This window comes from Cryptomeria japonica, chromosome 4, assembly GCF_030272615.1.
Source record: "Cryptomeria japonica chromosome 4, Sugi_1.0, whole genome shotgun sequence".
Taxonomy (NCBI): domain Eukaryota; kingdom Viridiplantae; phylum Streptophyta; class Pinopsida; order Cupressales; family Cupressaceae; genus Cryptomeria; species Cryptomeria japonica.
This window is the reverse complement of record NC_081408.1, coordinates 748,406,935-748,551,113: the sequence shown is the minus strand read 5'-3', so window position 1 is coordinate 748,551,113 and position 144,179 is coordinate 748,406,935. Positions and strand designations below refer to the sequence as shown.

Below are 144,179 nucleotides of genomic sequence, written 5' to 3'. Positions count from 1 at the left end.
TGGTGATGACTTTTGTCCATGCACAAAACTACTCAAAGTACTTAACCCTTCCAACCACACTTGCTCATGCTTGGCTCTTGGGGCCTTCAACTTTTAGTTTCAATGTGTACTAGGGGTCTTCCACATGGAAATGCAGAGGCAGTAAGGTATTATTCACCTTTGAATGCTCATGATCTTGTTTTAGGTCTATAACCCTCAACTTGCTCAAATTCATTAATAAGGCTCAACTACCCCCAAATGAGGTTGCACACTAACTATGGATCCCAAGTACCCTTGTTGGACTATTTTAAATGTTTTCATTATGTTTCATGAGCCTACAAGTTCCATTTTCCCATTGGGTTCATGCATTCTACAAAAACAGTCATTTTGTTGTGTGTTATGTAGCAAGGCTACTAGCCTGTGGAGGCCTAATTGGCCTTATTTTGCTTCCACCAGTCAACACTGGTCCTTTCCACCACAAATATTGTTTGGAATGATGTTTTAGGAGTGTATGCTCAAGGATTTTTGAGGTTTAGCCCACTGATACTGTAGTTTTCAGACTGTCCACTTTTTATGGCATAATTGGAGGGTTTGTAGGGTTTGGAGCAAGCAATGTTTGAAATTCTCTCTCACTCCACTCTTCAAGCCTCCTCCATGGTATAGGACCTTTTTGACATCTCACGTAACCTTCCCCTACTTTTCCCCTACAAGGAAAATGTCAAACACTTGGCAAATAAGAAGGAAAACAGTACAATGCCTCTGTCACAATCTTTTTTTTTCTGCCTTTTGACAGTCAACTGCTATCATCACTTTAAACCTGCACAAGGAAGTATTTTTATAGAGATAATACCTCAAATAGGTCTAACAAGCATTAAAATAACTCCTATTATATTTCCCTTAGTGTTCCAAGGTGTGGATAATGCTTTGAAGCATTCCATTTAGCAAAATGACAACAAATTTCACAAAAACAATGAACTCACTGTTTTGTCTACAAAATGAGAATGATTACAAGGTGTAAGCTATTCTAATACATCAAGATGGTACTTCAAATCCTTGGTCACATGTCAAGACCTCTACCTCAATGATTTGTCCATTCCAAATTACTTTTGGGTGACAATCTTGAGTTTTAATCATGAACTAGCATAGTTGCTCCAACTTGCCTAGTTCACACTCAAATGCATCTTCAAACCATTCTTCTAGCACAAAAAGAGAATAATGTAAATTATATACACATGGTTCAACTTGGAAGAATCCATTGGAGGGATCCCAGACCTGGATCAACCAAGTTGACACATTTTACAACTCCAAACCCTTGGCAAGGCAGCAGATACACAGTTTATAAATATTTTTGAATAAGCACGTTGCAAAAGAAAAATTAATGAAAAAATTACATGAGAAGCCTTATTACATCAACATCTCAACTTCCAAGAAGCTACAGTATAGATATGTATAGCTATAGTACGGACTGCCCTTCAAAAGGAACAAAAACAGTCATAAAAGCCAAAAAAACTTGTTTTCTATTAAGTTACTCTTGCAAATCCAATCACCAACCCTCTCTAAGGAAAAGGGAGGCCTTATATAGTTTCTCCAATTGGTTTCCACACCCTTGTATGGACAAGAGGCTTCAATAATTACATTTTTCAAGAAAATGACAATTTTGACAACTTTCTTAAGCCAAATGACAACTTTTCTTGCTCCAAGATGCATTTTTCACAACCTAACCTTAACAACTTGTCTAAACCACTTAGACATGCTTAAAAACACTAAACAAACATTTTTCAATTCTCTTCAAGACATTAAGAGACCTTTTTGGCAATTTTTCACATTTTTGCCAAAAATTGTCAACTCAAGGCCTGAAATGCAAGATTTGATCTCTTAAGCCCAAAATGAGATCAAAACCACTAAACATGATCTAAAACAACCTAAAACAACAAAAATAGCCTAACACAAGACTTTAAAAACATAAAAGCATTAAATACCCAAAAATGGGAGTTTGACTCAACTAGGTGGTCTTGCACTAGTTGCACAGTTGGATGATTTACTGAAAAGACAAAGACAGTGAAGATTCTAGAGGACTTGGATTTGTACAAGGTGAAAGCTACGGTATTGCAAATGAAGATTAGACAATCGGTATGCAGAACTCATCAGAATAGAGGAAATTGGTAAGGCAATCTAATACTTACAAATTCAATGGTAGATGCTTTGTGTGTAATAAATTTGGGCATATGGCTAAACAATGTAGAAATAGAGCAAATCAGAATTATCATTCAGTTCCCGATAAATGCACAAACTGCAAGAAATATGGACATAAGTTTGAAGATTGCAGAATGAATGTTAAGTGTCATGCATGTGGAAAATTTGGACATTTGGATAACCAATGTAGGCCAAGGAATAACACCAGATATGACAAAGCAATTCAAAAAAGTAATGTTACATGTTATACATACAACAAAATAGGTCATATTGCTAAGTACTGTAGAAGCAAAACTAAATCGGTTAACAATGATAAAGCATATGAGAAAGGAAAGAAGAAGGTAGATGAACTACAATAGGATCACACCAAGAGATGGGTTAGAAAATCTGAAGAACCAAGTGGAGATGCTACTACATCGGTAACTGCACCAGTTACTCCATCTATAGAACAAAGCATTCCTGCACCGGTAGGCAATTCAACCGGTAACTAAGACTTACGCCTTAGGGGTTGGCAAATTCATTGCAAATCTTGCTTATTCCCTGGAAGAGATCTTGAAAGAGATCTAGATAGTTGTATCGATCCTTGATGGAATTTTGTCTAGCATTAACTATGAAACCGACATCCGGTAGGGTACATTGCTAAGAACTTATGACAGTGAAGTATTAGGGTTTGCTCACTGATAAAAAGAGAAAATGAACTCATTTTCACTCACCCAACACTCAAGAAAAATAGAGTGAAACAAAGGCGAATATTAGGCGATCAAGAGCGAGCAGAGGAATTCTAAGAGATTTCCAACAGTTACCTGAGGAGTAATCAAAATCTTTCATCCGACAACTATTATTCAGGTATTTATTCAAAATGGCATCCAGATCAGCATCTTCTCCCACTTTCATTGCAAATCCTACTATTGTTGAGGTTAAGGATAGGCTTAGACCCATTTTCAAGGAAGTTCCCCAGATTTCTATGAAGGAAGACTCTACAGGCGCATTTTCTAGGGTTCCCAATGGCGTAGTTTATGTGGAAGATGTCAAGGCATACATTCTCTGCATCTTGGAGGATTTGGGCACTGACGAAAACAAGGGAATGTATCAATCTGTGATACTTGGTAGCTCCAGAACAATCAAGCTAGAATATCAAATCATTGAAGACCTAGGGTTAATCGAGATACTGTACATCCCAAAATTCAAGGACAAAGTGATAAAAAATTCCCTGAGTAGGGTTCATAACGAATCCATCTAGTTGGATCAGCCTCACATGATCACCTGAGAAGCAATTCAAGTGATGACTGGCTTACCCAAAGTCAGATAGGAACCAGGAAAGAAGATCTCCAACATTGAGGTTGAGAAGCTCACCGACGCAACCCATGATGGAAGATCTATGAGGATCAACACCATTACTGATACTGATGTGAAATTTGTTAGCATGATCATTGGATACAAGGTAACTCAATCTAGTCAATTGAACTCTGTTTCTAGATCCTGCATCCATGCTGCATATCAGATGTTGAAGAATAATGGGAAGTATGATTTGTGTGAATGACTGAGAAGTGAATTAATGATAAATCTAGTGAAAATTAAAGGTGTTAAGAAAGGTAAATTTCAGTTTCGAAAACTTATTATCTATTTATTGTTGTACTTAATGAATGAGATACCAGGTTTAGGAAAGAAGTGTTGGGCTCATGACATACCAGTAGGTATGTAGATCAAAAATGTAATCACCGGTCTTGGCAGTATTAGGGAAAAGGAATTGTGGGGTTACTTCAAAACCTTCCAGGACAATATGAGATTGAGGGAGAGAATATCTAAACACATTATGGAGAAATACTCCACTAAAATTTTCTTCATGGTTAAAGCAAATGAGACACTCATGGAAGCGGTGGAACCTAGAACAATTTGGGTCACCGAATTGTGATATGAAGTTGATGATAGTATTCTGGAACTATATGAAAAGATGCTAATTGATGCTCCTTTGGATGATAAGGCTGAACACTTTGGTATCGTAGGGGAGAAGGCTTTAGAAGTAAAAATTGGTCTCAATAAGAAGAGGGAAAAGAAAATTGATAAAGAGGTCAGCAATAGTCACAACTCCTAATTCTGATACAAAGGATAACCAACCTCTTGCATTTAGAGGGGTTCTGAGGAAAGTAGACAAGCCTCCAGTAGAGGAGAAGAAGGTGGAACCTAGGAGGAAACTTGTGAGGAAGGTGACAGTCCAAGAACCAATTGCTACCACTCCTATGGCAAAGAAACCTACTTAGAAGAGGAAGCCTGCTCCATCCACTCCTGCAACCCCCAGCGAGAAGAAGAAAAAGAGTGATGAAGCGACTGAATCTGGTAACATGACCTATTATGAGTTGATTGATGAAATAACCAAAGATGGTATTTTGAAGAATGTATCAAAATTATATGAACATTTAGATGAAAATGAACAAAATGAAATAAAAGAAGCAATTTTGTTACATATAGACATATATAAGAAGGCTTTGGTAGAAATTTTGAAGGAAATCCCTTTATCACTGTATAATAAGTTAGATGAAAGAAGATTAGATGCGGTTAAGAGGGACAAAGAGATAAAAAAGAGTTGAACTTCAAGGCATGTGTGGCTCTATAAACAATGAGGAAATGAAGAGATGTATAGAAATGGCAAATAGAACAATATTTAATAGCAAAAACTGGCAAATAAGCCTAATGATGGGCAAAGTAAATGAAGTAGTAAATGAGACCAGAGATGATTGAACTAAACTCTTTCAAAAGAATCCTGATTTTCTTACTTCTCAGGAAGAATTTGCTAAGGCCACAACTCCCACCATTCTAGATAAATCCAAAGGGAAAGGAATTTTGGGTAGTTCAAAACAAATTTTGAGTGAACCGGTAGGCAAAATTGATGAGTGTATAGACTAAACCAGAAGAGACAACATTTGTATAGGTTACAGATAATATTGTGGATAATGATCCACCGGTAGTGACAGATACTGCACCAAGTGGCGAAGCCACCGGTGCAATAGAGGCAAAGATAAGGGTTACACCAGGAGAAGAAAAGTAGAAGAAAGATAAGGAAAAGGGTACTGGACTAGTAGTTGATTCATCTGCAACACTTTGGCAACTGACACTTCTCAAGTTGAGAAGAAATCAATCACTGAGATGAGTCCCACAGAGCTTAAGATGATGGCTGCTCAAAAGTTAATAAAGGAAGGATCCGCAGACAAAGGAATAATAGATCAATCAATAATTGTCTTACATAGATTTATTCCTGATTGTTTGATTGAAAATGATGCGAGCCCTTCTGGCAAGCTTAAGACACTGATAGAGCTTCTTCAGTAGATTTCTGACCGGCAAGCACTTGAAAGGTTTAATTTGGCTAAGAAGGCCATTTTTTACCAGATTATTGAAACAAAGAAGAGGAAGATTGAAGAGAAATTGATACTTATTGAAAATTCTTTGAAACAGAGTACTAACATATATAAAGTTTGTTGTAACATAGGAATTCTTACGGCAAGTGTAGATCAGAGGATAAAAGAGTTACAAGATAAGGTGGGTAATATGGCTAATTCTTTTGATGGACTAACTTCACTTACCACATCCATTGATGGACATATTTTGACATTGGAGAACCAAATTTTTTCTTTTGAAAAGGAGAGAGACAAGATCATTCAGAGAGAAAGGAGTCTCAGGGGTTTGGTGAGTCCAAGATTGGATTCACTTGGTGTTCATAAGAGAGAATGCATGGATATGCTTGCAAAGCCCGCACCGACAGATTTCACTGAGAAAGAAACATTTTCACACTTACTAAGTGGACTTGTATCCATATCTGAAACATTTAAAACCGGCTGGGATACCTACATACAACTTCTGGAGAAAGCTCATCCAGAAATTTTGAAACTGGTTAAACTCTGGTAAAGTAATCTATAATTATTCTTTCAATTATTTCAATTCTTTGATCAATATTTGGTATTGTATATATGTGAAAAATATGATCCTAGGGGGAGAATATCAAACTGTAAAGCGGAAAAATCGTGATCGAACCCTAGTTGCTCTCCCCTCTTCCAACTCCGAGGAGAGAGAAGGGAGGTTCGCTAGGATTCAATGGTTTTTCACTTAAGGGAGAGACTTTACATTCAAAAGAGGGGTTGAAACTCATAAGATCCAATCCCACACGCTGTAAGATTGGATGCTAAATGAATTTCAAGGGTTAGGAAAGCAAGGCCACCCTCTTTTGTAAAGAATGTTATTAAGGAAATTAAGCTAGGAATGCATAGAAAGTCATAAAGATTCACTTATAAATTGAGTTTAGGTTATAGGATGAAGCTGCGGACCTGGAATTAGCAGTGGAATGTCGATACGGCACTGTCCTACAAATTTGAGAAAAAGTTGTCGGGACGATGGCGCCCGGTGCCACGGTCCTCCAAAAAATCCGCGAAACGAAGGGGGATCTGTTCGTCTCTGCACAAGGATTCCAGATCTTCAATCTCAGCCGCGTACCTGCAACCTACACACAGAAAAGCGAAGACGATTGGGGGGTTAGGGATTAGGGGTTTGCCTTTAGGTCAAACCCCAGTTTTGGAATTAACCAAGAAATGAGCAAGTGCTGTAAATGTAAATGACTGTAATGTAAAACAAGTACTAATACCTTGTTCTAAGGATGTTTGTATCCTTATGTGCAAAGGTTTAGATGTTGTATGTTGTATGTTGTAGCATGAAGTAAGTGATCTCCTCTTCAATGGTTGAATCCTTGTCTTGAATGCAACACTTAGCCTTGAATGGAGACTTGAAATGATCAATTGCTTGAATGCTTGAATGCTTGAATGCTTGAGTATAGTTTCCACGCTTGTACACATATCTCCTTCTTACCCCAATGGGAGAGGAAAATGTCATTTATATACTTGTCAATTAGGGTTGATAGACTGATTTTCCCGACCTTAGGCCGACCAGGGAAGTATATTTTCCAATTTGCAATCAAAAAGACCCGATACCACTTAGGGGACCGGGCCCAAAATAGGACCCAGGGACCAGGGCACTGGGCACCATGGTCCTGGAGGACCAGGGCGTTGGGCGCCCTGGTCCCTCAGGACCAGGGCGCTGGGCGCTCTGGTCCCACCTCCCGGGGCAGCAGGGTGCAAGGAGGTTCAGGCCAAGGTGCATGAAAAATGCAGTTTTCAGTGTTGTGAGCAAGTTTCGGGGTCTCCATTCAGGTTGTGTGTTGCGTCGCCATCGTGAAGACCGAAATGCAGTTGAAATTGCAAGTGTCGCAATTTTAGGACGATACACAAACAAAGAGTATATTGCTCAGGGGGGCATGTTTTTAGTTTCAACTGAACTGGTAGGGAATTCATTTTTCACATGAGTGTTGCCATCAATGCCAAAGGGGAGATTGTTGGCAATTGACACTCATTGGATTCATATGTTGTCATTGATGGCAACAAGATTCATTAGGAGGCATATACCAGCAAGCACCAACATTAGAAGCATATACTAGAAGATACTGAGATTGGAGTTATCAGGGTCATCACCGACACCAGCACCGGCACAAACACCGACATCCAGCACTTCAGTGGAGCTTACATCAGGCTTTATTTGTAAAATCATTTTTTAATTATTGTATAGGGTTGACATTGAATATCTTTTGTAATGCATTGTAAGCTGACATAAGGCATATTGTTTATAAAAGGGTAAATAAGTCAGTTTGTTAGGTCATTTTGATATAAAAAAGAGATGATAGAGGATAGGACAAGGCAAAATATTGTGATGTGAAGGATATGTATATATATCATATGTATGCAAAATTTATATCATGCAATGATATATAGATGGTTTGTAAGGCATTCTTGGAGGAAAGGAGATACCGGTAAAAGGGTTTAAGAACCGGTACTGAACAAAGCTATAACCAGAACTCTTTTTGGCATTACAGATGCATTTTGTGAGTTCATTGTTTTTGTTTTATATCAGCAGAATCTTGTAGTCAGTGAGACTCTTTTGTGTTGAGTAGTGTGCCTTCCAGCATGTGTAGGCCCCCATGCTATGGAATATCTTTCATATGGCCAGTGAATTGATATTGTGGGTCACAAATCCCATTGGGGTTTTTCCTCAATGAGGTTTTCCACGTATAAATTCTATGTGTTATGGTGTTCATTCATGTGGCTAGTTTATTTACTTCATGTTATATGTTTCTTCATTTACCAGTTTATATGTGTATGTTGTAATAAGGTAAAATCTTATATTACTGACAGAACACTGATTCACCTTCCCTCTCAGTGTTATTAGGTTCATTGTATTCCAACAACTTCACTATCATGCAAAGAATGGGCTATGATGGCCATTGTGCTTTGGGACCTTGTAAGCAAGGACGACAAGAGCCCTTACAACCTGAGTTGAAACCAAGAGATAAGACTAGACTAGGTTTTCAAAGAGAATCTATTCCTAAGCTTCAATTCAAATGAAAACCCAACAAATTTGTGTATCAACCAATTACCCCAAAGATGCAATCCATGACTATATCTGAAACACCAACAACACTAGCAATCCCACCTCCAATAGTACATCAGCCAGTAACTAATGCACAATTCAATTCAAATGACATCTCAATTTGGTACAGTAATCAGATGCTAGAGAGTGATTCTGGGATAGACTCACATGAGTGGGAATGGGTTTTAGTGCATTTAAATACTTCAGGTGAGGAAGAAACATCACCTCCACTACCTCATAAGGATATACCAATTTATGGAGAAGCATGGATTAAAACTTTTTGGAAACCTAAGCTAGAAGAAACTTCCATAGGCCCTACATCAAATCCTATGCCCGAATCTGACAAGGAGAGTACCATCGATGAACTTCACACCTCCATATTAAACCTCATTGATGCCTCCTACAAACTCAACTTAATCAACGAAGTAATGCCTATCATTCATCTTGAACTCATTGAATGAAACTAGCCAAATCCCCAATGCCTTGACCATTTCGAAGACGATGAGGTACTCATAGACTTTCTATAATTATAGGATAACATACCAAGTGGAGATCATAAATTTGGGTTTGCGATTGAACTTAACAACACTGAACACTTTGGGGCATATGCCAAACCTTTCAGCTGCAAATATATTACAATAAAGAATGGATCTTCTAGTGAAAACCACATGGTGGCACTTTTTGATCCCAAAAGAGTAAAAACAAAGAGCGTATCCAAAGGTGAAAACCTCTTTGAGGCACCTGAGGATGAAAGGTTTGACATCCTCCCCTTTAGTACGAATCAGGAGAGATCAACCATCATAATAGAAGAAAAAAAAGAATTCAATGTGGGGACTCCTAAGACTCCTCACACAATACATTTGGCATCTCTATTAACTCCTGCAAAAGAGCCAAAATTTATGGAATTCTTCCAAAAGTGCCAAATCAACTTTGTATGGTCTTATGCAGACATGCCAGACTTAGATCCAGATTTGGTCATGCATCACTTAATTGTAGCAAAAGGAGCTAAACCTGTCAAACAAAAGCTCAGAAAGATGCACCCACAAATTATCATTCTTGTCAAGGCTAAACTTAAAAAGCTCTTGGATGTTGGTTTCATCAAACCAATTGATTATTCAGAATGTATCTCCAATATTGTACCTATTGGTAAACCTAATGGGGGCATTTGTATCTATAGGGATTTCAGAGATTTAAATAAAGCATGTCCTAAAGATGACTTTACCTTACCAAACATCGACATGATTGTCAATCTAACAGTAGGTCATGTGATGCTTTCTCTTATGGATGGCTTTTCCAGATACAACCAGATTAAAATTGCTCTAGAGGATCAACATAAAACTGCTTTCACATGTCCATGGGGAACATACTATTGGAATGTAATGGCATTTGGTCTAAAGAATGGAGGGATGACATATCAAAGAGCCATGACTACCATCTTCCACAACATGATGCACACAATAATGGAAGATTATGTAGATGATTTACTAGCTAAAGCATTAACAAGAGAGGTTCATCTTGCAATACTGGATAAAATCTTCAACAAATTGGAATAATACCATGCTCGTCTCAATCCAAAGAAGTGTGTCTTTGGAGTAACTTTCAGGAAGCTCTTAGAATACATTGTCTCAAGTAAAGGCATTGAGGTAGATCCTGCGAAAGTCAAGGCAATCATGGATATGCCACCTCTGAATAATATATGTCAGTTGAGGACATTACAAGGGCGACTACAATCCATTTGACGGTTCATTGCACAATTGCCTGATGTCATCCCTTCATCCATCTATTACACAAAAATATCTGCTTTCAATGGGATGCAAAATTCCAGCAAGCATTCCAAATGCTTAAATACTACCTAATGAATACACCATTATTGATTCCACCAGATCCAAGCAGACCTCTATTGTTATACATTTAATCTACAACCACAACATTAGGAGTATTGCTTGCACAACATAATGTGGAAGGAAAAGAATGTGCTATCTACTACATCTCTCAAATACTGGTAGGCTATGAACTTAATTACACACCTTTTGAGCGAGCTTACCTAGCAATTATCTTGGCAGCCACCAGGTTAAGGCACTACATGTTAACACACAAAGTACAACTTATTACCAAGATAGATCCACTCAAGTACCTACTCAACAAGGCAACATTGACAGGCTGCTTGACCAAATGGGTTATGATCCTAAGTGAATTTGATATTGAGTATGTGGACCGCAAAGCTATCAAGGGATAGGTTATTGCACATCGATTGGTTGATGCACCACCCAAAGGCGACCATCCTCTTATTTCCAACTTTCCATATGAGGAAATTTTCATGATCATAACTACACAACCCTAGAAACTATATTTTGATGGCTCATACACCAAACATGGCTCAGGGGCAGGTATTCTTTTTATCACACCTCAAGGTGATAGTATCCCAGAGTCATACAAACTCACTTTCCCATGTACAAATAATATAGCAAAATATGATCCCTTGATCACAAGACTCGGATTGGCCATGCAATAGAATATAAAAGAGATACAAGTATATGGCAATTCCAAGTTGGTCATTCGACAAGTCACTGATGACTACCAAACAAAGGATGATAATCTCATGTCGTACAAAAGGATGGTGGATAGTTTCAAACAATCATTTACAACTATCACATTTGAGCAAATACCAAGAGATCAAAAACCAGCTGTTGATGCAATGGCTACAATCGCATCTCTCCTAGATCTTCCACAAAATTTGACACACTGAGTTCTTGGTGGAACAACTTTGGATCCCCACTTATGTTATCCCTAAATTTGAAATGATATGTCACCTCATCGGTTTTGACTCCCCATGGTACGGTGAGTTTTTCACTTACCTACGTGACCACACACTTCCCCCTAACCAATCAAACAACCAATGAAAAACCTTTATCTGCCAAATTGCTCGATACACCATCATTGTCGACACCCTATACAGATGAAGTATTAATGGTACTCTCCTTCAATGTTTGGAATAAGATGACATAACAAAGGCCTTGGAAGAGGTAAACAAAGGAATTTGTGGGGCTCACTCAAGCGGTTCTTCACTAGCAAAGAAAATCATGTGAGCCGGATACTATTGGCCCTCCATGGAGGACTCCTACTACTTTGTCAAAAAATGCAAGAAGTACCAAGTTCAAGGAGATCTGATACATGCCCCTGTATAGAAATTATAACCTATCACAACACCATGGCCCTTTTGTCAATGGGGACTTGACCTTGTGGGTAAAATCCATCCATCTTCATCCAACGGTCATAAAATTATCATTACCACCACAAAGTACTTCACCAAGTGGATCGAAGTAGTTCCACTCGCCTAAGTCACCAACAAGAAGATTGCCTCATTCATCCTCAATTACATCATTTGTTAGTATGGTGTACCCATGTCCATCATCATAGATAACAAGATCCCTTTCAAAAATCAAGATGTTCGTGAACTCTGTGAAAAGTTTCATATCCAACACTATTTTTCCACCCCATATTACCCACAAGGCAATGGTCAAGCAGAAGCATCCAATAAGAATATATTGAGGATCCTCAAAAAGATAGTTAATGATGTTGGTTGTGATTGGCACATTTGTTTCAATCCAGCACTATGGGCATATCAAACTAGCATTTGAACCCCTCCAGGCGCAACCCCCTACTCACTGGTTTATGGAGTAGAATCCATCTTGCCTATTGAGGTTGAATTACCATCTCTACACATCTCCTTGCACAATCTAATAAATGATGAAGAATATCAAGTCTCACGTCTTCAGGACTTGGAACTACTTGATGAAAAGCGACAAGTTGCCTACAACCACCTAAAATCCTATCAGCAACATGTGAGCATAAGCTACAATCATAGAGTCAAACCTCACACATGTGAAGTAGGAGATCTTGTTCTCTGGGAGAATCCTCGCAATCAACCAAACAAATTCAGGGCAAATTTGAATCCAATTGGTTGGGTCCATAGGTCATCACTATTGTCTTTGAGTCTGGGGCATATCAGTTAGCAACTTTAGAAGGAGAACCACTAGCAGATCCGGTCAACAACATGCATCTCAAAAGGTTTCATACATAAGCTGTGCAAAGCATCAAGCTCATCCAATATCAGAAAATACCAAAAACATTCAGAAAATAGTCCTGAAGAAAATACAAAAATCAAGAAAATAGTAAAGAAAAATCATTCTTCCAAATAGTGAAAACCACTCCAGTGGCACCTTCACTAAGTATGATGGTGAAAACCAGGTAAACAGGCACCATTCGTAAAGGCTATGGCTCCATTTTCTTTTAGACTTGTTGTGATCACATTCATTCCATCCATTCATCCATCATTTATACCATGGCTTGTTATTGATCTGCAATCAGGGTTATTATTTCATGTGTCCCACATCACGCTTTCATACCAACATCTAACTTGGGACAATGTTCTCAAACCTACGGATGGGAATGGATTCTCCAAGCTTGTGATACATTGAGTCGCACATTCAAAAACGTCCTGAAATAATACCAAAAAAAATTCATAAAATCTCAAAAAATCCCAAAAACATTTGCAAAATGTCCTAAAGATAATACCAAAAACATTTACAACATTCAAAAAATCCAAAAATATGACCAAAAAAAATCAACAATCAATCAAAAACATTGCAAAGTATATTATTTCTTGTACATACACATCACAAAAGACACAAAACAACATTTTGAGCTACTCAAATGATGACCACCTATCAAATCAACCAACCAATCAAAACATCTGCACACAACCATCTTCACAAGGATGCACCCTTCCTCACAAACAAGACATGGTAACATTTTCTTTGACAAGAAAATTATGTTTGGTTGATAAGCACTTGGTCAATTTTTTATTTATTTATATCAGGTTCCTACGCTACTCCAAGATATCCACAAGGGATTAGAGCAGTCAGGATGGTTCCTGGTATCTTTTTCTTTGTTTGTTTGTTGTCTGTGAATTGTTCCAATGAAGTTCTGGGGCATATACTAATGGTGTCTATGTGGGAAGTTCATGAAACTACATGATTCTATGCAAAAATACAGTCATGGATCACTATGGCTTACTGACTATAGCGTATACCTCGACCATTTGTACATGAACCAGAATGGAGGTGAACTTTCCTTGTCTGTGATGTTTGCTTACAGGTGAAGCGCTCAACCTTGGTTTCTAATACCTCGGCCAAGATTGATACTACCATGCTCGACGATGAAAATTAAGCATTGTGGATAAGCCATGAATTACCTTTTCATCTCATCTATATATATTGCATTCCGTTGTATTCCACCCATCCATAAATCCATATCATTGCACATCATTCATACATAGTCATGACAATGGATACTCTATTTTTTTATCCTCTTCCACAGGAATGAGTCCTAAGCCCTCCATACCTTCTATCTAATGTTGAATCAACCCCCTCACCCTCCCTATCTAGGTGATCATCATAACTGCATACCCTGCCTCGTTTCCCATCCTAGGTCATCCTATAAGCAACACACGTTACTCTATCTACATAGGTACATCAACTCACGCACACCTAGACTACAACAAGCATTTACATCAATTGCCTAGTCTCAATAGGTACGCTAAGAATCGGTAAACACCACAAACAACCTACAACACAAACACTATCAATTGTTCAACCAATCAAACACAATCAAAACAAACAATTACATCAATTGTCTTAGTCTCAATGAGTATTTTGCTTCAGATACCTTGACTTCATCAGACAATTACATCAATTGTCTAAGTCTCATCAGGTCATTTTGACTCACTTACTCAGACTTTATCCTGTCCCAGTGAACAACTGACATCAACTATCACGCTTTGACTTAACCGGGGCAATTCAACCAATTGCACCAGACTGTCCAACCAATTTTTGATCAATTGTATAGTATCAATCAAATAACACAACACTACATTTACATCATATCTCCTGCATGACCCCAGGATACTCATTGGCTTGCCCTTTCTCCGTATTCACTCCACCTTCTCCCATTCTTTCGCCATTATTTCTAGTTTCTTCTATTCTACCTCCCCCCAACTTCTTTCTCTTTTTTGAGAGATCGACCAATTTTTTGAAAATTTTCAGCCCATCTCTCGAGGGGGTATACTACCCACTAAATTAACATTTATGGGGCATATTTCTCATAACTATCTTTCTTTCTTTGAAACGACGCGATAAACCGCATCGTCTCAAAGAGGTGCAAATGTAGACACATAAATTTGTGCACTAAATTAAATAAATATTTAATATTTATTTGATACACTAATATTCCTCTATTAATTAAATTCACATTTAATTAATTCATTCAACCCCCATTCTTCTATTTTAATTAAATAAATTACATAAATTTATTTAAATTAAAATCCCTATCTATAACCTAGTTATTAAATAAATCTAATTTATTTAATTTCTCTCATTCCTCTCATTTAAATAAATCAACATTTATTTAAAAACACAAATCAAATTCCCCTTTTAAAAAATCAATATTTATTTAAAATCCCACCCCACTTGCATTTTCCTACAAATGTGAGTTGCACCTATTTGGTTGCAATAAAGTAATTTTATTTTAATTAAAATCCTTTTTGGACTCCACTTGTATTTTCCTACATCTTCCACTTGCCTCCTAAACCCCTTCTAGATTCTTCTAATCCATTCCAATTTAGCCTAATTCATCTCATAATTATTGTCACATTCCTAAGCAAAGAGAAGTCACTTCTCAAAGCCTCCAAAGTCTTTGAAATGCATTAAAGGTTTTATGTCTTCAACAAGTTAACCCTCAAAGTTTTCCAAACCATTTAAGGCTCTTACATAACCATTAATGGTTAACTCAACTCACCCACATGGTTAGAGGTTTTCCCTCTAACTCAACCCACATTTAACTCATGGGTCTCTTCAAGCATTTATTGCTTTGACAATGGTTATCCCCATTAACTCTTGCACAAGAGTTTATCCATTGGATAAAAGAATTACCCTTGGATAAAAACTTTATCCACTAACTCAAGCCTAACCAAATCCTCCTAGAGTAACCTTCATGTCATCTCAAGCATTTAATGCTTCTTCCCTATCCTCTCAAGCCATCTCATGTTGACACTTGTCATCATGGGATTGGGTTGAAAGCCATCACATGGATCACAAAATCACCAATACTATCCCTCCACAAGTTCACTCAATCTTGGCCATTCAATCAACATTTTTCCCTATAAAAGGACCTCATTTCTCAAGAAAAGAAGGAAGCATTTTGTATTGCTATTATACTAAGATTCACATAGACCTTAATTAGGAGCTTTCTCATAGAAAATCACTTACAATTGCATAAGCATTTGTATTCATTTTTACAACCATCTTGAATCTTAATATGACATCCATGGATAGTGCTAAAAGTTGAGAGCTACACTCATGTGGGACTTGGAGAGGAGAGAAACAAGGGAGGAACATCTATGAGCATCTTTGGGAGCATCTTGGGGGGTTTTCTTTCTCTCTTTTTTATGTATTCTTTTCATTGTTTGCTTTATATCTCTCTTGGTATGCATCTGAAGGTTTTTGTGTTCATTTGTATTTAGTTTTGGTTGGAACTAATCTACTAAGGTTTGAACTTGTGTTTGTGCCTTGTGCCCATTTTGCCTTGCATCACCTATAACTTTTAATAGTATAACGTAGAACCCAATATATATAACTTGAAACAATATAGATATATATCGCATTGATATACATAAATCATATAATTTACTTGCAACAAATTAGGTAGAATATTAAACAACCTTGCTAACAATTACTTAGCACCTAGCAAAGGGTAACAATAATAAACACATAAAGACAATTGCAAGAATAAACAATATAGCTAAACATATCTAAAAACAAACTAGAAATAGAATATGGAGAATACTTGGAACAATATGCAAATTGCTTCTCCTAATTGTCCACTCCTCCTTGCCTTCTCACATTGTTGCCACCACTTAAATGTTGAAAGGTGGATGAAATTAGGTTTGAGCATGACAAAATGAATAAAATAACTATTTGTGGAATTTGAAGAGACATCATGGCTATTTGGATTGGTTACATTATTTATTTTTGGAACGCTTGTTTGAATTGGAGAAATAAATGTATGTTCTATTCTATCGGTTATGTTTTTGGATTTGATCTATGCAATTTCAAATCAGCCATAAGTGGTAGACTTGATTGGTTTCATCGATTGTTGATACATTTTATTATATATTTTAAATTATGTTATTTTGTTTTTATGGCTATAATGGTGGTCATACAACTTGTTCATGTTGAATTTAGGTGGAAGTGACCAATAAGTGGGCACTTGACTGTGGTCGATGGAACACATGACAATTACTTTTATTTTATAAGTGCTTTGAATATAGATCTCATTAGTGGGTAATGGATTTGAATGGTAATTGTGATGGGATGGAATGTCTTGTACAATGACGATGTGACATCCCTTTTTCTATGTGATAAAACACTAAGCAATTAATGCATATGTGTGTGGGTACTTTAAGTCCTTTTTGTCCTATGTGTGGGTACAAAGTTTAATGTTGTGATAATTTTGTCACCGCCATTGATTCAATATGGGTTTTGACAAATGTCTATTGAATAAGCTCTCACTTGTCAAACAATACTCATATATTTCTATTTTAGACAAATATATACATATTATGGTTCATTTTTTATGTGTACAATATTTGATTATTTTAATCACTATTGAGGGTACTATTTTTTATGCGCATTGTGAAAACCAAAACAAAACTATTGAGAGGGGGGGTGAATTAGTAGTTTACAAATTTATAAATAAGTTTTTTTATAAAAAGAGTCATACACATGAGGATCAAGACACAAAATTTATCACGTAGAGAACCCTTTCGGGTAAAAAACCACGGCTTTAAAATCTTTCATTAAAATGGGCACTAACCCAATTACAAACAAGAGCAACTACTCACTTTATGAGCTACAACTTAAAACAAGGGCACCAACCTAGATGAGCACCAACTCACTAACAAATGACTTCAGATATAAGAAAATAGCCAACAATGTAAGCTCACTATTTTACTCAACTCCAAGTAAAACACTTATTACAAAAATTTAATGCAATACACATTTTAGTAGTAAAAACTATTAGACAACTGAAATAACTAGAAGACAACTGAAATAACTAGAGGACAACTGAGAGGGGGGGTGAATTAGTTGTCATAGATTAAAGAACTTTAAGCATTCAAATCCTTATTACCGGAACACAAAAACTCAACACCGAAATGCATAAACCAAATACTGGAATGACTGATATAGTAATTAATCATAAACATAAATCATAGAACAATCACCATCCATCTAGAACACGACACTGAGATTTGTACGTGGAAAACCTGGTAAAGGGAAAAACCAGGGTGGGAAGCCTACCCACAGTCAAATAATACTTATGTAGTAAGTATGTGATTACAATATGAGGGGCCTGCACATGCGGGAAGGCCAATAGCCTAGAGTGCACTGCTCATCACAAAAGGAGCCTCACTAACTACAAAATAAGTCCATACTACAATCCAGGAAGAAGAGTGAGCTGCAAAGATAACATCTCCTATGCCTGAGAATAGTTCCGATTAAGCTCAATATTGGAGGTTCTATACCTCTCTTACCAACCCAATTTGATCACCTATGATCGACAAAAACCTCTACATATGGCTACAACATTATTGGCACAAAGACAGTCCTATATCCCTTATGCCCATTACCATGCACCCATGATCTACAAAGAGATCTTACATCATATTTATACCAATCCGGTACCTAAACAATTAGGTCAGCCACCTAAAAGATAATACAAGAAATTCATAACATAAATCCGCAATCCAATGATCAACCAACTCGGCTTAGGCCGAGAACAATGTAAACCAATCATTAAATCTCATCAATAAGGCATCAGGAACATCCTCCAACATGTTACACAAACCAGTCCATAACCTAGATAACACCGGACCCAAAATAGGTTGCCATAAACCAAATCCAACACCACCAATCATCAGGAACATGAATAAGACAACCAACTATTGGCAGTGGGCCAGCGTCCCTCGCATGGATTCCTGACATGGTTTAACAACCTCCTGTAGATTCTATAAGTCTAGTGGTTGTATCAAGCATTGACAGGTCGATCTTTTGGTGCAACAACAACCACACTTGTAACAAGTGGTATCAAAGCTTGGTAACAGGTTCGAATCACACAGGCCGTGGTGAGTGACGTTGAGAGGGGGATTGTTGGTAGTGGGCTAGCGTCCCTCGCGTGGATTCGTGACATGGTTTAACAGCCTCCTATGGATTCTATAAGTCTAGTGGTTGTATCGGGCATTGATAGGTCAATCTTTTGGTGCAACGACAACCACACTTGTAACACCAACAACATCCCAAAAGCCATTTAGAAGACGCACCAACACCACTTATCATGTGCATCAAAAGATCTTCAACAAATCTCTACCAGTAAAACTCTTACCGATGACCAAGGCTTACTAGAACAAATGATAGCTCCCGAGTCATCAAATCCTGAACCAACTGATCGTAATACGCATCTGAATAGCATGAATGATAGATCCAAATCAATTCCACAAACCAAAGTATACCAAAACATACCGGATCAATATCATAATCCAACCACTCTACCAGAACCAATCGAAAATGGTAAACAACCAAAACAAATGGTGTTGCCATCAATGCTAAAACATCAATGCAACACATAATCAATTCCTTCAAATGCCAACAAAAAATTCTCCTTATATAACACAATGACAACAAAACTTGTGGCACCCAACAATGAAATCAAACCCTCATTCCAACATTGAACTTTGTGTTTGAAATAGAGAAGAAACTCTTTTTGATCCCTTTACACATTATGCAGATATATCAAATCACACACCCATCTCTGCTCACATAGATACTTTAGAATTTTTCATCAAATATTTCCTTCAAAATATTTGTTTATTTGAATATTAGCAAATACGTAGTGACCATCTTCTCCATTCCACACACATCACACTCTTCAAAAAAAATAACACTATTTATGCAGAACCTCCTCCATCCAAAAAAAACATTCAAATCCACTAAAAAAAGATTTCAAAAACCTCCAAGAAGATTTTGAAGAATCTACCTAGTTTTAAAATGGTTCTAGCACTTCATCATTCACCTGCACACCTAGCTCATTATGATTTAGCTTGATCCCAACACTTGGTCACCACATCACCCAAAGTTGATAAAACAAAAAACCTTTTCCAAAATAAAAATGAACTTCTCTTTGTAATGTCCAAACAATAATGGTGATGCTACATCATAAACTATATCAGAAGAAATTTTAGCTACATAAAAAATGATCACTGTCAAACATAAGTAGAAGACATTTTTTAATAAAGCAACATAGTTCCTTCTGAAAAATGTCATGTAATCAAAAGTTGTTCGAAAAAAAAAACCTTCAAGAAACACTACATAAGAATATACAATCATCCCAAAAAATCCTTTAAGGCAGAATGACATATGTCACATAAATTGTGTTCCACTCAGAAAACGTCTCAGCTAGACAACAAAAGAAAATGTGTCTAGAAACCATTACACAAATAGTGCAGAGATGAACAAAATGTCTTTCAACAGTTCCCAAAGCTAAGAAAAACCACTGTACACAAACAGTTCACAAAGATGATGACAAACATACTTTTGAGAAAATACATATATGTCAGCCTCAAAAGACTTACCATGTGTTGAGCAACAAACATAAATAGCTCAGATAAATCACCCAAAACAATATGAGTCTGCAATCAATCAATAAAGATCAACAAAGAACACCCAGCCGAACTTGACATCAATGACACGCAACAATCTCCCCATGTCATTAATGGCCATGAAAATGGATCTGATCTAAAAAACACTCCCCATGTCACATTACTCCCCCTTTGAGATCAATAACCTGAAAAACAACTAGTAAATCTGATTCGGGGCATGAAATAAAATAGTGAAAACTGCCCTTGAGAGAATGTTGCACTTGAGTGTTAGAGTGAAAACACTCCAAGTTTCTTCTTGAGATATTCAAAGGTTTCTTGTGGCAATGGCTTTGTAAATATATCAACAACCTGCTCTTTAGAACACACATATTCCAGCTTGACAATCTGATTAGCAACTTGTTCACATAAATAATGATATTTAACGAGAATATGCTTAGTACAAGAGTGCAAAATAGGATTTTTCAAAATATTAATGGCATTTATATTGTCATGTAGAATAGGAATAGGTTCAACATATTCAACCTTAAAATCTTACAAAGTGTGTCTCATCCAGATAACTTGAGTACAAGAAGATACAATTGCAATATGCTCTGCTTCAACTGTGGATAGCGAAATAGAAAACTATTTTTTGCTAAGCCAAGAAACAAGACAACCACCTGTAGACACCTAAAATTGTCCTGTCTAATTAAATAAATATTTTATTTATTTAATTATTTTAAGCCTAATTCTTCTATTAATTAAATGAATCTTTATTTATTTAATTAATTCATTTATCATTTTCTAGCCTTATTTCTCATTTAAATAAATACTTTTATTTATTTAAATTATCCTTTTCCTAAATTAAATAAATATCTTATTTATTTAATTGATCTCACTTCCTCTATTAATTAAATAAATCTTTATTTATTTAATTAATTCATTAGCCTTTTCTACCCATGACACATGTCATTCATCTCTTAATTCGTACACTATCCGCCCTCTCATTATTTTCTTATTTTCTCTACTTATCTTCTAATCTTAACCAACCATTTATCTTTTACACCTCTCAATCTTATCCCTCCATTTCTTATAGTGTCTTCTATACAAGGAGATGCTTCCTTCATTATCAACCCTCATCTAATCATTCTAATCAGCTATTCATTCCCCCAAGCATTTTTAGCATTTGAACTTTCATATGCAATCAAACCTACTTGCAACCACATTTCCATTCTTTGTTGAGCTCTTGTGCACACATAAAATCTGAGAGCAAATATATCAAGCAAGATCAATGGAGATAGGAAGAATGGAGATTCAAACCCTATTGGACATGTGATGGTATAATCTTTGTGATTTCATTTGATTTGCATTGTCTTAGGTAATCTTCATATGTTATGGTGGATCTTTGTTGTTGTTAGGCTAGGGTTTTGTGGTTGAATCTATTTTAGTCTTTCAATATTGTTGTTTCCACTTTCACCATAAACATTTTGGAACACTCGGTGGGACATGGATTTTTGTTAGATCTAGGTTTTTTTTGGTTTTTTCAAATTTTTCTAACCCTATATTGCGGTTTTGTAAAACACTTTGGAGAATAACCTTGTGCAATTAGGGTTTTGGACAAAAATTTCAGATCTTGGAAATATTTGATCCGATCTCACAAACGGCTTGGAATTTTTACACAAAATTTTGTCGATAGGTTGAAGACAGCATCAAGAGCTGTCAATCCAAAATTCAAAATTTTTGGAGCACATTTGCATTTTCCATGAATATATTTTGAATTTTCATAAAAAATTAAGTTTGAGAGCAAATGAGAGACTTTCTTAGATTTTCTTACATTTTTGGAAATATCTCATAATTATACACAGGATCTATTCTTTTTAATTTTAATTTTGATGCAAAATATTTCCTAAAAAATCGGATCTTTAAAAATTAGGGTATTTCATTATTTTGATCAGATCTCACAAACAACTTTGAATTTTGAGATCAAATTTTTTTGCAAGTCAAGAACAGTATCTGAAATGCTCAGTAAACAAATCAGATTTTTTGGAGTATATTTGAATTTTCTATGAATTTTTATGCATTTTCATAAAAAAATATTTTTGAAAGAAAATTAGCGAATTTTTTGGATTTTGTTACATTTTTGGAAAGCTCTCAGAATTATACATAGGGCCTATTCTTTGTGATTTTAATTTGATGCAAAATAATTCCTAAAAAATTGGATCTTTGAAAATTAGGGTTTTGCATTATTTTGCTCATATTTCCCAAATTGCTTGGATTTTTTGCAGAATTTTTTTTATGCAGGTTGGCGATGGTATCAAGAGTTTCTAGTAAAAAATTTAGATTTTTTGGATCAATGTTGCATTATCCAATCTATCATACCAGGCTATTCTTCGACTATTCTCTGAATACCTTCTCGGTGACCTCTGTGTCTCTGTAACAATCTTCTTACATGCATACATATTTAATTCATGATGTATAGATAGATCTCTTAAGATGGTGATCCAATTCATTGCTACGATCTTACAAACACGATTTATTGAATGAATAATCATGCAAAATATTTCATTGGTTAGATGACCTTGAAATCATACACAATCTTCTAGTGCAATTTCCAACGTGATAATGGTTAGATGTGCCTCGATCTTGTAACACGTTTTCATATGCATGTCCAAGTTCAATGAATCTGGTAACACGTTTCACTCAGTGTATATCAACTCGGTGTGTCATCTTTGCTGCTCGATAGACATGAAAAGATACTCGATAGACAGCTCAATGTATATTGCGTTCTGTGACTGCTTTCTTCTATAACCGACTAGACTGTGCATACCGACTTCTCTGTGTATATTGACTGCATGATTCGGTAGTGTTAACCGACTAGAGTATATAGTATAACTTTGATATAAAACTAATGGCAATCTGATAAGTAGTAACATCGAGCTCTTCTTTCATAACAACTATCCAATCTTTATCTTCAATTGCTTCTTCAAAACACTTAGGTTCAAACATAGAAAATAATTAAACATCTTCATCTTCAAAATAATTTACATTCCTTCTAGTGGTTCTAACTCTATTCTCAGGTAAAACCTGATCAACAAGATGATTTCTTTGCACAAATTTAGAAGGAGTCTTGAAAGAGGTCTTACCAACTTCACTCTCTGATTCATTTTTCGGAATGTGTGTTTGTTGTTCCATTTTGCATACTAGATGGAGGAGATACATTTCTAGCACTTGATTGATAATTTTTAGGAGTATTCTGAGTGTTGTTATTTGTTGTCCCTAATTGTGGTTGTGAAGAAGAGGGTTGAACAACACTATTTGTCTCCTCCTTTTGAGAATTGTTGCTGCCATTTCTATTCTCATAAGAAGTGTTGGTCATCTCATGAACTTTTACATTAGCACTTTCAACAATTTTATGCAACCTTTTGTTGAAGCACCTATAAGCTTTGATTTTAGAAGAATAACCCAAGAAAATACCCTCATCTAATCTAGGATCAAACTTACCAAGATTATCATCATCCCTTTTGATATAATAAGGACTACCAAAAATCTTAAAGTATTTAATTGTTGTTGGTTTACCTTTCCACAACTCATAAGGTGTCTTGTTATATTTGGCTCTTAACAAGCCTTTGTTTTGAATATACACAGTTGTGTGAACAACTTCTCTCCAAAAAGCATCACTAATATTAGCTTCATTTATCATACTATGAGCCATTTCTTTTACGGTTCTATTCTTCCTTTCAACAAAACCATTTTGTTGTGGTGTCCTAGGTACTGGAACCTATCTCTTGATTCCATTTTGCTCACAAAAACTCACAAATTCATTAGATGTAAATTCACCACCATTGTCAGAGTGCAAATATTTAATCTTGAAATCCATTTCATTTTCAACTAAGGCTTTAGATGATTTAAATTTTTCTAAGGCCTATGATTTTTCTTTCAAAAAAATTACCCATGTCATATGAGTAAAATCGTCTATTAACAGCATAAAATACTTTTCACCTTGCAATCTTGTTGTCCTAGTTGATCCACATATATTTGTATGAACTAACTCAAGTGCTCTGGAGCTGGATAAATCCTTGGATTTGAAACTAGTTCTAGTGTGCTTCCTGATCTAAAGATTTTTGCAAACAATATCTGTTGGTTTCTCTAGTTGTGGAATATCTCTTACAGCTTCCTTCTTGCTGATTTTAATCAAATTTTCCAAATTCATGTGCCCAAGTCTCCTATGCCATAACCAAGCTTCATCAAACTGACTTAAACAACACATCTCACTATTAGAATCATCAAGAATATAAAGATTATTTGTTGCCCTAGTAGCATTAGCAATAATATTTTTACATTTGCTATAATGTAACAATTTGAATTTAAAGAAATATCATATCCTAGGTCACATAACTAACTTACACTTAACATATTTTGTTTCAAACCTTTGACGTATAACACATTTTCTACCTTTATTTCACCATCATTCAAAACAAAAGTGCCTATACCTACAACTCTTGCAGAAGAACCACCTCCAAACCTGACATTACATCCATTCATTTCTGTAAGAGTAAGGAATTTACTTTTGTCTCTCGTCATGTGTCTGGAACAACCACTATCAACATACCATATATCCTTCTCATTTTGAACAATGAAAGTTATTTGCACAACTAAAGCTACTTTAGGACCTAACTTTTCTTTCTTCTTCCAAACTTTCATGTTCTTCTTTCCTTTCTCTTCTTTATCCTCCTCCTTAGGAAAACTTGTCAACACACTCTTATAGAACTTTGCAGAATGACCAAGGTTATTGTACTTGTAACAGTGCAAAGTTGAACAAAACGTCTTTCAACAATTCATAGAGATGAGCAAAAACAATGTACACAAACAGTTCACAAAGTTGACGACAAACATACTCTTGAGAAAATACAAATATCTCAGCTTCAAAAGACTTACCATGTGTTGAGCAACAAACATAAATAGCTCAGACAAATCACCCAAAACAATATGAGTCTGCAGTTAATCAGTAAAGATCAACAAAGAACACTTGCCCAAACCTGACATCAATGGCACACTTAACACATTGAAGTATGGCATGCTCCATTGTAGGGCCCAATACCATCCAATCCTATCCCACTTTACAATCTAACTTCACTATTGGCCACTCTCCCTAGTGTAGTTTACAATATTATGGGTTTGGTTCTAGTTGTTTTTATATACCTAAATAACATCTAGGGCTAGATAATCAACTGATTATGACCTTGAGAAGGTTAGAAAGAATTTGCCAAACTTCACTTGGATGACATTTGACAACTATGGAAGAAGCAAAAGTCAATATGGATTCAATAAGGTATGATACTATTTTGGAGGAATAAGACAAAGATTGTCTACTAGATGGGTAAATTAGAGGCTTTGGTTACCATTTCAATGTCCAAGTGGGTTTGAGACCCTATCTTGGATAAATGTTAGTCATTTAGTCATCAACTCAAAAGATATCCGACATAAGTTTGTATCATATCTTTTGGCTTGATTAACTAGAGTATAAAGTACTTAAATATAGATGATAAAATATGTTTGAAGCTTCAAGTTAGTGGTGGTGTTCCATGTTAACATTAGGTTGACACTCTTATATTATCCACAAAAGATGATAGGAAGGTGACCCTATATTACGAGGCTACTAAATTGAGTAATGAGGGAAGAAGTGTTGCATTCCTATTATGTTGTGAAGACTAGAATGAGGACAAAACTCTAGGGAAGCAAAAGAGGACACAACATTTAGGGCATTCAAACCAACCAAAGCAATGAGAGAAAGATGTGTTAAATCAATAGAATATTCCAAACCATCAAGTAAAACAATGAAATAGCTTGACAAAGCATTTTCCCACTAGGTAGAGGAAGATCTAAGATGAGAGCCATAGGGACAAGTCGAGGCCAAATGCCCAGTAGTAAAATAGCATTTACAATGAAAAGGAATGCCCTCTTTATCAATCATTTGAGTTCAAGGACACTCATTCACTTGAAGAAAAATCTTGCATGGTAAATCCTTTGATAGATCCATATTCATAAGGATATGAGAAAATGAAGAGTGAGAAAAAATCCTAGCATTCAAATCCACAAGGATATGAGCAAAGGAAGTATCAATTCTATATCTTATTATTTGATATGAAAAAACATTCTTGAAAATTTATCAACCTGTCCTTTTGTTCAGTAAGTAGTTCCACAGAGGAGGGATTCCTAATATTTTAATAGGAGTTATTCAAAAAATTTAGTAGTTTTCACAAGACAGAAATCCCATGATTTTCTAATCATGAATAAGTATAAAACTTTAAACTTAAAAAAAAATTTAAATTTGATAGTCTAGTTTAAGAAATGATTAAAAAAAAACCCATAAAATTTTAGCTTAATAATAAAAATTTAAAATATATAAATAAATGACTTGTATTAACAAGTTTTCTTAAATATGAACTAAAAACCACTTTTGAAAATCTAAAATCTCAAAGTAAAAACTATTTTCTTTTAGGTAAAATTTAAATTTACCTTTTGTTGTCTCCTAAGACACCTGCACCACAAAACTAATTCCCGAAATAGAGCCCATAAGACCGCATCTTTAAAATATTTGACTGACTCACAAAATCTTCCCGACTCCTCTCCGACTGTACTTCGTTTAAAGTGCCTCTATTTCTCTGTTTTTTTAAAATAGGAATACAGCTGTCATTTGTACAAACGGAATTACGCATTTGTGCATTTGCGCTCCTAGTCTAGTTTGCAATCTTGTTTTGGGTTCGCTTCTGCTTCTTCTTAACGTCTTGGCTTTGATAACCAGCTGAATATGCCCTTCAGAAACTTCAGAAAGTTGGAAAGGACTTCCCAAACTCCACCCGGATGGCGTTTGGCAACCGTGAAAGAAGCGCAACACAATTGGAGTTGGATATATGATAACAATCTGTTAGAGAAATGGGACAGAGTCCGTGTACTAGATGGCTGGATCGGAGGCGAAGGTTACCGCTCTACCTTCATATTCCATGTCCAAGTGGGTTTCAGACCCTGCCTTGGATACATGTTAGTCGTTGACTCAGCAGCTCCCCAGATATCCGACGCAGGTCTGTATAACGTCTTTTGGCTTCATTAACTTGAATATAATAGAGTAGTTGAATGCAGATGACAAAATATGTTTACTGAAAATTTCAAAGCTTCAAGTTAGTGGTGATGTTGCAATGTAAACTTTAGGCTGACTCTCTTATATTATCCGCAAAAGATGACAGGAAGGCAGGCCTATATTCGGAGGTTCCTGAATTGAGTGTAGAGGGAAGAAGTGCGGCGTTCCTATTATGCTGTGAAGACTGGAACGAGGAGGTCCTTCATTGGTTGCTGCCAGGACTGAATATTCGTGCAATACACAAAGATGATCAAACTAAAGCGGCAAGCGAAGTAGTAAGCGCAATAGCCAGGAAGTGGCAGGATGTGCATTCAAAGAGCAGAGAACGAGGAAGGGAATTTTCTTTGGAAGTCTTTAAAGAGTCTTTGAAAGCCTTGGTAGTCGACACCGAAAAGTATTTGAGAGACTTGATCAAGAATGAAAATTCAGAGCAAGGAAAGATTATAGATGAGATTCTACAAGAACTCAACCGTGAAAGTGACCTGACAGAGAATTTCGAGATGTTTCAAGACTTTAGACTGGAGATCGTTGCTAAAGGAGTCTGGTATGTTGTGGTTGAAAACATGGCTTGGCAAACATTCTACATTCTGTGCTCCGGATTATATGATAATGTGGTGATGCATTCTGATCCATCACTGACACACCTGATTCACTACGCCTACTCTTTTTTAGAGAAAACCCAAAAAGAAGTAGCGACAGCGGCAAAAGAGGCCGACCCCGACTTCAGGCGGTTTGATGAGATTTTACGGTTCCCACTGTTCAGCTGTAAAGGCAAGCCTGATGTTTTAAGCGCCTGTCTTCTTCTGGCGGCACAGAAAGGCGATGCAAATCTGGTAAAACGGCTCATAGAGAGTGGCGATGTACAGCTCTCTGCAACAGATGATGGATATTATGGACGCACAGCATTGCACCATGCAGCGTTATCGAGTCAGGCATCCGATGGGCTTAAAATCGCAGAGATGCTGCTTACAGAAGATAAAAGCCTTGCGACCGCAGTTGACAATGAAAAGAATATTCCTCTACATTATGCTGCTGCATATGGCAAGGACAGAATGTGCACACTCCTCCTCCACCACAACGCAAGCTTGACCGCCAAAGATAAGGATGGTCGCACTCCGCTTCACGACGCAATACGACAGAAAAGAGAGGAGGTTGTTGGTGTTCTAATTTCAGCAGGAGGAGAGGACAGTAATGAAGGGAGCGCTCGTTTGGTGGATGTGGAGGACAATCAAGGAAAGACGCCCCTGGATTATGCTCTTGACAAAGACTACAATGAGATTATGGTGGCGTGGCTGCTGTCACTGTCCAGCCAACCAGAATCTTATTTTGCGAAGCTGGAGGAGTACCAATCACTGTCAGTGTATCTGCGCGAGAGTTCGTGAATGGGGTATGTGGATCTCGTTCAAAAGCTGCCCGATGGAGGAGCCGATCCTTTTCATCCAGACAATGAAGGAATGACATCACTCCACTACGCTGCCGAGGGTGCAGACGAGGATGTGGCATGGAAAATTATTGAAAAACTGCTGTTTGATTAAAAAACAAGGAAGTATAAACTGGAGGAAAGCATCAGCGGGTGATAAATACGGAAGAAACGTGCTTCATGTCGCAGCTTTCCTTGGATGGAAACGGCCCTGTCAACGGCTTTTAGAGGGTAACAGAAATCTGATAGATACCAAGGATCGTGATGGACAAAGTGCTATGTATTATGCAGTATCTGGAGCTCATGACGATACCGCTGTTTTAGACTACTTATTTGAAAGAAAAGAAGCTAGAAATCATGTTTTGGCCAAAGATTTCAGCCAAACAACCCCTTTGCACGTAGCCGCTGCTAAAGGCAACCTAAACATGGTGAAAGAGCTTCTTTCATTGATTTCAGGAGAAGAGGGTAAGGAGGAATATGTTGGGGCACCAGACGTGCTGGGTCAAACAGCACTCCATAAAGCAGCAAGTGGAGGCCACGCGGAAGTTGTTAAAAAGCTTCTTGAGGAGGGAGCCAATCCGTTAAAATAACGGGATTGTGATGGCAAAACAGCTTTACATTTTGCGGCTCAAGCAAATGATGAACAAGCCGTGAAAATAGCTGAGATGATTTTGGAAAATTGTAAATCGGATAAATAGAAAAGCCTGCTTTTGTTTACTTCTGCAGTTGGAATTGATATTCCCAGCTCCTCTTTGCTTGAAAAATATCTTAAACAGAAAAAAAGTAAACTAGAGGAAACAATAGAGGCAGAGAATTCGCTTAAAGTAGCGGCAACATTAGGCGATACAGATATGACACTTGAGTGCCTCACCAGGGGCGCAAATATCGCTCTCATTCGCAATAAGGAATGGATAGAAACTCTGGCAACAAAAGACGAAAAGAAGAATGTCCAAGATGGTACGTTCGCTTATACTATATTTTTGCTAATTTTTCCGTTTTGCTTCTTTTTCCTACCAAACAAATAAGCATATAGCTGTCACGCTGTGAATAATTTATCTTTTTTGTCTTTGCACAGTTCTCAGCCAAATAAAGACTATTGTTGAACGAGGGACTGACAAACCGGCTCTGGAAGATAATCTTGGTAGGTGTAATTATTTTGAATAATAGAAGACGCACGAATTCATATGTAGAATTTGCTAACATTTTCTATTATAACATTGGGCAGGACGAAGCCCCTTTGCCATTGGTCTGGCTGCATTGTTTTTGAATCCTTTTGTGAAATCCCCTGTTACTGTGGGAATCTCTGGAGAATGGGGGATGGGCAAATCAAGTGTTATGCTTCAGGTAATCATCCTTTCTAAAGATTTTAGCACGTTTACTTTACATTATTAGATCTGGTATTGATCTGGTTCATTGTGGTTGCAGACAGAGAGCAATCTTCTAAAGGCCACAGCACAGTTAGCATTCACAAAATCATTTCAAAAAGACGGTTTACATGGAGCAGGTGAATCTGAACTATCTATCATTGGAAAAGGCAAGCGTAGGAAAATACCAAATGCAATAGATTCTGAAAGGAGCGATGGCCCTATTATTATTGACAGCATTGGAATGTCCATTAAACGAGTACTGATCTTCACAGCAAAGGTAGACACACACCCTACATTCATATATTAGATGCCCTTATTTGCAGTTCATAATGGATTTGAGATTTAAAAAGATATTAGATAAATAATATATTTTTAGAATCATGTGATAAATATTTTGGTTTTAATATAAAATTTGTAAAGATATTTTAAGTATGTCTATAAAGAAATCAATATCAATTCAAATTATTTTTTAATCTTAAAAGTATTTTATTTTACTTTAAATCATATTTACTACATACAAAAATATTTAAATTTAATTGTACCTATATTGTTTTTTTTTTCTTTATACAGTTTTTTAATTTTAATTTCTAAATTTTTTAATTCTAATTTTTTAATATATAAATTTAAAACTTCTTATTGCTTATTAAAATATCATTAAAAATATAAGTTTATAAATTTTCTATTATTTTATTTATCCTTTTATTTGGAGTTCCACATTAAGACAAGATCCCCCCACCTCAAACTCCCATTATTTCTCATCAAAGAGATCCTTTATTTTCTATATCTCAATATGTTCCTCTCATGTGTTCGCTTCCAATTTCTTTGCATTCGGTCAAATTGTGCACTCACTAAGAAATGGTATCATCATCATTCCCCTCAAGTCATAGTTTGTAGAAGGGTAATTCAAGGCCAATGAATAGCATGAACTCTATAGTATAAACTAATTCAAAGTGACTACTTCCAATAGCCATCTTATAGGTTATTTTGTCTATTCAAACACCAAATTTAATCTTATCAACCTATATATATACACATTGAGTTTTTCTAATGATATTCATGATGCATTTGCTACTAGAATTAGTTCCTTGTGGTTGCTAAGGTGATGAATATCTCAAAGAAAGCCTACATTGAGAATGTGTATCAATGAAATCATGATAACTAAAATAAATCATTTTTAACAACTACCCTTGAGAGTACATCAAACCGCATGATGATATTATTCAACACGAACTCAATCACTACTTTAGATGTAGAATTTCCTGTATGGGCATCGTTTGCCCCTCTAGTGAACTAATTGGTGGTCACAAATATCCACTTCTATCAAATGCTAAAATTTTAAAAATATTCATCATGTAACCAACACCCCACTATGGAAATGGAGCCTCCCCTAATATGGTTTTTAGGGGGAGTGCATATACAAAAATCATCTTATTGAAAACCTCTAGCAAGCATCACATCATTTGACAAACTTGGCCACATATTTGAATAATGTGGGCTACTAATATCCTAATCTCATAATCTTATGAGAAGCATTATTTGACATGAAATTCCAAACACATAATCCTTGGTGCCAATCCATAATAGCTTTTTCGAATTTCTCTTTGTTTGAATAGTTGATGAGTACTTTATCAAGATTTTTCCACATTCATTGGCCTACGAGCAACACACACCATTGAGTTTCAAACCTTGAGGTTCTCTTTGTTTATTATCTAGTTCTAGTGGAAAAAATTAAATTTTCTAAATAGGAAACAATTAACTTGGGTAGGATTTGACCTTTAACAAACTTGGTCAAGTCTTCATTTACAAAATCTTTTTTACTCACCCACACCTTTATCATAATGACTCTTATTAAATCATACTCTCTTTTACAACTATATGTATTATGAAGGCAGTGACCTTAGCTCATACTAGATATGATATAAAGTTTTCATTGCCATAATAAAAATATATATTTCTTTATTTGTAATTGAGTAATTGAATGGAGAGCATACCATAATATGTGTTGAAGAATGTTATTAGTTGTTCATTGTTGTCTATGTTCTTCTATAACAATACGACAATAATATAAAATCAAGAAATATAATTGAAGGATATTCTAATAATATAAACTTGTTAGAATTGACACCTTCTTAAGTAAATTTTAACTTACATGAAGGAATTAGTCGATTCTTTATCCAAATTAGTTGATTGTACCTCCTTGAAAATCTTGGAAACAACCTTTGTCTTCTCTACAAAGTTATGAACAAATACACTAATGAAGTTTATCTACCCAAAAAAAGATTGAACTACATTTATTGTATTGGATTAAGGGATGAGATCAATTTATTTGACTTGCTATATATCAATCATCACTCCCACCTTAAACATGATGTGATATTTGCCAAGTAAACTTAAGCAAATTGATTTAGTAAATAAATTAAAATTTCTTGCTAATGAAGAAATAATGATTGAAATAATCAAATGAGATTAATAAGGAAGGTATATATAGGAGGGATAAATTCTACCTACCCCTATAATTACCTTTCCACACAAGCAAGATGACACCTAAGCATGATTATACATCAACACCCCACCAAACCATACCTTAGGTGGGGAAAAGAGTGGGTGCCAACATCAAAGCCTAATAAGGTAGTCAAGTACAATACATTCATAAATATAGGGTGAAACCTCCATAAAAACCTCCCCACAATTGAGGATAAGATATGCTATCTACAAGATGATAAGCACAAAACTCCATGTGAGGAAAAAATTCTTCCTATAATAGAGAAGGAGAGAGACCATGTATCTCCCCCTTAATGAAGAATATCATATAGTGGTGGTAGAAGCTTGATAAAGAATGTTGAAGATGATCCAATTTTGGTGAACAGCATTCCTCCCTTTAGGAAGAAATATAACCACAACAATATTCAGGTTATCTTCCCCTTATTGAAAAGAATATGGGGAAATAAAAACCAACATGAATAAAGCATTTGAATTTTGGTCAAGTGTCCCTTTGTCCATGTTGAAATTTTTCATAGCAAAATCGGGTTCTAGGCCACCATGATGAAAATGATAATCCAAAATCTAATGAAGATCAATGTAGATCATAGTCCAAAGACAATGAAACCCCCTCCAAATTCTGATCAAATGTCTCCACACCAATGCAAAGGGATGGCAAGGAATGATATAGAGAAGGAACAAGAGCACCTGAAGAAGCTCTCACCATATCTAAACAAGATTTAAATCTAGAGGAACTATCATCAAAAGAGAATGTGAATATATTTAATGGTGTCCTCAAAGTCAACAAGATAAGACTTTAAAAACAAACCAATAATGTTTGTTAAGTATTCATCTAATACATTTGTATCTAGAAGAAAAATATAGCTTGTTATGCAGAAGCATAGAAAGAATTTCCATAATTCTCATCCTTACTAAAGAAAGAAGAAAACTCTATTTAAATAAAATCATTAATCCCAAGTGGATCTATAGTATAAGAGGGATCCTCATGAGAAAATCGAGAAAAGGCATATAATGGCTTAGTGATCTACTCTTCCCAAGGCTACTAAATTGTTGTTGTGAAATTATTTGATCTTAATTGAATCTGGAGTAAAATCAAGTCTCTTGTCCTTCCATACATGAGAAATATGATATGCTAATAGGAAAATAGTTTTAAGTGAAGGTACACTTAGATTATTTGTCAATGTTCTTCCTAAACCTCAACACAATCACTCCCTTTGATTGCTACTAGAGTATCACTACGCAAGGTAATAAGAGACATTTTATTAGGTTCTATGGAAGAGAAATCAACTTTTGATGAGACTATATGGTGTGCAACATCTTAGTTACTAATCCAAGATGAAATTGAAGGTGATGTTGTTGCTACTAGTGCTCTCCCCTTAGATTTTTATTCTTCTTTGTCCTTTTTCTTAGGAGATGCTTGAGTTGATGAGGACTCTTTGATGGATTTAAGAATCCCTGAATTCTTCTTCTTAATAATATGCATGAAGTGATCAATATATTTTTTCATACATTTGTGCTCATCATGTCCATGTCTCTCAAATAGACATACTTAACTCTTTATTTCTTGGGGTTCCCTTGATTTCAATATCTTTAAATGTTGGGTTTAGAGGGCTTAGATTTTCGTTCTTCCTTAGTCTCTTTGTCCTTTTTATTGTGTTTCTTCTTTCCTTGGTTTGAAACCTACTATATCTCATTCCTAGCAATAATGGTTTGAGACTTAGTAGACTTCAATATCCCCATCTGAATTAACATATTTTGTTCCCTAATGTGTTTATCAATATAGTCATCTAAAGAGGGAATTTTCCAAGTGGTTTACATGGTACTTTGGTGGAGTAGAAATTTTAAATAAACACTAAATAAATAGGACCAAGCTGAGAGAGAATGGAGAGCAATAGTTAAGCATCCATTTTGTCTACTCCACATTCCTTGAGTTGTAGCCTTAATGATTTTAATATGGTGAAAAATTCTTCTAAAGTGTCAAATGAAGTGGGACTCAAACTAATGAGTTTATTGTCTAGTTCATGAACTCTCATTTCATCTTTCTTCTAGTTCATAGTATTCTTGGTGGAGAAGAATGTTGAAAGAAACACTAGATAATTACAACCAAGCTTAGAGATAATGGAGAGAAGTAGTTGATAATTTTTTTTGTCTATTCCATATTCCTTGAGTTGTAACCTTAGTGATTTTAATTTGGTGAAGAAGTATTCTAAAGAGTCATGAAGTTTATTTTCCAATTCATGTACTCTCATTTCATCTTTCTTACTGAAGAGTTTTTCAAGAGTATCCCAAACTTCCTTAGGAGTGTTTAAAGCTTTTATATGAAAGATAAGCACTTGAGATGCATGTAGGCACAAGAAGCCAAAGGTATTATCACACTTATTTTAGTACTTAGGGCAAGTGCAAGGTAATGAGTCACAAATTCGCGGAAGTCCGCGCATTGGAAAATGCGCTCTTACAAACGGGGGCCCGTTTTCAAAAAACGAGGGCCCGTTTGTGCTTCGAGCTCCCGAGCCGAAAGGTAACGGGGGCCCGCTTTTAAACAAAACGGGGGCCCGTTTTAAAAAATGGGGGCCCGTTTCTAAAAACGGGCCCCCGTTTTGTTTAAAAGCGGGCCCTCGTTTCTAAATGGCATTTTTCCTTTTTTTCCACAATCCGCCCTTGTTTGAAAACAGGGGCCCGTTTTGTGGAAGTTGATTCCACAACCCGCCACTTGGCTCGGGATTAGACCCAGGATAGGCCTGGGATGGCCACACCTGAGACATGGACCTGCAAATTCAAATCTCCATGAATGAAAGCACAAATATGAACTTCAGAAATAGTTTACGCGCCTCTAATTAGAGAATTTTTATACGAAATTAAAACCCATTTCAGATTATACTGTCTAGATTCTAAATATGTAAATTTATTTAAAAATTGATTATTTTAACTATTTTTCATTTAATTTATACTAAATCAGGTCCATAAATTTGAAATATTAACTAATTTTGTTAATTTAATAACTTTTTTATTTTAAAGAATTTTGGAAAAAAAATTATATGTCATCAATCTACACAAAAATCTTTTGTATTTAAAAAAAAAAAAATCAAAAAATGTTAAGTTTACATCAAATTATGTGGGTCGTACACGTCAAATTTTTAAAAAGATAATTACGGCCATTAAAAAATTAATTAAAAAAAAATATTAGAAAAAAAAATACAAAAAAATATGCTCATCAATCTTCAGTGTGTTACAAACCATTTCCCAAAACGGTTTGAGAAAATAATTTTAATTGTGTCAAAAAGTGTGGGTCGTACACATGCATGGTATGGTCCTGAAACAGGCATTTTTAAAACATAGTTTTCAGAACTCCATTTAAAAAGTTATTTTTTATTATGTGGGTATTAAAATAAATTATATATTTGGAAACTACACTCAGAGGGCTATCTTTTATATTCCTGACTTTTTCCAAGATTCAATCTCTAAGTGTTTCAAAATTTAAGCTCAAATGAGACAAAATCTGAAAATCAGGGAAAACACTTCCACTTTTTGGCCAAAAAGTGGACTCATCTTCTTGCACTGACCCCTTAATTGAACACTTTCATCAACTAATTTTGTTTATGGCCCCTCATTATAACTATATGTAGGCCTTCATTCTTTAGTTGAATTACAAATTTAACTTTTCATTCATGGAAGTTATGTGTAGTGAGAAGAGGAAGATAATTTGGATCCATGATTTAGTTTAGTTAACATGGCAATCGAATTTGGAATATAGAAGAAAAATGAAGAAGATGTTCACTCAACACATGAACAACCCCTGTGATTCACAATAGAACCCCTTATCTTCCCCCCAATTTGTGGCACTTTATAAAGTAACTTACATTACGAATTTTACAAAATTGCTTACATATTACTTGATTTTGCGAGTTTGAGGGAGAAACATCAACAATTCACTATTTTATAAATGAATAGTGCTATATTTTCTGAGTAATATTGATGCATCACAACTTAAGTAAGAAAATTCAAAATCTAAGTGGATGCAAATACAAAATAAGTTTTTAAATTTCAAACTTAATTCCTTTCAAAACATCAAGGCCACCCAAATATCAAGTCACTAGATTGATTAAAAATCATTCTCATAGCATTTAGGTGTACCTTCTTGTTTAAGATATTCTGATGCAGGAGCACTAGAGTAGTTCAAACCGGTTGAAGCACTTAACAATGGAATTGCTTGGAGATCATTGCATTTCTTCATGTTTGAGAGTTCAGCATTGTGGATTTGGATTTATCACCTTGAGTTTATTGTCTTTATCATACTCAAGATTTATGACTTTTGGATTTGATCCTGGTGAGATATAGATTATGATAGTGTCCCGGTGTTGATGTGTCCTTACCGGTTGGTCTTGTTGTGTGTGGAGTGAAGCAAAATTGGGTTGCAGTTGATTTTCGTAACTTGCGGATCATTGAGCGATGTTGTTTTGGGCCCTGATTGGTATTTTTGGAGGTCTGCGTGAATTTCTATGCATTTTGGTGATGTTCTTGGTGATTTGGGCCGACATGTTATTGTTTACACATTTCATCATGAACCAGTTAGTATTTGGCCGACTTGATTGAGTTGTTATTGCTTGCAGATGGTATAAATAGGAAGTTTAAGAATCATTTGAGTGATAGAGGTCCAGAGGAAGAAGAGATCCAGAGCTGATGTAGTTTCCAGAGAGATTCTAGTCTGGGGGGACTGAAGCCCGAAGGGGCTGAGGTTCAGATTAGTGCAGAGTAGTGTTGACTGTCACCAGAGGCTAATTTATTGAGTAGATGGTCTGCGGATCATAGATTTGAGTTTTGAGAATTGTTTTGTAATCCTAGGCTATGGTCCAACATGTGTAACACCTGAAGGCATATGTAATTTATGAATTAGTTATAATGATTATTTTATCTATTTACCGGTTATATCATGTGTTGTGTCTATCAGTTGCTCTTTCTATTTTACTGATTATCTCTTGTGGTGTCTATCGGTTACTGGTATCTTTCATGGTGTTTGTGTTATAGGCTACAAGGTGGGGATGTCCTTTATTGGATCTCCCTACCTTAACTGCATTATATTCTCTCTTTTACAACTATTATATACAAAGAATACATTTGGTTGGTTCATGAGGCAAGTAACACATGTCATATTGAAATGAATCTTCCCCCAACTCCTAAATTATAGATTCTCAGATTAGTAGACAACAATTTATATTAAGTTTCACTATACAACTCTATCAAGTTGTCATATGGCCCTCAGAAGGGTATAATTCATGATTTATCCTCGTGAACTCATTGGAAGACAACCCATATTGAGTCCACCAAATCCTTTCCTTGTCTTCAAAAAGAAATTTTCACAATATATGCATCCTTGAAATCCATTAACATAAAAAAGGAAAATAAAAAAGTAGAGGAAAAAAGTAGCGGAAAAAATATATGCTTCTCATGCAAAACACTATCTCAAAGTGAGAAGCTAACTTAAGATGATAAAAACTCCTCTCAACCTTGAGTGCCTCCAACATACAATTGTTAAGACTTATCTAGTTTTAGTATCTTCAAAATAGTAACCATCTATATCAACATGTTGCATTCATATCTTTTGATATCTCATCTAGACATTCCTATTATCTTCAGTTAAAACCCTCCTAAAATCACTAGTATCTTCTTCAAAGAAACTTACCTCTTAGTTACCACTAATGAAGGATGCCTGCATATGCCTATGTAGCCATTTATGAGTTGTAATATATTATAAACAAATTATCATCCCACACGATTGCAACCAAACTATATAATTATCCTTAAAAGGGCTTTGTGAGAAAACATACCTTTCTGTATTTTGACCATAGAAAATATAAGATGCATTGAGATTACAAGACCATTTACAAATGGAATAAATATAAATGGAGAAAAACCCATCATGTCCACTAAAAAAATTCTCCCACAAAGGAAAAAGAAAGAGATTATCAATGACCTGTAATAAACACACAATATTGGGCTTTGACATAATTTTAGTAGCGAAGAAAACAACAAATTCATGGCAGGATAACTCACCATCCATCATATTGTGTATGAGATAAGTCTTTGTATGGGAAGTGAGTTTTGCAATATAGCCACAAAATTTGATCCAGTAAATGCTACAAAACCAACAACAGAGAAAAGAGGTGAATTGATTGTGATTAGGAGGCACGATCAAACCAATCCCCCAAATTTAGGAGATATCCCAGATTTAGGAGATGCTTCTAATCATATTGGCTATGATTAGAAATAGTTAGGAACAATACAAAATAGTAGAAAACAATTGTTATGTGATTGAAAATAAAATAGAGTTAGTATTCTATTAGGAGTGGGTGTCTGTGTGAGTAAAGAAAGAGATATTAAATTGGAGAGTTGTAATGATGGAGATGGAATATGCAAGAGAGTTAATATTTTGAGTTTTTTAACCTATCTATTGTGTTCCTTATTTGTTTCTATGTCTTCTTATCTTTTAGTTGATAATTCATATTTGGCTAAGTGCAAGAAGATGTGTCCACTTTTTGGCCAAAAAGTGGAAGTTTTTTCCCTTTTTTTTCGATTTCGTCCCGTTTGACCTAAATATTTGAGGCACTTAAAGGATGATTCTTCAAAAGAATTTAGTAATAGAAAATGTAGTGCTCGAAGTCTACTTTCCAAATATGTAATTTTTTTCAATACCCAAATCCTAAAAAGCAAGTTTGAATAGGCATTAGTAAAACATATAGTTTAAAAGTCACTTTTTAGGACCATACCACGCTCGTGTACGACAAGCATAATTTGACCTAAATGAAACTATTTTTCTTTATCCTTTTGGGAAAAGATCTATAACTCAATCATCTTTGATGAAGATATTTTTTTGTAATTTTTTTCCATATATATATTTTTTTTTGTTATTTTTTAATTGGGCATAATCACTGTTTTGAAAAATCCGCGTGTACGGCAAGCATAATTTGACCTAAACTTAACATTTTTTAATTTTTTTTAATTTAAACTGTATAGATTTGTCTATAGTTTGATGCCATATAATTTTTTTTTCAAAAAACTTAAAGACAAAAAAGTTATTAAAATTTTTAAAAACCATGCTATTTCAAGTTTATGGATCTCTTTCATTATAAATTATTTTAAAATTAAAAATATTGATCCATTCTCTTAAAAAATTATACATTTGGAATCTAGACAATGTGTACTATAATGGGTTTTTGTTGTTTAAAAAAATTCTAAAAATTAGGTGTTCAGATATATTTTTTAAGTCATTTTTCTATATGAAGCTTGATTTAGGTTTGAAGTTGCACGTCAAACCAGTTCTGAGCCTCAGGTTTGGCTTTTTCAACCATTTACCAAGCCTAATTCCGAACCTACAAGTGGACCCCAAAAAGATCTTTTTGCAAACAGGATCCCGTTTTGAATTAAAACGGGATCCCATTTTCAACACGGGATCTCATTTGCTTTTATCATTATTTTTTTTTGAATTGTATAAATATATGATCATTTAACATAATTAAACATGTCGATTCAAATGTGTGATTTTTTAAATGATATATTATGATCTAGTTGTCCTTTGGATTCTTTTTGGTTGCAATTTTAGATCCATTTTTTGAAGGTGGCATTTATTGCATAAGTTTTTAGTCATGGGGTCTAAACAACGTTAGAAGAAGAAACAAAGGAGGAAATTGACCATTGAGGAAATTCAAGAAGAACGAGAGAAGGAGGCCAAATGTCAAAGGGATAGAAGAATGACGATTTGACAAATGAATAATCCTGATGCTTCTGGATCCACAATAATGGAAGAGACAAACATTCAAGATGATGCCTTGGGGGATTAGATGGACGTAGATAATGCAATTATGGATGATGATGATGTGAATGAAATAATTATGAAGAATATTCCAAGTACAACATCCTCAAATCCAGGTACATCTTCAATTCCTTCTCTGCAAGACATGGATAATGTGATTATAGGTGATCTTCATATTGTTGATTTAGTAAAAGCTGGATATTGTTAGGCCCAATATGGAAAGCTAATGTACTGAGAGGGGAGGGGTGAATCAATACTTCAAAACTTTTCTTGAACAATATCTTTACTGTTATGCATAAACCAAAAACTATTGTAACATAACATAAAGCTAAAACAAATGAATAACAATCATACATGATTCACTCCATAACACATATTTTGGTTATGCGGAAACTATTGGTTAGAGAGAAAAATTGCAGTGGGGATGGCACCCACAACTTCACTACTGCAATAATAAAGGTTGCTCGATTAGAGCTACATGTTTAGCTATTTCTGATAGCTTACCCTGTTAGGAGTATGAAGATCTGTTAGATCTACCTTGCTAAAGGATTTTACAACACTTAATCAAAATGTTGCACCTGGTTAGAGGCTTTACAATTTATAGACTTGATTAGAGTCTTTTACCCTGTTAAAGGTTTCTCTATAACTCAAAATATTACAATGAAATCATTACAAATATCTGCAACTTTACATCTGGAATGTTATAGCAGATTCTATGTGCTCAAATAAGATTACCTTGCTTACAACATACCTCGGTAACCTATAAAATAACTAGGTAAACCCTTCTATTTACTATGTTCTTTGACTATTCTCTGAAATCTTTCTCAGTGACCTCTGTGTCTCTGTAACAATCATAACACTTAGTGCTTTCACATGTCTTGCTTCATATATTTCTATATCTTCCTTTCTGTCATACTACATGTGTATATGTGATCTCAATCCATGTTGTATAAATAGATCTCTTATGTCGGTGATCCATTCATTGCTTTGATCTTACAAACATGTTTTATCGAATGAATAACCATGCAAAATATTTCATTGGTTAAATGACCTCAAAATCATACACAATCTTTAAGTGCAATGTCTAATGTCATAACGGTTCTATGTTCCTCAATCTTGTAACACGTTTTCATATGTGTGTCTAGGTTCAATGAATCTGGTAACACATTTCACTCGATGTATATCAACTCTGTGTGTCATCTTTGCTGCTCGGTAGACATGGAATGATACTCGGTAGACAGCTCGGTGCATACTGGGCTCTGTGACTATTTTCTTCTATAACCAACTGGACTGTGCACACTGACTGAATATTTTGGTAGAGGTAACCGACTAGAGTATATAGAATGACTTTGGATATAAAACTAATGGCAACTTGATAAGTAGTAACAATCTCCCCTTTTGACATTAGTTGAGATGTTTGACAAAACTACTTTCAAAGTCATAACTCAAAAATCTATATACTTTACAAAATTTGACTAAATTGACAGTTTATACATTAGTCAATGAAATAGTATATCCAGATACACTCCCCTTATCAATATACTATACAAAACTCTGATTTTGCATGCTCGGTGATCAATGTTCTATGTGATGCTCTGTGTGTTGCTCTTGTTCTTTTCTTACTACTATGTTCATTACTCGATTCACTGCTCTTGGATACTCTTCTCTGCTCACTCTACTTGGTATACTCCCCTTGTATACTATACTCCTTTTGATTGATACTTTGATGCTTTGAATACGATATATACTCCCCCTTTTTGACAAACATCAAAATTTAGTTACCATTCGGTGGTGGCAACTGGTCAAAAATGGATTTGTACTTTGTCCATGCTTCGGTGAGAGCGACAGAGAGTGCATCCTTTACACTGTTCATTAAAAAAATTTGTTCTTGAATATCAACCAATAAAGAAATTAAGCCATCTAATGTGCTTCCCTCTTGTGCAGTAGATAGGTATGTGGCTCGGTTGATCTGTTCTTGAATGGATGAAAGATGAAGAAGGAATAATGTTTGAAGTGTCATTATATCCATCTTGATCTTGTGTTCTTCATTTCTTAGGTCCAATTGTTGAGCCATGAGCTGTTGTAACTTTGTATAGAAATTCTAAACTAAATTGGGCTCTGGGGTCAACTTATTTGAGAGATCGGTGATCTCTTTCTCAATTGCTTCAGTTTTATTTTTGATGTCTTTAATGAATAAAGAAAATGTATAGAGTTTCTGAAATAAATAAAGAATGTGCTTGAGTTGAGGGGACAACTCAGCAATAAATTTGACAATTTTGACTTTGCCAATAGCTATAACTTTCTATACCTCTTCTATCATTTTTGTAGTGAGCTCCTTGTCTTTTAGCTTGCTCAAATAATCAGATGCATCTACTCCAAATGTCTCTATCTGAGTGAGAAGTTCATCCAATTGAATATGGATGGCTGCATCCTTGGTTATTGTAGCTTCAGGTAGCATAGCTATTAAGAGTGCTTTCACCTTCTGAAGTACTTTATTTTTCTTTTGAATAGCCATTTGCTTCTCTTGTTCGGCCTTTGCTTTGCATAGTTCACCGAAATCAATGAGTTCTTGCCCTTTTAATTTAGATATATCAACATTCGACAACACTATTGGTTTTGACAAATCAACTTTGAAACTATGCTTTTTCATCTTCTTTTCTTTTCCTTTCACCGATTGAACTAAGACAATGGCTTGTGAAGCTTGTTGACCCTCGTTAGGTTTCTCGGTAGAGGCAACACTTTGGTTGGTTACTTTAGCCTCTTTAGTGTCCTTTGGTGTCTCGGTACTTGGTGTCTCAATTGCAACATTTTCAGTGCTGGAAGGTGCTTGAGAGTTCTATTCTTGAGTAGTACCTTCTCCTGTTGTAGACTTGTCATCCTCTTTTCCTTATGTAGTATCCTAAGGGACCTCAGTTGAGATAGGTTGATTGACCGGTGGATAAGGTCGAACTTGTTCCAAGACTGATTCACTAGATACAAGTTTTGCATACACACTGCCTTCTATCATTTCCTATTCCAGTGCCTCTGTATCCATGGTATCTTCATCTATTTGAATGGTGTCAGCAAGATCTTGCTCGGTAACATCAGGATCTTGCTCAGTGACATCAACTATTTCAACTTCACCTTTCTCATTATCATCCTTGATTCTAAAGATTTCCTACCACTTTTCTTTTGTCTCATTTTCCACTTGAATATACAAACCATTCATCAGTTTCAAAGCTTTTTGTTTGACAAGGAACTTTGTGTGGTAGGTTGTCAGATGTTCTTTTATTTCAACTACTGATATATCGGGAAAGAGATGTACCAGACTTCTTTCTGTGATCTATTTCTTTGAGTCCAAGGCATATTGCCACATGTTATCAATATGTGCATATAATTCTTTTGGAAGAGAATTAGAGACTTCTAATGAGACCAATCAAAATTTTAGAAGTGTGCAGATGACAACTTCTTCAATTTATTTCTTTTCATGATCATTTTTGGTTTCATACCTAACATATCTGAAGGATCCAAACCCACCATATTCCTTCAGATTAGCACAAAAGTTTTCAACACTATGTACATTTACCTTCTTGCTCTTAACAATCTGAAATTTGCTTGCATCCTCAGATTCGGTATCACTGGACTATTTTGCCAAAATGAGTCTCCGAGTAGATTTCTTGTAAGTCTTTGTTACCTTAGGAGTAGTAACACTCTTTGTTTTCTTACTCGGTGAAGCTACAGATGCTCTTGTATTAGGTCGCTTAGCAGGAGGAGTTGGTGAGGCCTTTGATGTGTCCTATTTCTTTCTTTTCAACACTTTTCCCTTAGGCAATTCGATGCTCAATGTTATAGATACCTCCTAGGCTTCAGATTCCTCTTCGGTAATAGCTAAAGTGCCTTTGACAGGTGTGGAGGGAGAATCTTCTCCGAATTTCTCCGATAATGCCTTTATCATCTTTGTTGCCTTTCTTGTAGCTTTGGGTACTACAATGCTCATTTTTACTTTTTTTTTTACTTCTTCATAGGTTCCATACCTCAGCTCAGTGGCATGCCTTGGTAATGTAAGAAATGCACCTATTTGTTGTTGTGTGATGTCAAAATCAATCTCGTAACCCATAGGTGGCAAAGATTGAATTCTTGGTTCCATAGCATTCACATAACAGTAATCAGTGTCTACTTCAAAACATATATCATCTTTGTATTTTTCCACTAGCTTGGGTGGAATCTAGTATCTATTATGCATTTCTCTTGAAATTTACTGAAGTAATCATCCATAATATCATTAAAATTATCACCTAGCTTCTTGATGAAGTCATTGATCTGATGGGTGATTGGTCGGTGTAGTTCCCAAAAAATTTTATTGACTGATGGAAAGAATTTTTCAAAATAGAAAAACATGCATACAAGTAGTGATCCAAACTTTAGTGTATTAGCCGAGTTGTTCTTCTTGGGCCTCCTGATGGTGTTCAAATTCTCAAACAGGTTTTTCAGCAACACCTCACATAGATCAATTTTCATTCCCTTTTTCAAAATTTTGTATGCTAAGTCTACTACTGCACAAGGTACATTGTTTTCCCTTGCCAATTGGAAGAAACAGTAACCTATTACTCTAATGGCAAACTTTAGTTCTGCATTAGTGACATTGTTTAATTTCAGTCCTCTACAATTTGATTCTACTCCGGTTAAACTGATCAATTCTTTCTATGATATCAACTTCTGAGCTTGGGCATGATCATAAATAGGGTAACCGGTGATCAGATGAATGATTTCTTTGGTAATCTTATACGGTTTCTCTTCTAACCATATGAAATCATTGTGAACTCTGCTCAAAACAAACTTGACCCACTCGGGTTTGAACACAGGGGGATAGGTTAGGGCTTCAGTTAATCCCTTGATCTTAATGTGCTCATACTTACTATCCATTTTACCATCGGTGCACAATTCATCATAGGTATCCTTGATTTCAATGTGACCGAGTTCTTCAACATGACATTTGGTGAAGAATCTCACATCCTCAACTAATAAAACTCTATCTGGGATGAGTGAAAATGTGGTTTTGTCATCTGGTTCAGATGCAATTTTTGGAGTTAAAGAGTATTTTAGTGAGGGCTTTTTGATTTTCTTAACAACAACGAGATCTTGGATCTTAGGTGCCATTTGTAGATTTCAAATAAAAATTAACAAAAGATCCTTAGGGTTTGAAGATTTTCAAATGGCAGATGCTTCACACTTAGCAGATAATAACAACTTGATAAGATCATTAAACCAGCTTAACAGTGCATTGAGATTAATGTAAATACCTTGAATTTTTCTTTGTAGGAGGTTTGATCGCCTTTGAATTGCTTTCTTTGCTCTCTTGAAAACTTGGTGAGTGAGAAATGACTGCATAAATGCTTTAAGTACACAATATACCTTATCGGACTCCGTGTAGGTTAGGTCAAAAACATTAAATGCACTCGGTTCCACTAAACATTATTTCCTTTGTTTTGTGCTTTAACAGAGTAACCAAACTTCCTTCATTTACCGACTTGACAGGCTTCCTGTATTCACTAACTTGATAGGTTTCTTGTATAGTGCTCCAAAAGACTTTGATAGAATTTCAAACTTACTACTACATCCTAACTATACAAATTTTGAATTAAGTACATAATAAAGTAGGAACTGTTAAGATTTAACCTTAAGAGAATGCAGTCCCTTCATACCTTTACCGATTAATTTGGAATAGGAGCACCTAACTCAGTAGGTAAGGTGCTTTCTTCATTTAACACAATTTCCTTCTTTTTCTAAATCATCTTTAATTTTTCTTTTATTTCCTCAGCGTCTTTTCTAGGTTGATCTCTGCAATCTCCAGCTGAGTGTCCAACTTTGTGACAATGAAAACATGCCATACCAGGATTTCTCCATGATCTTCGGTTGTTCATCCCAAACCTTATAAAGTAGTTGGCACTTATGTGTCCATATCTTCCACAACATTCATACCATATCCTTGTATTGTAATCCCATGGTACTACAGCATATTGTTGGTTAAGATCTTTGTGGGTTCGGTAGCTTCCAGTGTTTGCTTGGTGTGCATACCTCATATAGTTCTTTTTCTTAAACCAACACTTCTCGGTACTATGTCCATATCTATTGCAGTTTTTACAAAACCCTTTGAATTTTTCCTTCTGATAATTGTTAACAGACTTTGTCCTACATTGATTAGATGTGTGACCATATTTATTGCAATTATAACAATAACCATTGGACTTAGTGACATTTGGTTGCTTACCTTTTCTGATTTGGCACATGTTGGCAGTATGACCTTTATTTCCACAATAGTTGCAAATAGGCTTCTTTCTTTTGATGATCTTCTTGATTCCAGCTTGCTTTGATGATTCTCCTCTCTTGGTAGTATGAATTCCTTTCTCGGTAGAGTCTTTTCCTTTGTAACCGAGTCCTACATCTTTGTTGGGTTGTCTTGTATTTAGTTCCTCATCCAACATCTTTGATGCTTCATAACTCTTCTTCAGTGATTCTTTGGATTTCTTCTATGTTTCAAGTTCATTGGTCAACCTTGATACTTCAAGTTTCAATGCTTGATTCTCATCATCTTTCAGATTTGCTTCATGATGTGCATAACCTAGTTGATCTGACAGATTTTGTTGAATCCCATTCAATCTTGTAATTTCATCATTCTTTTCAGATACTAATGCTTCAAGCTGTTGTTTCTCTCTTTCTAGATCTCTTACTTTATCCTTAGCTATCCTCAATGCATCAAGATTTTCAGTCATCTTTGTGCTGAAATGTTCATGTTCTCTTTTCATTACTTTTAGTTGATCAGCCAGAGCTTTGTTCTTTTCTTTCAATACTCCAATCATTTCTTCAGTCTCTTCAGATATACTGTTCTCAGATGATGTTTCAATTTGTTCCATTAACTCTTAAAAGTCCTATAAATCATCGGTTAATCTTCTTCTCGCTTTTAGATATTTTTGCATTTGTCTTTGCATGTCTGCAATCACTTGATTAGGATGATCCAATTCTTCTTGCAGATACACAATCCTCCGAGATTGTTTATAGCCTTCCATTGATAAGATCTTTCTCTTTAGGTTGTTAAACCCTTTTTCAAGATTCAAGCTCTGATACCAATTGTTAGGCCCAATATGGAAAGCTAATGTACTGAGAGGGGAGGGGTGAATCAGTACTTCAAAACTTTTCTTGAACAATATCTTTACTATTATGCATAAACCAAAAATTGTTGTAACATAACATAAAGCTAAAACAAATGAATAACAATCATACATGATTCACTCCATAACACATATATTTTGGTTATGCAGAAACTCTTGGTTAGAGAGAAAAACTGTGGTGGGGATGGCACCCACAACTTCACTACTGCAATAATAAAGGTTTTATTGGTTAGAGCTACATGTTTAGCTATTTTTGATAGCTTACCCTATTAGGAGTATCAAGATCTATTAGATCTACTTTGCTAAAGGATTTTACAACACTTAGTCTAAATGTTGCACCTAGTTAGAGGCTTTACAATTTATAGACTTGATTAGAGTCTTTTGCCCTGTTAAAGGTTTCTCTATAACTCAAAATATTATACAATGAAATCATTACAAATATCTGCAACTTTACATCTGGAATGTTATAGCAGATTCTATGTGCTCAAATAAGATTACCTTGCTTACACCATACCTTGGTAACCCATAAAATAACTCGGTAAACCCTTCTGTTTACTCTGTTCTTTGATTGTTCTCTGAAATCCTTCTCAGTGACCTCTGTGTCTTTGTAATAGTCATAACACTTAGTGCTTTCACATGTCTTGCTTCATATATTTCTATATCTTCCTTTATGTCATACTACATGTGTATATGTGATCTCAATCCATGTTGTATAGATAGTTCCCTTATGTCAGTGATCCATTCATTGCTTTGATCTTACAAACATGTTTTATCGAGTGAATAACCATGCAAAATATTTCATTGGTTAAATGACCTCAAAATCATACACAGTCTTTTAGTGCAATTTCCTATGTGATAACGATTCTATGTTCCTCGATCTTGTAACACGTTTTCATATGTGTGTCCAAGTTCAATGAATCTGGTAACACGTTTCGCTCGATGTATATCAACTTGGTGTGTCATCTTTGCTGCTCGGTAGACATGGAATGATACTCGGTAGACAACTCGGTGCATACTAGGCTCTGTGACTATTTTCTTCTATAAACGACTGGACTGTGCATACCGACTGAATATTTCGGTAGAGGTAACCGACTAGAGTATATAGAATGACTTTGGATATAAAACTAATGGCAACCTGATAAGTAGTAACAGATATACCAATGTTGAGATTGATAGAATTGTCCATGAAAATGAAAACCTTCATGTTGGTAGAGATGAAATTCTTTTGAATATTGAAACTAAAAATCCTTTTGAACATGGTGAAAATGAAAATCCTCCAATTGTTGAAGATCAGGGAAACTTTTTTATAAAAATTGAAAAAAATGTTTTGGATAATCTTCCTAGTAAGATTTCTTGGAGACAGATAAGAACATATGCCAATAGAATATACAAAGAATTTTTTTATCAAAAAAAACTTTCTATTCAATGTCAACTTATGATGCAATTGATGAGAATGTGGAAAATGAGAAAAGTGATGAAAAAAATAGGCATCAATGTGAAACCATCAAAAAAAGATGAATATGTTAAGCATGTTATGTCTACTGTTGCAAGTGCCATTGAATCTATTGGTACAACGAGTCGGTCTAAAGACAAGAATGCGGCGTGATGAGCTATAACAACTGCCATAGTGAATAAAGCAACCTTGAATAAAAGGATGGTAAGCAACATTAGTGGAATTTTAAAGATGCATCCTAAAACATTGGTTAGAGCAGCTAAAAGAAGAGAAAGTATTGAAAGTGATCCAATCAACCAAAGTTGGAGTTTTAGTGGTAGACTTTGCAGGTCAGATATGAAATTGAATATTGAAGTGAAATCTTTGGTTGAAAAGTTTTGGCATGATAATACAAGGGTATCATCTAATGCTAGAGATGTTCTAAAGTTGAGAGTGGGGTGTAAAATTTGTGACCCTCATCCAAAACACCTATTAGACACAACTCAAACTGAATTTTATAGAAAATTTTTGGATGAAGTTTTGTTACCTATAAATATCACTATAAGTCAAAGATCATTTGAAAAATGCAAGCCCTGGTATGTGAAAATTAACAAGCAAAGAGTCTCTTGTTGTTGTAAAATGCACGTGCAATTTCATTACTATTATGATGTTTTTCGATACATACGTTGTGTTTTGCATAGTAACATGCTTATCTGGGAATGTGGTATTGATATGCCACCTGAATCAATCAAAGAATTTGTAGCAAGTTTATTTTGTCAAAGAACTGATGGACAATTATTTTATTTACATTCATGTATTTCTGGACAATGTTCTAGTTGTGGCAATTTTTCATCACTAGTAGAATGTATGCATGAGAGTAGTGAAACTGATTATGGACAACAACTAGTGGATGTTAGAAGATTTAATAATGTTGAGTATTCCTTAAAGGATGGGAAAATAGGAAAGCGTGTCAATTTAATCATAGAGAAGGTTAGTGTACATGCATCATGTCAGAATTTAAAAGTAAGATTGTACCAAAATATGTGACACACTCTCAACATGCTAGATGGCTTGATTCTCAATTTCGTGCATGTAGAAATACATTTCTAGTTGGAAGTATACTATCAATGGTGGACTTTACAGAAAACTATACTCTTAAGCCACAAGAGGAAATTCAATCTCAATATTACAATTCCACTCAAGTTGCTATTTTTGTTCATATTGTTTATAGACACACAGATGATAGCACAGAGGATGATAGAAAAATTCTAAGGGAGTATCATTTCTATGTGAGTGATAATAGGATGCACTTGTCTGAGTTTGTTCAATATTGTTTTAGCATATTTTATAGAAATATAAGAGAAAGAGGAATCCAGATGACAAAACATCTTATATGGTCAGATAATTGTACTGGACAATTCAAGAATGCTCGAATGTTTTATTGGTTAAGCAGGGCTCACAAGGAATACAATATCCAACATATATGGAGTTTTTTTGAAGCTGGCAAAGGAGAACATGATGGAGCTGGTGCATGTGTTAAGAGAATTCTTGCTAGAGAGCAATTAAAATTTGAAGATAATGTAAATTTTAAAGATGCACATGCAATTGTAGATTGGTGCAACACAACCTTATCTACTGGATCAAGTGTGAACTCTACAATTCAACGATTCTTTTGGTAAGTTGAAGAGGAAAACATTGTGTCAAAACTTGATTGTGAGACAATTAGTGGATTAGTGAAATGGCATTCATTTAAGAGTTCAAATGCAAGCACATGGACTATATGGATAAGGGAACTTACATGTTTTTGTCAGTTTTGTATTTCAGGTGATTCTGATGTATGTGAGAATACTGAATGGGTTAAAGATTGGAATCAAAGATCGTTGACTCCTACTCAAGCACAAGATCCGATTAACACAATTGAAGATAATGATGAACTATTTGCATTAGATGATTATGAACGTGTTTCAGACCTTGTACAAAAAGGTAATCATTTTTTATTATTTTGTTGGCCATTTAATAAAATTAGTTTCAAACTTTTTTATATTTGGTGTAAATTAAAAATGGCATTTTTTAAATTCTAAATTGTGATAATTTATTGATTTTTTGTTTGTCTAGGACATGTGTATGTCATTGTTGCACCTGAGGACAATGAAGAGGAAACAGAATATTGGTTGGCTCGATGTGTTGAGACTAAACACAAACTAGTTAATCCTCGAGAAGATGACGATGGTTTTCATTATCCGACTGGTTCAGTGGTAGTTGTTGGAACTTGGCTAAGGAAATATTTGACAAGGAAGAATGGTTTGCCTGCATTTGAAGATTATGAAACACATAAGAAGATAATACACTACTCACATTTGATTGTTGCAACAAATATACAACTACTGAGATATCGTGACAAACCTAGTAATAAAAAGTTGTGGACAATTTCTATGGAAGATCACGAGACAATTATAGATGCTTTGGAAAAAAGAGAGGATGCAGATGGTAGAATGGAATAAGTATTTAAATAAAGAGGTATGTATACATGTTAAATGTATGTATGTATATATTGTGTACATGTATAATTTCTTTTTATTACATACCATTTGATCATATAGATGGTTTAAATATTATTGTTTGATATATATAGGTCCATCCCCTTATTGAGAGCTCTTACACAATTGTGTTACATGTAATGGAATAAGTATTTAATATATAGAGGTACGTATACTTGTTTTAAAATTATGTATGTCTTTTGAAATGATTATACTTGCCCTGTTTCATTAAGCAAATCTTCTATATCAAACAAATCCATGTGATGATGTGTATGTAATCTAAGCTCTGCATATATATATACACATGATACATTTAATTAAAAATCAAATAAGAATTTAAAATCTAACTTTTGAAACTAAAACATGAATTTAAATTACAAATAATTTTAAAACATGTACAATCTACATATATATATATATATATAAACTTTACAAAAAGATAAATGATAAAAAATTACATGTGTACATATGAAATCAAGAACATGTACGATTTTACATATTTTTTATCATTTATCTTTTTGTAAAGTTTATATATATATATATATATATATATATATATATATGATCATGTAAATAAGAATTTAAAATTTAACATCTACATGAAATTTTTTATAATTAATCATCAAGCGACACACATGACTTAAAGGGATTGGCCTACAGTTTGGACATGTCTAGCTTAAGGGGATCAAACTAGAAATAGGATAATTTTGGCTTAAGGGGATAGGCCTAAATAGGTCGTAATTAAATTTTGTAATTAATCATTTAAGACACATGACTTAAAGGGATTGTCCTAACTAGGACAATTGGTTTAAGGGGGGTATGCCTAATTAGGATGTATGTTAATAGATTGGCTTAAGGGGTTTAGCTTAAGGGGATAGATTGAATGTATGTTAATAGGGGAATTGTCGTAATAGTATGTTAAGAGGCCCGTATGGTTGTAAATATAGTTAATTTAATGTACTTAGAATAGGAATTTCAAATTTAGCATCTACAAATCATAGGATGTATGTGGTTTAAGGGGACAAGCCTAAATTATAGGATGTACGTGCATTTCCTAATTACATGTGTCTTAAGGGGACATGGTCGAAATTAAATTACATTTGATCATAATTAAGTTTAATAAATTGAATATATAGTTAATAAGACCTATTTCATGCTATTTAATATATATGGCATTTAATAATATATATAGTTAATAGGTCCTAGTATGTCAAAAGGGGAATTGTCATAATAGTATGTTAAGAGGCATGTATGGTTGTAAATAGTTGATTTAATGTACTTATAATAGGAATTTCAAATTTAGCATCTACAAATTATAGGATGTATGTGGCTTAAGGGGAGAGGCATAAATTATAGGATGTACGTGCATTTCCTAATTACATGTGTCTTAAGGGGACATGGTTGAAATTAAATTACATTTGATCATAATTAAGTTTAATAAATTGAATATATAGTTAATAGGACCTATTTCATGCTATTTAATATATATGGCATTTAATAATATATATAGTTAATAGGTCCTAGTATGTCAAAAAGGGAATTGTCATAATAGTATGTTAAGAGGCCCGTATGGTTGTAAATAGTTGTTTTAATGTACTTAGAATAGGAATTTCAAATTTAGCATCTACAAATTATAGGATGTATGTGGCTTAAGGGGAGAGGCATAAACTATAGGATGTATGTGGCTTAAGGGGACAGGCCTAGAAATTATAGGATGTACGTGCAACATTTCCTAATTACATGTGTCTTAAAGGGACATGGTCGAAATTAAACTATATTTGATCATAATTAAGTTTAATAAATTGAAAATATAGTTAATAGGACCTATTACATGCTATTTAAGAGGCCCGTATGGTTGTAATTAGTTAATTTCATGTAAGTTTAGAATAGGAATTTCAAATTTAGCATCTACAAATTTTGTAATTAATCATTTAAGACACATGACTTAAATGGATTGGGCTAATTAGGTGTATGTGGCTTAAGATGATAGGCCTAATTAGGATGTATGTGGCTTAATACCATCTGCCTAGATTATAGTATGTATGTGGCAAGTAAAGGAAAGAAGATTTACTTTAAATATAGGACAAAGATGTGGCTTAAGGGGATCATTTTATAAGGTCCTAGTCTATACATATAGTTAATAGGTCCCAGTATACATTTTAAAATGTCCTAGTATACATATAGTTTATAGGTCCTAGTATACATATAGTTAAGGGGATCATTTTATAAGAAGATTTACTTTAAATATAGTTAATAGGTCCTAGTATACATTAAAACGGGTATGATTTGTTACTGTAGTCACACAAATCTGTCCATTTTAATTAAATGAATATTTCGTATTTATTTGATTAAAAATCCACTAGCCACCAGTTAATTAAATTAATATTTAATTAATTCATTCCCAAACATTCTTCTATTAATTAAATAAATTATTCAATTTATTTTAATTAATTCATTAAATCCAATTCCAATCAATTAAATAAATAAAATCAATTTATTTAATTAAATCCCCTTTTCCTCTTTTAAATAAATTAAATAAAACATTTATTTAAATCATTATCCCCACCCCACTTGCATTTTCCTACAAATGCAACTTGCACACATATTTGAAATAAATGAATTTTTATTTTAAATAAAATCCTATTTTCCCTCACCCACCAAATCCACTTGCAAAAATCTAATCCCCTTCTAGATTCTTCTAACCCCTTCCTAATTAGCCTAATCCATCCCCTAATTATTGTCACATTCCTAAGCAAAATGGAGTCACTTCTCAAAGACTCCAAAGTCTTTGAAAAGCATTTAATTCTTTGTGTGTTCAACAAATTAACCCCCAAAGTCTTCCAAGACCACTAATGGCTCTTACATGACCATTTATGGCTCTTACATAACCATTTATGGTTATTTCAAACTTGTCTCCTCAAACATTTATTGTTTTGACCATATTCATCCATTTCACATTTGCACAAGAGTTTATCCATTGAATAAAAGCTTTATTCTTTGAATAAAGAGTTTATTCATTCAACCAACCTTGACTCTAAAATCCCAAGGTCATATCAGGCATTTAATGCCTATTCCCTCCCCTCTCAACCTATCTCACATTGACACTTGTCATTCTGGGATTGGGTTGAAAGCCCTCACATGGATTTGAAATCATTCAATCCTGACCCTTGTTGAGATTGCTCAATCTCAACCATCCATTGCTCCATTTTTCCTATAAATAGAGCCCATTCCTTCATAATCTAGATCCTGAAAACTTGTATGCATTTAGACTATAGCCATTTTAGAGAGCATTTAGCATAGCATAACTAAATCTTGTCTTTTTGGTAAAATCAATCATTTTAGCATTAAAATAGCTTTTCATTTCATGTTTAGAGCTATTCTACAATCTCAATCCTCCATAAGCATCCATAGTGCAAAAAGCTGCTGAGAGCTACACTATTTTGGAACTTGGAGAGGAGAGGAACAAGGGAGAAAGAACTAATATCATGCTAAGAGATAGTTGGAGATATCTCATTGTCTTCTTTAGTTAGATTCATTAGCATGTGTGTTTAGTGTCTCCTTTGGAATGCCTTCATTATGTTTGGTTTTTAGATTGATTAACTCTAACATCTTGTTGTGTTTTGTGTTGTTTGATCTTGAACTAACATATTGTGCCATTTAGGAGGGCATCATTTGGTGAACCTGACGTGAATCAAACACGCAACCTTCTGATATGAATCGAACACGTAAAATATCATTGTTTTTAACAAACTAACATTTTTTCTTGTTGAAATTGCCACACAGGTCGCGCTTCAGCGCTATTGAACACGTTTTAGCACTATTGCAAAATTTGTTTTAGCGCTATTGACCATTAAATAGCGCTATTGAAAACTTTCCAGCGCTGTTGACAACATTTCAGCGCTATTGTTCAAATTTAAGCGCTATTGAAACACTTAAGCGCTTTCGTCTTCTCGGATTTATTTCTTCTTTCAGCGCTACTGTACAAAATAGCGCTTTTGCTACCGCAGAATAGCGCTTTTGTATAAATTAGCGCTTTTGTATAAAAGGCAGAATAGCGCTATTGTGACAGGATGTTGTCCAATTCGCTTTGTAACCAAGAATCAAAATTTAGGCTTGTATAAGCCCACACTAACGCTTAACCATTTACCAAGTGCAGGTTCTAAACTTTTTGTGTGCAGGGGGGAGGAGTTATTAGACACCATAAAATCTTTTCTTTTTACTTTCTTTAAAAAGTTGGTTAAAAAGAATCCATTTTCCTTTTTTGCACAAAATTAAAAAAAATCAAACCTCACATTTTACTTTGGAAAGCATAAAATGAACCTAACACTTGTTTTTGGTGCTTAAAAGGAACACTCACCTTTCTTTGCAAAATAAAAAGAACAACAACTTCAAACATTTGTTTTCTTGCAAGTTAGGAAACACACTCTATTTGGGGCTTAAAATCAACAATTCCATTTTCTGGCATCAAACTAAAGAATTTACAATCCACACTTCACATTTTTGGTGCAAATAAAATTCACAATCAACTTGTCTCATTTTCAAAGCAAATTTTACTTCAAGCAAAAACGTGTTTTTCATTAAGTTAACAAGGATTTCCAAATTCTAGATTACAAAAACACATTGCCATTGAAGTTAAAAATGAACACCATGGCTGTTGGAGCAACATCTCCAAATAGTTAGATCACTTTGCAAATGTTGGATTAAAAAGAACAAGTGAATTTCGTGTTTGGCACGCTTGTGCACACAAGTCAGTCGAGTGGTCCTACCTCTAACATACACTATCCTCTCCCTTGGCTCTCGTGGTCCTAGGTGCAAGAGAAAAGTGTTAGTAACACTCAAAATTTTATCTTTTTAAGAGAGGCCTGCCAAGGGATCGATACTCTTGGGAATGACCTCGAGCGGTAAATCCTTCGAGCCGCTATAGAAATCAAGTGAGAGCGAAAGCTGTAGCCTTGGGTATAGCTGTTCCTACAGTGTAACTGGCCGAAATGACAAATGGGCCCCACCACCAGTTACAAGGCTCTTAAGTGAGTCACTGCAGAATGAACTTATGTCCAAAGCCATCGAACATGACTAAACACCTTTAAGTAGTAGCCCACCCGTTCTATTGATTGAGGATATTTGAGATACAATTTAGTGCAAGAGCATAGAAGGTTTTGCTCCCAAGATACTCACCATACATATTTCCTTGAGTAGAAACATAGCTTTTTGAAAAGTCACTTGTGGCTTGATAAAAGTGGTGACTCCCCCATCATAGGGATCATCTATTTGTTATGCTCATGCAAGACTTAGTATATCACATCCTTACCTGCCACGGCGGGATTCATAAGGTATGTAGTACCAAAGTCAAAGAAATATCAAGATGTGGGCTAAATTTATCACAACTGGCCATTTGACCTTAGGGATAAAAAGTGTTTGAAGTGTGTTCGTTTTAAAGACCAAGTGCAAATTGAGCCGACTTCAGGCTTTGGAAATACACCTTAAAATACATCTAAAGGAAGGGTCAAAAACAAGTCCAAGAATTGGGTTGATCTAGACCCATACTCATTTGTGCCTTTGAGGCAACATTCTTGTGTTTGTGTGCTTGCTTTGTTTTTTTTGTCAAAGAAAAATCAGAAAATCAATCCCAAAAACAAAGTATTCATCCAACATTTCTCAAAAACAACCAAAAACATCAAAAACAAAGTGCAAACAAACAAAGAGTCAAATTTTATGACCCTTCTTCACATCTTGCGAAAGAAGAAGTGTCATCAGAATATCAACTTGAAAAGAAGACCATTAAGCTCAAAGGCTTTGATCAAAAGGAGGAAATTCTTCTATCTCAATAGACAAATATTTGTCTCACATAGAGTCTTCCTGCATCGCATGCGTCTATACCTTCAAGGAAAAACAAACGAGTTTGATTCGGAATCATTGAACCGCAGAGCTTTTATGCAATATAGAGCTCTGAGTTATCACAAAAATCAAGGAGGAAAGATTAATCCCAATTTCTTCCCAAACATCTGTATCACCTACAACACAGCTCGAGAAGTGCCACCAACGCCTGAAAGGGAAGAGGTAGAGTTTGTTCCATTTGTAACACAAAGTTTTTATTGAAGTTGAAAACAAAACATCCATCATCTCATTCATACATCATTATTCCATCATCAATCCATACCAAAACTCTCGAAACATTAAGAGGTTCTTGTCCCAAGATTCCTTTTTAGATATTGCTTGAAATCAAACACATCACATCACTTTTAGATTGTTTCTACATCTAGGATAAGCTCATCCTAAGAGACACATCTACGCAGGTTAAAACTAGTTCATGAGTGAATCCTCTCATTGCTAGGTAGTCAAAATCTGTAACACATCTCAGATTTCTCTACACCTTATCACATCCAAAATCTATCAAAACAAACAAGCAATTCAAAGAAGGAATTTCGGTTACATCTACCTTAAAGTGCTAGAGATCCACATACAACACAAATCACCAATCATCCATCTTTCATCAAAAACTCATCATCATCTTCAATCAACTTCAAAACAAACTTGCAAACAAAATGGCTCAAACCCGATCGCGATCAAGGCAATGAGAAATAGAAATTGAGGAAGAAGAGGACAACCTCAATGAATTTCAAGAAGCACTTGGAGGAAATGTAAATGATGAAAACCCAAGTACTCCCACTCCGTCAACACTCGAAAGGGTTCAGCATAACCCTCACTTTAACCGATTGTTTGATGAAATTCTCAGGAGCAATGCAGATGCTCACTTCTTAAAACTCGCTCAAGAAGGAGCCAAACTCCCCTATGACTTTGATCTTGCCCAATTAAGACAAGCATCAGAAAGACAAAGTCGCAATGAGGAGGAAAGGGGTAGAAATCAAGTCAGATATAACATTCCTCGAGGTAACCCACCACCTCCTCCTCCAAATGAAATGGAGATGTTGCGGCAACAAGTGGAGAATCTCGCCCAACAACTTCATAGTGGTGTTAAGACCAATCAATTCTCACTTAACGACATTTTTCCCTATCCATTTGATAGGAACCTTTATATGCCACCCTTTCCACGTGGGTTCGAAACACCAAAATTCGAAAAATATAGAGGAAAGGGAGATCCCCGAGATCATGTCAGAGAATTTCATTCCGCTTGTCTTGAAGTGGCATATGAGGACACATACCTAATGCGCCTCTTTCCCCCAAGCTTGGGGGGAACAACCACATCATGGTTTTCCCGACTTCCAGGTGGCATTAGAACATTTGAAGAACTCGTCCAGAAGTTCCTATCTCATTACTCTTATAACATTGAACGTGACATCACCATGGCTGATCTATGCAATACCAAACAAAAACCAGGTGAATTATTCTCAGTATTCTTGCAACGATGGCGCCAAATGTCTAGCAGACGTTCTCTTCAGTTACCTGAACAAGAACTAGTGGAAATTTTCATTTCCAACTTAAACGAAGAAATGGAATTTCACCTGGATGTCAAAGACATAGACTCCTTTAACGATATGATCACCAAGGGTATAAAATGTGAAAGGGCACTCATCAAGAAAGGACTCATCAAAATCTTTAATGAACCAAAAGATGCTCCTCGCCCACGCTTCAATAGTGATAAACCAAACTTCTGGAACAAGAATAAAAATATCGTCAATGATGGGGTTGTGGATGCTCGCACAATCCAAAATGCACAACCTGTGGTGCGATTTGCAGGACAAAATCCTCCACCTCAAAATAACACAAATGTTCCTCTCAATCAAGGTCGCATCACATCTCATGATGAACCAAGACCTCGTCAGCAAAAACAAAAACGTACATACACTCCCTTAGGGGAACCCATTGAAACAGTGATGCGACAACTTATTTCTCAGAATTTGATCACTCTACCTAAGTTATCAAACTATGAGCCTCAAGTCAAACCAGCATGGTGGAGAGATACTGAACACTGTGAGTTCCATCAAGGACGAGGACACAAGACAAGTAATTGTCACCGATTGAAAGATCTCATTCAAGATCTTATTGATCGAGGAGAAATTGAGATTGAAGGGCATGACCCAAAAACGACCAATAATGATCATCTGATGTTCAAGAATCCACTTCCATCACAAGATCAAAGGGGTCCTTCCACTTCCCGGCGAGGCACTGATACCACTGATTATACGCAGGCTGCGTATAACTACACTGTAAATCACCTGTATGATGCCAATGAACAAATTGCAACTATAACCTTCAAAAATCCCACCTCCAATTGCAATGTTGTTACACATCGTGGCAAGGTCACCATCAAGGCAGCTCCACAAGGCACCATCTCCGTCCCAAAACAGTACAATCTTGTGGAACAATTAGATAAAACGCCTGCGCTCATCTCCATTTTAGAACTATTACGCCTATCACCATCTCATAAAACAATCTTGGATCAAGCACTCCAAGAGGCGTCAGTCCCTGCAAACCTTAATACAGACCAATTTCAAGCCATGGTTGGAAATCTCAAGTCATCACCTTGTCTCACTTTTTCTGAAAGTGACAACTCCTCTTTCCAACAACCGCATAACGCCTCACTTCACATCGAAGGATTTATCAACCAGCATCGGATCAAGCGAGTCTTGATAGATAATGGAGCCGGTCTAAACATTTGTACACTACAGTTGGTCAAAGCACTGGGATATGCAATAGAATCAGTGGATCCTCGCAAGAAGATCACCATCAAGGCCTATGATGATGCAGAGCGTTCATCCAAGGGAGCTGTGGTACTACCAATCCGGGTTGGCCCTGTGATAAAGCATATCATTTGTCAGGTTCTGGACCTTCCTCTGCCATATAATCTATTATTAGGGAGACCTTGGATACATGCCATGCAAGCCGTTCCATCTACCTACCATCAATGTATTAAATTCCCGCATAATGGTGCAGAGATCACAATCCTGGGCGATGCAAATCCCTTTGCATTTTGCCATAATATCAGCCATCAACCAGAGATTACTGTTCCTAATAATAGGGAAGCCATTTCCTCTACATCATATATAAGCCCTGCCTCTCTTGCCAGTTCGAACACTCCTATACCCAAGCAAGAGAAGCTTAAAATGAAAGTCGCAGGGGAAGGTCCCGGGGAATATAACTTGAGTCAGCTCTTTTGTGTGGGACAAATGCCCACTTCTCCTAGAACGCATGGTAAACCCCAGCAGTTGCTCCAAAAACCCATAGTCACACCCACATGTGCTTTGACGCCTTTCGTCCTTGGAAAGAGTCAAGAGGAAGAAACACAAGATGAGGACCTAGCGGATTGGATCTATAAGGATCCTATCACCACTGATCAACCACAAGTTATGCTTCCCACGGAACAGTATGGTAAAGGCCTCCTCATTATGCAAAGAATGGGGTATGATGGTCAGAGTGCTTTGGGATCCTGCAAACAAGGACGACACGAACCACTGCTGCCAGAGTTCAAGCCCAAAGGTAATACAGGCCTAGGCTTTGAAAAAGAAGTCCTGCCTAAACTCAGATTCAAAGGCAAACCTAGCAAACCATTTTGCCCACCTACTATAAAGAGGACGCCTTTCATAATCAAAGCGCCATCAAGCAATATTGCCACTGCCCCATCGAGGCTCATGACTCCACCACAATAATCACTAGTGCCAAACATCCCACCAATCGAACCAGTAATCCCATCCACAGTAGAAATCCCATCAGCAAAACCATTTGTAGCCGCAACTATATTGGAACCCGCAGTAGCATCTATGGCACCAGTCGTTCCAACAGAAGCCACTAAATCAACACTGCCAATGCTTCCAGTGACAAAACCTTTAAACCCCATCACAGTTCCTGCAGCACCGATTACTTCAAAGGTACATAAACCAGTCACGCCTGCAGTATTCAACTCAAAAGACATCCCAGTATGGTATAGCAATCGGATGCTGGAAAGTGATTCAGAGACCGACTCACATGAGTGGGAATTTGATTCAGTGCAACTTAACACTTCAGATGAGGAAGACACATCACCACCTCCACCCCGCAAAGACATCCCTGTTTATGGAGAAGCACAGATAAAGACCACTTGGGTACCTGAGCTGGAAACATCTTCCACAGACCCTACGTCTCATCCTACGCCTGATTCTGACAGGGAGAGTACCATCAACGACCTTCACCACACTGTCTTAACCCTCACGGATACATCTCCTGCACTTAACCTAATCGATGAAGTAATGCCCATTATCCACCCTGAACTCATCGAATGGAACCAATCAAATCCCCCATGTCTTGACCTCTTCCAAAACGATGAGGCTATCATTGACTTTTTGGAATTAAGGGATAATCTACCAAGCGGGGATCACAAAGCTGGATTCGCCATTGAACTTAATAGCGCAGCATACTTCGGGGTGGACGCCAAACCCTTCAGCTGCAAAAATATAACATTAAAACATGGATCTTCCAGTGAAAACCACACTGTGGCACTATTTGATCCAACAAAAGTAAAAAGAAAGAGCGTATCCAACGATGAAAACCTCTCTGAGGCGCCTGAGGATGAAGGGTTTGACATTCTCCCTGCAAGTACACAACAGGAACGATCGACAATTCTTATTGAGGAGACCAAAGAATACAATGTGGGGACTCCTGAAAACCCTCATATCATACATCTGGCATCTCTTCTCACTCCAGAGGAATAGCCTCAATTTATAGAGTTCTTCCAACAGCGTCAGATCAACTTTGCATGGTCATATGTAGACATGCCTGGGCTTGATCCTGATTTAGTCATGCATCATCTCACAATAGCAAAAGGAGCCAAACCTGTCAAGCAAAAGCTTCGTAAGATGCATCCCCAGATTGTCGTACTAGTCAAAGCAGAACTCAAGAAACTCCTGGATGTTGGTTTCATTAGACCAATTGACTATGCAGAATGGATCTCCAACATTGTGCTAGTCGGTAAACCAAAAGGGGGCATCCACATTTGTACAGACTTCAAAGATCTGAATAAGGCATGATCTAAAGATGACTTCCCCCTACCAAATATCGACATCATAGTGGATTTGACAGCAGGACATGCCATACTTTCACTCATGGATGGCTTTTCAGGATACAATCAGATAAAGATCGCACCCGAGGACCAACATAAGACAACCTTCACATGTCCATGGGGCACATACTACTGGAATGTAATGCCTTTTGGTCTAAAGAATGCAGGAGCGACCTATCAAAGAGCAATGACCACCATCTTCCATGATATGATGCATACTATGATGGAAGATTATGTGGATGATTTACTTGCAAAATCACTTACTAGAGAAGGACATCTTCGAGTCTTAGCTAAAATCTTTGATCGACTGGAACAATACCAGGTTCGACTCAACCCAAAGAAATGTGTCTTTGGAGTGACCTCCGGGAAGCTTCTAGGATACATTGTCTCAAGCAAAGGCATTGAGGTCGATCCAGCAAAGGTTAAGGCAATCATGGACATGCCACCTCCAAAGAATATCAGTCAGCTAAGGACACTACAAGGACGGCTTCAATCCATCTGTAGATTCATTGCACAATTGGCTGATAAGTGTCACCCATTCACACACCTGCTACACAAGAACATCCGCTTTCAGTGGGATGACAGATGCCAGCAAGCATTTCAGGCACTTAAAGATTATCTCATGAATCCACCCTTGTTAATGCCACCAGATCCAAGTAGACCGTTGTTACTTTACATCTCAGCAACAAGTATAGCACTGGGGGCACTACTGGCATAGCATAATGCAGAAGGCAAAGAGTGTGTTGTATACTACATCTCTCGCACACTGGTAGGCTATGAACTCAATTACACACCTATTGAGCGAGCTTGCCTAGCAGTCATCTTGGCAGCCACTAAATTGCGGCACTATCTGTTAACGCACAAGGTACAACTCATTGCAAAGATTGATCCACTCAAGTACTTACTCAGCAAAGCAGCATTGACAGGTCGCTTGGCCAAATGGGTGATGCTTCTAAGTGAATTTGATATTGAATATGTGGACCGTAAAGCTATCAAAGGGCAAGTCATTGCAGATCAGTTGGCCGATGCACCACTCATAGGTGATCATCCCCTCATTTCTAATTTTCCAGATGAAGAGATATTCATGATCACAGAAGCACAGCCATGGAAACTATATTTTGATGGTTCATACACTAGGCATGGTTCGGGGGCAGGCATTCTGTTTATCACACCTCAAGGTGATAGCATCCCAAAGTCTTACAGGCTCACATTTCCATGCACAAACAACATAGCAGAGTATGAGGCCTTGATCACAGGACTCAGGTTAGCCGTACAATGGAAATTAAAAGAACTTCAAGTATATGGCGATTCCCAACTAGTCATTCGACAAACAACAGATGAGTATCAGACCAAAGATGATAAACTCATGCCATACAAGCAAATGGTGGACAATCTAAAGACATCATTTACAACTATCACTTTTGAGCAGATATCAAGAGATCAGAATCGAGCTGCTGACGCCATGGCTACCATCGCATCTCTCCTAGATCTCCCACAGAATTCAACACACTACGAGTTCTTGGTAGAACAGCTTTGGATTCCCGCTTATGATATCCCTAAATCCGAAATGATATGTCGCCTTGTCGGTTCTGAATCCCCATGGTATGGTGAAATCTACACCTATCTCCACGATCACACCCTTCCTCCCGATCAATCAAATAACCAACGTAAAACCTTTATTCGCCAAACTGCTTGATATACCATTATTGCCGAAACCCTATACCGACGCGGTCTTGATGGTACTCTCCTTCGATGTCTGGAACAAGGTGAGATAACAAAGGCTTTGGAAGAGGTACATGAAGGAATTTGCGGGACTCACTCAAGTGGTCCATCACTAGCCAAGAAACTCATGCGAGCTGGATACTATTGGCCATCTATGGAAAAGGATTCCTACTACTTTGTCAGGAAATGCAAGAAATGTCAAATTCATGGTGACCTGATACATGCACCAGCACAGGAACTACAACCAATCACAACACCATGGCGTTTTTGTCAATGGGGCCTTGACCTTGTAGGTAAGATTCATCCATCTTCATCCAACGGCCATAAATTCATTATTACCGCCACTGAATATTTCACCAAGTGGATCGAAGCTGTTCCACTTACCCAAGTCACCGGCAAGCAGATCGCCTCATTCATCCTCAACTACATCATCTGTCGGTATGGTGTGCCCATGTCCATCATCACAGATAACGGTCTTCCTTTCAAAAATCAGGATGTCCGCGAGCTTTGTGAGAAATTCCATATCCACTCCCTATTACCCACAAGGCAATGGTCAGGCTGAGGCATCCAATAAAAACATATTGCGAATCCTAAAGAAGACAGTCAATGATGTCGGTCGTGATTGGCATGTTCAATTGAATCCAGCGCTATGGGCATATCGAACTAGCATTCGAACCCCTACAGGTGCAACTCCTTATTCATTGGTCTATGGTGCTGAAGCTATCTTACCTATTGAAGTCGAGATACCATCATTACGAGTTTCCTTGCATAATCTCATCGATGATGAAGCATACAGAGTATCCCGTCTTCAGGACTTGGAGTTACTTGATGAGAAGCGACAAGCTGCATACAATCACCTCAAAGCCTATCAGCAGCGCATGAGTAGAAGCTACAATCACCGAGTTAGATCTCGTACATTTGAGGTAGGTGATCTTGTTCTTCGAGAGAATCCTCGCAACCAACCAAATAGGGAACATCAAGGCAAGTTTGAATCAAATTGGCTGGGCCCATATGTTGTCACTGCTGTATTCAGGTCCGGGGCATATCAGTTGGCTACATCAGAAGGAGAACCGCTCGCAGATCCAATCAATAGCATGCACCTCAAACGGTTTTACACATAAGCTATACAGAGCATCAGGCTCCCCTGCATACCAAAAAATACCAAAAACATTCAGAAAATGTCATGAAGAAAATACAAAAACATTCAAAAAAGTAAAGAAAAATCATGCATCCAAACGGTGAACAAACCACTCTGGTGGCACCTTGGGTAAGTGCGATGGTGAAAACCTGGCAAACAGGCGCCACTCGTAAGGGCTATGGCTCCATTATCTTTTCAGACTTGTTGCGATCACATTTACTTCATACATACATCCATCCATCCAAAGCCATGGCTTGTTATTTGATCTGTAATTAAGAAAGTACTCCATGCGTCTAGCATCCCACCTTTTCATAGTCAGGTCTAAAAACTGGGGGCAATACCCTTAACCTATTGATGGAAGTGGATTCTACATTGTCTTATGTGTCATTACGCTCTTCATTCAGGCAATCATCAAAAATATCAAAAACATTCAAAAATGTCCCAGAAAATATCAAAAACATTCAAAAATGACTCACAAAATCCACAAACATTCAAAAACTATTACACAAAATCCAAAAACATCGAAAAACCATCGAAAATCACCCAAAAACATGACAACACCTTGTACATATTCATCCGATCAGATACAAAACAAACATTGACAAAATACTCACACAAATGACCACTTATCACTCGACCAACACAATCAACATCAACAATCCAAACTGTCTTAAACAAGGATGCATCCTTCCTTATCAAAACAAAGACAAGATAACATTTTCTTTGACAAGAAAATTATGTTAAGCTATCAAATACTTGGTTGATTTATGAGTACAATCATTTGTTTATCTGTATCGGGATCTTTCAGCATTGTTTTGTATCGTTTGCGCATTACTTCCGATGAAGTTCTGGGGCATGTACTAATGGTGTCTACGTGGGAAGTTCACTAAGCTACGTGATCTTATGCCAAAATGCAGTCATAAATCACTACGGCTTGCTGACTACAGCGTATACCTCGACCATATGGACATGAACCATTACCAAGGATCCATATTCTTTATTCTTTATGTATATATTGTTTGTTTGCAAGTACAATGCTCATCCTTTGGTTCCTCTTCCTCCAAATTGGATAAAGGTTTTATTTTCTTAGTACGGTATGAACTTGTCTCAGGATCTGATCAACCTAAGATCAAGGAGGACGATCCAAGTCATGCACGAACGGAGATAATCCTTGTCTGTTCCGCAAGCAATACTCTGGTCGACTTGACCCTTATATCAAGTCATTTGTATTAACTTGCTATATTAAAATCCATGAAAGAAATACTCAGGTCATCTTGAATCATTGTGTCAAGATGCTTGTATTCTCTTCCAACATTTTAAAGCTCAATGATGAAAATAGAGCACTATGGATCATCATTTCACCTCATCCGTTTATATCTTGCATTCCGTTGCATATCACCCATCCATTCATTCATATGTAGGCTTTTACATGCAAAAATGATTAATAAAAGCTGGTCTTGGATACAATCATGACCGAGTACTCTGATACATCATCAATGCATCATGCAAAGTCTTAAAACAACCTTGCATTCCTCATCATCATATCGTCATTACATTTAGGTGCATTTTGCATTACGTCCATTCATGTCATTTAAACATTTAAACATTGCATGTAGTTCATTATGGACATTCGTTTTCATTTAAATCATTTGCATCATTGCATCAATCATAAATAATTAGATTCATTCATAAGATCCCATTGTCTTTGATTGTATTAAATAATTTAAATAAGCATTCATTTCATATCAATTATCCATTATCATTTTATTAAACTTTTCGTCATTTACCATTTGCATTCATTTCTTTATAGTTAAAAGATGCAGTCAGTCATTACTAAGTATCTTATAATGTTCATTCTAGGATTCATTCACATTTGCCTTTATTATCATTACATTAAGGTGCAGTTATTATCCTCATTAATTATCGTATCATCCCATTATCATTTGCACTTACAAACATATTTAAAACGCATTTAGAATCATTCATTTAGGCATCATCATATAAACACTTGTACTTTACATTTGTTTATTCATCTACATTCATTTTAATATCATCATATAAACACTTGTACTTTACATTTGTTTATTCATCTACATTCATTTTAATATCATCATGTAAACACTTGTACTTTACATTTGTTTATCCATCTGCATTTATCATATAAACATTTGCACTTAAACATTTTGTTTATCCATATTACATTCATCTAAAAACACATCTAGCTGCATATTTCTACATAACATCATTTATTCAACCATTGCATTAAATCATCTCATAATTACATCGCCAATAGGAAACATCATAAAATCCTGTTCATACATCAAAGCATAAGCATATATCATCATAGCATTCCATACATAAAGCATTACATTACAACTCAAATACATCATCAACATCTCCACCTGCATTCATATATCAGTATCTCACATCATAACTCATCATAAAAACATGCATAAAAGAAACATCTCATCAAAAATGCATACATATACACATACATCTAAGCAATAAATCATCAACATGCATAAAACATCCATACATCATCACATGCATAATCATCACAATATGGGATCTCCTCATATATATCAACTCATATATCAGAGTACAATGAAGTCTACAAAATCGGCTACCAAGAGCCATCCAAGATACAGTCCAACAATAGACAATGATACAATACATATGTGCAAAAATGCTCTCTCAAATGCCGCTCTGGCCTGATGTTGTACCTGCTCCACCCCTCCCTACTCCACCACTAGTACCTGCACCCCCTAATCCATCTCTCCGTGGAGGCCTCATCAAACCCCCACTCCCTCCTGCATCTCCTGATCTATCCCGCCTCAAAGGACCCATCACTCCCCCACTGCTCTGCATCCGCTGTGATCGCTCGGATCTCGACTGCCGCATCTGGGTATAACTAAGAGCTCGCTGACTAAATGGCACTACCTGCTCATATAACCCCCGCCAGTACTCTATCTCAGCCTGCGCTCGCCCAAACTGCCTCATAGTCTCCCCTGACGAACCCTGTGCTCCCGCTCGGACTCTCTCCTGCAGCTCCGCCAATCTCTCCACCGCCGTATCTCTCTCCCGCAGCACTACTGTCAGCTCTGCCTCGCGTGCAAAAAGCTGCACATCTCTAGCTGCTACCTCCGCCTCCAATCTCTCCACTCAGGTCTGCAAATAACCTATCATGTGATCCCGCAGATCCCCAGTAGCTCCCTCCCCCATGGCCATGGCTGCTGCACCTGTATCACCCCCTCCACTAGGTCCCTCTCCTGCACCACCCTCTCCTGCCCCTGTATCCATAGGGATCTCTCTCTCCATCCCCCTCCCACTCAGCTGCACTCCTCCCTGCATCAACGGACCCTGTGATATCTGCAGCGGTAATCCACCTCTCCCTCTCCGCTGTCTCGCCAAGCCTCCACCACCTCCTCCAGAACCTCCTCCTCCACCACCTCCTCCAGAACCTCCTCCTCCACCTCCTCCTCCACCACCTCCTCCATCTCCACCTCCTCGGCCTCCTGCTCTCCGTCCTCGTCCCCTCTCATCCTCAAAAGATGGGATCGGCTCAGCCGGATCTGATATCCATCGAATCGGGTGCGCCGCCCGATACTGTGTGTACTCTGCTGTCACCCTTGCATCCACGACCCTCGGTCGTAAGTCCCATGGCCTCGCCTGCAGTGTCCGGAACTCTGCTAGTGCCTGATCATACGATAGCACTGGACCCCATGCATACCGCTCCCGAATAACTCGAGCATACTCTCCTGAACCGCTCGGCAGTCCCTGCTGCCGTCCAAACTGCCTCATAACCCGTCCTGGCACCTGTCTCTCCACGTGATAAGAGGTCCTCCCAATGAAGAATCGGGTCATAAAGCAATAAGGTAGTGCCTCAGCATCATCATCCTATGGCTCACACTCCAAGTATGGCCGCCAGATCACTGCATCCAAATCATCTAAAGCCCGCCGCCACCACTCTAGCTTCCCCAAGTGGGGCTGACTCATCATACCACTATACATGAACATATAGGGCTGGTCCACGGCTCGGAATCTCAGACTCACCGGTCGAGTCACTGGTAAATGCTCCCATGCCCACACATGCAGCAGCGTCATACCCACTGCTAGAGACCCCCGCCCTCTGTATACTACCTCATGCAACTCCTGATACATATGGGCTAGCACGCACAGCCCCCAGGCATATCGGGTCCCCTCTGTCACCATCATCTCAATCACCTGTCCCCATCCGACTGCCAATCCATGTGACCGCCTGTCTGGACACAGAAGTCCTCCCACGATCCCTGATAAAACTGCTGGAAGGGGCTCATATAGTGCTGCTATATCCTCCCAGGCAATCGAGCCATCATCAATAAATACGTCCTCATCAAAAATCCTCTGGCAAGACACTGTCCCCTAGGATCGATCATACGTGACCAGCTCTCCCCGAATCGGAATCCGCAGGATACGCCACACATCCTCTAAAGTCACCGTCATCTCGCCCTGAGCCACATGGAACGTACATGTCTCACTGTGCCATCGCTCAGCCAATGCTGTGATCAGGCCGTGATTCATCCGAATCATGGGCATATGCATAACCCCATAGAGCCCAGTCGCCGCAATGCAATCTATCTCGACCTGCGTCAAACGATCTCGCAACCCCTGTGTCGCGGGGTGGCGCTCGCGTAACTGCAACACGCGTAGATCCTCCTGCACATAGAAATTCATCAAACCACCATTAGTTGTTTTGTTATCAAACTTTCTTAAGTTTAAACCTAGACTATCAACAGATACTTTGATCAAGTATCTTTGGGTCTCAACAGGTAAGCAATCATGGCCGCCTAGACTTCAATAGGCATTTTATCCTAAAAACAAATGACCTAAGTCTCATCGGGCTGCTATGGTTCAAAACAACTCCCACTTCACCTCATCATCCATCAATCATTAGGCATCAGGAGGTTTGTTTTGTCCGCAACTGGGGCATCTTGTATCCTAAAGCAAAAGCGCTATTTAAACCTACAAAAGCGCTCATTCTGAACAAAAGCGCTACAACAACATCAATAGCGCTCAAACAGCCCTACAATAGCGCTACTAAAACAAAAGCGCTAAAACCACTCTACAATAGCGCTATACCGATTCAATAGCGCTCAATTGACTACACAGTAGCGCTAATGTCTCAAAAGCACTCAAACTCACCTACAGTAGCGCTAAACCTATTCAAAAGTGCTCAAACTTACCTGCAGTAGCGCTAATTTATCAAATGCGCTCAAACTTGCTTGCAAAAGCACTAAAATATGCAAAAGTGCTACAACTAGCCTACAAAAGCGCCATTGCGGCACAATAGCGCTAATTCCCAGAGCAAAAGCGCTAAAAACCTAGTTCCAGCGCTCTTGCTCCGACTTGACTTGGACTCGGCTAAAAGCGTACAAAAAATGCATAAAAAGTGAGTTTTCGAATTTGCGTACCGCTGGTCCGTAGTCGGCTGGGCGCTGGTACCGGCGGACTCGCTCAAAACGGTGCTCGGTGATCGGAAACGGCATCGTCACTCCTCCTTGCTCCTCCAAATGTCACTATCAGAGCTATCGTTTTCAACTGGTCGCGGTCACAAATGATCCTATTTTCACCCCTTTCACCCCATTTATACCCCACCGCCGTCACCGTAACTTTGCCCCGCTCATCGTCGTGGTCCCTGTGACCTTCCCGAGCCTCCCATTTCTCCCTGTTTCCCCCGATTTCTTCTATTTTTCACCAGTATTCCTACCTTCTTCTCTTCTATCACCCTGCCACTTTTCATTCTTTTTCGAGAGATCGTCCGATTTTTCGAAATTTTTCAGCCCATCTCTCGAGGGGGCATACTAACCCATTAAATTTACATTTTATGGGGCATTTCTTCACAACTATTTTTCTTTCTTTGAAACGATGCGATAAACTGCACCGTCTCAAAGAGGGGCAAATGTAGTCACACAAATCTGTCCATTTTAATTAAATGAATATTTCGTATTTATTTGATTAAAAATCCACTAGCCACCAGTTAATTAAATTAATATTTAATTAATTCATTTCCAAACATTCTTCTATTAATTAAATAAATTATTCAATTTATTTTAATTAATTCATTAAATCCAATTCCAATTAATTAAATAAATAAAATCAATTTATTTAATTAAATCCCCTTTTCCTCTTTTAAATAAATTAAATAAAACATTTATTTAAATCATTATCCCCACCCCACTTGCATTTTCCTACAAATGCAACTTGCACACATATTTGAAATAAATGAATTTTTATTTTAAATAAAATCCTATTTTCCCTCACCCACCAAATCCACTTGCAAAAATCTAATCCCTTTCTAGATTCTTCTAACCCCTTCCTAATTAGCCTAATCCATCCCCTAATTATTGTCACATTCCTAAGCAAAATGGAGTCACTTCTCAAAGACTCCAAAGTCTTTGAAAAGCATTTAATGCTTTGTGTGTTCAACAAATTAACCCCCAAAGTCTTCCAAGACCACTAATGGCTCTTACATGACCATTTATGGCTCTTACATAACCATTTATGGTTATTTCAAACTTGTCTCCTCAAACATTTATTGTTTTGACCATATTCATCCATTTCACATTTGCACAAGAGTTTATCCATTGAATAAAAGCTTTATTCTTTGAATAAAGAGTTTATTCATTCAACCAACCTTGACTCTAAAATCCCAAGGTCATATCAGGCATTTAATGCCTATTCCCTCCCCTCTCAACCTATCTCACATTGACACTTGTCATTCTGGGATTGGGTTGAAAGCCCTCACATGGATTTGAAATCATTCAATCCTGACCCTTGTTGAGATTGCTCAATCTCAACCATCCATTGCTCCATTTTTCCTATAAATAGAGCCCATTCCTTCATAATCCAGATCCTGAAAACTTGTATGCATTTAGACTATAGCCATTTTAGAGAGCATTTAGCATAGCATAACTAAATCTTGTCTTTTTGGTAAAATCAATCATTTTAGCATTAAAATAGCTTTTCATTTCATGTTTAGAGCTATTCTACAATCTCAATCCTCCATAAGCATCCATAGTGCAAAAAGCTGCTGAGAGCTACACTATTTTGGAACTTGGAGAGGAGAGGAACAAGGGAGAAAGAACTAATATCATGCTAAGAGATAGTTGGAGATATCTCATTGTCTTCTTTAGTTAGATTCATTAGCATGTGTGTTTAGTGTCTCCTTTGGAATGCCTTCATTATGTTTGGTTTTTAAATTGATTAACTCTAACATCTTGTTGTGTTTTGTGTTGTTTGATCTTGAACTAACATATTGTGCCATTTAGGAGGGCATCAGTTACTACTTATCAAATTGCCATTAGTTTCATATCCAAAGTCATACTATATTCTAGTCGGTTAGTATTACCAAATCATGCAGTCGATACACACAGAGAAGTCAGTATGAACAGTCTAGTCGGTTACTGAAGAAAGCAGTCACAGAACACAGTATTTATCGAGCTATTTACCAAGTAAAGTTTCATGGCTACTGAGTGATAAAGTTAACTCACTGAGTTGATATTCATCGAGTGAAATGTTTTACCAGATACATTGAACCTGGACATGCACATGAAAACGCGTTACAAGATCGAGGCACATCTAACTATTTTTGCATTGGAAATTGCACTATGAGATTGTGTATGATTACAAGGCCAATCTAACCTATGAGATATTTTGTTTAGTTATTCATTCGAATAATATTTTTGTAAGATCGAAGCAATGAATCAGATCACCGCTGTAAGAGATCTATATATACAACTTGATTCTAGGGTTAGAAAAAGAAGACACATGATGTGATATGAGATACAATAAGAGATAGCAGTGTGTATGCATGAAGGAAGACTGTTACAGAGACACAGAGAGGTCACCGAGAAGGTTATTAGTGAACAATCGAAGAACATAGTAAACAGAAGGGTTTACCGAGTTTCATTATGGGTTACTGAGGTATGCTACAAGCTAGGTAATCTTATTCAAAGCACATAGAATCTGCTTTAGCATTTCAGATGTAAAGTTGCAGATATTTGTAAAGATTATATTGAAATATTTTGAAGTTGTAAGAGAAACCTTTAACAGGGTAAAAGACTCTAACCAAGTCTATAAATTGTAAATCCTTTAACTAGGTGCTACACTTATATAGTGTTGTAAAAATCCTTTAGTAAGGTAGATCTAATTGATCTTAATACTCCTAGCAGGGTAAGCTATCAGAAATAGCTAAATGTAGCTCTAACTGAGCATTCTTTATTATTTCACTAGTGAAGTTGTGGGTGCCATCCCCACCGCAGTTTTTCTCTCTAACCAAGAGTTTCTGCGTGACCAAAATATATGTGTTATGGAGTGAATCATGTATGATTGTTATCTGTTGATTATAGTTTTATTTTATGTTACTGCACTATTATGTTTATGCATAACAGTAAGGTTATTATCAGGGAAAATTTTTGAAGTACTGATTCTCCCCTCCCCTCTTAGTACATTAGCTTTCTATATTGGGCCTAACAATTGTTATCAGAGCTTGAATCTTGGAATAGGGTTTAACTACCTAAAGAGAAAGGTCCTAGCAATGGAAGGCTACAAACAATCTCGGAGGATTGTGCATCTTCAAGAAGAGCTAGATAATGCAAATCAAGTGATTGCAAACATGCAGAGGCAAATGCAAACATCTCTAAAAGTAAGAAGAAGATTATCTGATGACTTGCAGGATTCTCAAGAGCTAGTGGAACAAATCAAGACATCATCTGATAACAGTATATCTGAAGAAACTGAAGAAATGATTGGAATGTTAAAAGAAAAGAAGAAAGCATTGGTTGATCAACTAAAAGCAATGAAAAGAGAACATGAACATTTTAGTACACAAATGACTAAAAATCTAGATGCATTAAGGATAGCTGAGTACAAAGCAAGAGATCTACAAAGAGAGAAACAACAAATTGAAGCTCTAGTATCTAATAAGGATGATGAAATTATAAGGTTAACTGGTATTCAACAAAATATGATAGATCAACTAGGTTATGCACATCATGAAGCAATTCTGAAGAATGATGAAAATCAATCATTGAAACTTGAAGTATCAAGGTTGACTGGTGAACTTGAAACAGAAAAGAAATCCAAAGAATCATTGGAGAAAATTTATGAAGCATCAAAGATGTTGGATGAGCAACTGAATACAAGAAGACTCTACAAAGATGGAGGACTCGATTACAAAGGAAAAGACTCTATCGAGAAAGGAATTCATATTACCGAGAGAGGAGAATAATCAAAACAAGCTGGAAAAAGGAATAATGTCAAAAGGAAGAAGCCTATTTGCTACTACTGTGGAAATCAAGGTCATACTGCCAACATATGCTAGATCAGAAAAGGTAAGCAACAAAATATCTCTAAGTCCAATGGATATTGTTATAATTGCAATAAATATGGTCACATACCTAATCAATGTAGGACAAAGTCTATTAACAACCATCAGAAGGCAAAATTCAAAGGGTTTTGTAAAAACTGCAATAGATATGGACATAGCACCAAGAAGTGTTGGTTTAAGCAAAAGAACTGCATGAAGTATCAACACCGAGCAAACACTGGAGGTTACCGAACTCACATAGATCCTTACCGACAATATGCAGTAGTACCATGGGATTACAATACAAGGATATGGTGTGAATGTTGTGGAAGATATGGACATATAAGTGCCAAATGTTTTATAAGGTTTGGAATGAACAACCGGAGATCATGGAGAAATCCCGGTATGGCATGTTTTCATTGTCACAAAGCTAGACATTTAGCTGGAGATTGCAGAGATCAACCGAGAAGAGACACTAAGGAGATAAAAGAAAAATTCAAGATGATTTGGAAAAAGAAAGAAATTATGTCTGATGAAGAAAGCACCTTACCTACCGAGTTAGGTGCACCGATTTCAAATTAGTCAAGAAAAGGTATGAAGGGACTGCATTCTTTAAAAGTTAAATCATAACAGTTCCTATTTTATTATGAACAAGAATTCAAAATCTGCATAGTTAAGATGCAATTAGTCAGTTTGCATACTATACAGGAAACCTGTCAAGTCGGTGTATACGGAAACCTATCAAGTCAGTTAATAAAGCAAATTTGGGTACTCAGTGAAAACAAAAAATGGAGTAAATCGGTAAAAGGTGAACCGAGTGCATTTAATATCTTGACCTAACTTGCACGGAGCATGGTAAGGTATTTTTGAGTACTTAAAAGTGTTTTCACAGTCATTATCATTCACCCAAGTTTTCGAGAAGCAGAGCAGAGCGAATCAAGCGATCAAACTTCATTCAGAGCAAATATTTGAGGTATTTACATCAATCTATTCACACTGTTTAGCTGGTTTCTGATCAAGTCAAATTGCTAGTGTCTACCGAGTGTGAAGAGTAAGTCACTTGTAAACCCTAAGGATAACCTGTACATTAGAATGTGCATACATGACCCCTTAAGACCACATACATGACCCCTTTGGAAACTATGGCTGATCCTATGGGGTCATATGTGGCCGTAAGGGGTTGGACGTGATCTGATCCTATGTGGTCATAGGGGGTATGTTGTATAGAATTTAAAGATGTTTTAAATAGTTTTGTTTTTGTTGTCATTTTTTGGTTTTGGTTTTTATTTTTGTTTTTGTTTTGATCTTGTAAACTAAATGTTTTGGTTTTGATTTTTTTGGGGGTTTTTGTTTCGTTTAAAAAAAATCCTAATCTAATCAATTCATAAAAAAAATTCATACTAAATTTAATTAATTTTTAAAATAAAAACATACTTTTCTAATTAAAATAAAATTATTGAACTAAAACACATCTTTTTCTAACAAAATAAATAAATTTAAAACTAAAAATTATTAACAAAAAATATAATTTTTAAACTAAAAATATAATTTTTCAACTAAAAAATTAATCTAAACATGAATTATTGAATAAAAATGGGTGTTGGGTATACTTGGAAGACAAGAAGGCAGGTTGCTAGCAATTCCTGTGAGGGCTCCACACCTTGAATCGGGATCCCGTTTCATTGATCTCGTTTCATTTCAACACGGGATCCCATTTTGTTTTCAACACGGGATCCCGTTTGGAGCTCTAGGTTCGGGATCCCGGGGCCCACAAGATCCTATTTAATTTTAAGCTTGGGATGCCGAGAGCCAACAGGTTCCCGATTCGTGTCCTATTCTTTCTGCCCGATTTTGACTTTTTAACTAAGTCCAAAACTTCCACATTAAGTGTACACAACTTCTTGCACTTACCCATTTTTCAACCTTAAATGTTTCTTCATTTTTATGTCTTTCTATATTGGGAAATTTTGATAGAGGTCTGTGTTGAGGTGTCTACATCAAAAGATACTATAGTTTGCAAGCCTATTTGCCAAACAGAATTCTTGGGAATAAAATAGACACATATCCTAGCAATAAAATGGACACATAATGGACCTTCTAGTAGAACTATTGCAGATTTAGAAGAGTTCCAAGTATATTAGGATTAGTTTCTACTGAAAGTATTCCCAAATCCTCCACTTTTGAAGGAAGGCCTAGTATTTATATTGTAGAAAGAGAAAAACTAAAGTTTTCAATAGCAAATAAAATATCTATCTGTTTCTTTTAATAAGAACTTTAGTTGTTCCACTCTTGATAGCAATTTTAATGATAAAAGCTTCGCCATTATTATTTTAATTTGTTATAACATATTTATCTCCTAGTGGTAGAAATTTAACCTTCTGTGTGCCAATGGTAGTCCTTTGTGTGACCATTGTTAGTGTAATGCATGGTCTTCCACTATCAAAGTATGGGTGGAGAGAGGATGTCATGCTTCTCAGTGAAGAGGAACCACTTGATCTCAAGCCTTCCATCATTCTCTACCCTTCCTTTTTCCTCTCCTCCCTCATCTTACTACATACGTACCTCCCAATTGTATTTGTCCATGCCAACACCTCTGCATGCAAGAGATCACATCATTTTGATACTAGATGAATGGGTGAAACATTAAATAGTTAATTTGATATCTCTACAAATATTTGTATACAAGAAGAAAAATAATGTAGTATAACTGCTTTTAGCTTCTATAACAAATGTCTATAATAAAATTACAATAATCTAATATCTAAACAGTATAATCATTTAGGTCATTCTAGGATTTATAATTATGTAAGTCACTTGGGTAGTATCCAAGACATAACTATGGTATATATAGGTGGTATAATTTATTATCATGCATGGTATTTTTTTTATTAAAGACTATTAGAGTTGAAAAATGATATCCTTTGTCTTCTCCTCTAATAAATAAAAAATGATACCATTTATTTGTGCATGATACATCATGATAATAGATGTTGCCTAAAACTTTATTTAAAGACCCACACATCCTCTATCTCAAACATTAACACATACCCTCAATCTCAAACATACAATACCCAATATAATACTAGCGCTTGCACCGAAATGAGGTGCAATGGGTAAGCTGATAGTAATTTATATAACTATAAATATCATAGAATGTTCATAATTGAATGTATGAATATCTCCTCAGGTATTCAAAAATTGGAGCAAAAGCTTATTTTAAGATAAATTTGTGTGAAAGATAGATCTTCAATGTGTGAAAATTTGTTTCCCCAATTTTTACAAAATCATTTTTCTTCTTAGGATCTTTCAAACTTAACATGCTAATTTTTGGCTTCATTAAGTTTAAATTTCTCTATATTTATGAGACATGAAAAATAGCCTTTGAGTTTTTTGCATGAAGTAGATTTCCAGGAACATGAAACTTTTCAAATGGCTTATTGATCAAATTAATAAGTTTTATTGGCTTCGGTGGGCTAGTGATGGTTTTCATGATGGGATTTCTATGAATCAACACAACCTCTGGTGGTCACCTCTTTTTCATGTACAAGGGTTCTCGTTGGCCAAAATCCAAGGTGTTAGTGGTTTGCATTTTCACAAACATGACATTCGAACACCTAAGGACTTGTTTTCCAGAGTTTCTATGAGTATTCGGTCATGGGATGACCTCCAGGTCCAGTTTCGTCTATCTCAACCAGATTGATAGACATATGACCTCCTGGTGTCAGCCTTGCCCTCACACGTGTTACATAAGCTTGGCATTTAGTCTGTTAGACCTTGGTGGAAGGATTGCAAGTGGTATTTGTAGGCAATTGACACTCATTGGATTCATTTTGTTGCCATTGATGGCAACAAGATCAGATGGAAGTCATATACTGGCACTAGGAGGCATATACCGATAGATACTGGCTTTGGAGCATTCAGGGCTACACCGACATCGACACTGACATCAATACTTCATTGGAAGCCAACATCAAGGAGGATTTATTTAATAGATCATTTTATAATTATTGTCAAGGCCAACATTGAATATCTTTTGTAAATGTATTGTAAGTCGATATAAGGCATATTAATTATAATGGGTATATAGGTCAGTCTACTAGGTCATTTTTGTATATAATATAGGAGAGAGTGACATGATATGGACATAGGAGAATATAGTAGAACAGTATAATGTGAAGTATATGTATGAAGATCATTTTGTACGTGAATGTTATATCATGCAATGATTTGTAGATAGCTTGGAAAGCATTCTTGGAGGAGAAGAGATGTCGGTAGCAGTTCAGGGTTTATGAATCGGTACAAAGCAGAGGTAGAACTAGAACTCTATTTGGCATAGCAGATGCATTCTTGAGTTCATTTTCAGTAATTTACTTTAGCAGAGAGCTTGTAGTCAGTGAGACTCTTTAGTGATGAGCAACATTCTCTAGGCAGTGTGCCTTCCTACAAGTGCAGGCCCCCATTATATGTAATATCTTTTCATATGGCCAGTGAATTGATATTGTGGGTCACAAATCTCACTATGGTTTTTCCTCTTTGAGGTTTTCCACGTATAAATTTAGTGTGTTATGGTGTTCATTTATGTGGATGGTTTATTTCCTTCTTGTTATATGTTTATTTGTTTATTGGTTTATATGTGTGGTATAAAAAGATAAAATCTATTCATATAGGCAGAACACTGATTCACCCCCCCCCCCCTCTCAATGTTCTTGGATCCCAACAATTGGTATCAGAGCCTAGTACCTCAGAAGAAGTTTAATAGCTTGAGGAAGATTTGGAAACCAAAATCTTTGAACATGGCTATGGAGAAGCAACTTGAAATGACTCTTGAGGATTATGATGCTTAAAGGATGAAGAACTTGAAATTGCAAGAAGAATTGAATTTTGCAAATGAATTCATTCTTATCCTGCAAGAAAGGTTATCACTTGCTCAAGCCAAGAGAAAAGAACTTTTGCAAAAACCGGATGATGAGGAGAAGAATGCACTTAAGGAACAATGTCAAAAACTAAGTCAAGCAAACATGCTCATGAAGAATGAAATGCAAGATCTGACTATGAGGTTATCAAAAGATAATGAGAAAGGAAAACAGAAGGTAGATGAAATACAACAAGATCACACCAAGAGATGTTTTAGGAAATCTGAAGAACCAAGTGGAGATGGATCTACATCGGTAACTTCACTGGTAGAATAGAGGATTCCTCCACCGACTGGAAATTCCATTGGTAACTGAGGTATAAGCCTTAGGGGTTGGCAAAGTCATTGTAAAATCTTGCATATTACCCCGAAAGAGATCTGGAGAGTTGTGTTCATCATCGATGAAGGTTCACCCAACACAAGACTGTGAAACCGACATCCGTAGGGTTGTTGGTGAAGCATTTATTATAGAGAATTAGGGTTTTATTTGTTGATAAAAAGGGGCAAGTGAAATCATTTTCACTCACCAAGCATTCAATCATTCAGAGCGAAGAAAAGGCGAGTTAAGAGCGAGCAAAAGTATTGTGAAAGGATTTCGAATAGTTATTTGAAGCACTCGATCTTCCACCGGTGTTCACTTTCAGGTATTCTTCGAAATGGCATTTGGATCTTCAGCTCCTACTTTCATTGTGAATCCCACCATTGTTGAAGTCAAGGATAGGTTAAGGCTAGTATTCAAGGAGGTTCCTGAAATTGCTAAAAAGGAAGACTCTGCAGGAGCATTTTCTAGGGTTCCTGATGGTGTCATATATGTTGAAGATGTGAGGGCATACATTCACTGCACCCTAGAGGATTTGGGCACAAAGGACATCAAAATCATGTAGCAATCTGTGATATTAGGAGACTCTGGAACCATCAAACTGGAATACAAGGCAATTGAGGATCTAGGGTTAATCGCTATTCTATACATACCAAAATTCAAAGATGAGGTTATCAGATACGTTCTGAGTAGGGTTCACAATGAATTTATCTGGTTGGATAGGCCTTACATGATCATGAAGGAGGCTATTCAAGCAGTCACTGACTTACCCAAGGTTAGACAAGAACCTGGCAAGAAAACCTCCAACAATGAGGTCCAAAAACTCACCGGTGCAACTTTTGATAGCAGATCAATGAGGATAAGCACAATCATCGATACTAATATTAAATTTGCAAGCATGATAATAGGTTACAAGGTAACTCAATCCAACTGATGGAATTTTGTTGCTAGTTCATGCATTCATGTTGCATATCAGATGCTAAGGAATAATGTTAAGTATGGTTTATGTGAATTGATGAGGAGTGAATTAATGTTGAGCCTTGGTAAGATCATAGGAGTCAAGAATGGCTCTTTTAGATATGGAAATTTGAATTTTTTTTTAATGCTTTACTTCCTGAATGAGCTACCTAGTATAGGGAAGAAGCGTTGGGCTCATGACATACCGGTAGGTATGCAGATCAAGGAAGCAATCACCGGTCTTGGTACCGACAGAGATAAGAAACTTTTGGGGGGGTATTTCAAAACATTCCAAGAAAATATGAGGCAAAGAGAGAGATTTCAAAGAACATTGTGGAGAAGTATTCCATTGATATTTGTTTTATGGTAAAAATTGATGAAACTCTTATGGAAGCAGTTGAACCAAGGATAATATGGGTTATAAAGTTTGGATATGAGGTAGATGACAACATTTTTGAACTCTATGCAAAATGTTGTTAGATGCCCCATTAAAGGACAAAACAAAGCATTTTGGTACAACAGAAGAGAAGGCTCTTGAAGTGAAAACCAGTTTTAATAGGAAAAGAAGAGAGAAGAAAATAGAAAAGATGTCTGCATATGTATAGGATGTAATTCATAAGATAGACACTCAACTGGGATCTGGATCCAAATAGGCAGCTAAATCAACAGAGGCTAGTACTGCAGAAGTGAAGAAGCCACAAGTTCTCATTTTCCCCTATCACTTATGATTTTCACCTTGAGGATAATGAACCTCTAGCTTTCAGAAGGGTACAAAGGAAGAAAGCGGTACAACCATCGGTAGAGAAGAAGGCAGATCCTAGGAGGAGACTTGTTAGAAATGCAACTAAGCCTACTACACCTCCATCACCGACAAGGAAGCCTATGCAAAAGAGGATACCAGTCACACCAGCAACCACAAGCAAAAAGAAGGGTGATGATACTGAAACTGGTAAGACCACAATGACATGTGTTGAGCTTGTTGTTGAAATCACAAAAGATGGAATATTAAAAAATGTATCAAAGTATTATGAAGATTTTGTAGAAAATGAGAAAAATGAAATAGAAGAGGCTATTTTGTTGTATATAGACATTTATAAGAAAGCCTTCGTTGAAATTTTGAAGGAGATACCTCTATCCTTGTACAAAAAACTTGAGGCTAGAAGACTTGACGTTGTCAAGAGAGATAGGGAGATTAAGGAAGTAGCACTTTTGGAAATGTGTGGTGTTGTAAATAATGAAGAAATGAAAAGATGCATAGATACTGCAAATAGGACAGTTTTCAGTAGCAAACCCTGACAGATAAACCTTATGATGGGGAGAGTAAATGAGGTGATAAATGAGACTAGTAAGGGATGGACCAAATTCTTTCAGAAAAACCCAGATTTTCTCACATCTCAAGAAGAATTTGCAAGGGCAACAACTTCCATCATTCTTGACAAATCAAAAGGGAAAGGTATTTTGGGCAGTTTAGCTCCAATTTTGATGTAACTGGTAGTAAAGGAGAGTGTATAGTCTGTACTGACACGGACCATTTTTGAGAAAGGCAATGTACATGACACTGTAAATATTGTGGATAATACTCCACCGACAGTAACTGACACTGCACCAAGTGGCGAAGCCACCGGTGCAAAAAAGGTTGAGATGGACAAGGTAAAAACAACTGAGTCCATACCAGCAGTTAAAAATGATTCCCTAGCAAAGGTTTTCGAAATTGATACTTCACAGGTAGAGAAGAAATCAGTCTCTAAGTTGAGTCCAACTGAATTGATGATGATGGCTACTCATAAATTACTGAAGGAAGGTACTATAGATAAAGGAATAATTGATCAATCGGTCTCAATGTTACACAGATTAATACCTAACTGTTAGATTGAAGATGGAGCAAGCCCATCCGACAAGCTCAAGACTCTAATAGAACATATCTTTAATAGTTTTCAATCTCTGAGGCAGATTGTAGACCGACAAGCTTTGGAAAAATTCACAGCAGCTAAGAGAATAGCTTTTGATTAGATTATAGATACAAAGAAGAAGAAAATTGAGGACAGACTTATTCCTATTGAGGTTTGTTTAAAAAAATCTACAAATATTTATAGAGTGTGTTGTAACATAGAAATTCTTACAGCTAATGTGGATGGCAAGGTAAAGGACTTATATGATAAGATAGCCAAACATTGCTAATTCTTTTGATGGATTAACTGCATTGACCACACCTGTTGATGGACAAATTTTGCCCTTGGAGAACCAAATTTTTACTTTGGAGAAAGAGAAAGATAAGATCATTCACAGGGCAAGAAGTCTTAGAGGACTGGTAAGTCCTAGATTAGATTCTTTGGGTGTTCATAAGAAAGAGTGCATGGACATGATAACTAAACCCACACCGACATATGTAAAAGAGAAGGAAACACTTGCCCACTTACTAAGTGGACTAACATCCATCTCTGAAACTTTCAAAACTGGCTGGGATACATATCTTCAGTTGTTGGATAAGGCATACCCTAAAATTTTGAGGATAGTCAAGCTACAGTGAAAATTGATTGTATTCATTCATTTGTTCTAAATTTTTTCAATTCTTTCACCAGTCTTTGCCATTAATGTCAAAGGGGGTGTATGTATATATATGAAAAATAGCAGAGAATACCAGATAAGAACACATGGGAAGGATATCAGGATATTAGAAGGAATGTATTGCTTAGGGGGAGCATACCGACAGGGAATCCATTTTTCGCATGAGCCATCACCAAAGGCAGGAATTGTTGGCAATTGACACTCATTAGATTCATTTTGTTGTCATTTATGGCAACAAGATTAGATGGAAGTCATATACCGGCACTAGGAGGCATATACCAACAGATACCGACTTTGGAGCATTCAGGGCTACACCAACACCAACACCGACATCAATACTTCATTGGAAGACAACATCAAGGAGGATATATTTAATAAATCATTTTGTAATTATGGTCAAGGCCAACATTGATTATCTTCTATAAATGTATTGTAAGCCAACATTAGGCATGTTATCTGTAATGGGTATATAGGTCAGTCTGTTAGGTCATTTTTGTATATATAATATAGGAGAGAATGACATGATATGGACATAGAAGAATATAGCAGAACTATATAATGTGAAGTATATGTATAAAGATCATTTTGTATGCGAATGTTATATCATGCAATGATCTGAAGATAGCTTGGAAAGCATTCTTGGAGGATAAGAGATACCGGTAGTAGTTTAGGGTTTATGAACCGGTATAGAGCAGATCTAGAACTGGAACTCTATTTGACATAGCAGATGCATTCTTGAGTTCATTTTTAGTAATTTACTTTAGCAGAAAGATTGTAGTCAATGAGGCTCTTTAGTGAAGAGCAGTATGCTCTAGGCAGTGTGCCTTCCTGCAAGTTCAGGCCCCCATCATATGTAGTGTTCCATGGGCGTTGGGGATGGGGGGGCATATTTCCGAGATGTGGGGACCAAGGGCCTAAATTTGGGGATGGCAGTGGGATGATGATGGGGGGTGGCAGGGTGGTGGTGTTCATATACTTATACATATACATACACATATAGTACTTATAAAACTAGTTTTGAAAAGATGTATAATAGTATAAGAATTAGATTTCAAATGAAACTATAGGAAATACCAAGATTACTTAGATTAGTAATACTAATTGCTAAGTGCTAAATAAAATTTGACAAATGAAATTGTCAAATTGAAGATTTCTCATTTCTATCATATGAATATCGAAAAAGGAAAATGAAAATACGAATATCCGATGCCATTGCAAAGTCTATAATAATAAAGATGATTACATGATTCATCATTACAATGAGTAGCCAAATACAAATACGTGTAGAAATAGCATTACAAAAGAGACTAGAGTCAAAGACAAAACAACAAAACTCAAAATGTAGTTAATGGAGGCCTCTAATCATCTGCGAACTCCTCCTCACTGGAACTGCTGGACTCCTGAAGATCAAGGTCCCTCAAGCTCTCACCAACTAGCCCTGCATCTGAAGTGGTAGGATCATCCTCATCAATCTGTGAAGGCTCCTCTGGCTCTACATCCCATCATGTCGTTGGACTCTCCTTGTACACGAGTGTCTTGCGGTCCATGAGACACAAAGTATTGTGTACAACCACAAACTTCTCTGCTCCCTTAGAGGTAAGTATGTTCCTCTTAAGAGAGTGGATGAAGCTATATGTAGACCAGTTCCTCTCAGCAACTGAAGAACTGGAAACCTGGGATAGCAGACGGATGGCTAGAGTGGTGGTCAAAGATTTTGAGCCATGACAATTCCACCATAAAAGTGGGTCCTCATGTGCCATAGTGTCTATATCCATCTTTGTCACATCTGAATAACCTCTAAGAGTGGCAAATCTTCCCCACTCAGTGCGCATTGTGTCGGCATCTCTGGCATCAAACATCTTCTCTATGCACCTAAAGAAACTTGCCTTCAACTCATCATCTTGAATCGGCGTTAGTCTACCCAATCTAGCCTTGTACCACTTAGGATTCAAGGCAAAGGCAGCCATATGCAAATGAGTGCTCAACTTGTCCCATCTATGCTGAATGATAGGCTGGATTTGCTCATTGTAGAATGCTAAAGGGGGGTCCTTCACTTGCATAGCAGCCCTCATTTGGTCAAGCATAGAGTCAATGGACTCATACACCTCTCCAAGGTTAGGTGCATCCCCTTCCCCATATCTGATCACCTAGAATACTTGAGAAATGATGGAGACAATGCATTTTGCATCAGTCCAAAACACGTCACTCTTCACTATCTCCTTCACCCTTCTCCCCTACTCTGTCTTGGCCTCAGCCCACCTATTCCACTCATTAGTCATAACCATGAGTTGCAATGCCTCTTGCAACTCAATCATTCTCTCCAAGAGAATGAAATAGGATGCATATCTAGTCTCAACTGGTTTCGAGAACTCCTTTGCGAAGGTCCTGAAGAGTGCATGTGAAGTGTGGTGGTTGCAGATAAACATCTACACATCTCTCGCATCAGTGACCACTCCTCTAATCTAGTCTATCTTCCCCATGTCCTTGAGTGCATTGTTCATGGCATGCGCACAACATGGGGTCCACCAAATGTGTCTATAGGCTGCCTCAATGAGTCTCCCTACTCCTCTACACACATGGGCTGCATCTGTCACTACTTGGACCACATTTTGTGGCCCAGCCTCCTCAATAGCCTCCTTGAGGACCTAAAACTGGAAATCAACATCTTTACAATGCTCTATACAATCAACTGCTCTAAGGAAGTATAGGCCCTCTACACATGTGACCATGACGTTGATGAGTGGATGATGGCTAATGTTCATCCACCCATCCATAACTATGCTGCACCTCGATGCCACCCAACATGCCTTCATCTTCTCCATCAAAATATTGATCTTGGAATAGCATTTATCCAAGATTGAGGTCCTCATTTTTGTCTCCCCTGGTGGCACATAAGATGGTCCTCCCTTGGCCACCATAGCCATCATCTCCTTATAATAAGGAGACCGTGTAACATGAAATGGAATGCCATTGGCAAAGAAGAACTTGCCAATGGATTCACCTATCTCATCTCTCAGCTGCACATTAAACATACCAGCAATGGGGTTGCTCTGTGGTGTCTGCAACCTATGTTTCCCAGCCTTGGTGGCAGTAGAAGTGGAAGTGGATGGAGATCCAAACCTCATTCCTCCCGTCTATGAAGCATGAGAAGTATGTGGCACATTCTGGTTGCCCTGAAGTGCTGCCCTAGCAAACAAAGTAGTAGGCATTGAAATATTTGTGTCATCTGGAACACCCAAAGCCTATTAAACTCAATTCTATACTATATATTTTTGGCTTCTTCCAAAAAATTACAATGTTTCACACCTTTTCCTCTCCAAACCAGAAAGTGTGCATTCACCCTACTAATGCTACCGAACCATTCCATGTCACAAATGTTGCACTTCCACTTCCTTGTTCCCCCACTTGAATGTGATGTGCATTGTACTGATATTCATGAAGCAAACTGTTTTAGAGGAGACTTAGGATCAAAATGACCCCTAGCATATGGTGCCAACAACTCTGAAAGGCAACCTGTACTAGTTGGTGTACTCGCCATAGAACTAGATTGGGCTCCAGGATCAGCCCCATGGTCACCCCCCTCATTTTCAGGTTCATATTCTGAATCATTCTCACTATGAGAATGGATTTCCATGTCATCTTCACTCATGCCTTGGGAGCTCATTGTGAAATTGACACTGCATTTCACCAAAAAAAAAAAAAATCAGCCTAGTTTAACAATATATTTTTTTAAAATTTTCCTATTCATCTCAAAATGAGATTTGATGTTGAATAGGGAAAAAAAATCCAAAAATGACATAGAACAATGAAAATCAAAAAAAAAAAAAAAAGTTGAAAAACCCTACCTTGTGCTTGAAAAATCTCTCCAAAATGTAGAAGAATCTTCTTCTTGCTTCTTCTAGCTCCTATCATGCTTGCAATCAATTTTCTCACCCCTTCAATCAATCTTCTTCAAGTTTTTCCTCCTCTTCAGCTTGCTGGAAAAAGAAATCAGTTTTCCAAAATGAGAGTGAAATCTAAAAGAAACATGCTTTTGTGTTGTTTTGGGGGGTAGGGTGGGGCCCACATCCAATTAGGGTTACCCCTTAACCCACCCCCAAAAGGCACATGTTTTTTAAAAATTGCTTTTTTTGGTTTGCAAAACGTGGGAACGCGGGAGACACCCAGACGTCTCCCAAGGAGATGCCTAGACATCTCCATGTCCTAACGACATTTGGGTGGCGGTGGCGAGACGACGGGGGATGTCGTGTCCTCGTCCCCCCATCCCCGAGACATTTTTGATGGGGGAACATGCCCAAAAAGGGGGGGACGCGTCCTCGTGGAACACTGATTATATGTAATATCTTTTTATATGGCCAATGAATTGATATTATGGGTCACAAATCCCACCATGGTTTTTCCTCTTTGAGGTTTTCCATGTATAAATTTTGTGTTATGGTGTTCGTTTATTTGGATGGTTTATTTTCTTCTTGTTATATGTTTATTTGTTTACTCGTTTGTGTGTGGTATAAAAAGATAAAATCTGTTCATACGGGCAAAACACTAATTCACACCCCCCCACCCTCTCAGTGTTCTTGGATCCCAACAATATCCTTAGACTCTTCTCGCCAATTACAAACCCAAAATGGGTTATCTCTGGTTGGTGCCACACTTGCCTATGGTCAATATTCTTAACCAGCGGTGGCATTTGCAGTCTTCTCAGAAATCCTGGAGATAAGCTTCTTTTTGTTTGGTCTGCCACCACTAAACCCAAGATTGCACACTTTGCTTGGTGTGTTCTTTTTCAGGGGTTTCCTTTGGGTTCCAAACTTAAACATTTGGGGGTTCCTGACCCCCCGTGCCCTTTTTATGGGTACCCAGAAATATTTATGCATATTTTTTGGTTCTGTAGAAGAGCTCAATAGTATTGGAGTTGGATCCATGATTTCTTTTGGCCATTTCAGCCTAAGCCCTTTTCTTGGCATATGGCTCTTCTAGGTTATTCACCTAGAATCCCCTTCAAGTTTTCCCATGTATGACATGCTTTCAGAATGGAGATCCTATTTATTCTTTGAAAAGATAGAAAAGTTGTTATTTTCACTCACATCTCTTTGGATATTAATGTCTCGCTTTATGCTAAAGCATACATTTATAATAATATTTTAATACAAATTCAAGTCCAAGCTGATAAAGTGGCTCTCGAGGTGGGCCACTTACAGGAGCTCCTTCAAAATTAGGGAAATGTCCCTTGTACGGATGCCAGAGTGTCGTCAGATTCAATTTCTATCAAACGCACTCTACCGTCGTTGTGGTTGAAGGTCCTCTGCCTGCCCCTCTTAGATCCCGCAGTCCTAGGTCCCTCGCCACTCCTCTGATGCAGGAGGAAATGCGTGGAGGCACCGCTCGACTTCTCCTCCGCATCATTGCTCTATCTCGGGGTGGCCTTCTGTTTCTCTTGTTACTTTGACTCCTGTTGCAAGTGATGATTCTAGGTGGCCTGTTGCCAACACCTCTAAATTTACTCACTTGGCTTTGGCTATTTTGTCTCCCAAGAGGGAGGAAGGAGAAGAAGAAGAAGACGAGTGGTCCATGCTAGACCCGACCCCTGGTCCCACTGATGTATGGGGCAAGAAAGATGATCATGATCCCCCCTTGGCTACCACTGCTTTGGTTGCCTGAGGCGGTTTTTTTTTTATGAATAGTTTTGTTTTTCGGCTCCAGCTTCTTTTCATGTGACTCTCGCGAGGTGATTTCGTATCCCCCGACCTTTTTTTTGTGAATATGTACTTTAATATTAATTATTAATAGAGAAGGCCTACTCATAAAAAAAATAATTATAAGTTTTCTAAAAACATTGTACTTTCTTCAAATTAATAATTTTTCTTTGTATTGGCTTAGTGATCAAATTAATAAGTTTTCTCTGTATTTATGAGACATGAAAAATATAAGGCCTTTGAGTTTGATGCAGGAAGTAGATTTCTAGGAACATGAAACTTTTCAATTGGCTTATTGATCAAATTAATAAGTTTTCTAAAAATATTGTACTTTCTTCAAAAGTCTTAGCCAAATCAAGTCAAGCTTCTACAAAGAAATTTGTAGGGAGTATCATGGCAAAAGCTCATTGTATCGAGAAAAGAGGAATGGCAAATCTCCACGTAAAGTTGGAATCAAACCTTAAATATTTTTTTCTCTATAGTTTTGAAAATCTCCCACACAATCAAATGGACTGTGAAAACCTCATGTTCATCACTCTTAATGTTGTGATACTAGAAAAGAAGAGACGGGTTAATTGCGGAACCCTCAAAGCTTAAAATTTTATTTATTGTAGAAAACTAATTTTTAAATTTTTTATTTTAATTTATATAAAAATATAGAAAAATAAAGATAAAAAGATAACACGATATTTAGGTTTGATTTGTAATTTATTATATCTTTATATGAAAGTCCAAAATATAATTAAAATCTATTAGAATTGATATAATTAATGACTATTTATGTTATTAAAAAAATTACCGGTTTTTTTTTATATTTTGTTGTTTTAATTTAATTTATATAATAGATTAAATTTATACTCCTCTCTCTCTCCCTTATCTTCTTTTGCTATTCCTATTTAGCTTAGGTAAGGGTTAGGATTAGTTTTAGAGCTCAACTAGGGTTAGAGTTAGTGTTATTTAAATGTAAGATCTATACCCCATGCTTCCCTTGAAGAGGTCCAAGTTGGCTTTGTTACTTCCTACACACCCAACTTGCAACAATAAAGAAGAAACATTATAGGTCATTCCAATGTGGATTGTAGCCCTCAAAACAAGTATATGAAATAATACAACTAGAAATATAGAACATTGAGTCATAATTGAATTTAAGGTTAGAATTATCATTAAAGTTATTGTTGATAATAATATAATATAAAGAATACAATTATAAAATTAAAGCAATACTGAATAGTAATGTAATAATAGCTAGAATATAGTAATATATTAAATAATAGAATAATGAAATAATAATGTTATAATAATTAGAATATAATAATATAATACTTATAATCTAGTAATACAATAATATAAAGATGAATTCATGCCTCCACATCAAGATCTATGTGAAAATAAGAAAAACCTAAAGATATAACTATTAGTTTATCTAAGTTGCTAAGTCCTAATTTCCAAGTACATGTCACGTATATATCAGGCATATTTGTTAGTGTTTACTTAAGATATTTGAAACTCGTATGGTTCAGTCTAAATTTTAGTTTAACATTTGTATGTTTCTATAACAATAGGCTCTTTGGATTTGTCTGCAAAGCTATAGGCCATCATATACTATATGCTCATATGCATCGTTAGATGATAGGGATGCCATTTTTCAAAGGATTTGCTGCTACCAAACAAGTTGAAGGATTCACTAAGTCAAATGTTGTTGTTGCCAACCAAGTTGCATTTGAATTGTTGTAAAATTGGAAATGTGGGATTCATATATAGAGACAAAAGGAGATGTGTTAAGAATCAAACATTTTGTAAATTATTCGTTGGTCTTAAAGAAATTAAAAATCAAAGTATATGAATTAGTTTAAAAAAATATTTATGAAAATCAGGTGAAACATAAGGAACTATTCAATTAGATTAGGTGAAGTGAAAAACTTAGTTTCCCTTATGTTTTAACACAACAATATTCTTTACCTTTTGCAATTATCTTTTGTGATAAATGTCATTTCTCTTCAAAACCTATAGAATATAAGCATCAAAATAATCTCTAAATAGAAAATAATGGCTAATCCATACATTAGAAAGATCTTAGGCCTTAATTTTGAATGTCAAACTTTAAGCTATATATTGATTATAAAATTAAAGAAAAATTAAAAGGATGTTAATTTCTATAATTTGCAATGATGTTTAAGCATGTATTTATAATTTTGTATGTTTCAATAGTAGTTCTTAAATAATTTTTAACAATTAATGAGATTCCTTTTTAAAGTAAAAACTTTAGCTAATAAATTATAATATAATTTTTTGGAGACAATTATTAATCTAAATATTAGATCAATTATAAAAAAATGGTACACAATATAATGTAAATATTTCATTGATATAGTTATTATTATTATAAATATATTATTATTATGTATATTATTATTATTGTCTCATACATAAAAAATTAATAATAACTAAAACTAATGAATGCATACTTTAATTAAAACTAATTCTTTTCTAAGCATCTAATAAAATATGAAAGAAAACTACGATATTGCAATTTGAATTTACTCGAACATTTTGATTAAATTACAATTCATTCCAACATTTTGTTTAAAGTACATGATGAGATATCAATTCTAACTAAAAAATTGGCACAACGAATTAAACATTTTATAATTTGACAATCCAGTTCACTTGAATATTTTGGCATGCATCCTAGTTGACATATTTTTCTTTTTGTTATTAGTAAAAATAATAACAACATTTTAATTATGAATATTTCCATTAGAACCTTTTTCTACAACACTTATAATGCATATCTCATAATTTTCAGTTTGAAAATTAAATGCAATGGCCAATAATACTTGTTGATTATCCCTTGGATAAAGATAAAAATAAAAACAACGTTGAAATTAAAAAATTAAATAAAATTTATCTTCAGCTGAAATATATTTAATATTAATAATACTTGGATTAATATGACATGTTATAATATATTGTGGGAAATATTATTTTAAACTTTACATTCACATTATAATAAAACATAGCAAAGCAGTTCACCTGTGTACAAATTAATACAAAGAGGAATATTATCATAGTACAGTAGAGACGGCAGTTCACATAACACTGAAGGAGCTCTCTGTACTGTGCACCTATAGTTGGTATGTCATTATAATTTGGGACACAAGGACGCATCAAAAATTTTCGAACGGAGAAAGTAAAAAAAATTGTCCAAACGTCTACATCGAAAACCATGGGAGGAGACTCTCCCGATGAGATTTTTTTGGCAAAAACAGCAGGTATCCCGCAAGTCTGGTGTGAGACACTATTCCAATGGGGGATTCCCCCCACAGGAATAGCCTATCGGCTAATTAAAGAATGATATGAAATAGAAGGAAAAATCTGCGGATGAAACTCAGATTTCTCATTCAAAAACTCCAGAATCCATACATTGTTTTCACCAAAACTGACATTACATAAATTGCTGCCTCATTGGTTGATGAATACATCTACTAAATTGATATCGAACTGATATATAACAGCACACAACAATAAGAAAGAACTAACAAAAATTAACGCCTTGGAATGGTCCTTGGAATGGTCTTCCTCTTCTGCAGATGTGGCTCTTCAATCTACATATCTTCAAGTATCAACTGCTGCAATCTACTAGGGAATAATAGAAACCACTTGCTGCTGCAAATCAACCACAATAACCAGAAAAACCATGGGTTTTGAACTTTTCTACAGAAATCCATGCCCAAAACCTCAAACCTTTGTGAAGCTTGTCCTCAAACCTGCAAACCATCAAAAGAAAACTCTGCTACTATCTTTAATGGATTCCAAATCCATTTTACCGTTACCATACCACCTCTCAACCAAAAAAATATGAGATTGTAGCCTGTCTTCCAAAGGCTATTCCAGAATTCTCCTCCAAAGTTCTCCCCCTTCACCTATCAAACTATTGCCCTAAAACATAATATACTAGGCAATAAGATATATTTCATGAAATGAAAATTACATGAAATTAATTTTCATGTGTTCAAAATGAGACTCCTGAAATCCCACGTCCAACTTTGTCTCGTTCACTTTGTCCATTTCAAAATACATTAAAAAATGGTAATTTAATTCTCTTACAAGTCCTCTTACAGTTTTCTAAAATTAACTGTCAATTCTTGCCAGTAACTCCTCTCACAGGCTCTTAGAATTTAGTGTTGGCTACGTGTGATACATGTGAAGCCAAGTCTAATGGATTGGCTATGTTTTGTAAACTGCAATATTCTTTCTGTCATCAGCAGTCTCCTCCCGTGCATGTCTTTGCATTTGGGAATCTTAATCATTATGTTGTATGAAGATATATACTGGTGAAGTATATTGAGAATCCCTTGAAAGTGGATATAGCTGTTTTTGGTGAATCACTATAAATTTGATAAGGAGGTATTTTCTACTACAAGTCAAACTATGACTGTAATTTTTGAGTCAAACTCATTGATCCATATTTCATGAGTAGTGGTTCACAAGAACCCATCTCTCACGAGAATGAATGGTCCATGTAGCACTCATTGCATCTAGGTGATGCTCACGGGGTTGAAGCATTGGGACTTCCCAGAAGGCCACCCATCCTAGTACTATTCCAACTCAAGCGCGCTTAACCATGGAGTTCCCTCCAAGCTTAAACCCACTTAGCTTGCAACCCTTGCAAAAACCTTCAACAAGTGTTGTGCCTTATGAACCTCTCATTATCCCTTTAGCTCATCAATTGATAAGTAGGAGTTATTTTAACAGCAAGTCAAACTATGATATTGCTATCAGGGTTCAACTATGTAGTTTCTGAGTCAAACTCATTGACCCATAATTCATGAGTAGTGGTTCACAAGAACCCATCTCTCATGAGAATGAATGGTCCACATAGCACTCTTTGCATCTAGGTGATGCTCACAAGGGTGAAGCATTGGGGCGTCCTAGAAGCTCGCAAGGGTGAAGCATTGGGACTTCCTAGAAGAACCTTCTAGGAAGTCCCAATGCTTCACCCTTGCGAGCATTACCTAGATGCAAAGAGTGCTACATGGACCATTCATTCTCATGAGAGATGGGTTCTTGTGAACCACTACTCATGAAATATGAGTTGGAGTAGCACTGAGATGGGTGACCTCCCAAGAAGTCCCAATGCTTCACCCCTACGAGCATCACCTAGATGCAATGAGTGCTACATGGACCATTCATTCTCATGAGAGATGGGTTCTTGTGAGAACCACTACTCATGAAATATGGGTCAATGAGTTTGGCTCAAAAACTACACAGTTGAACCCTAATAGCAATATCACACTATAAATCCGGTATCTTCTTTTTTTGTGTGTTTTGTTCTGATTTCATTATTTTATTTCTGCAATTTATTTCTTCATTTGTTCTATGTTTCTTTTAATATCAACATTTATAATAGAACCTACAAGATTTTCCTTCCTAAATGGGGATGCACTTGCATCATTTAACAATATCTATATTTTTATTCCTTCCAATATTTCTTCCTATTTTATTTTTTATAATATACTTATTCTCTAAAATCCTAACATTAGTATTCTAATAATTTAATTCTATTTAATATTAGCACTATATTTAATTTAAATAATTTTTTCAAATATAATAACTCTTTATAATAATTATAATTATTAATATACATTAAATCTTTAGCTTATATCAACAATCACAATTATTGACATCTTGTTAAAATTTTGTCACCTCACAATTATATTTGATATGTTTCTTAGAGAAAACACACATTTTAAGAATATTGAAATCTGAATTATTCATGATTTCTCTTTGAAGATTGTGAAGTATTATATAAATCTTAATAAAAGATATCATGAATAGTCTTTTGATCATATTATTTTTTGAATTGTTGAGAACTTATTTTTGTTCTGTTATTATATGTAGATATTAAATTGGAAAGAACAGATTTCAAAAACAATATTAAAAACGAGCAAAAAACAAGCAAAGGAACAAGACTTGAAAAATCCCTCCAAGGTGAATAATTTGAGCAAAGCAACAGAGCATCTAGATTCAAAAAACAGTCCAAAGTGAATGTTCTTCTACATGATCTAGTTATAGTGTTTTAACTTTAATTCATCATTATTATTATAGAGCCATTTTTAGAAAGTTAATTTTAAAAATAATCTTCTAAATTGTTGGTTTCCTCTTTTAGGTTTTATCATAGGTTAGGAAGATGATATAAATCGAGGATTCTTTAAAATTTTGTTATTTTCCATTTAATATGAAATTAATGGTAGCTTAATGTTAATTGCAATGAGGAAAATCAACTGAATGAGGCCGACTTAAGTTGTTTGATGGTCTCTGAACCAAACTTTCTTCTAAATTAAGAGTAACTCCACTGTCTGGATTGCTGCAGGCGACATATACCCTCGTTTGGTCAAGGTTTCACAAATTTTGGAGTACCCTTCGAGCTCTATGGGAGGAATCTGCACCTGAAAATTTGAGCAAGTTTAATGAGCTTTTAGAAGAAAAATATGAACTTAAATATCACCAAATTTTAAAGTCCCTGGCCGTCATTGACAGGCGTGATATGGTAAGCAAGACTAACAATAATTGTATATGTCATTGATTTTTTTGCCCAACTCACGCAACTGTGCTGTCGACATTCTGATGATTTTATGTTATTTTACAGTTTTCAGAAATTTGATATGGTTCTTAAGGTTGCAAGCCGAAAACTTAGTAGTAGAGAGTTCGACTACTTTACATAGATATATTTTCTATAAAACATTTAAATTTATAAATTCCTTGAGATGATCAATTCCATCTCCATTTCTTAGCATATTTTAATTTAACGATTCGTATTTGTTCTGGGTCTGGTGAGATTCAGTTTAAACAAGAGGAAGCAAGTGGGCCTAGAAATCAAACAGTCGGTGAAATGCAATGGGAGGAATACTCGTTGCAGGGGACCACACCTTCCATTTTGACTGTACAATACAATGCCTGGCATTACAGGAATGAAACCGAGGCATGGGCTGGTCTCGCAGTAGAAATCACAAAAGAATTGGAAGCAACGATGACGGTGGCGCACAAGCTGAGGACTAGCTGGATATATAATTGGAAAAACCGCAGAGATATCATCTGTTTGAAAGTAATCTTCCCCTTCATTCTCGCACTACTGGCGGCCATCTTTCTCAGTATCATTGTATGGTTGGTATTTGGTACAGTCCATAATAAAGATCTAAAGAAAATTAAATACGGAGGCTTACCAGCATCAATGATTGTAGCTACTTGGGGTATAGGGAAGTCTGTCATTTCTTTTGTGAAACCTATCAGTTCTCAAGTCGTGGACTATATATGTCTGCCAGACCATAGCCAAAAGCTTGGTTATTATCAGCAAGTTATTGATGATATCAAGTTTTTGAAAGAACATCTCTGCTATAAACGCTCCCTGAAGTGGGAGGTGTTTGCTTTTATGTGGTGCTGCATTACATGGAGTTGGGATGAGAACTATGTTTCAGGAACAAAGATTCCCAAGATGCCCCCCGCTTCTGGTAAAAATCTAAGGATGATAGTCTTCGTCGATGATCTCGATCGTTGTGAAGAAAATGTGATTCTGCAAGTATAGCTTCAAAAAAAAACCCGTCTATTTGCAGTTGCTATATTTATTATCAAATATTAGTCTTTAGTTTTTTAAATTTCTTTAATAACTCTTAACTGGCAGGTATTATCAGCAGTGAATCTGGTTTTGGCCGCTTGCGAGATCAATATTATTTTGAGCATGGAAAATAGCATGATCGAAAGGGCAATACTAAGAAAGCATGGGAACAATAAAAGCAAAGATAATAAGGAGTTAGCAGAGAAATATTTAAGGAAGATAGTTCAGCTGCCGCTACACTTACCAGAACCTAGTCACTCGGAGTCCAAAGACTTTTTGAAAAGGCAGCTAGGTATGTGGTCTACCGATCCAAAAAAACATACTAGTCATGGGCGTAGAAAAGCGAATCTAAAGTTCGAAACTGTACGTCCAACTCCAAACAAATTTACACAAGGTGAATATTTCTGACTCTATAAAAGTGGGATTATCACATTTTATATTTGCACCACTTTAACAGATGAATTCTTTTTCTTGCAATTTAATGATGTTGCAGGTAGCAAAGGAAGAAAGGAATATTTCAAAGAATGTGTAGCTAAACTCCAAGGAGATCTTCGTTGTTCAGGTGAAAATATTCGTGATGCAATCCTTTTAAGCAGAACAGAAAATAGGATACTAAGCATTACTTTACAGTGTAGTGTTGGTTTTAACCCGAGAATGTTGCTTCCTTGAACAGATACTCATATGGCCCAACAGCAGGAACAAACGGAACAGCAGGAAACGGAAGAGAAAGCAGGCGAATATATAATTCAAATACACAATGATTTGTGCAATGTACGATCGCATAATTCACCATCCGTTTTCATTCAAAATGTTTGTTAGAAGAAGGCTCTGGAATTGCACAGAGAACGAATGAGATAGATGACACACCCGGCATTGAACAGCCACAAGGTGCAGGTTTCAGATTTAATAAGCTAACCATATTACATTAATTATTTTTTCTATGAGTTTCCTAATCCAGATCACTTATATTATAAATTTTGATTTATATGTACATATTTATGCCCTACTACGACTATAAATCTACACAGGCCAAACCAATTGATATCAAAATAAATATAACAGCAGACAAGAAAACAACTGTGATAAATCGCTTATAGCAGCCACTTAAACGATGACGAAAAAATAAAATATAACATTCATCAGTTTCAAGCGTACAACTCAAGAAGGAAATTCTTTCTTATTTCTCAAAACCGTTACAGCTGTTTGAAAAAACATGCAAAAGAAACAGTCTTGAGGAAAAATATCGAACTATTTATTCCTTACATGTGGGTAAAACATTTTTAACCTAAATACCAAACATTTTTAGTACACAGTACCGCTTTTGTTATTACTACCCTTGTTTAGCATAGCATTCAAGTACGAATAACATTTTTATGATGATTTATGCAATGTACGATCACATAATTCACCATCCGTTTTCATTCAAAATGTTTGTCAGCAGAAGGCTCCAGAGTTGAAGAAAGTACGATTGAGATACTTGGACCCGGCATTGAGAAAGCAGGTGAATATATCATTCAAATACACAAAGAATTTTAGTTACGATTTGTGCAAACTGCAAGTATGACGAGTAGACTAATAAATTTCTAATGCCATACATAAAAGATTTTTAATAAATGAAGTTTGTTGCAGTTGATCAACAACAGAGAGAAGGCAGCAAGGGCAAGCCAAGTCTTATGGATGATCTCTCCTTAATAATTAGTGCAATGCTCATCCCAAAGTATACTCCAGGAGAAAGGAATGCTTTCGACTTTCTTCATACTCAGTGCACACGCAGTAAAAAACTTCCCCGAGAGTGGAAATGTTTCATGGCATACCATCGGCTAGCATGGAATATTTTGACTCTAACCTTTCATCACGAAGATGTTAACCCAGTGGAAGGATGGCAGGTTCAACTAATTGCGTGGATTTTCGTGTGCTGGGAATGGAGGGACCTCATAACAGTTCTTATAAAAGTAAGATAGCAACACAACTTTTTTTAAATCCTATCTCAACGGACAGCGGTAGTTAATTTATTTCCTTAGGCACAAAATTTTACTTCTTACAACCAAAAATTAAAAATCTTTGTATGCACTGATGCAGAAATGGACCAAGCTTAAGGTTTTAAGAGATTGGAAAGCTGAAGAGGGGCCTTCTCTGAGAGAGATTGTTGAGCATTATATTGATGAGAAGTGGCCAGCTGACAAGAAGAGCGCCACAGAAAAAGAGGATGACGCCACTGAAAAAACGGAGAAGAGCGAAAATTTTCATGGAGACAAGAATAGCGCCACAAAAAAGGAGGATGACAGTACTGTCTCCAAAGTGCCAGAGGACAACAAAGGAGAAAGCTCTGTGCAACAGGGCAGAAGAAGTGGAGATAACTCCACGGACTGTCTCAATGAGGATGTGGATGATAACTCCAGAAGCAGCACTGAAGAAGTGGAGAAGACAAGCGGCAACTTGCCAGAGAAAAACAAGACACCAATCTCCAGCGAGGAGGACACAGAGAGAAATGATTATCTAAAAGAGAGAAAGGTTCGGGAAGAGATGAGGGAAGCTCTAAAAAAGGTTCAGGAGGAGATGACGGAAGCTCTAAGAAAGGTTCAGGAGGATATAAGGCAGGATATGAGGGAAGCTCTGAGAAAGGTTCAGGAGGATACGAGGGAAGCTCTGAGAAAGGTTTTGAAAGAGCAGGAACAAGACGACAAAAGAGAAAGCTCAACCTTTAAGGAGAATTCGACTATAATCAGGAAAGTTTTAATGGAGGAAGAAGACAAGGAAGGAGAAAGCTCACTGCAACTGTACACAATGGTTGAGGACACTCGAAAAACTCAGAAGGAAAAGGATGAAGAGGAGCGAGAAGAATGGTTTAAGCTGAGAGACGCATTGCGGCGCTACAATGTATCAATGGATGGCATTCAAGCCTTCCAAAAATTTAGGTTTTACTGCCAGCCTGGACATCTTCCATGGCCCTTGCCCAAACAAGCCTAAACATCACCAAATATTCGTATAGGCACTCCTCCTGTGGATTGTGCTCAGATTGAGTCGGTCAATAGTGATTTGAAGTTTAGATTAAATAGTAAGTCAGCGAATAAGTGCTAAATTATCAGTAATGTGATCAATCTTGTTTTAGTCGATAAAACTTTAATTTCAACTATAATTAATGAGGTCTATTTTTGTACATATTTATTTTAGAGGCAAACAAATTTGTTTGTTTTTATTGTTCATATATCATGAACTAGGAAATCAAAATGATGCCACTGTAAACAGGAATCAAAGAAGCATATTAAGAGAAATATAGCAAGCAAAGTGGCATGCCATCATTTCGCACTTAAAACAGGTAAAATAAGAAGCAATAGGAACATGGAGAAGTAGAGGATGAGACAAGTGCCATGTTGCATGGAGCTGTGTGTAAGAACCTCTAGTAAGAGAAAAGCTCAGAATAGCAAGTATCTCCATGGTTTACCGTACATTGACTGTTGTGTTTGCCATTTGCCAATAGAACATGTGGCTACATATAAAACAATGTTTTTGAGTTTAGAAAAGAAAAAATAAAAAGATTTGAATTTCCTGTGATAGATTTGATATATTTGTCAGATAAGTTGCTTCCAACTGTGATGTGAAGCCATACAAGATGCAATAAAGTATTCATCTCCAACAATAACGAAAAATTCGAAATTGAGAAAACATGTGAGAACCACGAGTACACCAACACTGTTAGAAACAGGGGAGTAGAGAAAAAGACAGAGCAAATACCTAACAGATGTAGGAAACAGAGCAGACATACAAAATGAAATTGATAACATGTGGCAACATAAAACAAATGTTTTAGAGTTTAGAAAAGACTAAAAAAAGATTTGAATTTCCTGTGATATATCTGATATATTTGTCAGATAAGTTGCTTCCAACTGTTATGTGAAGCCATACAAGATGCGGTGAAGTATTCGTCTCCAATAAAAACGAAAAATTCGAAATAGAGATTACATGTGAAAACCACGAGTACACCAACACTGTTAGAAACAGGGGAGTAGAGAAAAAGACAGAGAAAACACCTAACAGAGTAGGAAATAGAGCAGACATACAAAATGAAATCCATATTTTTCATTCATCGTTTAATCGATTACAGGTGCCTCTATTTATGGAGGACTTAACTTCTAGAATTCTGCATATTCAAAACACTAAAACATAAAACATTGATTCCCAAATTACCCACAAAGTGTGTGAAACAAGATTTGTGTTTAATATTGCACATATCTTTGTGCATACGGAGACAGGACAAGTTAGTGAGGGGTAGTTGGGATTATTTCTAACCAACACAAATGTTTTACTTGTAAATGTAAGTTCACACCAAAAACCCAACAGGCCAAGACAATTATGTTTATATGAGATTATGATATCTCATCATTTGACACAAAAGCCTCACTCAAGTGGAGTTTCTAACCTACAAGCTGCAGAAAGCTGGGCTCACAAGCAAACAGAAAATAAAAGAAGTTTCAACTTTGAAAAGAGAAACCCTAGACTGTTAAGATGTCTTTCTGAAACTATAGCGAGTGACTTACCTCAAGACTATGTACAAATTATAATATGCTGTCAACGATGTTGAAGAGAAAAAATGGGCAAAGTTTGCATGAAAAATTATAAACATTGCCGCAGGCTTTAGAAAAAAAAAAAAAAAAGGTTCAAACTGAGATTTAGCATAACCAAAATGGGGTTTTAGGGCTGCATGATCTAGCCGTGTACATGTAATAAAATAAAACTTCCAAAAATCATGGCAAGTGACTTACCTGGAGATTTTGCATAAATTGTATCATTGTGTTACGATGAGGGTTTGCTGGAAAATCTTACGAAACCCCACCATAGCAACTTTTTCCTAAAATCAGACAAACCAAAACCAATCTCCTGCAGTTGTTGCTTCAATGGATTGACAATTTACGGGATTTAGGGATACTAAAATCTGAACTAATCTGTCTGCTGTCGCTGCTTCAATATATATAGAATAAACAAAAAGTGGATATGAAATATCAGAGTTTTAGGACATGAAATTCGATCTGAATCGGAGATCTACAACAAATTTTTTGTAGGACGGATATATTAAATGTATTAAAGGCGATTCGAAATGAGGAAAAAGTTTCCTCGAGAGGGTAATACTAGAGTTTAAGCCTTGTGAGTGTACTTTCAGATTAATATCTGTAATAATTCAACAATGAGGAAATTTTTCAATCCTGCTTTGGGCAGGGCTAAGTATTTTGGTGGTCATGGACAAACTAGGCTTTTAGTATCAAGAGAAGCTTTTATGTACAGGAAAACGAGGAAATGTGTGTAGAAACAAAATAAGTATGGCAGAATGCTGAACGGGAGAACGAATTGAAAGTGGGTTTGATTTCCCTTCTGAATTACATCCGTTCAGAAAATCACAGGTAAGTAAAATTCTAAACCTTCAAAGCCCTAAAACCCCTATAAATGTTAAACACCATTTTGCGCAAATGGATTTTTATAGAGGAAAAAGTAGAAGAGTTTTTCTAGATGCATCCACAATGAGACTATGTTTGATTTAGATGTTAAGAAACTTGGTATGGCTTGTCTCAAAATGGGTCAGAAGTTCGATATAGCAGGTGAGGACCCAGAAATAATTCTTCATATCTATGCCCAAAGGGTGCGGGCGCTTAGGTTTCCAAAAACAGATGAGCTCCGTAGAGATGCACGCCTCTTCATCTCATGGGATCTGCAATAGGGCTAACAATATATTAAAAAAGTTAGAGAAAGACCATACTCCCAATCGACCCGCCACAGCTATTCTAGCTTCAAAACAGACTTATTCGTATTTCACGATGTCAGGAATTGAAATCCAATGGACAATGCTCACAAGTCTATAGATTAACCAAATATCATAAATATTTCCAAATTATATTTATGTCATTATCCTAGACTTAATATTATCAGATTTTCATAATCCATGCTAATGAAATTTAGTTGCTCTTCAATTTGGTTATGTGACTTTTTCTAACATCAAAACAATCAAATCCAAAAACAACTAAAATATTCTAGACTTACCAGTGTAATATATTTTTACACCATGTATTATGTCTCTCAAGAGAAAAGTACTCACACACCATTGTAAATTATTTACAATGATTTAATACTCACTTCAAGGTAAATATTTGTAAAGTTTTGGATGTCTTGTTTGTTAAATACAATAAATTACACATTTGAAATATCGTAGTTGAACATAACCATCATTAATTATGATAAAAGAAATATTTGTTCATTTTAGTTAAAGCCATTATAAATTATGATTGCTATAGTAGAGTCAACAAATCCATTTTTTGTTAAATTGAAGACATTTTTGCTCAAGCCATATAGACATTGCATTTAATATAATACAACAAAAAAATGCTTTTTTTTTCCCTTAACTTTTATTTGCATGATTGAAACCATAAGATTGAGATTTCATCGTTTTAGTTTTTGACTAAATCGTGAAAAAAATTATATTTTTTATTCCTTACATTTTATTTAATTAGTTGATTAAAGGTGTTTCAAGAGTTGTTGCATAAATAGGTTTCGAACACCAACAATTTTTAGTTGCAGAGGTATGTACTAAAATGGGAGCTTTAGAATAGGGTGTGGACATCCATCAAAGCATAAAGGGTAGAGGAATTTTGCCAAAGGTGGTTGCAAGTTCTTTGGTAGATACAAGCAAAATATAGTTTCTTCCTTGGAATTTATTAGATCTAATCCCACTTTTAGGTTCCTTTTTTTATCCCTCTACTGTTACCCTATTACAAAATTTGTTAGTTTCCTTGGAAACAATCGATCTCTAATTTCATGTCAAGAGAGGAGTATTTCTCTTACAATTTTTTTAAGTATTTCATTTTTCATTTTGTTCAATTATCTCTACTCCTGATACCATTGATATTTTACCTCTATCTTAGAGCTTTGTAACTCATATATGAATCGCTATTATCCTTCTTCTACCATCTTTTCTCTTCTTCTTCATCATGATTGAAGTTAAACCAATGAAACTATAATGATAAATAAGTATTCCAAATTGATACACTACAAAATACTTGCTTTTAAACATCATTTTTTTTACCACTTGTATCAATAGATTAATTAAATGATCAAATCCCTAATCAATCTCATAATTAAACCTAAAAATTTATCCTTATTGGCACATTCGTGTTGAACATCCAACTGGACTAAGAGGGGGATGAATCAGTCCGAAACTTTAAAAATAATTATTAATAAACTTATTCAATATCAACACTTTAATGAACACATCAAACAAAAACATATGAATACCAGATATATGTGGAAAACCTAAATAGGGAAAAACCACAATGAGAATCTAACTTATGATATTGTAATATTGTTTACAACATTTTAGGCTAATATCCAAGGAGCACCAACACCTAAAGGACTTGCATAACACACCTTAGGCAAGATACAAAGTACTTGTGCAGCTAAAGAACACTTCCTCGGGACAAGATACAAACCGTTGTTGGACTCACTATCAATCATCAACGAATGATATAGCTGAACTAAAATTGAGAAAGATTCTCTTGATCATGAAATTATCCTTAAACAATAATCAAGCGATTGATAACATGGCAAACATCTTTGACAATCTCCACTGTCACAAAACTCTATTTGACATAATATATTAGCTCCAAATCTCTTCCAAAATTGTCCTTTGCATCACGACAAACACAAATTTGCCTGCAAATCATTTGCATACACTTCTCACATAATTCACTTTTCATCCATACTCAATTCATCCTTCCGTACATCTTTGGACTAAAAGAACATGATGCACTAAACCAAAATGCAATAAACAAAATATCCAAGGGCACCAAAAGCTTTCCGAACCACCCTAAATACAAAATGTCACAACCAACACCAAAAGAGTATTCGAACCAAAGTCTGACAAAGCATATTTGGACTAATATCCAGCCAGATAATCAAGTTTTACATCAATGACAATCATACAAGCTCATGCTTCTGACAAAATTAGGCCCTTAGTTTTGAACCATGATTTGATACCATATAGGAGAACTCAATAGACTTGGAAAATATAAACTATTTATTCAATTCATTTTTTTTAAGTCTTGTATTATATGAAGGAATATATTCGTACAACATCAGTAAAAATTCTCTTAGATTCACATAATTGGCTTCTTGGTTTTGATATACATTCATGTCTACGTCTAAAAAAGTCATTATCTTAACATAGGATAACTTTTGAGAGATGGGCCTTAAGACAACATGTAAGATAGGTTGAGCCATCATTTGTGTGGAAACACATGGCCAACTCCAATTGGTAAATTCCCACATCCATGAAACCCCAAGCAAACTTGACATGCTTAAATTTTAGTTTTAATATTTTGCATATGTTCTCTTAGGGTTAATTTTAATATAAGCACATGACATACACTGATTGTTAGGATTCTTGATTCTCAACATCTTAGCACAAATATATTATCAATCCTAAATTATTGGGGAGCTTGTAATCATAACTTCAAGGACTTATATAGATCTAGAGTCCCATTGACCTTAGAAGCTTATTAACTTTGACTAATTTGTGCACTCAAGTTTGAACTTACTAAAAAAAATTTCCAACTCTCATCTATATATAAATAAATGTATGCTAATATTCACTCTCGTATATTAGTGGATATAGATTCAATTAGGGCATCAATCGTTAGAAAATACACTAGGACTTGCCACATACATGGAAACTATAATTTTGACATGCTCACGCTCTTAGTTCCAATAATATTATGACTAAAGAATAACATATCATGAATAAAAGCATCCTTGAAAATTTTAATTTATTAGAGCACTCAATTTCCATCTTGAAATGTGATTATTGTTGTGCTTCACAACTTGCAACCCACCTATTCGGACTCCCCTTTTTCTTCTTTTCTTGCTTGCTTTTGTGTTTTTGCCTTGGGTTGTTTTACCCTTTTTTGTCTTTTGTTCATCCCTTTTCTACTTTGTTTATTTGGCCTTTCAGGCTTCAAGGTATGCCAATTTCTAAGTTGGTTGCAGGGGCTAGACATCCCTAATTCTTGAAATTTATCCCTCAAGCTTATGTCTTCATTCTAGCTTTGAGCATCAAGGATGTCTCATACCCAATCCGTGACCCTTTGTAACTCCTTTTTTATGGATCGAGCATCAGGGAATTAGGGATCAAATGGAAATGTGTGGCCTCTAACACCCCAAACCTTGATGCCTTGGAAGGGGATTGGCCATCTTACTTAACACTTGCTCACATTGATTGCACCTAATGTCTGATGATGGCATCCCTCATTACCTATTAAAGTAGCATTTGAATGCTCATTTGTGCACTTGGTGTTCATATTTCTTGTGCTTCTTGGGTCCTTTTATCACTTAATGATCTACCAATATCCTTGGAGCTCAATATGTTTGGTCTGAGAATTGTGCATTAAGTGTCAGACACTGAAGGTGTGGTAATCAAGGTTCAGGTAGGGTTTATTTTCCTATTCTCTTACCTTGTTTATTTTTTGGTTTTTGTGTTCTTGTGTTCAGGGAAGATTGCATGTTTTTGCACCATTTGTCTATCATTTTTATTTATTTCTCAATGTAGCCCTATGGACCCTTTCCCCTATCATTCCACAAAGTTGAGATAATGCCTTTAGAGATACCTTTTTGGCTCAATCCCTAACCAAATGTTGTGTGTTCCCTAGGTCTGCATTTGTTTGAGAGTTAAGGTTTTAAATACCTTGCTTTAGTCCAAGTTGATGAATACTTAGAGAAAGTGGAGCATAGTCTTGACATTGAAAGAAAAACCCTAGAATCTAAACCAATTTCTAAGTTGGTTGCAGGGGCTAGACATCCCTAATTCTTGAAATTTATCCCTCAAGCTTATGTCTTCATTCTAGCTTTGAGCATCAAGGATGTCTCATACCCAATCCGTGACCCTTTGTAACTCCTTTTTTATGGATCGAGCATCAGGGAATTAGGGATCAAATGGAAATGTGTGGCCTCTAACACCCCAAACCTTGATGCCTTGGAAGGGGATTGGCCATCTTACTTAACACTTGCTCACATTGATTGCACCTAATGTCTGATGATGGCATCCCTCATTACCTATTAAAGTAGCATTTGAATGCTCATTTGTGCACTTGGTGTTCATATTTCTTGTGCTTCTTGGGTCCTTTTATCACTTAATGATCTACCAATATCCTTGGAGCTCAATATGTTTGGTCTGAGAATTGTGCATTAAGTGTCAGACACTGAAGGTGTGGTAATCAAGGTTCAGGTAGGGTTTATTTTCCTATTCTCTTACCTTGTTTATTTTTTGGTTTTTGTGTTCTTGTGTTCAGGGAAGATTGCATGTTTTTGCACCATTTGTCTATCATTTTTATTTATTTCTCAATGTAGCCCTATGGACCCTTTCCCCTATCATTCCACAAAGTTGAGATAATGCCTTTAGAGATACCTTTTTGGCTCAATCCCTAACCAAATGTTGTGTGTTCCCTAGGTCTGCATTTGTTTGAGAGTTAAGGTTTTAAATACCTTGCTTTAGTCCAAGTTGATGAATACTTAGAGAAAGTGGAGCATAGTCTTGACATTGAAAGAAAAACCCTAGAATCTAAACCATCAACCAACTTGGTTCCTAAGCCCTCAATTGAATTCCCAAGTAGGGTTTATGTTGGCAATTGACACTCATCTGGTTTAGTTGTGTTGCCATTGATGGCAACACATATCATTTTGGGTTGGACACTTAACCGGTACTCATCGGTATTCATGATTCGGCATCCAACATTCAAGAAAACTGGCAAACTAGGAACTGGTACATAAGGTTCACATAGGAGATTGATTTGGTAGGTCTACACGGTAGCAATTAGCGACATTGGTCATGAAGTTTAATGTATTTATTTTTGTCTAGGCCAGCATGTAATTAAATTGTAATATCATTGTAATCCGATATAAGGCATTTACATTTATGTTTGGGAAGGGTATTTAAGTCAGTCCGGTTAGGATATTTTATATAATATGATGATTGAGAGATATACATGTTGACGCGTGTTTTGACACACCCACCAACAGTCAGGTAGTTTATGCAAACACTCACCACCTCTCTTGAAAAGTAACAAGTTTGGAAAAACTCACTACCCCAAGGTCTTTGTAGTCGGGTCTCGACGGTGATGGATAGCTCAATGGTTGATGTGGTTATACCTGTAAAGGGGCCTGCTGGTTAGAGCTAAATCTCGCTGATTAACAGACAATTGCACTTCCTCTTTTTTTGTATTTTATGATTTAAGATTCTCTAGGGAAATAAAATGTGAAGCGTAAGGGAAACAAGAAAATAACAATAAAGATCAATACAATGACAACTTAATAAACTATTCAATTAGTTCCCCGCAATTCGAGCAATTATCAAATATTATCCAAGTTAGCATTCAACAATGGACTTCCATAAAACCTGCAAAATCATCAATTTCCCAAATTCGTGGACATAAAATCATCAACAATATGGCCTATCACAGTAATTCTCATACACCACTGACATGCGCAATATGGTTCATAACATGATAGACAAAAAGATTACCATGTTTCTAACTCGAAATAATAGACGTTACCTGATTACACAGAATAATTTGGTAGAATATAAATGTAGATAAGGCAATCTACAAGTTGCTTTTCATATTAATCTCCATGAATGTATAACAAAAGTAACTCAAACTTCTTAACAATTTGCAAAATACTCTAAAAATCTCTAAGTGGGCCACAAATCATCAATTTGGGGACCCCTACAAATGAATCCAACTTCTCAATTTATAGAAATTCTTCACCCTATTATTTAGGAAATAACTCTACCCTAAATTAAGAACCAAAATTAGGAGTCGTAGTTAACTTGCAAGTTTCTGCTTGGACACTCCACTTAACAACTACAAAACGGATGCTACATGAGCACTACGAAGACCATGCTGGGTGAGCCACGTTTTCGTAATCATGCATGAGTTCTTTCAAAATTGGGACTTGAGTAGGAGGAGTAGTTTTAAAATCAAGAAAAAGATTTGCTATCTTTAGCAATTGTGTGCCTAACTTTTTATTTCTTGGTAAAAGCCTTATAATTTTCAATTATGCATGCAACTACTTGGATTGGCGGATTGGCAACATGCTTAATTCTAAATTTATATTTCTTCAAAGCCTCATTTGCATGTGCTCCTTGTTTGTCTAGATCCTTTACCGTATCCACCACCTCTTGACATTGAGTAATCAGCTGTGTGCATCTATCCATAAGGGCGACATCGAAGTGGGTGACAGGTCCTAGGTTTTGTGCCTCATATGCATCCCATTGATTCAAAACATGCAGCTAGTCCATTATTCCAGTATCAGCTATTCTGAGGCCAAAAGGCCCTAGTATATTTGTCACAAAATTCTCATATGACAAAGTCTCCCTGAGGAGAGGGTCCCGAATGTTAGTCATCTCCTCGATATACTATTGATACATCTCTATTTTCAGCTCCAAAATGTATATGTAGGACTGTAAATTTTCACAACTATCCCCTCCTAAGAGGTCTTCTTTTACTATCAGCTCTTCTCCTAACCGTAGTATCCTTTTTAAAATTTGGAGCTATTTATTAAAGGTGTTCTCCTTCCACTCCCATTGTGTGGAGTAGGTTGCGAAAGCTCCTCCCGCTTGTACCACCTTACGGTATATTTCCATTCTATTCTGTAGAAACAATATAATCTCAGTCGCATTTACCTGAGTCCAAGATTTGGCGGCCACAGCTACTCATCTCACCTCTAGTAGTGCCTTTACCTCTCCTCTAGAAGTGATGAGGTTGAAGGTAGGTCATCCATTTTACAAGAGTCCAAAGGTTTACACATTTCTATCAAGAGTTGTTTATACTGCCCAAGCTGCGCCTCAAGCTCCATATTTGAGGTGTGCTCCTTTTCCACGCACCCTTTGACAACGCTTGTGGCTAGCTCCAAGGTATCTAGTTCTCCCCCACTTGGTTTGTTTACCTAGGTTTATTTGTGATATTTGGTATTTGGGAGAAGCTTGTCCCTCGGCCTGTGATGGAACCGCCACATCTGCAATCACTTCACCAAAACTAGTTTTTGATAGGTGATGAACCGTCTTCAGCTTCTTAACCTTTGGTGGTTCCTTGGCGATTGCTCAATGTAGAGTATCCTTGGGGAGCTCTGTTTTTCTCTTTTTCTTCCCGAAGGTAAACTCCAGCCATTGTGGTATATCTTCATCTTTATCACCTTGATGTGATACAATATCTGCAATTATGACATGAACCTCTACCTGCTCTTCCGCTTCATCTCTCGCTTCGGCTCTCATCTGCCCAGGATCTTGGAATGATGAAATCTGGCGGGCTAGGTTAGCTTGGAGAGCTTGTTGTTTGTGTAATTATCCTAGCTTACCATTGACCTCCTCATTGAATGCCATTTCTTCATCACTTAGCTCCATCTCTGCTTGCCCAGCTACTATATCCTTAAGAAGGTCCTCTTGGTCTTGAGGAGTTAGAATCAACCTTTCATTCAAGATGTCTTCTGCCTCACCCCCTTCTTGTTCACTCCCTAGTGGTTGTTGTTACTCAAGATCCTCTTCTTCTTGATTAGAGTCAGACTCAATGTTTCTAACTTTTACCTCCTCAGTAGTGGATGTGAAATCTTGCACTCTGGGCTACCCCGTAGATACATTAACTAATGGGGGTGCGGGAGCAGTGGTGCCTGAAGCACTTGTTGTACCTGTGGAAGGTGGCTAAGCAGGTACCTCCTCAGTGGCTTCTACTTTCTCTTCTTGTCCATGGGTACCCTCCCCTTCGGTGTGGCCTATAGCAGTCCTTGGTGGGAGTACTTTGGCAAGTGGAACCGTACCTAGTCCATCAGTCACCCCTAGGTCTGTAGCCTTCTTTAGTAGTTCGGACTCCCTCATCTTTTCCTAGAGTTTCTTCAATAAGTCCTCAGTACTCTCTTGTGGCCTATCTTCCTCACCTGGGTTGATGGAGGTATTTTGCCTTGAGGCTGACCTTGTCTTTTGGGCGTACTCCTTATGGCCTCTTGACTGAGGTACCCCTGAGGTAGACTCCTTCTGTTTTGTCTTTGACACGCTAGGCCTTACCCTCTGGCTTAACCATTGTTTAGTTCTTTTGATGACGGCCTGTGAGACCTTATCCATATTTATATCTTCGGTTGCAGACCATTTTACTAGGGAGAGAGGCCTCTTGTCTATCCCTGATTCTTTATAAATTGGATCAAGTAACTCTCCATCATCCCTCAGGTCTTTAGGGAGGTTAGTCTCAATACCAAAATCTCTCACCTACGACACAGACAACCTATTATAGCTCTTCTCCCTGACCTCAAAACTATCCCACAAGTTGGCCCAAAAGTCTTCCAAGCTAGGCTTATGCGCCTCATATGCCTTAGGCATAGCTTGTTTAAGTTGCCCATAGGGATCACAAAATTCCCAAGCATGCTCATATTCCTTCAAGTTTAGATCTTGAAGCTCTTGTTCTGCCAACTTTGCCACTTGTATCTTGGAATAGGCAAAGTACCCAATGGACACCGAGAAATCAATTCCTGTCTTATGCTTTGATGACAATAGAGATTGGAGGCCTACAAGCTACCTTACATATTCTAGCAGGATTACCCGATCATTGCAATAATGAGGCAGTAGCATTGGGTTCCCTATGAATCCACTAACCCTAATATAAGTGGATTGTGGGTTTTGGATAAACCAAGACACCCACTCCCAGATGATAGCCATAGCCTCGGGGCTAATCCGGTATCTTGTATCCCCTGTTAATTTGATGATTATTGGGAAAATAAAGGCATCATTAACCCTCTTGAAATGCACCTTAGAATTGGCTAGAGTAAGTTGGGAATAATACTTCTATATCTTCTTCTGTCCTTCCTTCTCTCCTAATTATCCTTCCACTTGTAGGCCTGGGAATTTTCCATCTCTAGCAGCTACCCAGATGACATATGATGTGAAGAAGAATGTTTGTGTGTGCTGCACCTCTTTCATCTACCTACAGATATTATCAGAGAGGATCTGTGACCAGTCAAAGTATTGTTTCCCTATCAAAATGGTGGTCATGAGCTGGAACATCCAGGGATAGAAGTGCTTGCAGTCTGGCTTGCCAAAGGCCCTACTAAGCATGATGATTAACTCTCTTTGAGGCTCTTTGAAGTCCGCCCTTAGGATCTTTGTTGCCTTCATCCCTGTCTTTCTTTCTTCTTCTAACCAGTTCACATTCATATGCCTTTTGCTAGCTGATGTCTTGTCATTACATGCCTTCAAGGCCTCTTCTTTGGTCAACAGAAATGCTTGCTCTTTGGTTGGAATTCCAAAAATGAAACCAAGCATATCTGGAGACAAGTCTATGACTGTCTTTCCCTGTGCATCTGTGCATTTTCTAGTTTTTGGATTGTAAAATGGTGCAATGGACATTATGAATCCTGGTGCTTGTACTGACTGTGGGAAAACAATGGCTTCAACTAAGCCGAACCTCTTAATTCTTTGGTGGAGGGCCTCCACAGTAGACTTATCCAATTGAACCCTGATATCTTCGATTTCGATGTGGCCGATTTCAGTATCAGTAACCCATTTGATTTGATCTTCCAACTTTGAAACATATACTTGTCCCTGGTAATGATACTTCATGGTGGCCGGGAGTCTATCAATTTCTTTACCTCTTTTGCTGGAGGACGATTCCATCTAACCACTTGAACTTGTAGGCAAAACACAAATCTTCAGTCCTCAATACTAAATATAAATTTTGATTCACTTCGGGACTTCGAGGTCCCGGGGTAAGCACAAAGGGGAGAAGTCTCGAAACTCCAGGGATCTAGGATGGAAAATGGAGGTCGCTTGGAACTCCTAGGAAAAACTAGGGCACGCCAAAAAACAAAATGCGAAAAACAAACAACAAGAAAAAGAAATCTAACCTAAAAAAACATCACGAGGGGAGAAAATTCACCAACCTGGTGAATCGAAAACCCCCAAAAAATGCCAAGAGAGAGCTCAGAGGTCCGAAGGTTCGCAACTTGGGGCTAGGGAGGAGAAGCTCTAAATGCACAAATGAACTCAAAAATATTATCATCTCTTATATATAGCCTCCTGGAATCCTTCTGTACGAAAACCATAAACATGATCTCGGGACTCCAAGGTCCCAAGATTTCGAGGTTGAAAGAAAGCACCAGAACAAAACCACCTCGGGACTCCGAAACTCCAGAGTTTCGAGGCCAAAAATACCCAAGACCTCAAGACTCCGGGACTCTAGAGTTCCGAGGTCGGAACAACAAGGACCTTGGGACTCCAGGACTTCGGAGTTCCAAGGTCAGAACAACAAGGACCTCAAGACTTTGGGACTCCGGAGTTCCGAGGTCGGAACAAAAAGGACCTCGAGACTCCAGGGTTCCAAGGTAAAACCAAAAAAGAAGAAAAAAAGGGGGTCCATATTTTACTCAAGGAGACTAAAATGGGGAAACATATATGCTAGGCATAACGAATGGCGACTGTCTGGGAAAAATGACTATAGGTAATTTAGCATTTCAGAATCTCTGGTTAACCTGACACTTAAGGCTATTATCATTCAAAAGGATGTATAAGAGTAGAAGATGAGTAAGTGATAAACAAGCAACCAAGACGAGGAATAGACATGATCAACCCTTAAGTGTGTGCATGTGATTTGTTACTCCATCATTTCAATAATGTAGATAGTCAGAGGAAACTAGGCGCAAGCTACATAGGTGAAGTCATTAATAATGTTTCGTGCAAGGTTATCTTGGGCATAGCTCTGCTGCCAGTCAGGCGTCTATAGCCCTGACATAGATACATCTAGCTTTTGTCAAGCAGTGCTCCACTGCCAACTAGGCAGCCATAGCCCCGGTGGAGGTTACTTGAAACACCCATCTGAGTTGCTTAAGAGGATCATGTTTCTTTTTTTTTCTATTATTATTTTTTGATTTTTCTAGAATATAAATGTCATAGGATATAGAGAATGACTTCTTTCTATAATAATCTTTTAAGCTCCTTTCAAACATTGAAGTTTGATAACTGGTTTGGGAGCCACGGTGGATAACATGAAACGCCTTGACTTCAGATTTTTCACTTGGTACCTAGTTTATTTGCTATCTCACAAAACCTTTCTGATGTATCTTAATGTGACGTTAGTGTTGAGTTTATCAAGCTAGCCTTTTCCAAATTGAAAGTCATAACTCGCATCATATTTAAACGATTATATACCACTTTGAACGAGTATAGACAAAGGTTTCAAAATTAACCAAATGATAATGAAATCATAAATAGCAGAGAGTTGAAGTCTCTCAGAATTTGGCAAGTTGTTATACAAAGGATACCTACTTCCTTATTAGAAACTTCAAGAACAAAACATATACCCCGACCCAACAAACAAAAGAACAAACAAGCAAAGAAAACAAAAACAAAAGGGAAAACACACAACAAGGCCCAAAAAAAAAAGCCGAAGCACAACCAAAAAGAAAACAACTAAAAACTATATACAACAGGTCAAGCTTTATTGAAAATTTAATCAAAGTAGTGCTTGAGGAACTGATCATTGACGGGAAATGGTACGAGTTCTCCAGTCAATGAGCTCAACCTAAAAGTGTTCTCGTATAGAATTTCAGCTATTTGGTAAGGACCTAGCCACAACCTTTCAAACTTGTGATGATCAACTTTCTTTTCCTTAGCATTTTCCCATAATAGGACCAGGTCAGAGATCTAAAAAGCTTTCACCTTGGCTCTTTTATCAAACCATCGCTTAGCAACGACTTGATGGTTGGCAAAGCGTTGTAGCGTATTAATTCTTTTTTCATCAAGTCTTAATAAGTTTAAGAGGCGTACCTCTACTTGATCCTCAATGTCAAGTTCTTTCATTAATTGGAGGACCGGTATTTGTAAGTTAATTGGGAAAACAGGGGTCTGGCCATAGACAAGGTAGTATGGAGAATTTCCTAGTGCATCTTTTAATCTGGTTCAATTAGCCCATAGGGCATATCTTAGTTGATTATGCCAATCCCTGGGGTTTTTCTCGAGTAGCTTCTTGATGACATCTAGGATGTTCTTGTTTGTGGATTCAGCTACCCCACTACCTTGTGGGGAATAGTTGGATGAAAATTTCAATATCACTTTATATTGGTATGACCATTGCATCAACTATGCAGAATTAAAAGCAAAACCATTATCACATACCAAAGCGAACGACATACCAAACCTGGTGATGATATGTTCTTCAATAAATTTCAGGACTACCTCAACAGTAGCATTGCGGCATGCAATGGCTTCTGTCCACTAGGTACAATAATATGTTGCTGTAAGAATAAACTTATGTCCTGCAGATGAATTAGGGTTAATAACACCTATGAAATCTAGAGCCCATTGAGCAAAAGGTCTTACCTCAAACACTGGTTGGAGAGGCATAGCAGGATTTCTTTCTCTAGAGGCTGCAATTTGGCATGTATGCCAATGTTGACATGTTCATGAGTATCCTTGAATATACTAGGCCAATAATATCCAACCTTCAAAATTTGATGTGCAGTGGCATCTGCTGACCCATGACAAGTACCATATTTCCCGTGAAATTCCTCAATCATATTATGGGCTTCTTGATGATCAAGGCACCGAAGGTAGACACCCTCATAATTTTTCCTATAGAGTGTCGAATCCTTGATCATATAATTAGCACTCTTGAGCCTTAATGCTCGTCTTTGCATGGTTGTCAATCCCTCAGGACACCTATTATTCAACAATACAAATACCAAATCCGTGTACCAAGGGTCTTGAGTGAATGACTTCAATTTATACTGTTGGCACTAGATTTGAGGGATGTCGGTTGCCATGGCCTGAGACAATCCTTGGCCTCGAACCAACTTCATTGGATGCATCTCTAAGTCAAATTCTTGAAATATTGCCATCCATTTCCCTCATCGTTATCCTAGTTCAGACTGCATGAGAAGTGACTTTACTGCTTGGTTAGGAACGATCACATAAATTTTACTCCTCAGGATGTAATGTCTAAACTTCTTGACTGCCCTTACTAATGCAAAGGCCTATTTTTCAAGAGCAGAATATCTAACCTCAATGCTTTTGAAAGGAGAACTCATAAATGCAATAGGTTTCTCGTCTCTTTCTTACCTCTGCTTCAAAACAGCTGCTCCTGAGTGTAGCAAAGCAAAAGAATATATGTAAAACGATAGTGTGTAATCAGAGCTAGTTATTACAGAAGCTTCGGCGATAGATTTCTTGATCTGGGTGAAAGCCTCTTTTGCTTTAGCTATCCACTCAACCTTAGCATCCTTCTTCATCATTTCATTCAAGGGCTTGACTATTTCTGCAAACCCAGTAATGAATTTTCTGACAAAATTGATCTTCCTGAAGAAATATCTCATCTCTTTTTTACTACTGGGCATTTGTAATTTTAATAATGCTTCTACCCGATCTGGGTCTATAGAGATCCCCCTCTTAGAGATTACGTGGCCAAGTAGCTTTCCTTCAGCCACTCCAAACACACATTTCTTGGGATTAAGGGAAATCCCATATCTCCAACACCTTTCTAATACCTTTATGAGGTGGTCTAGGTGGTCTTCCGTAATCTTGGAAAATATCGTCAAATCATCCATATAAATAATAATGCATTTTCCAATCAGTTCTTTGAAGGTTGTATCCATCGCTCACTGGAAGGTTGCCCTAGCATTAATCAATCCAAATGGCATTCTTTTATACACATATGTTCCCCACTTCATTGGTTATATCCTGAATAACCATCTAAAAATGACATCATTTGTGAACCATTCACTATTTGTAATACTTCATCCAAAGAAGGGAGTGGGTAATTATCTTTCTCTAAGGCTTTGTTGAGATTGCGAAAATCTACGCAAAGTTGTATTTCTCCATTCTTTTTCCACACTAGTACCAAATTAGCAACCCAAGTAGAATGTCGTACTGGAAAAATTATCTTAGCGGAAAGTAACTTTTGCACTTCCTTGAAGATCAAGGGCTCTATTAGTGCATTGACCGGATGTTGTTTTTGCCTGAACGGTTTTATGTTAGGTTTTAGGGGAGTCACATGGGTGCTAATTGTTGTATCGAATGTCTTTAAACCTTCATACCCCCATGCTATTACATCGATGAATTCTTTGAAGATCTGTATCAGTTTTTCTCTTTCGCTTTGAGTGCAAATCTTCCCAATATAGACAATTCTCTCTTGTCCTACCAGACCAATATTATGAGGCTTGTATTTTCTGGCATCTAAATCAGTTGTTAATCTCTCTTTTACTCTCGGGTCTGAATCGAAAAGTCTCTCCAAGGTGACCATCCCTTTGGGAATAACATTGGTTGGTAAATCCAAAATATCCACATTACCTTCATTACTAAAATCATCCGATTTGTCTTCCTCATCAATAATTTGATCTTCAAAAGCCCTTGAATTGGCGAGAAAGGATAAGATATGGGCGTCATCCCGGAAGACTTGGAAATGTTTAATTTTGTCAGGTACAACAGGTGTAGAGATTAATTCCACCGAGAGCTTCTTTAAAGGGGATTGGCTTACTGGTTCTAATGTACTAGCAACTACAGCCAGTGCATCGGGTATTCCATTAACTTTCCTAGGTACTAGTTGAATGTCAAAAGCCTCAAAATCTTCAATCAGATCCCACACTCTATTTCAATATGCTACTAACCTTTTGTCATGGCATGCATATTGGCTTCGCACTTGTTTAACCACCAACTCTGAATCTCCTTGCACCTTCAAACACTTTGCTCCTTTCTTATGAGTGAAAAGTAATCCTCTAACTAAGGCTTCGTACTCCGTCACGTTATTAGTACAAGGGAATTGAAGTCGATAAGAAGCTAAAATGGTTTTCCCTTTTAGGTTGGTTAACTCTATGCCTGCTCTGCTGCCTTGTTTGGATCTTGACCCATCAAACTTTAAAAACCATTGTAGACACTTAAAAATAATTATTTTAATTATTTTTAATTCCTCACATAATTAATTAATTAATTAATTATGTTAATTCAAATTCTCGTCAATATTAATTAAATATAATTAGTATTGTCACTATAGCATGTGATTGATTTATTTAATAAATCAATCCCTTTCTTTATTCTTCTAAAAAATCAAATCCTCACAAATCTTCCTCTTAGCTAATTAATTTCAATTAATTAGTTAACCTACATGATTCCTACAAATCATCTTCTTAATTCATCATTAACATAATAAATTCTTCTAGAAACTCCCTAAACTCACTTAACATTATTCTTCTAATTTTTTTATTCCCTCCACTCATTCTCTCTCCTAGTCAAATTATCCTAATCCCACCGAACATTTCCTCTAATCCCCCTCTCAATGAATCGTTAATAGCTAATCAGCATGATTAGCCACAAAGTCAACTCCTTGCTTTTAAATACTCTTTTCCTAGGTGAATGTAAATTTTTTGAAATCTCACATTCCTCCAAGCATCCCCTCTCCCAAGGAATTTTTAATTCTTTTTTATTTCTCCAATCCCCATGATATCCTTTTATGGAGAATTTTTAATTCCTCCAATGCACCTTGTGGAGTGTGGAAATACAAAATGCCTTTAAGGCATATTTCTTGGTCTCCACACCCTCTCTTGGACCTTGTGTGAGCTCACAAGTAAATCCTAGCCCTTCATCTCAAATCCATCCTAGCCATCCATTTTTCTCTTCTCTTCCTATAAATAAAGGGCTCCATCCCTTCAATCAAAAACATCTCGAAATCCAGTAAGCTTATGCTACCCTTTTGAGCCCAGGAAATCATCTTGGCAACTTGATCATCTCATCCTTATCATTTTCCAAATCTATTCCATTTGTGCACAACATTGGAGAGCCATCCAACATCCAACAATCAAAGGAGCACATCAAGTGGAGCGTTATCAAGGGGCGCCTTCACTTCATCAAGCTCAATTCGAAGGAGAAGGTAAAATAGCAAGGTGAAATGGTCTTTTCATGATATTTTTACATTTTGCATGTTTATTTCGTTATGTTTTTTATCATTTGACCTTCTAATCTGTTTTTCCCTCTTCATTTTGGCATGCCCGGTGGGACCCACGTCCCTAAGAACTAATATTTTTTTAAAGTTTTTGTGAGTTGTGAGATCCAAGTTCCAGAATAGCGCGATTGCAATTTTATTTTTTTTCGCAGGTTCCAAAATAGCAGCTCTATATTTCTGTGCAACGGCTCCTCCCGATTCTGTTTCTTTTCTGTTTATGTTTCTGTTTCTTTTCTGTTTCTGTTTCTATTTCAGCACGATAACTCTTTTATCTGATTTGTTATCTACTTTGTTTTATTATAATCTGTGTGAAAGTAGGAGAGTATGCTCTTGTCTATATAGGCAATCAGAAATCTGGACCTTTGACACTTTTTTTTAATTCTATTTAGTGCGACTGTATGCTCTGACCGCAGGGAAGTGTGAAAATAGGAGAGTATGTTCTTGTCTATCTAGACAATCAAAAATCTAGACCTTTGGCACTTTTCCATCTGATTAGTGTGACTGTCTGCTCTGTTAATCTGTCTGAAATTTTTAGGCACTAACTGTAGTCTGCATTTTCTTTTCATTTCATGTTATCTTCTCTATTTAATCATAATCTGTCTGACCGCAGGAAAGTGTGAAAGTAGGAGAGTATGCTCTTGTCTATCTAGACAATTAGAAATCTGGACCTTTGACATTTTTTTTAATTCTATTTAGTGCGACTGTCTACTCTATTGAATCTAGGGTTTCTGTCTGCTCTGTTAAATCTCTTTGAGGCTCTTTGAAGTCCGCCCTTAGGATTTTTGTTGCCTTCAGCCCTATCTTTCTTTCTTCTTCTAACCAATTTGCATTCATATGCCTTTTGCTAGCTGATGTCTTGTCATTCCATGCCTTCAAGGCCTCTTCTTCGGTCAACATAAATGCTTCCTCTCTAGTTGGAATTCCTAAAATGAAACCAAGCGTATCTGGAGACAATTCTATGATTGTCTTTCCCTCTGCATCTGTGCATTTTCTAGTTTCTGGATTGTAAAATGGTGCAATGGACATTATGAATTCTGGTGCTTGTACTGACTGTGGGAAAATAGTGGCTTCAACTAAGCCAAACCTCTTAATTCTTCGGTGGAGGGCCTCCACAGTAAACTTATCCAATTGAACCCTGATATCTTCGATTTTGATGTGGCTGATTTCAATATCGGTAACCCATCTGATTTGATCTTCCAGCTTTGAAACATATGCTTGTCCCTTGTAATTATACTTCATGGTGGCTAGGAGTCTATCAATTTCTTTGCCTCTTTTGCTGGAGGATGAGTCCATCTAACCACCTAAACCTGTAGGCAAAACACAAATCTTCAGTCCTTAATACTAAACATAAATTTTGGTTCACTTTGGGACTTCAAGGTCCCAGGGTAAACACAAAGGTGAGAAGGCTTGGAACTCCAAGGATCCAGGGTGGAAAATGGAGGTCACCTGGAACTCCGGGGAAAAACTAGGGCACACCAAAAAATAAAACGTGAAAAACAAACAACAAGAAAAAGAAATCTAAACTAAAAAAGCATCACGAGGGGAGAAAATTGACCAACCAGGTGAATCGAAAACCCAAAAAAAATGCCAAGAGAGAGCTCGTAGGTCTGAAGGTTTTTGACTTGGGGCTAGGGAGGAGAAGCTCTGAATGCAAAAATTAACTCAAAAAGCTTATCATCTCTTATATATAGCCTCCTAGAATCCTTCCGTACGAAAACCATAAACACGATCTCGAGACTCCAGGGTCTCGGGATTCCGAGGTTGAAAGAAAGAACAAGAATAAAACCACCTCAGGACTCCTAAGTTCTGAGGTTGGAATAACAAGGATCTCGGGACTCTGGGACTCCGGAGTTCCGAGGTCGAAACAACAAGGACCTCAAGACTCTGGGACTCCGGAGTTCTGAGGTCAGAACAAAAAGGACCTCGGGACTCCAAGACTCCGAGGTTTCGAGGTAAAACCAAAAAAGAAGAAAAAAAGGGAGTCCACATTTTACTCAAGGAGACTAAAATGGGGAAACAGATATGCTAGGCATAACAAATGGCGACTGTCTGGGAAAAATGACTATAGGCAATTTAGCATTTAAGAATCTCTGGTTAACTCGACACTTAAGGCTATTATCATTCAAAAGGATGTATAAGAGTAGAAGATGAGTAAGCGATGAACAAAAAACCAAGATGAGGAATAGACATGATCAGCCCTTAAGTGTGTGTGTGTGATTTGTTACTCCATCATTTCAATAATGTAGATAGTCAGAGGAAACTAGGCACAAGCTATGTAGGTGAAGTCATTAATCATGTTTTGTGCAAGGTTATCTTGGGCATAGCTCTGCTACTAGTCAGGTGTCTATAGCCCTGACAGAGATACATCTGGCTTCTGTTAAGTAGTTCTCCACTGCCAGCCAAGCATCCATAGCCCCGGTGGAGGTTACTTGAAACACCCATCTGAGTTGCTTAAGAGGATCATGTTTCTTTTTTTTTTCTCTTTTTTTCTTTTTTTCTTTTTCTAGAATATAAATGTCATAGGATATAGAGAATGACTTCTTTCTGCAATAATCTTTTAAGCAACTTTCAAACATTGAAGTTTGATAACTGGGTTGGGAGCCATGGTGGATAACATGAAGCGCCTTGACTTCGGATTTTTCACTTGATACCCAGTTTATCTACTATCTCACAAAACCTTTCTTATGTATCTTAATGTGACATGAGTGCTGAGTTTATCAAGCTAGCCTTTTCCAAATTGAAAGTCATAACTCGCATCATATTTAAACGATTATATACCACTTTGAATGAGTATAGCCAAAGGTTTCAAAATTAACCAAATGATAATGAAATCATAAATAGCAAAGAGTCGAAGTCTCTCGGAATTTGGCAAGTTGTTATACAAAGGATACCTACTTCCTTATTAGAAACTTCAAGAACAAAACATATACCCTGACCCAACAAACAAAAGAACAAACAAGCAAAGAAAACAAAAACAAAAGGGAAAACACACAACAAGGCCCCCGAAAAAAATGAAGCACAACCAAAAAGAAAACAACTAACAACTATATACAACAGGTCAAGCTTTATTGAGGATTTAATCAAAGTAGTGCTTGAGGAACTGACCATTGATGAGCAATGGTACCAGTTCTCCAGTCAATGAGCTCAACCTAAAAGTGTTCTTGCCTAGAATTTCAGCTATTTGGTAAGGACCTAGCCACAACCTTTCAAACTTGTGACGATCACCTTTCTTTTCCTTGGCCTTTTCCCATAACAGGACTAGGTTAGAGATCCAAAAAGCTTTCACCTTGGCTCTTTTATCAAACCATCGCTTAACAACGGCTTGATGGTTGGCAAAGTGTTGTAGCGTATTAATTCTTTTTTCATCAAGTCTTAATAAGTTTAAGAGGCGTACCTCTTCCTGATCGTCAATGTCAAGTTCTTTCATTAATTGGAGGACCGGTATTTGTAAGTTAATTGGGAAAATAAGGGTCTGGCCATAGACAAGGTAGTATGGAGAAGTTCCCAGGGTAGCTTTTATTATGGTTCGATCAGCCCATAGGGCATATCTTAGTTGATTATGCCAATCCGTTGGGTTTTTCTCAAGTAGCTTCTTGATGACATCTAGGATGTTCTTGTTTGTGGATTCAACTACCCCATTACCTTGCGGGTAATAGTTGGATGAAAATTTTAATATCACTTTATATTGGTATGACCATTGCATCAACTATGCAGAAGTAAAAGCAGCACCATTATCACATACTAGAGCAAACAACATACCAAACCTGGTGATGATATGTTCTTCAATAAATTTCAGGACTACCTCAACAGTAGCATTGCGGCATGCAATGGCTTCTGTCCACCAGGTACAATAATATGTTGCTGTAAGAATAAACTTATGTCCTGCAGATGAATTAGGGTTAATAACACCTATGAAATCTAGAGCCCATTGAGAAAAAGGTCTTACCTCAAACACTGGTTGGAGAGGCATAGCAGGATTTCTTTCTCTAGAGGCTGCAATTTGGCATGTATGCCAATGTTGACATGTTCATGAGTATCCTTGAATACACTAGGCCAATAATATCCAACCTTCAAAATTTGATGTGCAGTGGCATCTGCTGACCCATGACAAGTACCATATTTCCCGTGAAATTCCTCAATCATATTATTGGCTTCTTGATGATCAAGGCACCGAAGGTAGATACCCTCATAATTTTTCCTATAGAGTGTCGAATCCTTGATCATATAATTAGCACTCTTGAGCCTTAATGCTCGTCTTTGCATGGTTGTCAATCTCTCAGGACACCTATTATTCAACAATGCAAATACCAAATCTGTGTACCAAGGGTCCTGAGTGAATGACTTCAATTTATACTGTTGGCACTGGATTTGAGGGATGTCGGTTGCCATGGCCTGAGACAATCCTTGGCCTCAAATCAACTTCATTGGATGCATCTCTAAGTCAAATTCTTGAAATATTTCCATCCATTTCCCTCATCGTTATCCCAGTTCAGACTACATGAGTAGTGACTTTGCTGCTTGGTCAAGAATGATCACATAAATTTTACTCCTTAGGATGTAATGTCTAAACTTCTTGACTGCCCTTACTAATGCAAAGGCCTATTTTTCAAGAGTAGAATATCTAACCTCAATGCTTTTGAAAGGAGAACTCATAAATGCAATAGGTTTCTCATCTCTTTCTTGCCTTTGCATCAAAACAGATGCTCCTAAGTGTAGCGAAGCAAAAGAATATATGTAAAATGATAGTGTGTGATCAGAGCTAGTTAGTACAGGAGCTTCGGTGATAGATTTCTTGATCTGGGCGAAAACCTCTTTTTCTTTAGCTGTCCACTCGACCTTAGCATCCTTCTTCATCATTTCATTCAAGTGCTTGACTATTTCTGCAAACCCAGTAATGGATTTTCTGACAAAATTGATTTTCCCGAAGAAAGATCTCATCTCTTTTTTATTGCTGGGCATTTGTAATTTTAATAATGCTTCTACCCGATCTGGGTCTATAGAGATCCCCCTCTTAGAGATTATGTGGCCAAGTAGCTTTCCTTTAGCCACTCCACACACACATTTCTTGGGATTAAGAGAAATCCCATATCTCTGACACCTTTCTAATACCTTTATGAGGTGGTCTAGGTGGTCTTCCCTGATCTTGGAAAATATCGTCAAATCATCCATATAAATAATAATGCATTTTCCAATCAGTTCTATGAAGACTGTATCCATCGCTTGCTGGAAGGTTGCCCCAACATTAATCAATCCAAATGGCATTCTTTTATACACATATGTTCCCCACTTCATTGTAAATTTAGTCTTCATACGATCTTCATAACTTACCAACACTTGGTTATATCCTGAATAACCGTCTAAAAATGACATCATTTGTGAACCATTCACTATTTGTAATACTTCATCCAAAGAAGGGAGTGAGTAATTGTCTTTCTCAGAGGCTTTGTTGAGATAGTGAAAATCTATGCAAAGTTGTATTTCTCCATTCTTTTTCTGCATTGGTACCAAATTAGCAACCCAAGTAGAATGTCGTACTGGAAAAATTATCTTACCGAAAAGTAACTTTTGCACTTCCTTGAAGATCAAGGGCTCTATTAGTCCATTGATCGGACGTTGTTTTTGCCTAAACGGTTCTATGTTAGGTTTTAGGGGAATCACATGGGTGATAATCATCGTATCGAATGTCTTTAAATCTTCATACCCCCATGCTATTACATCGATGAATTCTTTGAAGATCTGTATCAGTTTTTCTCTTTCGCTTTGAGTGCAAATCTTCCCAATATAAACAATTCTCTCTTGTCCTTCCAGACCAATATTATGAGGCTCGTATTTTTTGGCATCTAAATTAGTTATTAATCTCTCTTTTACTCTCGGGTCCGAATCGAAAAGTCTCTCCAAGGTGACCATCCCTTTGGGAATAACATTGGTTGTTAAATCCAAAATATCCACATTACCTTCATTACTAAAATTATCCAATTTGTCTTCCTCATCAATAATTTGATCTTCAAAAGCCCCTGAATTGGCAAGAAAGGATAAGATATGGGCGTCATCCTGGAAGAATTGGAAATGTTTAATATTGTCAGGCACAACAGGTGCAGAGATTAATTCCACTAAGAACTTCTTTAAAGGGGATTGGCTTACTAGTTCTAATGTACTGGCAACTACAGCCAGCGCATCGGGTATTCCATTTACTTTCCTAGGTACCAGTTGAATGTCAAAAGCCTCAAAATCTTCAATCAGATCCCACACTCTATTTTGATATGCCGCTAACCTTTTGTCATGGCATGCATATTGGCTTCGCACTTGTTTAACCACCAACTTTGAATCTCCTTGCACCTTCAAACACTTTTCTCCTTTCTTATGAGTGAAAAGTAATCCTCTAACTAAGGCTTCATACTCCGTCACATTATTAGTACAAGGGAATTGAAGTCGATAAGAAGCTAAAATGGTTTTCCCTTTTGGGTTGGTTAACTCTATGCCTGCTCCACTGCCTTGTTTGGATCTTGACCCATCAAACTTTAAAAACCATTATAGAAACTTAAAAATAATTATTTTAATTATTTTTAATTCCTCACATAATTAATTAATTAATTATGTTAATTCAAATTCTCGTCAATATTAATTAAATATAATTAATATTGTCACTATAGCATGTGATTGATTTATTTAATAAATCAATCCCTTTCTTTATTCTTCTTAAAAATCAAATCCTCACATATCTTCCTCTTAGCTAATTAATTTCAATTAATTAGTTAACCTACATGATTCCTACAAATCATCTTCTTAATTCATCATTAACCTAATAAATTCTTCTAGAAACTCCCTAAACTCACTTAACATTATTCTTCTAATTTTTTTATTCCCTCCACTCATTCTCTCTCCTAGTCAAATTATCCTAATCCCACCTAACATTTCCTCTAATCCCCCTTTTAATGAATCGTTAATGGTTAATCAACATGATTAGCCACAAAGTCAACTCCTTGCTTTTAATTACTCTTTTCCTAGGTGAATGTAAGATTTTCAAAATCTCACATTCCTCCAAGCATCCCCTCTCCCAAGGAATTTTTAATTCTTTTTTATTCCTCCAATCCCCATGATATCCTTTTTTGGAGAATTTTTAATTCTTCCAATGCACCTTGTGGAGTGTGGAGATACGAAATTCCTTTAAGGCATATTTCTTGGTCTCCACACCCTCTCTTGGACCTTGTGTGAGCTCACAAGTAAATCCTAGCCCTTCATCTCAAATCCATCCTAGCCATCTGTTTCTCTCTCCTCTTCCTATAAATAAAGGGCTTCATCCCTTCATTCAAAAACATCTTGAAATCCAGTAAGCTTATGCTACCCTTTTGAGCCCAATAAATCATCTTGGCAACTTGATCATCTCATCTTTATCATTTTCCAAATCTATTCTATTTGTGCACAACATTGGAGAGCCATCCACATCCAGCAATCAAAGGAGCACATCAAGTGGAGCATTATCAAGGGGCGCCTTCACTTCATCAAGCTCAATCTGAAGGAGAAGGTAAAATAGCAAGGTGAAATGGTCTTTTCATGATATTTTAGGATTTTTCATGTTTATTTCGTTATGTTTTTTATTATTTGACCTTCTAATCTATTTTCCCCTCTTCAACCATATTTCATCTTTTTGCCTCTTCATATTCTTTACCTTTGGGTCAATGTTGAGGTTAGTATTTAGAGAGGATTGTTGCTTCTCAAGCTCGAGACCTTGTGACAATTGAGTTTGTTCAATTTCTAATTGTATAAACACTTCAGTATTACTTGGAGCAATGTGTTCCGATTGGGGTTGAAGCTTGGACTGCACTTCTTCATTCTTAGGCTCCAAAGGAACATCTCCCTCTTCATTTTTAACAACCTTAACCGCAAGAACCTTGTGGCTGTATTCTTTAGGTAAGGTAATCTTATCTACGGGCTCGATTGTCTGGGGCTTTAATTTGAAATCTTGAACTTCCTCCATATTGTTGGTGTGATCATCCTCTTTGAATGGAACTGGACTCATGGTGTATCTGACACCATTTTGGAAGCAACAACTCTTGTATCATCATAGTGTTTCCCAATAAGCACATTCCTTGTTGTACTGCTATAGCAAACTCTTTGACCCACCTTCTATATGTGGTATTGTCAGCTTGAAATAATTGAAGAGGGGCCTTGTAAACCCCTGGGCTGACCTCAACAAATGCCACTTCATTAAGAGCACCATAATTCGTGACCAATTGCTTCAATTTACGCTCACTATCAATTTGGATCTGGTTACTAACCTCCTTCTAGGGAAGCCATAAGTAGGTAAAACAAGTTGAGAAATATCCTCCCAATGTTTTGGACCAATCCCTACTGAGGAGCATCCCATATACTTTTGGAATATCCACCACTTGAATGTCAATATAGCGAGATATTTGAGGATCAATGCCTAACTGGATGTATACATCTTTCAATTCTCCAATGACATTAACCTCTATTTTGTCTAATTGTACTACCTTACTATTCGCACGTACTGGTTGAAGTCCAAGTTGTTGGCATATAGAGTAAGGCATTACATTTCTTGAAGCTCCTGAGTCTACCAAATAGTTATGTAAATTCTTCCCACATATCTTCAAACTCAGTAAAAATGGGGGATTTTTTATTGCATCATTATTGATGTTAGCACTGACTTCATTAAAGTCCGTCATCTTAACCTCATTGCTCTGTGATTCTAACATTTCCAACTTCTTAAGGAGAGCCCTCTCCTATTCGGGGCAATATCTCAATACTTCCATTAAGGACATAGTAGTGGCAGTCCTTTCCATCTCCTTAGTAACATTGAATGATCCTTTCAGAACATAATCTTGCCCCTAAGCTTGTCTAGGGTGTGTTTCTTGGAAAGCTTGAGGTGGACGAGGATTGTTGCTTGCATTAGCGTCCGGAGGTACAAACCCACCCGTCGGGAGAGGTGGCTCTGTTAAAGGAGCCTTGCCTTGACTCCTAAGATTATAATTGTTCCTAGTCTGAAAGGCCTGAGCATCATATATACATGGTTCACCATCAGCTTCAGCCTGAAACTCTTTACATAGGAAAGTATCAACCAGCATGCAGTATTAATCTTATCAGGTTCATCATTAGAACAATCTTTGGGCTGAGAGTCAGCTTGAGCAATTCTTATGTTTTTTTCGAACTGTGCACAATTAACCTCAAAATGGGAAGTTGTGTCATGCAACCTACACCAATTTGTTAGTAGATTCATATCAGCAAGGTTAACACTTTGTGTGTGGTTTGGGTTATCCCGTGCATCCAGGTGGTCATGGTTCACCCCACCATTATTTGGACCTGTATTCCACTGCCTCTTATAAGGTTTATTATTGTACCTTTGATTTTGGTTCTAGTTATTGTAGTTTCACTGATTATTATATGGTTGGGATTGATTATACCCTCCTGGAGGATTCATCTTTAACTAGCTCAAGTCTGAAGTAACCTGCAAGATCATTTTCTTCAAGGCTTCTACTTCAGCGGATATATGGGATCCTTGATTCTCAGGTGCCGTAGTTGGAAGTTGGTTTGCCGAATTCATATTGTCAAATTATTGATTTCTGGCTTGTGGCTGACCGACGTATTGTGTTTGAGTGGGGATGGTATTGGCACCATCTTGCCAAGTCGACACTTGAGCTGCAAACTACTGACTTGCCTGTGGTTGGGGTGCATAAATTGGCATAGGGTTCATCATTGGGGAACTTATAGGTAGAGACAAGGGTACACCTGGGAGTTGATTGTAATTTCCTTGATTCACCCCTATGGGTAAATTATATCCAATCCCACTTGGGGTTTGATTCAACTCATGATTCATGCTAATTGCTAATGTGAAGACTTTTGCTAAGGTATCTCTTTGATCTTGAGGAACACTTTTTTAAATGAACATAGCAATCCAAGGGTCAATAGTTCTCAGATATGAGTTGATGGCTATGTTAGGTGCTACCTGGTAAGGGGCTTGCATCCTCTTGAATGCCCTTTGGAAGCTAGTATTAAAAGTCGTTAATGGCTCATTTGGCAATTTCTTAAGAGAAGCAAACTGATGGTATAGTGTCCCGGGATCTACGTATACTTGGAATTGATCAATAAAAGCCTTCTCCGAAAGATCCTAACTTGTGATGGAGTTCACAGGTAGGGTTAAGTACCAATTGTATTCATTCTCCCCAAGTGAATATGGGAAGAGTCTACATACTACATCTTGGTGTTCAATATGATTATGAACAACCGCATCTTTGAATGCTTCAATATGTTCATCAACTGTTCGTCTGCCTAGATAGTAAAATTTGCTACAAAATTTGTCAGGGTTTCTAGGTAGGTCATGTATACCCCCTGGTATGGTTCCTAGCGGTGTGGTGTCTTGGTTGAAGTAGGCCATCGAAGGTAGTGAAGGTGAACGTTGAGTTACAAAAGGTGCAGCGATAGGCTAAGGACTGGGGATCAGCTGATCTCTTACGTTGGGTATGGATGACTATACTGGTGAGGATGTTGAGGGTTGTTTCTTAGCTTTGTTCTTCTTCCTCCTAGTGGCAGGCCCTAATTCAACTAAGTCAGATGGTGAAGAAACACTCCTAAGGACTCGGTGGAACCTCTCGGGAGAAAAAGATGATATATGATCCAACTTAGTACCTCAATTATCTGGTTGAGGAGGTAGTTGTAGATTTTCTTGTGGGTTCACTCGAGGATTGATTTATCTTTGTGCCTCTACTTCTATACACATAGCCTTTTGTCTCTCGTTATCTAAGACTTGTCGTACTTGTAAACAATGGTTGTAATTTCTGGTACTCTCCCAAGAAAAGTTGTATAGTTGAGTAAGAATTGCATCTTGCTGGTTGTTGAGGTTAGGTTGGGTGAAGGGCATCAATCCATCTCCTGGAAGTACCATATGCAGTTCACCTACAATGGTATTAGTCTTGGCCATCCTTCTAGTGCCAATTTCTGTTGACGTGTGTTTTGACACACCCACCAACAGTCAAGTAGTTTATGCAAACACTCACCACCTCTCCTAAAAAGTAACGAGTTTGGAAAAACTTACTACCCCAAGGTCTCTGTAGTCGAGTCTCGACGGTGATGGATAGCTCAATGGTTGATGTGGTTATACCTGTAAAGGGTGCTGGTTAGAGCTAAATTTCGCTGGTTAAGGGACAATTGCACTTCCCCTTCTTTTGTATTTTATGATTTAAGATTCTTTGGGGAAATAAAATGCAAAGTGTAAGGGAAACACGAAAATAACCATAAAGATCAATACAATGACAACTTAATAAACTATTCAATTAGTTCCCTGTAAGTGGAGCAATTATCAAATATTATCCAAGTTAGCATTCAACAACGGACTTCCATAAAACCTGCAAAATCATCAATTTCCCAAATTTGTGGACATAAAATCATCAACAATATGGCCTTTCACAGTAATTCTCATACACCACTGACATGCGCAATATGGTTCATAACATGATAGACAAAAAGATTACCACATTTCTAACTCGAAATAATAGAAGTTACCTGATTACACAGAACAATTTGGTAGAATATAAATGTAGATCAGGCAATCTACAAGCTGCTTTTCATATTAATCTCCATGAATGCATTACAAAAGTAACTCAAACTTCTTAACAATCTGCAAAATACTCTAAAAATCTCTAAGCGGGCCACAAATCATCAATTTGGGGACCCCTACAAATGAATCCAACTTCTCAATTTATAGAAGTTCTTCACCCTATTATTTAGGAAATAACTCTACCCTAAATTAAGAGCTAAAATTAGGAGTCGTAGTTAACTTGCAAGTTTCTGCCTGGACACTCCACTTAACAACTACAAAATGGATGTTGCATGAGCACTACAAAGACCATGCTAGGTGAGCCATGTTTTCATAGTCATGCAGGATTTCTTTCAAAATTGGGACTTGAGTAGGAGGAGCAGTTTTAAAATCAAGAAAAAGATTTGCTATCTTTAGCAATTGTGTGCCTAACTTTTTATTTCTTGGTAAAAGCCTTATAATTTTCAATTATGCATGCAACTACTTGGACTGGTGGATTGGCTACATGCTTAATTCTAAATTTATATTTCTTCAAAGCCTCATCTGCATGTGCTCCTTATTTGTCTAACTCCTTTACCGTATCTACCACCTCTTGACATTGAGTAATCAACTGCATGTATCTATCCATAAGGGTGACATCGAACTGGGTGGCAAGTCCTAGGTTTTGTGCCTCATATGCATCCCATTGATTCAAAACATGCAACTGGTCCATTATTCCAGTATCAGCTATTCTGAGGCCAAAAGGCCCTAGTATATTCATTACAAAATTCTCATATGACAAAATCTCCCTGAGGAGAGGGTCCCAAATGTTAGTCATCTCTTGGATATACTGCTAATACATCTCTATTTTCAGCTCCAAAATGTATATGTAGGTCTATAAATTCTCACAACTATCCCCTCCTAAGAGGTCTTCTTTTACTATCAGCTCTTCTCCTAACCGTAGTATCCTTTTTAAAATTCAGAGTTGTTTATTAAAGGTGTTCTCCTTCCTCTCCCATTGTGTGGAGCAGGTTGCGAAAGCTCCACCCACCTGTACTGCCTTACAGTATATTTCCATTGTATTCTGTAGAAACAATCTAATCTTGGCCACATTTACCTAAGTCCAAGATTTGGCGGCTGCAGCTACTCATCTCACCTCTAGTAGTGCCTTTACCTGTCCCTCTAGTAGTGATGAGGTTGAAGGTAGGTCATCCGTTCTACAATAGTCCAAAGGTTTACACATTTCTAGCAAGAGTTGTTTATACTGCCCAAGTTGTGCCTTAAGCTCCATATTTGAGGTGTGCTCCTTTTCCACGCGCCCTCTGACAATGGTTGTGGCTAGCTCCAAGGTATCTAGTTCTCCCCACTTGGTTTGCTTACCTAGGTTTATCTGTGATATTTGGTATTTGGGAGAAGGTTGTCCCTTGACCTGCGATGGAACTGCCACATCTACAATCACTTCACCAAAACTAGTTTTTGATAGGTGATGAACTTGTCTTCAGCTTCTTAACCTTTGGTGGTTCCTCGGTGATTGCTTGTTGTAGAGTAACCTCAGAGAGCTCTGTTTTTGTCTTTTTCTTCCCGAAGGTAAACTCCAGCCATTGTGGTATATCTTTAGCTTTATCAGCTTGATGTGATACAATATCTATAGTTATGACATGAACCTCTGCCTACTCTTTCACTTCATCTCTCACTTCGGCTCTCATCTACCCAAGATCTTGGAATGATGAAATCTAGCAGGCTAGGTTAGCTTGGAGAGCTTGTTGTTTATGTAATTCTCCTAGCTTACCACTGACCTCCTCATTGAATTCCATTTCTTCATCACCTAGCTCCATCTCTACTTGCCCGGCTGCTATATCCTTAAGAAGGTCCTCTTGGTCTTGAGAAGTTAGAATCAACCTTTCATTCAAGATGTCTTCTGCCTCACCCCCTTCTTGTTCGCTCCCTAGCAGCTATTGTTGCTCGAGATCCTCTTCTTCTTGATCAGAGCCAAACTCAATGTTTCTAACATTTACCTCCTCAGTAGTGGATGTGAAACCTTGCACTATGGGCTACCTCGTAGATACATTAACTAATGGGGGTGCGGGAGCAGTGGTGCCTGAAGTACTTGTTGTATCTGTGGAAGGTGGCTGAGGGGGTACCTCCTCATTGGCTTCTACTTTCTCTTCTTGTCCATGGGTACCCTCCCCTTCAATGTGGCCTATAGAGGTCCTTGGTGGGAGTACTTTGGCAAGTGGAACCACGCCTAGTCCATCAGTCATCCCTAGGTCTGCAGCCTTCTTTAGTAGTTCAGACTCCCTCATCTTTTCTTGGAGTTTCTTCAATAAGTCCTTAGTACTCTCTTGTGGCCTATCTTCCTCACCTGGGTTGGTGGAGGTATTCTGCCTTGAGGCTGACCTTGTCTTTTGGGTGTACTCCTTATGGCCTCTTGACTAAGGTACCCCTAAGGTAGACTCCTTCTTTTTTTTCTTTGACACGCTAGGCCTTACCCTCTAGCTTAACCATTGTTTAGTTCTATTGATGACGGCCTGCGGGACCTTCTCCACATTTATATCTTCAGTTGTAGACCATTTTACTAGGGAGAGGGGCCTCTTGTCTATCCCTGATTCTTTATAAATTAGATTAAGTAACTCTCCATCATCCCTCAGGTCTTTAGGGAGGTTAGTCTCAATACCAAAATCTCTCACCTGAGGCATGGACAACCTATTATAGCTCTTCTCCCTGACCTCAAAACTGTCCTGCAAGTTGGCCCAAAAGTCTTCCAAGTTGGGCTTATGCCCCTCATATGCCTTAGGCATAGCTTGTTTAAGTTTCCCGTAGGGATCATAAAATTCCTTAGCATGCTCGTATTCCTTAAAGTTTAGATCTTGAAGCTCTTGTTCTGCCAACTTTGCCACTTGTATCTTGGAATAGGAAAAGTACCCTATAGACACCAAGAAATCAATTCCTATCTTATGCTTTGATGACAACAGTGATTGGAGGCTTACAACCTACCTTACATATTCTAGCAAGATTACCCTTTCATTGCAATAACGAGGCAGTAGCATTGGGTTCCCTGTGAATCCACTAACCCTAATATAAGTGGATCGTGGGTTTTGGATAAACCAAGACACCCACTCCTGGATAATAGCCATAGCCTTGGGGCTAATCTGATATCCTGTATCCCCTGTTAATTTCATAATTATTGGGAAAATAAAGGCATCATTAACCCTCTTGAAATGCACCTTAGAATTGGCTAGAGTAAGTTGGGAATAATACTCCCATATCTTCTTCTGTCCTTCCTTCTCTCCTAATTGCCACTTGTAGGCCTGGGAATTTTCCAACTCTGGCAGCTACTCATATGACATATGATTTGAAGAAGAATTTTTGTGTGTGTTGCATCTCTTTCATCTGCCTACAGATATTATCAGAGGGGATCTGCGGCCAGTCAAAGTGTTGTTTCCCTATCAAAATGGTGGTGATGAACTGGAAAATCCAGGGATGGAAGTGCTTGCAGTCTGGCTTGCCAAAGGCCCTACTAAGCATGATGATTAAATCTCTTTGAGGCTCTTTGAAGTCCGCCCTTAGGATCTTTGTTGCCTTCAACCCTATCTTTCTTTCTTCTTCTAACCAGTTTACATTCATATGCCTTTTGCTAGCTGATGTCTTGTTATTCCATGCCTTCAAGGCCTCTTCTTTGGTCAATAGAAATGCTTCCTCTCTGGTTGGAATTCCAAAAATGAAACCAAGCATATCTGGAGACAATTCTATGACTATCTTTCCCTGTGCATCTGTGCATTTTCTAGTTTCTGGATTGTAAAATGGTGCAATGGACATTATGAATTCTGGTGCTTGTAATTACTATGGGAAAACAATGGCTTCAACTAAGCCGGACCTCTTAATTCTTCGGTGGAGGGCCTCCAGATTAGACTTATCCAATTGAACCTTGATATCTTCGATTTTGATTTTGCCAATTTTTGTATCGATAACCCATCTAATTTGATCTTCCAGCTTTGAAACATATATGTGTCCCTAGTAATGATACTTCATGGTGGCCAGGAGTCTATCAATTTCTTTGCCTCTTTTGCTGGATGATGAGTCCATCTAACGACTTGAACCTGTAGGCAAAACACAAATCTTCAGTCCTCAATACTGAACATAAATTTTGATTCTTTTCGGGGTCTTGGGGTCTCGGGGTAAGGACAAAGGGGAGAAGGTTCAAAACTCTAGGGATTCGTGGTTCTGAGGTTATAAAAACCTCCCGGAACTCCAGAGTTCCGAGGTTCTGAGCTCATGGCTTAGGGCAATCTGGAATTCCTGGGATCTAGGGTTCCGAGGTGGAATGGAATGGGCACCTGGAACTCTGGGGATCCGGGGTGGAAAATGGAGGTTGCCCAGAACTCTGGGGAAAAACTAGGGCATGCCAAAAAGCAAAACACGAAAAAAAAACAACAAGAAAAAGAAATCTAACCTGAAAAAACATCATGAGGGGAGAAAATTCACTAGCCTGGTGAATCGAAAACCCCCTAAAAATGGCAAGAGAGAGCTCAGAGGTCCGGAGGTTCACGACTTGGGGCTAGGGAGGAGAAGCTCTGAATGCACAAATGAACTCAAAAAGCTCATCATCTCTGATATATAGCCTCCTTAATCCTTTCGTACGAAAACCATAAACATGATCTCAGGACTCTAGGGTCCTGAGATTCCGAGGTTGAAAGAAAGCACCAGAACAAAACCACCTCGTGACTCCAGAGTTCTGAGGCCAAAAAGACCCAAGACCTCAAGACTCCGGGACTCTAGAGTTCCGAGGTCAGAACAACAAGGACCTCTAGACTCCGGGACTCCGGAGTTCTGAGGTCAAAACAAAAAGGACCTCGGGACTCTGGGACTCCGAAGTTCCGAGGTCAGAACAACAAGGACCTCGGGACTTCGGGACTCCAGAGTTCAAAGGTCAGAACAAAAAGGACCTCGGGACTCTGGGGTTCTGAGGTAAAACAAAAAAAGAAGAAAAAAAGGGGGTCCATATTTTACTCAAGGAGACTAAAATGGGGAAACAGATATGCTAGGCATAACAATACATATGATGCAAGATATAGTGATATTGTGTGAAGAATATTGATCGACTGTATGTAAATATAATATTATGTAGTTGGTTTTGGTTATTGGTTTAAAGGTTTGGATGCAAAGAAAGTTACTAGTAAAGGAGGACACAGTGGAAATTGGTACAGTCAGTTCTTGAACCGGAACTCACCTAGCATAGCAGATGCATTATCTGAGTTCAAATATTGTGTTTATAAACCAGTATTTGGTGTTTGTAGTCAATGAGGTTCCTTTTGTGATGAGCAATGTGCTATAGGTTGTTGGCCTTCCTGCATGTGTAGGCCCCTATTGTAATATTTATTCATTTGGACAATGGATAGATATTGTGGGTCACCAATCCCACCATGGTTTTTCCTCTTTGAGGTTTTCCATGTATAAATCTCTGTGTTATGGTGTATATTCTTATGGTGGCATTATTTGTACTTCATGTTATATTCTTTTATGGTTACCGATTACTAAAATACTTTGTTAATAAGGTTAAAATTTATCTTACCATCAAAACATTGATTCACCCCCCTCCTCTTAGTTTTCTTGGATTCCAACAATTCGTATCAGAGACTGGTGCCTTGGAGTAAGTCTAACAACGTAAGGAAGATCTTGAATCTGGAATCCATGGAGATGAGTCTAGAGAAACAACTTGAAGTAGCTCTTGAAGACTATGATGTTGAAAGGATGAAAATTTTGAAATTACAAGTTGAGTTGAACTATACAAAGGAATTCATTCTTATCCTACAGGAGAGGCTATCATTTTCTCAAGCTAGAAGAAAGGAACTTTTACAAAATCAGGATGATGAAGAAAATAATGCCCTTAAAGAACAATGTTAGAAGCTGAGTTAGGAGAATACTGTCATGAAGAATGAAATGCAAGCCCTAACTATGAGATGTCGAAGGATATTGAAGATTGGAAAAAGAATGAAGAAAATATTGGTAGATCTCTAAAAGACAGATCTAAAGAATGCATTAGGCTAGCACATGAGAATGATATGTTGAGAATTGAGCTGGTGCAATCCTAGAATAATGAGCTGGAGTTGGAAAGATTAATAGTAGTCCTAAGAGGATATCTGGATACTACAAATAAATACAGAGACAAGTTCAAGGATAGTTCTGCAAAGCTTGATGAACTACTAAAGGATCAAAGGCATAAGGGAGACACTAGAGGTCTTGGATTTGAGCAAGGAGAAAGCTCCAGTATTGCAAATGAAGTTGAAACAACTGGTCAGAAGGAGAATCCACCTATCAACCATAAATCATCGGTAAGGAAACCCAATACATATAAATTCAATGGTAAATGTTTTGTTTGCAATAAAATTGGTCATATGGAAAAACATTGTAGAAATAGAGCAAATCAGGATAATAATGCAGTTCCCGATCAATGTTCAAATTGTAAAAAGTATGGTCACAGGATAGAAGATTGTAGAGGGAATGTGAGATGTAATGCATGTGGAAAGTTTGGACATATGGATAATCAATACAGGTCAAGGAATGATCAAGGATACAATAAGGCAATTCAAAAAAATAATGTCACTTGCTATGCATGAAACAAAATAGGACATATTGCTAAATTCTGCATAAGCAAGAACAATCCGGTAGGAAATGATGAAAAAGGAAAACAAAAAGTTGATGATATTTGGAAGGAGCATGAGATGAAATGGCTTAGGAAATCTAAAGATCAATCAACAGAGACAATCAACCCGGTTATTCAACCGACAGAGCAGAATGTTCCTGCACCAACAAAAGATAGATCTTAGGGGGAGGCAAATTAATGATAGATCTTGCATTACCCTTGGTAGCGATCTGAAAGCTTGTTTTAGATCTTGGAGAAGTTAGTCTGAAGGTTTCTCGGCATTGAGGTCATGGATTTTGAATCCGGTATGATAGACCGACATGCATTTACGTCAATGAGAAATTAGGGTTTTTGCAAAATAAAAGAGAAATGTTGGTTCATTTCTGATCACATAGTGATCAGAGCGAAGTAGAGGGAGTTTAAGGTGATTCAAGGAAATCAAAAACATTTTCAAGTGAACTCTAGTGCATTTGGTGTGGATTTTCAAGAACTTTCACCGATGAAGGTTGTAAGGTATTTTATAAGTTTCCAGACTATCTTTTATTTACAATGGCTTCTGGATCTACTCTCGCTCTGGTGGGACCCCTGTTGTTATTGACATCAAGGATCGCCCATGCCCAATTTTCACGCAATGCCCTCAGATTGTGAACGTTGATGATTTAGTCGACGCATTTTCTAGGGTTCTAGACGGTGTTCTGTATGTTGAATATGTTCATGCATATATCCATTGCACTTTGGAGGACTTAGGTTCAGCTCAAATCAAAATAATGTGCATGACAAATTTGTTGGATAGGAGGGGATTGATGAAATCAAAAGTTCAAAATATGAAGGATTAGGGTTTCACAGACATTTTGGAGATGCCAGAATTTGAAGATGAAATGATCTGGTATGTATTGAGTCATGTCCATGGGGAATTCATATGGCTGGACCAACCCTACAAAATCACCAAGGAGGCTATTCGTGCAATCATTAGTTTTCCCTAAACTGGTCAGACTCCTAGAAGGAAGAAAATACCTAACAATGAGGTTGAGAAGTTATCTGGTGCAACTTTTGACAATTGGACAATGAGGATAAGCACTATCAGAGATAAAGTTGTTCAATTTGCAAGCATGATCATTAGTTACAAGGTAACCCAATCAAACTGATCAAACTTTGTTTCCACTTCATACATTTATTGTGCTCATCAGATGGTCAAAAGAAATGATAGGTATGATCTCTGTCAATGGATGTGTGAAGAGCTTATTTTAAACCTAGGGAAGATTAAGAGAAAAAAGAAAGGTGTTTTCCGGTATGGCAATCTTGTTGTTTGCTTGATGTTTTTCTTTTTGAATGAGTTACCAAGATCCGGTAAAACTCAATGGGCATTTTATATGCTAGTAGGAAAGAAAATAAAGAATGCTATAAGAGGTTTAGGACAAGACAAGGAGAGAGATTCTATTCTATGGGGTTATTTCAAATCATTTTAGATGGCTATGAAGAAAAAGAGAGAGAGTGTCGAAACATATTGTTGATAAGTACTCTACTGAAATCTTCTTTATGATTAAAAAGGATGAAACATTTGTGGAAGAAATACAACCATGGAAGATCTGGATCACTGAGATGGGTTATGAGGTTGATGCTAAGATCTTGGACTTATATGCCAAGACTCTGATTGATGCCCCAATTGATGAAACTGAGAAAACCTTTGGGTCAACAAAGCAAAAGGAATCTGAAGTTAAGATAGGTTTCAGTCAGAAGAAGAGGGAAAGAAAAATCAACAAGGTTGGGGAAGTTGTGGAGAAGATGTCCTTTGAAATAAATCAGATCATTGGATTGGCAGAAGGGGCATCTCTGACAACAGTTCAGACTCCACCAGTAGCAACAACCGACAAGGGTATACTAAAGAGGAAGAAACCAAAAACTTATATTGCCCCTATTGAATCTGGTTTTGATAGTGATGTTGTGCCCCAATGATTCCCCAGACATACATCAGGATACAGAGGAAGAAGCTTGTGGAAGGAAAGGTACAGAAAGTTAAGGTCACTGAGGAGAGGAAACCAACATAGAAGAGGAAACTAGTTAAAGAATCTACTTCTACTCTCGACAAGAAGAAGAAATCAAAATTAGATATAGCTCTCGAATCCAGTAAGAGTATTGAGGTCACTTGTCATCTCTTAGTTGCTAAATTAATAGATCAAATAACTAAAGATAGAATTTTGAGTAATATCCAACATTATTATGAACATATGGATGATAAAGATCAAATGGAGATTGAGGAAACAATTTTGTTGTATTTAGATATATATAAGAAGGTATTACTTGAGATTGAAAATCAAATACTAGGAGATTTGTACAATAAGCTAGATGCTAGGAGATTATCTATCCTTGAAGAGGATAAAAATATAAAGTTGCAGGAGTTATTAACTATCTGTGGTGCAATAATTGATGAGGAGTTGCAGTAGTGCCTTGAATATGCTAATAGAACAAATTTTCATAGTAAACACCGACATGTGAGTCTCATGGTAGGTAGAGTAAATGAAATAGTTAAGGAGACCCACGAGGCATGGGTAAAATTATTTGTAGATAAACCTTATTTCTTTACTGCACCGGTATTTTTGCCTAAGTCTAGTATTGAAGACATATCTGTTGATGGTAAGGTAAAACGTATGTTGGGTATGGATGCACTGATTTTTTGATAGAAACTAACAGAGGATATTCCTCTGGCAGTATCACCTGTACGTAATGTAGAGAAACCGGTAGATAACTTTGAAGTTGTGCATGATAAGCAAGATACATTGGAATAGAATATTTTGGATATAGAGGTTGTTGATGTGGATACAAATAATAATCAAGTTGAGAATGTTGAACCTCCAACAACAAATGTACATACTGAAGAGGCTAAGGTTGAGATGGTTACTACACCAAGTGGCGAAGCCATCGGTGCTAGTCATTAGGTTGGGGAGTCCAATCATTCATTGTTGGAACTTGGCTCATCTGGTCAAGTTGATTTTGAGTAGAAGAACATTGAGCAATTGAGCAGTTTTGAATTAATGTTTGTTGCAGCTCAGAAGTTGAGGAAGGAAGGATCAGAAGATAAGTGGGTCATTGAGCAGGCCATTCCGATTTTGTTGCAGCTAGTTCCAGGATACTCTACTCTGGTAGCTAGCCCCTCTGGTAAGCTTAAGAGTTTGATTGAACATATTGCAAAAGAGTTTCAAACTCTTCAACAAATATCAAACCAAAAATTGATAGAGAGATACAATGCAGCTAGGAAGGTCACCTATGACAATATGCTCATATCAGATAAGGTCAAGATGATAGAGAAACTTACAAATATTGATGATGCTCTTAATTAGTGCAGTTGTATATATAGGTCTTGTACTAAGAATGACAAACTTACAATTGACTTGGAGGTGAAAACAAAAGCGGCAAAGGCCCGGTTGGAACATTTGGCTAATAGTTTTGATTGTACTCAGTCATTGACCAGCGCCATTGATGATCAAATTTTGGTTATAGAATCTGAGATATTAGATTTGGAGAAAGATATGAACAAATTAATGCGACAAACTAGGGAATTGAGAGGATTGGTAAGTCCCTGGTTGAACACTTTATTACTCCATAAGCAAGAAAGTCTAGAATTGATGAATAAACCCACATCAGCGGATCTAACAAAATAAGAAATGCATGCATACATTCTTAATGGGTTTGTAACTATTTTGGGAAATTTGAAAACTGGTTGGGATACTTAGGATTTTTGAAGGGTGCTTACCTGGATGTATTCAAGTACATCTAGATCCTGTAAACACATTTTGATTTAATTCTTTCATTCTTTTGCCTCACCTTTATCATTGATGCCAAAGGGGGAGTGGTTGTTGTGAAAAATGTCAAGGGACATGAGAAGTAATGTACAGCTTAGGGGGAGCAGGGTTAGTTTTGGTCATCAGTTTTTTGGGAGGAACCGAGACAACACTTCAGTGATTCATTTTTCACATGAGTGTTGCCATCGATGCCAAAGGGGGAGATTGTTGGCAATTGGCACTCATCTGGTTTAGTTGTGTTGTCATTGATGGCAACACATATTAGTTTGGGTTAGACACTTAACCGATACTCACCTTTAATCATGATTTAGCATCCGACATTTAGGGAAGCTAGCAAACTAAGAACCGATACATAAGGCCGACATAGGAGATTGATCCCGCAAGTCTACATGGTAGCAATAAGCGGAATTGGCCATGAAGTTTAATGTATTCATTTTTGTCTAGGCCGACATGTAAATAAATTGTAATATCATTGTAAGCTGACATAAGGAATTTATGTTTATGTTTGGGAAGGGTATTAAGTCAGTCCGGTTAGGATATTTTATATAATATGATGATTGAGAGATATACATATGATGTGAGATATAGTGATATTGTGCAAATGATATTAATTGATTGTATGCGAATATAATATTCTATAGTCAGTCTTGGTTATTGGTTTAAAGGTTTGGGATGAAAAGCAAGTTACCGATAAAGGAGAACATAGTGGAAACCGATACAGTCAGTGCTTGAACCGGAACTCATCCAACATAGCAGATGCATTCTCTAAGTTCAAAAAGTTTGTTTGTAAACCAGTATTTGGTGTTTGTAGTCAGTGAGGCTCCTTTTGTGATGAGCAGTGTGCTCTAGGCTGTTGGCCTTCCTACATGTGTAGGCCCCTATTGTAATATTTATTCATTTGGCCAGTGGATAAATATTGTGGGTCACGAATCCGACCGTGGTTTTTCCTCTTTGAGTTTTTTCATGTATAAATATCTGTGTTATGGTGGATATTCTTGTGGTGACATTATTTGTACTTCTTGTTATATTCTTTTATGGTTACCAGTTACTAAAACACTTTGTTAATAAGGTTAATATTTGTCTTACTGATAGAACATTGATTCACCCCTCTTCGTGTTATCGGATTCCAATAGTTTGATGTTTTAACAATCTAGAGAGGGTAAAAAATCAATACAATCCATTATCAAATGTAACACACAAGTGAAAATTATAAAATGATTTTATCCTTTAAAAAATTGATTGGGAAAAAGTGCCACCTAACAACCCCAACCCTTGACCCATGACAAGCTATGGTTTGTTAGGCATTAGGTATCAGGGGTGTGAGGTGCACATAGGAATTAGGGGATGTGACATCCTCGATCCTTGATTATCTAATCTAAGTCATATTCTCAAGCTCTAGTATTTTGGGTGTCGGAAGTGTTCAACCCCACTTATCAAAGCATGTGTCAAGTATGTTTCATCCCTGACTCCCAAAGTATTACCTCAACACTTACATCCAAAAGGGGTTTGGGGATGACTCATCCCCAATCCCTGAAAGATGTTAATATGGCTAAAGTTAACTATATAACTTTTATAAATTGATGGTTTTAGTGTTAGATATAGTCTTAAATCTAGTTTGAATAAGCAATGCAATATGGAAATAAGTGAATAATTAATGCATTGGCATTTTGAGTCTTGATGATTTATTGACTTAATTTTTTCTCATGTAGAGGGTGTAATGTCTCAAGAGAGAGTGGTACCATTGAAGTAAAAGTGTCTAGTTTATCTTCCTCCAAATTTGTTGTTTGTGGATAGTGTTGGCATTGTGTTGTCATTGATGTCAACCGGTATAGGATGGCTACCGATCTAAGAGATGTATGTGCAACACTGTCATTGTTGCATATAGGATGTGATGGCTTTGATATCACCTAGTGTTGTAGGCCACCTATAAGGGAGAGAATGTCATTCAATACAATGACTAATGGAGTCACCGGTACACAAGCTAGTGGTTGACTTGTGTTGAAGATATGGGCAAGAGACTGGTATGAGATAACAACCGTTAAATGATGACATCTGTGAGTGGGAAAGATGTTGGGTTATTGATTATGATGAAGAGGCAGAATGTTATCTAAATCCCATCAACACCGGAGGAGAAGGATGGATATGTACCGGTATGATAGAACAACTAGTGAATGAAGACATTTGCAAGAGAGCAAGATGATGGTTGGTTGATTTTGATGAAGAGGCAAAATGTTATCTAATCACATCAATGCAAGAGGTGAAGGATGTAGAGGTCACTGGTATGCTATGTGGATGCAAAACAATAGGACTCCCACCAGATAAAGATGCAATCACCAATTGAAGAGAAGACTGACATTGAGTGTGCCCAATTGGATCACATGTGCCTGTTTGAAGATATGCTACTCAAATAGGGAAGCTACATTAGTGCATTGTAGGATGCAGATGACAAGGATCTACTCTCAATGGTAAGTGGAGATTATCTCCTATTATGCAAAGTGTGCATCATAGTTCTATGAGATAAGACATAAGTGTTAAAGGAAGGTGTTTGAAGGTTCACATTGTATCTACTGGTGAATCACAAAGATGCCTCAGGTGCATGAAATCATAGATGTGTATTGGATCAGAAAGAGTTGGCATGTTGTGCCACCGAGACAGATGAAGAGTAAAGAAGTGATGGGTTTGTCATCTTGACAAACCAATTGAGATATGGTTCGGGCTGGTGATGAAGAAGGCAAGGCTGAGAAGCTACAGTTAGAGAGTGCAACCAACATGAAGATGCCTAAGATGGAAATAGTTGAAGGTTGATGACATGATGTCATCAAGGGTTCCTACTGGTAAGAAGAGAGCAAAAAGGCTAAGTGATGGACTCCTCATCTGATGAAGATGTGCATAAGGTAGGTTAGCAAGTGTGCTGACCGGTTGAGTTTTCCACTGGAAGAGATGCCAAGTGCAAGGTGATGGCAAACCGGCTAGGGTATAACTGGCAGGTTTGTGAACCAGTAGATGAATCTAGTATTGTGTGTTGGTCAGTGAATGACATAAAGGACCTAGCAAAGGTGGATGCCGATATAGTGGCTCTGTGGAGATGGAGTGGAAAGCATGCACAAGTCAATGTGATGTGTTGGTGAGGTAGTTGGCAATGGGTCAACATTTATGTTGACTACAAAATTCACAAGATGCGTAGCTGAGGTTTGTGGCTCGAGGTCAAATAGACAGCAGAGATCCAAAATAGACTATTTGAGAAGATCAAGGT

At 36.9% G+C, this 144,179-nt stretch overlaps 1 protein-coding gene and 1 pseudogene across 1 annotated transcript; both read left to right on the top strand.

Moving 5' to 3' along the window:
* Positions 1-29,002: 29,002 nt before the first annotated feature.
* LOC131874795 (uncharacterized) lies at positions 29,003-29,724 on the top strand (annotated as a pseudogene).
* A 59-nt stretch (positions 29,725-29,783) lies between these two features.
* On the top strand, positions 29,784-99,955 carry LOC131037876 (uncharacterized). Its single transcript, XM_059219452.1, has 13 exons — positions 29,784-29,889; positions 30,008-30,073; positions 30,158-30,276; positions 30,358-30,576; positions 95,260-95,349; positions 95,732-95,908; positions 96,203-96,934; positions 97,037-97,364; positions 97,464-97,532; positions 97,644-97,780; positions 98,409-98,471; positions 98,590-98,922; positions 99,050-99,955. Exons 1-13 carry the CDS (start codon positions 29,784-29,786, stop codon positions 99,935-99,937), a joined length of 3,327 nt encoding a protein of 1,108 aa, XP_059075435.1. The 3' UTR covers positions 99,938-99,955.
* The last annotated feature ends 44,224 nt before the right edge of the window (positions 99,956-144,179 follow it).

What these genes read in the sequence shown, in the direction of transcription:
- LOC131037876 (XM_059219452.1), top strand. Translation starts at nt 29,784, where the DNA reads ATGACACTTGAGTGCCTCACCAGGGGCGCAAATATCGCTCTCATTCGC. An exon ending in GGCTCTGGAAGATAATCTTG is followed by an intron (nt 30,074 to 30,157) that starts GTAGGTGTAATT and finishes AACATTGGGCAG; the next exon opens with GACGAAGCCCCTTTGCCATT. An exon ending in TCCAAACAAATTTACACAAG is followed by an intron (nt 97,365 to 97,463) that starts GTGAATATTTCT and finishes ATGATGTTGCAG; the next exon opens with GTAGCAAAGGAAGAAAGGAA.